This window comes from Hyalella azteca, unplaced genomic scaffold (genome assembly GCF_000764305.2).
Source record: "Hyalella azteca isolate HAZT.00-mixed unplaced genomic scaffold, Hazt_2.0.2 contig4664, whole genome shotgun sequence".
NCBI classification, from domain to species: domain Eukaryota; kingdom Metazoa; phylum Arthropoda; class Malacostraca; order Amphipoda; family Hyalellidae; genus Hyalella; species Hyalella azteca.
In genome coordinates this window covers 45,419-166,258 of record NW_025934876.1, presented here as the reverse complement: position 1 = coordinate 166,258, position 120,840 = coordinate 45,419, and the positions used below count along the sequence as shown (strand labels likewise).

Genomic DNA, 120,840 nt, shown 5'->3' with positions numbered 1-120,840 from the left:
GTGCCTGAGAGTCGAAGCGCAGCGCAGCGACCCTCGAGCGCTGTGGCGTTCGCCGAATAAACTTATGGGAAGAGGTCGTACCGATGCTTCGGGTGACGTAAGCGTGGAGGGATTCCATTAGGTTTTTAAGAACAAATTTCTGCTGTGCGAGCGTCGTCAGCCGATGCTCCGTAGGCAACATTTGTGCCGTGCTCGTTCGACTGCGTGCTCCAAGAATTCACTTGCCTTTCAGCTGACGATGTCATCGTTATAGTGCTCGCGCTGCTGAACAAGCAGTGTGCCAGCGATCCGCTGCCGACATAGCTACTTAAGGGGAATGTTGCAGCCCTAGCACCTCTTCTGGTCGAACTTTTCAACTGCTGCCTCACTGGCAGTGTTGTTTCGGAGAACTTTAAATCAACTTACATTACGCCTCTTTTAAAAAACCAAACCTTGACGCCTGTGATCCAAAATCACATCGACCCATTTCCATCCTGCCGATTATGTCGAAACTAGTGAAACGCGTTTGTTCACGATTGCTGAATAACCATCTTCAGCAGTCCGGTCTCATGACTCGCCTCCAGTCTGCATACCGTCATTTCCACACGATGGAACTGCTGTGCTGACGGTGCACGCTTTCTGATATTCTGTGAAGTGTAAACATATCGGTGAACAGCGGTGACATATCGGCACTGCACGCTTTACTCGACACGGTCGATCACGCCACTTAATAGCGGCGACTTGTAGAGTCGATGTAGTGACTGCAGTACTTGTAGTTGACTGTGATCAATCGATGTAGTGACTGTAGCGGCGACTTGTAGTTGATGTAGTGAGGTACAGCAAGCACCTTGAGGGATTAACGCATAGCAGCGCAAGCAAGAGAGAGTGCGTCTTAGTTTCCACTGCGGGAATCCCCCGGAACGATCTTCCCAATGGTTTACAGACTCGTCTAACAGTCACTTCAGTTGAGCTGCGAGTCAACAATCAACATCGCAACTGTACTATGAGTGTGCCTGACATTCTCAGACGCGTCTAACAGTCATTTCAATTGAGCTGCGAGTCAACATCGCAACTGTACTATGAGCGTACCTGACATTCTCAGACGCAATTAGCAGTCACTTTAATCAAGTTACGAGTCAAGGATACATATGTACTACAAGACGGACAAACATTTCAGACGCGCCTAGCAGTCACTTCAATTAAGTATGGGTTCATACTGCCACTATATTCTATATTCCAGAAGTGCCATCACAATTGTCACACAGAACCTGAACCCGAAGAATATACCTCGAACAAAGGTATATGAACAATAGTATTTTTGTCATGTGACGAAAAAACGGATTTATACGATAATAATTCTTGGAAAATTCAAATATCACGACTTCTTGTAGCCAGTAAAATTTTTTTCAGTATATGGGTAACCATATAACTAATAATTTTTCATTTGTTATTCATATATTTATTCCACTATTCATAATAATTCAACTTTCATAGCTTTTTGTCACGGGAAGTCAAGGATCTGTATGATGAAATAATCGTTTTATTCCTCCAAATTCAGCTTAAATACTACTAAAAAAACAAACATTATCACCACAATGTTCATGGTAGGCGCATGTAAGAATTTTTCATTGGGCAAAGTGCATCTTGCACGTTTCTCCTATAACCACAACTTGCCCGAGATTGTTAAGCAGTTTAGTAAGTTATCATTTCAACTTATCGATTATGTTCTCCTCTATTGTTTATTACTTATATTGCTCTTCAAATTCGTGTTCAATTTTTCATTATTTTTTTCAGAAACCGTTATAAGTATTTGATGAATATTCATTCCGAACAATTATTCAATCTAATAAGAATGTGTACAGAAAAACTTTCAACTTTAAAACAAAGAAATTACTGCATGCGACGGCGATAAATTCTTCAGAGCCGTGCATGCTATCAGTCGTGTATGAAAATTTGAGCCGTAAAATTTGAGCAAAAACGTGAACATAGTACGGCAAACGACAGAAGCTTTAGTTGAAGTAAAATAAATTGTTTGTAATGTTCATGCTATTACATCTTTTTTTTAGAAATACGATTGATTATAAGTGCTATTGCGTCTCTTATCAGACTCAAAATAAAATAAATAGAATAGGAGTTAAACGAGGTCGATAATGATTTTCTGCATGACTGAAGTTTACAATCTCACTTTGATTACCAGGGCAGGCGTGTCCAATCTCCATATAAAACCGCCCTGAAGCCAGAACAAGCTTATCGCTTGCATTTCACTCTCTCAACAGTTGCATTTAAGTTGACTCAACCTTCTCATTCTTAACATCCGCTTGAACCAGATTCGTGCACATGCACTGCACAGTGTACACGTAAGTGGCCTGACTGGTCTGCAATGTAACTTCATAGTTTGGATTGTGTTGATTGTATTGAATCTTAAATAATTACAGATTATACCCCTCGCTGTTGCTGCCAGGTGCATATGCTTGATTAAGTTGGGTGCAATATCATACTGAACCCAACTTAACATCAGCTTCACACTGGCTCCGCCAGTGTGAAGCTGATATCTAATATTTCCGGAATATTTGCAAGCCTTATAGAAAATATTTACCACCATGCGAATTTAATCTGAATCAGAGCTGTTCAGAAAAAAGTAGGCCTATGTATCGTTTAAAATTGCATGGATGTTAGTTTTTTCTGATACTGAAACATTGACGCCTGGAACATGACGGCCAAAAGTGATTTCTCCAAAATCAACCAAAAGATAATTCGTCCATAAACGATTGCCACAATGTCAGCAATTATCACAATATCATTTCTTTAAGTGAGTTTCTATGACTTTTGAATGCTTATTTTAGCATATGAAATCAAGAGGCCGGCCGCAACCACAGCCCATATGTTTCAAATATGGTCTTAAAACAAGCAACATTTTATATTCTGACTCCATTCTAAACATTTTGAACATTCTGTTTTATATGGTTCATGATGGCACTATGTTGTACAATTTTGCATTGATATTTGTCGATGGTCGAATATGTGGACTGATGCTGCAGCCATTGTTCACAAGCCCATTAACCGTATGTCTATCTATATGAGCCCATATAGGAATGTTTTTAATTACAGCTGGTAATGGAATCGATACACATTACTTTCTCCAATTCTTTTGTATATTTACCTGCAGGGTCTCCTATAAACTATGATCCGGCGTTTACGCTATAGCAGCCCAGTGAGCTTATAAGCTCACTGCAGTTAACAATACATACGATTTTTATTCTATTACAATCAGGCTTCATGCAGATGCTATTATTTAATGTGAAAATATAGCACGAAAAATGGCTTACCTATCACCCATGAAAATTCTATAAAATGTTAATTCTTGCCAGAGCAGTCTCAGTGTCACAGGTTAAACGAGAATCAAGCGCATGGAGGCTGTTCATTACGTGTTTAAATTATTCAAAATCGTTAATAAAATTGCAATCTTTATTGAAATTTCAAAATAGTACATATGATATTTTATTCGGCTGAAATCAAACGAACCTAAAACATCAATTGCAATAATTCAAATCAGTGCAGTGGCCCAAACCGTACCGTGGCATGGTCGAGGGCATACTTCGCTACATAATTTCTATAAATCGTGCTTCTCATACGACAAGTTTTTCTGTTAGGCGAATGGGCAGTCACCTTAGTTACCGGCCTTAACTTACATAGATTATCTATCAAGGTTAAAACAACCTTTTTTAAGCTTCTTCACCTCTTTCCTTACAGAAAACCTTCATTACCATGAAACTGTCCGTGAACCCATTTCAACTTGCTAGGGAAATCAAATATAAATTGGGACATATGCCAAACAGGAACAAGTAAGACCCAACAGAAAAGCTGATATGAGAGTCAAGGTGTCACTTGAGCGTTGCACTCAATCAATAATAAATTAATTCCTGCAATAACCCTGCTGTATCACTGACTTGTTGATTCTTTGCCTGCCTCTATCGTACATTTAAGCAAAATTGCCGTACGTCGCCTCTGCACTCACACAGAACGTTCATTCCAAAGCATTCCTTGATACTACAACTCTTCGCCGCTAGCATGTAGTTCGTGCAACAATTATAATCTGCTGTTATAAATTTATAGTTTACGCGTTTAGGGAGATTGTTGAACCCACAGCACTGTCTTCCAACGACAGATTGCTTACAACACTGCTGCGTTGATGTCAACAAGCTTCATTGACCTGAAATCAGTCGTCGTAGACACGTTGTTGGACCAGGATTCTTAATCTCCACCCCCACCCAATATATGTACTATACAAATTACAATGTAGCAATTGTCACTTTCCATTCCACGGAAAACATTATTTATTTATGTAGGTGTTACAATTTAAGCGCATGGCGACAGTAATGAATACCTTGCCGATGTTGCATTACGATTTCCCTGCTGCTAAAAATGAATTTAAAAAATAAATTCTGTTCGTAGTTATAATATGCTTAGTAATTTAGCCTTGTGACTTCAGCTTTTGTGTAATTTATTATTGTGAATTAAAATTTAGCGATAGGAGGTCGCTGTGAAATGCTGACCTGCAGCTTCTGCTTTCGATCGACCTGGAGAGCTCCGGTCACCAGTTCTCCGAAGGGGCCAAGCGGTGGACAAGTTTCTGTTTAGGGTTTGGTTTTTTCCTTGAACCAGAGAAGCTCATTGAAAACTTTCCCTAAGTTATCTCGAGGTACAGGTTATCTCTTTCCCTCGGTTATCTCTTAATAACAATTTATTCATTGAATTAAAAACACACATGCTCGGAGAAGACCCCATGGGAAATGTTTTCACTCGCGATCCTCGAACGGGAGATTGCGATTAATCAGGAGATTTAGGTTTAGCAGTAGCATGTACAAAAATTCGCTATAGTATGTACAGAACTAAACTAAGCAAAACTAAAACAAAACTTTTATAAAAGAAAACAACGAAGTTCCAATTCAATCAATTTTTACTGCCCTGTTATACCTATTATATTATATCTTAACGTTATTTAGATCAAATGGCACTGCACAACAAGCCTTCATTAATGAATTTATATCACTTGTTTGCTTAAATCGCAAATTAACTAAGAATTTAAAAGCAAAGAAAAGTCCACAAAAATTCATATCTTTATAGAAAACATTTCGGAGACCAGCTCCATCGTCAGTTCGTAGAATCTAGAATCACAAATCAGAAGTCACAAATTAATACATTGAAAGAACAGAACAAAATAAAAAACCTAACGCCTTCATTATTTTCATTAAACATAATTAAGCTAATTATTATAATAATAATATTTCAAGTATAATTTTTCCCGCTTTAATATTTCCATTACCCCTAATTTATCCAAATTTTTCATCCAGGAAGTACAATAATTGATCGGAATTGAGGTATAACAACTTCACACAAACTGGCTTACTTATGGCTTATACAAGGTCCCAGACAGTATACTCATAGCTTATACAAGGTCCCAGAAGGATTACTAAAATTTGAAACAAGAACCAACACCAGGGGCTACAGCTATAAACTAAAAAAACTGCGGTGCAACTTATCCACGCGACAACATTTCTTCTCGCTTCGAGTCACCGACATGTGGAACAGCCTCCCTGAAGATATTGTTGACGCTCCGAGTATGAACGCGTTCAAGAACAGACTAGACAAGGCCATGCATGAGCATATGTTTAGTCTTAAAATGCCTCGTACCATACGGAACAACTGAAATCTAGTAGCAATTTTAAACCTACCGTCCGTTGAAAAGATTTGATCAAAAGGCCAGTCTAGTCAAGAAAAGAACAAGAATCGGCGACAGGCCTATCCAGGCCTATTCTTCAATGCCGAAGGTACTATACTACAATATACTTCTGGCTAAGAAAGTTATACTAACAGTGTTGACTCACTCGCGCCCTCTCACATTTCGAACTGTATTCCTAGAATATACTGCCTTATACTGGAGAGCGCCAGCTTTGCAGCAGCTCCATTATCAGGACGCCAGGGCAGCCATTACTACTAATCGTTCCTGTAAAACTGGATGAAACTTCGTGTCAAAGTCCAGCGAGCTATTTCTTAGAGCTGTAATGTGAATAGAAACTTTTTAATAATTGTTTTCTCTATAGTCCGACATGTATAAGAAGTTTTAAGTGAATGGAATTTAAACTGAATTAACCGTTTTGAAAATAATTTAGAAAACTCACAGAAACCAATTCACTGATAATGAGAAAATAAAAATTTCTTCAAATAACTTCAAGGATTCGCCAATTTGTGATTTGCCATAAATTTAAAAAATGTACTTGGAGTCAATGCAATAAATTAAAAAATTTACTCTTAAGTAATACGAGCATCAACAAAAATCAGTGTGATAGCGATTTTATTCTGGTTTTACTTGGTTTCCTTCAATTTAAAAGCTGTTGTTCGTACGAGTCGCTTGGCCCTTGTAACCAAGTCCACTTTTGGTAGCAAGCATAATTATGACGAAACTACCATTCGATTTTTTCGGCGCTTGAAAAGCCAATACACTTTAAGCAGATCATCATGAATTTTAAGACAAAAAAGTGACCATCTTGAATAGACGATCTCTTTCCAGTGATAGATCTGTATAGACGATATGTCTTCAGACGATCTAATATCCAGACGATCTAATATCATCTAATATCCAGACGATCTAATATCATCTAATATCCGAACGATCTAATATCATCTAATATCCGGACGATCTAATACCATCTAATATCCGGACGATCTAATATCATCTAATATCCGGACGATCTAATACCATCTAATATCCGGACGATCTAATACTATCTAACGCTGACGCTCCCTTGAGGCGCTAGCATAGCGCCGTGATCTTGCCAGTCGTGAAGGTCATTAGGACCATCTAGTGAGCGCTTCCTTTATGGCTCCTGCGTCTGAGACCATCCAGCCACAACAGAGATAGCTCGACCTGATCAAGGGCGAATAAATCGTCTATACGAATGAAGTTTATTCCAATTTCTAAATATTGTCTGGTGAATATACAAATGTATATATTTCAGCATAATTTTACGAACGATAGTTAAAGTTACTTGCTATATTTTCGAACTGTCGCAGTTAGATTAACGAAAATACTTCGATTCCGAGCTGCTTTAAGGTTTTTCTCTATATATCATTATCAAGTTAGAATTATATTTTAACTAATCATATAACAAAAAAAATTAATTCCATTATTCATGCAATGATCCGCTCATTGGCGTCTTAATCATGAATTGAAATTAATAAACTCTAGGAGTTAAAATGCTAATATAAGGAAAGAGAAACTAAATTAAAGATCAAAATGAACGTTGGGTCATCGCAGAATTAAATTGTCCAGTGTCCACGACTAGAAGAAAATAACATATTTCTTCTTGATGAACTCACTGGAACGTTTTAATAAATCCACCAAGAACCCAAGATATTAATATAATGGTGTTTTGTTATTAGTTACCATTAATAAACGTCCATCAGTACCAACCATCAGTAAAATTTGTATTACAGGGATCGTTGAACAAATGCTGTGAAATCAGCAGAACGTAACAGATATAAGTTCAAATTTTGCACTGTTTGAAGGCTTCAGTATATATCGGTTAACACAGATGACTTCTAACACAAGTAAAAATAAAACGAATTCCGTAAAAATTGACTGGAACATGCAAAATTGTCTAGGCCGTCTCTACCACGATCGAGATTCTCAAAACAATTCAACTAATTACAGATCCCTGCCTATCAATATCAGAGAGGAATACGAACTGGAACAATTTGAGAAATCTGATAATTTCTAATGGTATATCATTTGTTTCCATGCATGAGCATAGGAAGCGTTGTCGCAATGATGTTTTCGGGCAAGGTCGCACAGCAGAATCATATCCATGGATTCGCCTCAAAGCGACACGGATATACTTTCTTTCCGATCTTTAAAGTTTAGAATGTAGCTTCAAATTATATAGTGCTAGTTGTCGAATTGAGGGTTGAACAAGTCTTGCGCTAGTACTTAGAAGTCTACCTAAAAATTTTAATGCAACCGAAAAAATACTTTTTCTTTTCACAATCAAATCAAATTAGGAACAACGTAGTCCACTGCCTTGTTTCAAATTAAAAATTAAGCTGAGAATTTTACTCTTTCAGGGTTTGTAAGAGCGAAAATATTCTCGATATCAGTTACTGTTTTTTCAGCACTGGTTAAGTGGATGTCAAATGTTTCGCGCCAATCTCTTCAGAAATTCAAGTGAAAGCGTTCCGAACGTTTATTTTCAGTTGACCTTGCATTTTTTAATGGATGAAAGTAATTGCGTTCGTTATATATACAGGGTGTTTCAGAATTAAGTAACCCTTTTAATTTGTTAATAAATAAAAAACTAAGAACGTTATGAAGTTGAAACTTGTTTTATTTAAAAGAAGAACATTTTCATGGTAATATTGTATCATAGTTACGTCATTATCCTGTATAGCTTGCTAAATTTGTGTTTAATTATCATTTCTTTTAAATAAAACAAGTTTCAACTTCATAACGTTCTTAGTTTTTTATTTATTAACAAATTAAAAGGGTTACTTAATTCTGAAACACCCTGTACATACATATATGAGTCGCTCGATTCGGCCAGAAAGCCTCGATATAATCACATGTTTACGAGCTGAACGAAAGGCTTGTCTAACTGAAGTATCACTCGCTCAAAAAATCGCTGGGTAGCCTCGCTTACAGTTTCTAATCTGCGTTCAGCGACACCTCCAGAGCAACCTGACTCAAGAACCCTGATGAAAGAATTAAATTGCGTCCAAGGATTAGACTGCGATAAAGAATATTGGAGCGCTCTCAAAAGGCAAGTTGGTAAACGACATAACATTGTATACGTATTTAACCTTCTGCCAAACCTTCATCTTTCATCGAATATTGCGCTTTTTAATAAAAATACGTGTATGTGCGTAAGTTCAACCTGTTCTCAGAGTTTATATATATGTACGTTTACACCTGTACCAACGCTGTTTGGGAGCTAGTCGAGCATTGCTCTGCAACGCTGGAGTAATCTGCCAGTTCTAATCAATTACCAGGGAGATATCACTAGTCCGGTAAAAGAACAGTTACAGTTGAATGTTTTTTGGCAATGCAGTTGGAAACATTTTCCCCTAATTGCTCATTAGTCTTTACTTTTCGCTAAACCTCGTATAAAATTTTTATAAGCAAGTGTTCAGGAATATGGATTTTACAGCAATTTTCCGAACGCACTGCAGAGAAAAAAAAATAAAATTATTGGGCAACTCATAGCTCTGCTAGATCATTGAAAACAGAAAATTAGCGTTTTTCGATATAAAATTAGATACCTCTTAAGAGGGTTTTTATGGAATGTCAGTTTCTATTTTCCGATAATACCACCAAGTGACAAATGAGACTTCCACGAAAAATTTTTCATTTTTAAACACATTTCGACTAAATTAGTACAAATCATCCACCGTTTCAAAATAAATAATGCATGATGTGAAATAATTAACAGTATTATTAAAAGTCAACGCACCAATTTGAAAGTTATGGTGTGCTCTGACTTTGTAAGTTGTCTAAAAACGCTTCAAGGTTTTGCAAACTAAAAAATTGTAATAAAATGTTAATAAGGGAGTTATATCAGCTTAACTTACATTACTTCAGTGATCACTGGCTCAAAAGTGATTTCGTAATATTCCTTGATTTCTTATGACCTATATTTCTTATTTGTCTTCCGTAAGTTGACCTTCATCGGTCAATTACTAGTTTTAGTTGAATTTGTTTAAATTGTTAAAACCTCATTTGCTTTCGCGAAGACACAAGCTTCTAGAACAATTTCTTTTAAAAGAAGATAATTTCTATCAGATTTTACAACTTTTGGCATTTTATTACAAATTGAACATCCGTATGTCACACATATACTGAATATAGATCTCTTAAATTAGAAAGCACGTTCATGCATGAAAGTACGTTTAACGATAATACAGTAAGCGAGACATCCATGGAAAACTATTGGCTCTTGAACTAGTTGGTCGTGAAGAACCATATTAAAGAAGATTCTTTCTGATCACTAATTTCACTCTGGTGGCCAAGAAGATCCAAAATGAACTAAGCTAAATTTTGTGTCTATGAGTTATAGTTGTGCTGTACAATGTACATATAAGCATTTGACCTATCGACACTCGTCTGACCTACACGGTGCTTCATTTTTGTTTTCTTTCGAGATAAACTTTTTTTGAAAGCCTATCCGTGCTCGTAATTTGAGCTCGTGTCCGTGCTCGTCATCAGCTTCCATTCCAGTATGTACAGTAGTTTGACGTTAGAAGCACACATTACCTATCTGAAATATCCACAGTTTCCGTTGGCCCACGCTAGTGAAAAAATTTATTTAAGCCGAGATGTCTGTATTGTGGCTTATAACTTGCGAAAGTATGGCGTAAAATTCCACATACCGTTCAATTTCTACCTAAAAAACTTCTGTTATTGTTACTTGCGAATAACCTTAGCTAGTAGCACCCTACATATCTCACCAAATCTGAAAGCAGTGCTATATTGTGATCAAACGTTCTTTTAAACGACGACCGACCGCTCAGTTACGCTCTAATGCCAAGGACAGTGCCTTGAGAAGAAACAAAACCTGTCATTCAAGGTTGTGACGGAACTTTCCACCAGTATGACAGGCATAACGTTCAACACTTTCCTTCCAATCAATAGTACTACTGCCATCCAGCAAATTGTATGCACATTCAATTAAAATAGGTTGAATGAAAGAATGCAATTTACGTAAATAATATTATAATGCGGAACGCAAGAACGGAAATAATGTTATAATGCGGTTGTTCATGAAGTCCATGGAATATATTACTTGTTCTATAAAAATTAAATGAAGTTTGTATTCCCCTTCTCAAGTTCTTTCTAGGAGGCTAACAGGCGGCATGAAAAAGAAGTAAATAATATATATCACTAGATAAAATAAAATCGATGTATGCTGGTTATTCCTTCAAGTAATCAAAAAGTTTCATAAGAATAAAATAGAATAGAAGTGTCGGCACTGGAGAAATAGGCCCATGACCTGTTGAGGCAGCATAACTACTGAGGCTGCATAACTACTGAGGCTGCATAACTACTGAGGCTGCATAACTACTGAGGCTGCATAACTACTGAGGCAGCATAACTACTGAGGCAGCATAACTACTGAGGCAGCATAACAACTGAGGCAGCCTATGTGACAAGATCGCCCATCACCAGCAGAGTAGGCCTTCAGTGTAGCAGAGGCCTACTGTAACTAATCTTTTATATCTTAAAGAAGAAGGTATGAGGTTGGTGTGTTTGATTGCTTGAACGCACATAGATTAAACGGTGAACGTGCATGCAACTTGAGAACGTAGTTAGTTGCGAGAAACTTACAAAAGAAGATGTATGTGATTGAAAAGGCATGCCGATGAAAAATACAGTTGAGAGCATAGATAAAACATACTTCCGGTTGCAGTTGGAGATAAGGCAGCCGAAGCAACTAAATCCTATGAAACTTAACATGACAAATTCAGTAATTGTGAGCTACACGAATACGAAATCAATAAACAACAAAAAGATAAGCCTAAAATTCTTGCAATATAATGTCATTCTTAAAAAATACGAGAGGATGATGTCTTAAGATAAACACTTAGAAACTTTCTTTGTGCCCTTCTCATTGTCATCCACCAGTGCGTGACACGCAAAAAAGACGAAAATGTATCATACTCAAACATATCTAGTACAACATATTGAGAATTGATGGAAACAGAGGGCCATATACCGCAAGTCCAGCGTAGACACGGAAGCAGACTAATTTAAAGGCCGTGCGACGTACGCCCATTATTGAGTGTTGAAGAAAATAGTTCAATGTGTCGAAGATCGCTCATTGTTTTTTCCCGATATGCATAGTCATTAGTTGCGGTAGAATGAATTAAAAATTATATTTAAATCAATTATGTATCAATTTTGAAGTTAGAATTATTGGGTTAATTTTCTTGAGTAAATTTACATGGATTCATACAACAAACTTCAGTTCAAATCAGATCGCATGCACAATCAAGACGATTATACTTTGGCTGCTGGGTTTACCTTTCACGTCAAAAAAACACGCTTGAACGCCTGAACGTTGCACTGATATGCATGCATGGTTGCTTCAGTGCATAACCTTTGTCATAAACGTCGCAGGCACATAATATCCCTCGGATGCGAGTCATGTTATTATATGGCGCTAAACAGTACGTTAGGATAACAGTTCAAATCAATAGACGGAAAGCATTCTTTAAAGAATAAGAGTGTCTATTTCTCCTCTCAGATCCAGTATATACTGGAGCTGAAGAAGAGAGAATCAAATGTCTATATTTAATTATTAAAATCAGTGTGCTCATTAAGACCCCTGGAAATTGAACGGTATAATGTCGAAATTTCCTCCGAGAAACAAGCTCATGCGTGTCTTGAATTATTAATAACCATTGAACATTTAAATGTATTGTTGAATATGAAGTTCCTAAATGAACTTTTTTTAATAAATCGTCCGCTTTGTGCGTGTGTGTCATCTGTAACTTAGTTAATTTGTCAATTTAAGCTTTGTCAATTTTAATCGACGTATTTAATTATTTAATAGAACCCCGACGAAGGTTATATTCGGCACGTATTTCAATTAGGAATCATTTTTGGAATATTTACACGTGATATTAGATCTTGTTGGAGGTGCGTATTCGAAATAAAGTATGTTACACAGCTTGTTTACTTCATATGCAACAATATTTTTTACATTGTATATTATTTGTTCCGATACATTCCAACATCAATTCAACGGAACAAAGGCTAATTAACTAACAAGTGTTGTTCGAGGTGTACTGCTATCTAGCGTCTATATATACATGCAATTCACGAAGCTTCAAATTAACTACATTACCTTCTGCCGCGCCAAAGGTGAGATAAGCATGAATAACGTTAACAAAGCGGAGACCTTTCGCTTCCGCTCGAGAATCTCCATTGAACAGTACAAGGAAGTTAGTGAATCCAGCGAGATCTTGCATAGACTTTATTCCGTTACATGAACCCTACTGTTAAGCTGGACAAAAGGTGTCCTCTTCTCTTCCTGGACAAGGAGTGGCTTCCTCTCCGCTGCTACGCAACCCCTGCTTATGTCGACATCGCCGTGTTGTATTACCACACCTTAATTATTGATCGATGGACATCATTATGCAACGTAGTAAATAATGATTGCTTTGAAGCTGTTGCAATCTATTTGTCTCCTCACGTACACCAATATAAGATCAAACCAGGTATGGGGAAGATGAAGAATGATGATTCTTTGCCGATAATACGATAAATTAGAAATATGGCCATCTTGACCTAAACGCAAACTCTTTATTTCGGTGAAAATGAAGAAGGCACGCAAAGTTTGAGTTCCTCATATATTTAAATGGGTAAAAACATTCAAGATACAACGAGAAACGAACTAATTGAATAATTGAATGTATAGATTTAATTTTTCATTTGATAATTATTTATCATGTTCCAACAAGTACATTTTTACGCATTGATAGATTTGTGCCAACACTTTTAGTAGTTTGTGATAACTTAGGTAAAAGAAGTATTGGGAAAATTTCCCAACCTTTCATCTTCAAGCTTTACGATTTAGAAGCAGTGATGGCTCGTCTAATACCGAGCAACAGGTCTCGTTAGCAGCACTTGATTAAACTTCCAACTCTTGTTGCCAGGTTATCTTGAACTTTCATTTACACATACTCACTAGTTCCAATGCTACTCATATTCTAGGTTGCGCCATAGTTTACATAACTCCACACTTCTTCTCATAACATAACTCTTCTTCTTTACATAACTCCACTCTTCTTCCACTCTTCTTCAAACGCTCCCCGCCAAACTTGAATGTTAATTTCCCGTCAAGGATTATTAGTATGGTAATTTTTTGTGAAAAAATATTTCAATAATCGTTACTTAACCTGCCCTGTGAATCACTCTTAGACGTATGAAAACGTCTACTATAATTGGCGGTTCACTCTTTAACTATTTAATTTTACCTCTTTAATTCTAACTTAATTGCCAAAATGTTCAAGCCCATAAATGTAGTGTATCTACAGATCTAGTATATTCTGGATCTATCGTATTTTTTTTACAAATACTTTAAGTGTGGTCTCGTTTAAATACTATGTGATGTACATACTTGCCATCCCGCAGTTAAACCACGTCCTTAAAACACTTTACTCTGTATGTGCTCTTAATATCGATTAAATGAGGTAGGCTTCGTTCACGGGCTTACATTGCAACATTGAGATTACTAAATACTTGAAAAGCGTTCAATAATCAGCGTGATAGTCCATTCTTCACCTAGAATATCTTGAAAAAATCTTCAATCGGCCTCCGTCCTGCTTGCGATTCTAATTTTTGAATTGCAACTTCATATGGAACTCGGGACCCGCTAAAGACTGCATCAACAAAATCTTATTAAACTACCTCAACCAACCTCCTTTGTTTTCAATCGTTACTTTCCGTTCAGTAAATTAGATTTATTACTGAAGTTCTCCTATAGTCTCGGAAAAATTCCAGAATTTTTGTGTTTACTCCCGTAGCATAAAGTATCTGTTGAAGTATATGTTTAGCATTTCAAAAAATTGATAATTGCATTACCCACAGCCTCTAATAAACAGTCTTCCGTTCTGTGACCGTATGACTTCATATAGTAGCTCGTCGCGCAAGACAACAGAGGCTGCAGTGCGGCTTCATATTGATGATATAATAAAAAATACGATTCATCTAGATCACCGCATGCTTCAACCCTTCAACAATTAACAGGTTCTGCTTGAACAATTTGGCACTATTCTTCTATTCTTGTTAATGCTATAGAATTTTTTAGAACAAACCTCCACATATTTGCGACTGAATAAATAATGAAATAATCCGTTATAAATGTTATAAACAATCAAGCAAGCGAGTTTGAAGCCTAATAAGATCATTTACTTTGCCCCACCCCGGCACTTTATGTCTATATAGAGCGTTAATTATCTCCTATTTAGGAATGGCATTCAAAACTTCACAACCCTCATTGATTTCCTCGTTGTCGCCTAACGCGTCTCTCGACATCGTCGGCGTGCCATCGAAGGTCGGCAGCGTACGGCTCGCGCACTTAATTATAGCTACTTCCTTCGATAAATAACTGTCTAAGTTTTTTGCAACTTCTTTGAACAGAAGAAAAAACTCAGTTAAATTTTCGCCATTGAGGACTAACGTTGATGTTTTTCCTAACATTGTCATCGTTATTTAGTATGATAGCTAGGGATGTTAAATAATTTAATGTGTTGCATCAACTCTAGCGCATTAGAAATTTCTCAATGATAGCATATAATTCCTGAATGCTATTCGTAAAAAGAATCAATTATCGACTCATTTTAGGTAGGTAATTGGAATATACAAGGATTAACGATGATAACTTTATTAAAAAAATCGAAATATGTACGACAGCATTGAGAGTAATTGTTGTAAAAATTGTCAACAAAATGCGCGTTCTAATACACAATTTGAACCAAGTGCGGTTTTCCCCTGTAGGCAATTGTTTTACTATAAGTTATTCTCATACATATTCCAAAGATTTTAACAATTCTAACAAATATACATATTCTAACAATACGTATTTAAGAACAGACTTCAAATGATCGGAGGAAAAGGATTTATGAATTTTTGTTGAGGCCCCTGCACGTCTGTTTTCCTGCATGCTGAATGTTGCGAAATGCACGAATTGTTGAGGCTCTTTGTCGTGACGGGGAAATAGCGGACATATCGTCAAGACGGTAACATTTGATGTCCTGCTACAGAGACGCCTGTAATTTCCGATTAATCACGTAGAAGATTAACAGACGTATTTACACATCCGGATTGAGCTAGTCACCCATGATTCTTTTTCGTTAAAAAAAATTTAAAAAGTGGTACATGTTTACTTGTTATTGAGCTCATTCAAATTTTTGGTTAAAGGTCGAAACAATTGCCAGTCTTATGGACTTTCGTAAACTGCGTTTGCTGTGGAATTTAATTACAAAAACTATGTTACCAAATTTGTTTTCAAATCATGCCTTTTGCTAAAACAGAGAATTGATGTTCACGCTCGAACAAATACCATAACAATACGCGGATGGGAATCCCGTCCTAGCTGTAGCGGCTTCCGGTGCCGGTTTGAGGCGGTTCTAATTAGAACGGAAGCACGCACACGTGGAAGAAATAAACCTTGAACTTCTTATTTGAAGACTGCAGTAGGCCGATGTACACCTGCCTACAGGATGCACAACTGCAAGAACGACCTGCATGTACAGCCCGCAGTAATAAGCCAGGGACTGAACCTTCAGCAGCCAGTGTGCGTCGCGCTCTTGACTCCGTCAGTTTACTCAGCCAGCGTCTCGCGCGTTGTCCTGTGGTGTGGTGGTCGACCGCAAGACATAAGTGTTCGAGGATCACTCAAGCTCAGCGGTTGTTGTGTTCATGTTCCCCGGTACAATATCCAACACAACGAACTTTGTAAATTAAACTCAGCTGGAAGAAAAGCGATTGTTATTTTGATAAATTAAAGATTCCATTTAGAGATAAAGTGGATGAAACTATGCATGAACGAAAATAAATAAACTGTGTGAAGTATTGAATCTTAATATCAAGTTAGTTTATTCCGTGTAATTGACAATTTTTCTGAAATATTATCATCTAATATGGACAATCCAGCGTTCATCGGAGATAATGCAGAGCACGGCAAGGACACTCAATTTCCTCTTGGTGAGTTTGGTTTTATTAATAATAATTTGTAATATTCATCCATGAAGTCGCACATTCAGTAGGACATTTGAAACTGGAAGAATTGCAGACATTTTTTACCTTAATTGCTATTTTATTTACAAAACCAAAAATAAAATAATTTGTACATTTTCAGTATAATCTAAATTAAATTATCACAATTTTAACCTAAGCTCACAAGCATTTCCTTCTCTTAACAAAGTAAGTTGTAGAATCTGGATGTCTATCAAACTTATCATCTGAGGATAAACTCCGCTGAACCTCTTTGTACCTTGAGTACGTAAAAATTGAAGGCCAGTAAAATTCGTAGTTATTCGGCGTAACCAGAGGTCTGAAAGACTCGAAATTTCAAAATGATACTCTGACATTGTCAATTCGTGATCCAATCGAGGCCGTTCACCAAACTTTGATATGAATTACACGGGGATCGATCTATAATTATCGAATTATTGACTTGAATGCACATATATTACACTTCTAACGAACGTATACTTTGCTGATTGAGGCCCTTCCTATATCATTCCATGATCCTTAATTTTTACTTGACGTGCGATTTAAATTGACATTCTAAACTGTTGCCTTTATTTCTTCAACTATTGTTTATACTGGTTTCATTCAATGCTCGCAACTGACTCGTTTGAAGGTGTTCGAAAGTGGATGCGGTTAAAATGAGTTAGTTGTCTTAAATTATGAAGTCAAGGTCTAAAATTATCAAACAAGGAACTGCGTAGGAGCAACATCGCCGCCTGTGACATCGGCTGCCTTTACAGCAACGCGACATTAATGCTTCGAGGTCAAGTCTTGTCGACGCTCTTCGTGTCGAATGCTGTGATCGTGACTCGGTTGCCATGTAGACATTTTCATCCTAGGACTTCATGAACTAATGAATTCGTGCACGTAGAATAACACGTACTTACTGCATTATACACATTAAGAGAAATGTTTTTCGTGCATTAATGTAGCGTTACGATGCAGCTCCTTAAAATAGAATAGAAATGTCGGCACTGAAGAAATAGGCCCATATGGCCTGTTGCCGATTCTTGAATTTTTCGTGACTTGATTCACAAGGGATCCGGCCTTTGGAACCCGATCTTTCCATAACTGACGATTGATTGAGATAGCTGCTGGACTTATTGCCTGGTCCGTAATTTGCTAGGCATTTAAGACTGAACATATGCTCCTGCATAGCTTCGTCTAGTCTGTTCTTGAAGGCGTTCATACTCGGAGCGTCAACAATATCTTCAGGGAGGCTGTTCCACATGTCGGTGACTCGAAGCGAGAAGAAATGTTGTCGCATGGATGTGTTACAACGCAGTTTTTTTTAGTTTATAGCTGTGGCCCCTGGTGTTGGTTCTTGTTTCAAATTCTAGTAATCCTTCTGGAACCTTGTATAAGCCATGAGTATACTTGTATGCTTCAATGAGTTCCCAACGCAGACGTCGATAACTGAGGCTTGGAAGCTTCATAATCTTTAATCTTTCCTCATAGGACTTGCTTTTCAAGCCCGGAATTATCCTTGTTGCACGTCTTTGAACACTCTCTATTAAATTTCTGTTTCTTTTTGCTCCTTGCTTCCCAAATTAATTAGGGGCTTGAATGCCTATATAGATGGAGCTGTTTGTGAATAATATTGTTCATCAACCAATAAACTGCCGAGCGAAAGCAAGTAGAAGGTAGAGTTGTATGATTAATAAATGGTCGTATATGAAGCCGATATTATTATTGAAGAGTTACATATATACTCTGATCGGTGAGTGCAACAACTTAATGCAAGTTAGTACCTTGCGACAAGTTCTTGAAACGTGAATCGCATGGCAAATAAATGAAAAGATTCCATGAACATGGCGGGATATATCTTATTGAACTTTGACATCCATTACAATATCTGTTTTGACAGAGATTAAATGGTAACAGATATAATTTACGATTGATTTCCTTATAAGATTGTAACATAAAAACTTGGATCTTTATCCGAAAATCGTTTAGGTCTCCATCCTCAATTAATCCTTTCTGGAATATCAAGATTTCGAAAGTTTGTACTTCACCTGCCATGTGGTTGAAATCAGTTATATTAGAATTGTATTTAATGGCGATCATTAAATAATTTTGCTTAAAGCTGCACTAGTAATTTAGATAAATGTTGAATAACTGAACGGTGACGAAAGTAGAGTAATGAAAACTGCAATCTGCTCTTACATATAGATTATTCTAAACAATAATAAAATCGCCCACATGATTACTAATGTAAATTATATTTTCGGGCAGCAAAGTGATGATGAATCTATTAATTAACGCCGCACGTTTCCGTAGCATTTGAAGGCTCAGAGTTCTGCCTGCCCTGTCAACACTCAATCGACGTAAGATTGCCATAAGAGCCACCCTAAATCATGCAGTTCCCTGAAGTGCCTCGCTTTTCTTACGACTAGTTTCTAATGTCGATAGTATCACTCGCAAAAAAAAAATCGTTTCGCGATTTAAGATTAGACTCGTCAGCCCAGAATTATGCTCCAAGTTGAAGAAGTTCTATCAGAAGTTGAAAAGTAATGTCCCAGACTCTACAATGCTGGAAACGCCTCTTGTTAAAAACATTTGCTACATACCTTACGGGTTGTTTGAATAAACGGTCGGTGATAAAACAATTCCATAGAAAATTGAAAGATTACAGCGCTTTATTATTTAGAAGAGTCTCAATCTTATTCACTCGCACCAACTTTTTCAATTCCGAAAGTCATGCTCGCAGATCAATATAGCTGCAACAACTGCATTGCTGCCATGACTTTCAAATGCGTTCCTTCTAAGCAAAATACGTCTGCGCCAATTGTTCAAAACAGTTTTTAGCTGATTTGTTTTATCGATGGCATGCTAGTAGTTGAATTTTTACCTATAAACCACATAAATGTGACTGTGTTACTCTCTTAATTGTGTTTCCAAGAATTACAACTAAGTTTAGAATATCATTTATTGCTATAAAAATGAATGAAATTCTTTTGTGCAACTCCCAGCATTTCAAGCTGAAATTTCCACCATCCCTGCAGCGCATTTCTGTCGCAGAAAAAAATTCTGGATGAGGTTTTTTTCCCTCCTTGAATGACTCGGGGATTTCCAGAGCTCCCTACAGTCCCACCACACGAAGATATACTCGCGCCAACTCACTGCAACAACAACAGGAATAAACCGCCTCGCCCGTCACCGACTATCAACCCAAGAAAATAGCCGTGTTTATTGTGAAAACTTTCACCAACGATCACCAACTTAAGCGACATGCTACTAAAACATGCGAACTTATTCTTTAGCTTCATGAGAGTGACCAGAAATTTGTTTCAAACATATTTATACAACTTATTTTTGCTGTGTAGGTTGCTTGACGACCATTTGGAATTACACAGATGCATTTGGCGGAAGATTTAGATGACAGGTCAAGAAATTGTATGGTAATTTCGTTTTTTTTTAATGCCAACGATTTTTCAATTCGAATGACAATTACTCATAGTGCACAACTGTTATGGATTATGAAGTGCATTTAGAATTTCTATCCGGTATCTTAACTGACATTCTGTACGTGCCGTTCAATGAAAATCACAGAACATTACGTGTGGGTGCTGTAGTAAGTAGTATTGCAAAAAATCCATTTGTGAAATTTCCAGTCTTTGCTAAGCACGTTCATTTTCAACGCCAGGAGATGTTCGGCATCTACCAAAAATTGTTAATATAAAGCTAAATTTTTGCACTCAATCAAAATAAATGCGGCATTCATATATTTAATGTTGAGTCTTTATGACTAAATAAAAATTTTCACGATTCTGTGATTTGGCAGGAGCTAAAAATAGAAGAGACTGAGACTGCCTAGCTGAGACCTGACTGCAGGGTTAGGTTGAATTAGTTCGAAATTGAAGTCAGTGTTCGATCGTGCAGCCATGTCCTGCAGCTTCATGACGGGGCTGAAAGACACAAAAAATTAACCATTCAATTTCAACGTATAAAATGTGACAATAAATAACACGGAATCATCTCACATAACAAGATTATTTGCAATTTAGGTTAGGGTGCATATTTTTATAGTCGATATGCTTACAAAAAATTATGTTAAAGAACATTCCATTTACACCAACGAGTTCTCGTCGCCGTTGCGCCAGCTGACTTCAATAAGCTTTTCATCATGTGGATAATGCAAAATTTTATGTAACTCGTCTCGTTGCTCCTCAGGCGTGGTTCTCTTGGACGTCGAAGAAACCAACGTCAAGTCCATCGTGAGTCGGGCTGTGGAGTGCATGGTTGCGGTCGACCATGTGCCGTACGACAAGAAGAAATTCGTCATCAACTCCCTGCTGGCGGATTGCGCTCATATAAATGAAAGAGAGATTCAGATTAACAGAAGTGAAAAAGAGACCAAGTGAGTCTGCTGATGTGGAGATAACACTAATTTCAAAATAATTATTCATTCTTGGCAGTGCATTTGATAGTACAAACAAATTAAGTTATTTAACCATGCAAAACGAATTGAAACTAGCATGCACAAAACTTCCAACAATTTTCATATTATAACTGATGAATCCTGAATATCATTTATTGAATAAATAATACGCAATGGCCAATAATTTTATGTTTGATGGCCTTGATTTAATTTTTTCATTCGTTTGTCCACAGTGATGATCACGAGACTGCGGTCCCCGAACACGCAAGAAAGGCCGGCATCAACAAAATATTTTCGGTTGGTTTCTAATTTTCTTCTAAATAACTTTTCATTTAAATGCTATATGCTTAAGCACTCTATTTAGGGAGATGCGCATTACATGAATCATGACATTTATATTTAAAAAATGGCACAATGTATCAATTATTGGTTTGTGTTTATATCTGTCACGAGCTACAGGATTTTATAAACAAATTTATATTAATTAATATTTCACAGGCGCACAACATCAGGAAAGGCAAATCTGAGGACCACGATACATATAACGTAAGTAATTTAGATTTTGTGATTATCAGACTGAAGTAAAACGCGTCAAAACTCGAAGGTAATTTTATATGCACCAGGTAAATTGCTTTGCCAGAGCGTCTCTGTGATCGCCAGACGGGATAAAATCGATAGGAATCGATCTTAGCATTCAACATTCAATGATTTTGACTTCGCTTTGTCTATCGTTTGGCACGTCCAGTATGCGTGAAATCAGACAATTAATTCTGCCAATGAGAAGTGAGCTTAATTGAAGTGAGCAGCAAAATGCTGAATCTAAAATTTTGAGTAGACTGATTCACGAATTTCCACCATGTGGCTAGTCCAAGTTTGCTTTTTCCTTAAATATCGTTCACATTTTTGTCACGTTGAAGACCCGAAATAAACCAAGTAAGAATTTTGAAAAATTGTACCTACTTATTAATGTTGAAAAGTTTTCGTTTCAATAAATATTATAAATATATATTCTTCCTAAGTAAGAAATCTTTAATCCGATGCAGCTAGAAATAGTAAAAAGTCTGCAAACATTTCTAAGAAATTTTCTGAAGCGATCGACCGTTGCAGCAGAGATGGGAAGTTCCCCGTCGCCTTTAACCTATTGAAGTAACCATAAAAAAAGTCCGGGGTGCCAGAGCTGGTCTTTCAAGCTGCCACTAAGCTGGTCCTTGAAGATAAACGAGCAAAACATTTGTCTCGCATTGTGCTCTATGGGAACAGCTTACGCTCTAAAGTTACGTTGGCGATATGAAATTTATTTGCTGCATTCCCCTCTCCATAATTTTATTTCGATGTTTGCCCTAATTTTACTGTGTTATATTATGACGCAGAAAAACTGGGGACATTTTTCAATGAAGACTGAATATTTTTCATATTATCTCAGACCAGCACTTGTAAAGTCAATTTCGCAACAATTCATGGAGAAATATTAATAAATAACTTGTAGCGCGGGACAAAAAAATTAAGTGTACCATGAAAATGAAATAAACACACAACTTAATGCTCATTACAGTCAGACTCGGGTGGTGGCCGGAAGTCATCTGAAGGCTCTGAAGCAACAGCGGTGCTCGTGGGGGCCGTGGACTTCCTCAAGTCCCCCACCATCGCCTTCGTCAGGCTGGCGGAGGGCGTCGTGATGGACAACCTCGTGGATGTAAGATAAACGGGGCACTGAGTTAGCGTCCACAAGTTACATTAAGCGACTCACTCCGAGAAATTGGTAGATTTCTTGATAGCAGAATAATTGGATTTAGTGTTTTTCTTCATTACTTAATCACATTTGCATCTCACTTTTAATAAAAACATTATCCCGGCACTTAGTTGACTGAAAACTGTGCAGGTTTTTTTAATAAAAAACAAATACTGATTTTGCTAACTCAGACTTCATACTCCCAGCTTATTCTATTTGGTCATCAAGTTATCAAGCAAGACACATTTTGAATTGAAAAAAAAATCTGCCTTCGATGGTATTACCTTCCACTTCATAATGGCTCATTTTCCTTGTAGACTTTCCAACATCTGCATCACCCTCTTTGCAGGTTCCTATTCCAGTGAGATTTCTCTTCATCCTCTTGGGGCCTTACCAAGAAGAGAAACAGTTCCAAGGAGTAGGGGAGTCCATCTCGACGTTGATGGCTGACAAAAAATTTCACGAAGTTGCTTACCGCGCACAAAACCGCAAAGATCTTATTTCAGCTGTGAATGCGTGCCTATTTTCCACCAAAACTCACGAGGACAGAAACAACAAAACTGTGGACATGAAGGAACGAGGCATTAATGGTAAGACGATTATGTTGAATTTTAAATTTTAATGCTCTATTATGGATACGGATAAAAACTTATTAATTATTCATAGATCCTTGCACGCCCTTTTCATTTTGTCCTAATTCAAATAATCTTTAAATCGAGGATAATTCAGTTTATCGAACACCAGGGCAGAGGGCAGGGGCATGCAACATCGAGATATTGATAAATGTCGAACAAGTTGGTAACAAAATCAATATAACAAAGTTGTATGCTGCCGGATGTATAACAAAAATTATGGCAAAGTATTTCTTTCGTTCAATTAATTATAAATCAGGAATGTTCGCTGAGTTTGACTATCTAAAATCCTCCAGAAACCATATTACTTTTAACCTTTATTCGGTTAGAATTTATCGGATATAAAAAAGCTTATGAAGCAATCTAGTTTTACAGCAGCCGTTTCGGATACAATCTCTGTGCTGGAGTTTATTTGCGAAAAATTTTTAAGTGAATAATTTAAATTTTTTAAGCATTTTTTCGTAAAAAAAGAGACAGTAAATTTGCGAAGTAAAAGTAACCTAGGGGCTAAAAAAACACTTTCTAATTTGGACTGAAAATAACTTTCCTGTTTTGTCTGCTAGTTACAAAATTGCATCCAGCATAAACTGCTTTAAATATCCAACATTGTAATTAATTATTTAATTATTCAATTATCTATGCTTCACCACCCATCCATCTCGAATCTTCCTGTGACATATGTGATGACATCCACGTCGTAGAGACATGACCTTTTCCCTGTTCTGCATCGCCGTGATGGTCGTTCGCAATCGAGTCTCTGTATTTCAGCCCTATAAATCTACCATACGGGGCACTGTGTTTGAGACTTTAACCGGTTATTCTGGCACGACCCTAAACTGCTTCAGTGCGGCTGTCCCAACTGTGTTCGGAGCTATCCCAGCTCTAATTTCTATCATGCGTTCATGGTATAAGACTGAATATTAAATAGTTTGTAAATCAAAAGGCAGATGTCTCCTCAACTTACGTATTACTTTGCAGGTGCTGTATCGCTTGACATAGAGCCGAATATTTTGGTAAATAGGGCGGGTCTTAAAAAAGAAGTTCGAGATCCGCTCAAGAGGGTGGGCAAGCCATTCCATGGCCTCATCCAGGACCTGAAGATACGTATGCCGCTCTACCTTAGTGACCTTAAAGACGGCATCTCTGCCCAGGTCCTAGCTTCGACCATCTTCATCTTCTTTGCCAGCCTGTCACCCGCCATCACTTTTGGCGGCATGTACGGTGAGTTCTTCTGAAACAGATTCCAACGGATTGCAAAATATAGAACTTAGCCGTTCTGTCTGACAGTCTCGTTCACATCTGTTTTGCCCACCATCATCTCGAATTTCAACTGCATATGCTGCGAGACGCGGATTTTCTGCGCTGTCACTAGCTTTACAGTTAACTTTTCCACATCATTAATAACTAATTGGATCATATTACTGGAGCGCTAATAGAATTCTGGAGTGTACAGTCAATAATATAGTTAACCGTAAATAATATTTAGAATAATTTCGTGCGTCTCGCATCCCGATAGGCAATAAATCATATGCTGACAATCATTATGGCTTCCAATAGATCCCTAAACATGAATCATTTGTACGTGAAATATTATTACAGTAAAATTGACTGTCGAGAATTATATCAATTGACGTATAATTACCATTAAAAATGTTTGTAATTTCTGTTCTTTGGTGTGCAGCCGATAAAACCAACCAACAGATTGGCGTGGGAGAGACGTTGCTCGTTACGTCCATCAACGGCGTGCTGCTGGCGCTGCTGGGGTGCCAGCCTCTCAACATCATCGGTGCTACGGGACCGCTCATGGTCTTTGACCTGGCTCTGTATCAGGTAGAGTTGTTGAGAATATCAATATCTATCATTTTTGTAGGTTCCAGTTTGGGTTAATGTCTGCAATTCTTGTTACGATATCATCGGTGCAACGGGACCTCTCATGGTCTTTGACCTGGCTCTGTATCAGGTAGAGTTGTATAGAACATCAATATTTTTATTGTTGTAGGTTCCAGTTTGAGTTTAATGCCTGCAATTCATGTTACGATATCATCGGTGCTACGGGACCTCTCATGGTCTTTGACCTGGCACTTTATCAGGTAGAGTTATTTGTTGAGAACATCAATGTTTCTTATTTTTACAGATCCAATTGGAGTTGATGCTTAAATTTTGGGTTAATTAAAATCGGCTTAATTAACATTCCCTTTTTGATAGAGAATTTTATAAATATCAAGATCCATTTCTTCCTTAATTATGCTGGTCGACTTTAGATTTGATGAGACATTAAATTCGTGAGGGATCAAATCTAATTCGGTGAATCGAAATCGCAATTTCGGAAAAATAAGATCAAATTTTCAGCTTATTCATAATTTTAAGGAGACCAAGTTCGGCGTTGGGTATTCAAGGCTTCATCTTGATCAGAGCTGCTAAATTTTTTTAGTCCTAAAATCACCTTCTAAGAATGGGACCTAGCGTAATCAGAAGGCCAACAATTGCACTTGAATAGGAAATTCAAACGCCATCAAAATAATAAGTTTTTTTTTCAAAATATTCGTCTCCATATAGAACCGATGAAAGAATTCCCAATGCAAATGGTTATAAACAAAATTAAAGATACTAGAACCACGATAGATCGTATGCAACAAAGACCTACAGTAACCATCCCCGTCGCAAGAAGCAACACAGTTTCAAGATTTTCGCTCTGGTATTTTTGCGCAACAACTTTGCCTTCAAGTTCGTAGATAATTTTCATTTATTTAGTGTTTTAAATTAATTTTCTCTTGCAGTTTGCAGAATCGTTTGAGATGGAGTTCCTGCCACTGAGAGTGTGGATTGGCGTGTGGATGGTGGTGCTTGGAATAATCATCTCGCTGTTTGAGCTGGTCACCGTAGTCAAGCATCTCTCACGCTTCACTGAAGAGATCTTTTCGACGCTCGTGTGTCTCATCTTCATCTACGGCGCCTGCGAGAAGATGGTAGCGATCTTCAAAGCCCATCCTCTGAGGGATGAATATCGATACGAAGATGAAAACCGCACAGAAATGTAAGAGAATATCGTTTTCTATGCGTGAATGTAAAATGATTGCGGAATCCTTAATAAACTTTTAATTAAAATAAACTCTTCCTTATTGTAGATTTGAGATTGTCTTTGCCAACTTCCTATTAAGCGTGAAAGATTACTTACAACTTTTCTAGTATTTTGTACGAGACTCAATTGTTTTTTTTTCATTGGCAGCGTTAGCGGGATTATCGTTAACGGAGTCTTGGTGAACGGAACGAACGCGGACGGAGTGGTCGTCAAGAGTTACGTGCTGCCACAGCCCAACACCGCGCTGCTCTCTCTCATCATGATGTTCGGCACCTTCTTCATCGCCTTCAGACTCAAGTTCTTTAGAAATTCCAAGTATCTTGGACGTACTGTGAGTATTATTTTATTTAACCCATCAGTAATGATAAATAAAAAGGAAAATATATTGATAAATAGCTGAATTTTGATTATTACTGTACAGAAATTTAAATTAATTCATGTGTAAACAGTATTATGCCACTCCAATAGTTAAAGAATAATTTCTTCAGGTTCGTCGAGCATTCGGAGACTTCGGTGTCCCTATTGCTATCGCAAGTATGGTGCTCATGGATTACCTGATAGAGGACACCTACACTGACAAGCTTACGATGCCTTCCGGCCTGCAGCCGAGCAAGCCTGAACTCAGAGGCTGGTTTATCAACCCGTTCGGTCTTCAGGTCGACATACCCGTCTGGGCCATCTTCGCTTGCGCCCCTGCATCTCTGCTATTACTAACCCTCGTCTTTATCGAGACAAATATTTGCCAGTGAGTGAAAATTTTACAGATAAATATAAGAATATCGGGTGAGCAAATAAATTAGGAGATTTATTTTCTATACGAAGGAGTGACGGTCGGTGAATTTGAAAGTCATACACAATGATACAACGCATTCGCATGCAACATTTCATGATGCAACACACGTTGCATCATGAAATTTTTCGCCCCACTTAAGATGTAACCATTTTCTCGTAGATTGGCAGCTGAAATCGCTCAAAACATTATTTTACTGAATTCCATCCAATTTTCGGTAAGAGTGATGTTTCGAAACGATTTCCCTTCCTTATGCTTGACAGTAACGTTGCTACTCATTCTCTTGTCACAGTATTATCATGAGCAAGCCTGAGAGAAACTTGAAGAAAGGCAGCGGCTTCCATTGGGATCTTTTCCTGACATGCATCCTCAACCTCATCTCCGGTGAGTCATATAAATGTTGGGGTGACGTTCTTTGGAGTCATTGATAACATGATAACCATTATACATCAATGTTGGGGTGACGTTCTTTGGAGTCATCGATAACATGATAACCATTATACGTCAATGTTAGAGTGACATGTTGTTTAGCCATCGATGAGGTAGAGATATTCTAACCATTCTTGGATATCTTTCTAACATTCTTATATGGTATATAGAGATACATCAACACCGACATGAACATGAAGTATCCTGAGTCTTCCGAGATGAACACAATACATTTTTTCAAGGCTTTTGCAAGCCAGTGAAATAGTTTTTCATTCATTGCTATTCGAGTATGTAAATTCGAGTATTGCATTAATGATGAAATAAGACCTCGTCTTCACACAGAAACTTTTCCACTATTTTCCACTACTCTAAAACAAGTTCGCAGTCAAATCCACACCTAAATCTTCATTATGACTAGCGAACTTTTTTATTTTATTTTTTTAGTTTAATTAACACGTTGACTCGGATTGCTTCATCTTGTACTATTATATAATTTTTTGTACTATGATGAAACAGGGTTGCCAAATGGTCTTTTTTTTCGGACAAATTCCGCTATGTATTTTTTTTTTCAATTTCGTTGGCCGGCTAAAGTTTATGCTAGGAGTACTTCCTAACTATTTAATAAAACAATAAATGGAATTTTAACACAGGAACCTATAAATATACTAGTATATATTGAGTTATAGGCCTTTCTTGTTAGCGGACTTGGCCGTTTATAGGCCATCTGACAACCCTGAATTATGTACCACTACGTCCTAGAGAAATACATTTCGAGGTACGCACATGTACCACTTTGAAGTCAACTTGTTAATAGTAAATAGTAGTCTGACGTAACCTTGCGTTACTACAGGAGTCATGGGAGCGCCATTCATGACGGCCGCTGTAGTGCGCTGTGTGACTCATGCTGCGTCACTCACCATCGTCGACCCCAACAACCCAGCCAAGGCTATCGGAGCTCACGGTAAGCAGCGATATCGATGTGAAGGTATCGCGAAAACAAACTTATACAACTTGCAATACTCTTATATGTGGAAGTACAGGACAATTCTAATTCACAGGACAAGAGAATTTCACTCATAATCCTTCGCATGTTTTGCAATTCCTGGATATAGTTTTGTAGGAGTAGAATTAACAAAAAATTTCTGATACATCCTTAGGTGTCATTAGACTGAAATAATGCATACCATTTCAGAACAAAGACTAAGTGCATTTGCGGTATCGGTGATGGTTGGTCTTGCGATCTTATTATCGGACGTCCTCAACCTGATCCCAAATGCCGTGCTGTACGGCGTCTTCATGTACATGGGCATATCAGCCATCACCAGCATCCAGTTCTTCCAACGCTGCATCCTATTTTTCGTCCCCGTCAAGCATCATCCCAAAGACATGCCATTCGTTACGGACGTAAGTTGAAATACTGAACGAAAACCAATCTATTCTGATAATCAAAACCATAATTTAATTCAGCCTAATTCTGACGCTGAAATTCAGATGTTTTTAGTAGCTGGTTTTGTTCCGAGTTGTCTCTTCTCTAGCAAGTCTGCATGTCCATGAAATTTTGCATGAAATTGATTCATATACAAAATGATAATAAATGATATATACTATTAAACAAATGAATAATAAATGAAAACATGAAAATTATAATAAAAAAATCTATTTGATTTAGCAATAACGTGGAAATTTTTTAAGTTAAATCATCGCAAACATTGATCCTCCGTGGCGGACGGTTCACGGATCAAAAATTAAATTAAAACCAGAAACTATTAATCTGCAGATAATGTTAAAACTTGATCCTTAACGCATGTATAGTGTTTAGAAAACCTGGATCCGTTATATTGTGGTTGCGATCCTTTATCTTGTGGTTGCGATCCTTTATCTTGTGGTTGCGATCATTTATCTTGTGGTTGCGATCATTTATCTTGTGGTTGCGATCCTTTATCTTGTGGTTGTGAACCTTTATCTTGTGGTTGCGATCCTCTATCTTGTGGTTGCGATCCTTTATCTTGTGGTTGCGATTCTTTATCTTGTGGTTGCGATCATTTATCTTGTGGTTGTGATCCTTTACCTTGTGGTTGTGAACCTTTATCTTCTGGTTGCGATCATTTATCTTATGGTTGCGAACCTTTACCTTGTGGTTGTGAACCTTTATCTTCTGGTTGAGATCATTTATCTTATGGTTGTGAACCTTTATCTTGTGGTTTTGATCCTTTATCTTGTGGTTACAATCCGTTATCTTGTGATGGTAATGAACATTGAACGAACTCGTTCATTGAATAGCACGGCGCACGAATGACACTGATTTTGTTACTTCTTTTAGGTGTCCACAAAGAAGATGCATCTCTTCACGATCGTCCAGCTCTCGATGATCGCGGTGCTGTGGGTGGTTAAACAATCCCCAGCGTCCCTGTGTTTCCCCTTCATCCTCATGATCCTCGTCCCTATTCGCATGTTCCTTCTGCCCTACATCTGGACCGCTAATGAACTCTTCGCTGTGAGTATCCATAAGCAATACTTTCGGTGGTATATGATGGAATATAAAATTCATTTGGAACGATTAATATTTATTTTCAAGGAACGGCGGAAAGTTTTCGACTCGTAATATTATGATTATTTAATAAATGAGATTTTATCAAACTTATTTGCTATTATAACCTGAATTTCGTGCAAAAATGGGAAATACTACTTTCCTTTAACTATTGCGCAGGGAGAGACTATCCTTCATTAAATGTACCTATAGAGATACGGGAAAATAAAGAAAAAACAATGTCTTAAACTGGAAAGCAGGAGTTTGTAGGCGATTAATTAAATACAAACAAGGATGATCTTTTATAAATTTATGGGGTTTTATGTCTTGTGTGTTCAGTAAACATTTGAACGTGCTCACCTTACTATATTTATTCTAGTTTTTAAAATAAACTAGTTTAATTGTATTAAATTTTCTTTCCGTTTATCAAAAAATTTTAATATTGTACACTTCTAAATTTTAAAATAATTCTTGGCAAAATTTTCAAGTCATTTTAATTTTCGTTGAATTTGATTCATTTCCGTACAAATGTATCAGTTCCTTAAACTGAATGAGAAACGGCGAAATCAAACATTTAATTGCAATTCACTTCCATCAAACCAACGTAAGATTAATTAACAACGTTGAATATTTTCAACTCAGCTGGACGGCGGGGCCCCTCCCAAGACCGACGACGAGCCAGATTTCTACGAAGTTTCCCACAACATCGGCAGCTTCCGTGAGCCGCCGGCCGCCTCGGAGATTACGCCGCCTACGACGCAAAATTCTGTGCAGAGAAACTAAGTCATCAAGAGAAAAAACATAGGGCGTTTTCAGTGTTCAAATTAATCTATGTAATTTATCGAATTAGTCGCCATTGCTGCTTATTTCCGGAAATAATGAGGCGCCCATTATCAGTTAATTAATTACCCAACCATTTTCTTTGCGACAGTGATCGGTCTTCTAATCCAGAATATGACTGGAAATCAAATATCAATACCAAGTTACATCATACCTCATACTTGAGGTGCAGACAGATTAAAAATTGCCGTTTCGATGAAGACAATGAATTAGATTCGTGTGCTAAAAAGAGGGGATTAGAAGTATGAAACCTATCGTCATTGCCATGAGTACTCTTAGGGGTAGAATTCAACACAGCCATGTAATTAAGTGTATATGATTAATTGATGTAAATAGCCCTGATTATGTGTAGTTCATAATGTGTATTATTTTATATGTCTAAGCTTGTGATATTCACAACCTTTGTATAATCATTAAAGATTTAATTAGAAAATTTGTCGAATCATTTTAATAACGAATTCTCCGTTAATTGCAAGCATTTTCATCAATGATTATTGCGTTCGAATGCAATACCAACTCGACTGATTTTTATATCCCGTGCTATAAGAGAACCGCATCCAAGAGATTACCTGCTTACCAAGGTATTATCTAAATAGTGACATTGTTATTAATCTTAATCAAATGAAACTCAGAAATTTATACATCGGTTCGGGGGTAAACCATGCGCGGGCAGCTCTGCACGAGGAAATCCAAGAGAGGTTTCGCCCGCCGCTTCTAATTGATACAATTTAAATTATACTTTCCTTTGTTAGGTAAATGGAATTAATGAGGTTATTTATTAAAGAAATTGGTGAATTTAGCCAAAATCTTTGACAATTAATTTTTTAGGCTGACTTTCTGCATTACATACAGGGCCCAGTTACTTGATCCAACTGTAGTTATTTTTATTAACGAATGAGCATAAAATTTCACCAACATCAAGAAGATCAAAAATAATTTATTGTTTGGAAAACTGATGCTCCTAAACAGAAAATAACTTGCATAAATTGTAACTCCACCAGTAAGGAATTCTAAAAAGTAATACATTGCATAGTCTTCCCCAACAACAAGTATATCTATTAGCAATAGTTTCACGATTCATACTGTCTATATGTGTGCTCAAATTGGCTCCAGTTCTATTCCAACACACTTAGCATAAATGTAAAAAGTTTTCTTCTATTTCAACCTCAAATTATAGGAGGCTAGCAACTCTAATTACGAAGACTTCAATTAAATTCCTGCTGATACGTATATGTTATGATCGCAGCATTAAGGTGATATTAGGGTTAAAATACTGAACACGAGAGTAGAGTGTATAAATAATTTAGTTATCTATTGCGGTAAAGATAAGCTTGTAACACAGCTATTTCGTTGAAAATTAAATTACTTGATAATGAATAAAAAATAAAAATAATCTATTTTTCATTACCGTACCCCTTTGGTTTGGGCGGCTATGTACAATTTCCCAATTGCTTCCATGTTACAAAATATTCGAGCTTACGTCAACATCGATTGGTAAAGGTTGAAGTTCACAACTCATAGTGCAACCTAAACTACCACCACGGAATATTCATCTAACACAAACATACCCAGGTTGATAATCAAGGTTAGAACAAATAAAGACGAATCTAATGTTTATATTCGTTCATAAACAATACCGTTTTGAAGTTGTAAGAAGAAATATAAAATAGTATGTCTCAGTAATCGCTTAAGGTACGTAACATTTTCTCACAGGCCATCAACCATTTTGCAGCAAATTCTGTGTTATTTTCTCAAACTAACACACGTTTAATGGATTTTCATCAATTTTTGAATCAAACTCGAATGACACTGCGACACTGAAGTTTACTATGCGACAAAATGAAGTTTACAAGCTCATATTATTTAGTTCAAATTTTATTACTTGGGATTGAAGAGTTAATCTGATTTTGATCATATTGTTGGCAGTTGGTGTTAAATTTCATTCGCCACTCTCCTGTGATCATCCTGAAATTCCAGAGACGGCAAACGGAATTGGAATTAGAAGATTAGTTGTTCTTTAGCTGGAATTTTTTTCGCGATTTCCTTGAATATACCTTAAAAAATATAACTCAGTACTCACTGCAGTGAGTGCAAGAGAGCGCATTTTCTCGCCGACGAAAACATGAAGTCACGGACGGACAGACAGACGGACGGACAGACGGACATGGCGAGTACAATAGTGAATTATTTTCATAAATGAGAAAATGCGCTAAAAGGATCAAATACTATGTTCAAGTCCCGAATGTGCGAGTGATCAACATATTCTGGATACATGAAACGTCTTGGAGTTGTCCATTCGGTGCCATCACGACTGCGTCAAGCATTCAATTTCGTTAAAATTAAAAGAGACCTAGCAAAGTAGCTTACAGATGGAGATGGACCCAAATGAACAGAGCTCCATTACTTGATACTGTTCAACTACTTTGGCTCTAAATTCGATAAAATTTGGAAAATGAGAAAAATAAACAAACATTCGGAATTTTGTATGTCTGGAAAATTTTTAATGAACATTCCAACTAAAGAACTATAAATATATATATGTCTTCAGTTCAATTTTGATGTATTTTTTTCGAAATTGAAAAATTAGTAACAACAAAAGCAGTTACCGCGGATACGTTTACAGCCCATGGAAAAAGTGTGGTTTGGAATTGTGGAAAACCTCTGCACTATTATCAACCTATTTAAAAACAGTCATCAAACCAAAATTATAAATCATATTATAGCTAAATTATACTCGATAACATAATATAACTATTTCTTAACCCTTTCGCCGGTAATCATAGAAATATGCAAAAACTCAAGTTTTCGAAACCAGTAGGCTATCGTAAAACTTTTTTTCTGACACAATACTCCTCACACACTAAGAGACGAATAAAATTCAAATACAAATAAATGCCGTACATCCTGAATGGCGTACTAAAAAATAAATATTTGTTGTGTTAATTGATAATGTGTTAATCTTTTTATTTTTATTCGTCCATCACTGGTCATAAAGTCTTTTTTGGGGTTCTCCGCTGTCACAGACTCCTGCTCTTCTTTAAATATCGTTTTCCACTCTCAATCAAAGCCGAAGTTTCTCTGCCGGACAAACAACTGTACTGCAATTTCTTTACCCATAATGCACTCATCCTTAACTCATTCCTCCCGTACGTACGTCCATACACTCCCTGCGCCCCTTCCCTCACATCAAACAATGCATACCTCGGCAAAATCATCATACATACATTCTTCATTTATTCGTAACCATGAGTACATAGCACAGGCATATTAGAAGGGGTGGAAACAAGAATAAGGAATCATTAATGTAGCGCAATATAATTACCAATTTTTTTAAAGTTGCAAAATGAAAGCTGCAGTTAAAATTCAAATTAATAAAATAATGTTGAATTTAATTCCCATATAAATATTATCAGAATTAGATTATATAAAAATTAGTAAGGTATCCACTTCAATTGTATCTTTATTCAACTATCATAAAAAAATCAACTGGAATTTTGTGCTGGCAATAAAAACAATAAAAACCCTTTAAATAATTATGACACATTAACAACTTTTATTGTGCTTTACTTCCTACAGATCGCATTTTATACCACACTTAAAACCTCCATGGAACACGAAGAGCGATACACTTCCAGGATTAGAAAAAATATAACTCAGTATACTCACAGCAGTGAGTGACAGAGAGCGCATTTTCTCGTCGACGAAAGAGTGGTCACGGACGGACGGACGGACAGATAGACGGACAGACCGACAGACGGACAGACGGACGGACGGACTGATAGACGGACGGACTGACGAGCACAATAGCGCATTTTTTCCATGAATGAGAAAATACGCTAAAAAGTGTCACTGAAATACATCAGGACATGCACAATGTTTTCTATCGCTGTTCAATAAGCAACGTGTTGCTCGCGACTCTTACCTCCACATGAGCGCCCAGCTTGAAGGACTCGACGAAGCTGTGCAGCAGTTCCATCTGCCTCGCCACCGCCGCCATGCCGGTGCCGCCGTCCGAGCTGTACTGCTCCACGCTCGACTCGAAACTCCACACGGACGACACGTCAGCCGTGAATAGTGGACTGCCAAGTCATAAATTATAAGCGAAGAGAAATATCAGAAGCACAGGTGCATAACGCGGGTCATAATCTCCACACAGACGACACGTCAGCAGTAAATAACGAACTTAAGAGTCATTAGTGAATAGCAAAGAGAAATGTCATGACGCAGATTACATATCTTCTACAAATTCTAAATGACTCTTTGGTAAATTTTAAAAGGGACACAATAACTTGGTCTATGTGCCACAAAATACCTGCATCATTTGATAAATATTGCTTAAAAAAATCATCGGTCGAATGTTAACTAGCTAGAAATCACAAAAAGTTTTACTTTTTGCGTGTCAGTTACTTGGTAAAATATCAGATGTCTGATATATCAGATATGAGGACAATTATTTCACGAACAAATTTCTCTTCAATGTAACAATATTTTTTTCTCAAATGAATAAAACAGGAATAGTAAGTTAAACTTTTTAAGAAACATCATTTCTTGCTCACCAATGAAATTTGAACTTCTACAATAAACTGATATTTCTGATGAACTTCTTTCACAATAATTGAATGAGAATGAAATGTATCTAGGCTCAAATTTGTTTAAAAAATATCAATAAAGACAGCTATGAGAGTTATGGAAAACATAAATTCAACACATATGCAGCGACAACATATCCGACATGTCAAACGTTGAGTCAACAAACCTTATACTCCTGAGCTCGTCTAAAGACAAACTCGAGAAAGGCTTCTGCAGCTCTTCGGCGAGCTTGACGACTTCTCCGGCCTTGCCGTGCGCGGTACGAAAAGCCATCTGCCACAGGAAATATTTTACACTCAAATATACTTCCACGAACGCGTGTCCACCCACATTATACAAGAAATATTCTGCACTAAACTCTATTCTGCACGAACCCGTCATCCGAGACCGCGTTTTATGGAGTACTACTTCTTATCGAACAAGTGGTTACATTTAAGTATTTCATGATTTCGTTAGAGCCCCGATTAAGCAATTCAAAGTTATTATAGCAGATTCGCTGTAAGACAAACATTCTTTAACTTACAATTCAGCTAGTATCTAATATCAAAATCTAATTCAGCTAGTATCTAATACCACATGCGCTTAATTGTCCAGCTGTACCTAATAATCAATTATTCTAACATAATTTATTTATAAAACATACAATTTCAATAAAATATATAATATTAAAATTATTGATTACTAATTTTACATCAAATTATTGCATGACAACGTTCACTTTTTGCACCAATTTCACACAAATCATATAGTACCATTTATAGATAAAAAGTTTTCCTTGACGAATATCAAGAAAATATGAAATTTTCCTGTTAGAATTCTGTCAAGTCCTAGTTTTTAGAAATGAGCTGATGATAATAAGTTTATTTGTAAGCTGGTACCCCTTTCCGGACGAGGTAGTAGGCGATGTCCGTAGCCAGCATGCTCTCTGACAGCGCTGCTCGACAAGCCTCTGTGTTCACCTGCGACACGAGATAAGATCTTAATAATAATAATAGCGGTTTCAGCGTTTATTAGGCCGTAGGCCTGTCGCCGATTCTTAACAGCGTAGAACATTCACAGCATTTTGAGGTCTCGAACTCGCAACACACTGCTACAATTCTGCTGTGCTTAACCGCCCGGCCTCCTCGCCGATTCTGACCAGAAACTGGCGCACAGAGCTGGTATCGAACCCGCACCTCTCTGCGCCAATCCTGGTACTCTAAACTTTAACCACTGGGCCACAAGATCTTGACCATAGGGAACATTTCGGCGTACGTCCACAGCAGATTCAAGTTTATTTTCAATAAAAAAACCTAGTTAATTTTCATATAGATCATTTCAATGATCGTTGCTATTAGTGCTATGCAAGCCTTCAAAATCAGGCAACGATTGTCAACGTTCAGCATGAGTAACAGCAGGGAAGATTATATCTTCCTGTAAAACAAAAATTATGTACTAAATCTCTTCCAAATAAATCATTTGCATCTGATTCCGCATGCTGAATTGCAAATGATAATTTATTAATTGAAAATAATAATTACAATAATCTTGAGGCATATGCTGTTGTAATATTTTAACCATCAATTAATATAAATTGTACATTCTTTTGATGCGGATTTAAAATAGCTTCCATGAATAGCAACAATATGACTACAATCAGAAGTAAAATTTTCGATCGGAATACAATGTTTGTATTTTATATAATCTAACTTCCATGCACCGTTAGAAATATGTTATTTAATCTCATATCTCACTCGAAAACTTCGTTGCGTTGTTCTTCACCTTTAGAATGACAAAAACATTTTTTAGCAGAAGAAAAAGGAAACAGTAACCAAGGAAAGTTCTATAAGTGTAATTCTAAATTGGGTCAGAAAAAATTTAAGTAAGCTGGTAAGGTAATAAACACAATAATAATTCAATATACAAATCAGTATCATCAGTTAATTTAAGAGAGAGATATTAGTATATAGAACGGTGCCTGACGCGCATAGTGGTGACGACGCCCGTGAGGACACCAAGCAAGTCGGTGAGGGTGAAGGCCACGTCAAAGAGTGCCTCCTTGTCCTCCTGCAGGTCTTTGTTGTAGGTCGACGGCAGGCCCTTCAGCACGCATAGGAATCCCGTCAGCTGAACGAGGGAAGAGGAAGGACTAATTTCAAATAAATATTTTATATCATATAAATTAGGAGCTTGCTCATCATTTTCCTCTTCAGTGGATGATTGCGTCTTCTTCATTTTTGGTTTGCAAATGATGAGATATTATAGATAATTAAATTAAAAATTGAGCGACAACTTTCTTTGTGCCGCTATATATATTATAGATAATTTTATTTCAATATAGATATTATAGATAATTAAATAAAAATTTAAGTGATAACCTTCATGGTTCTGCTATAAATATAATTGTGGTATTTATGGAGAATCGCTCTCAACTTGTCCCCCACCCGTCCTATGAAAGTCGCCGCTTTGCCACGGACGAGCTCGACGCTGTCAGGGTTCTTCTTCTGCGGCATGAGGGAGCTGCCCGTGGAGTAGGCGTCCGCAAGCTGCTCGTAGCCGAACTCGGCACTGCTGTACAGGCTGAGGTCTTCAGAGAGCCGACTTAGGTGACTGCACAGCATCGTGGCGAAGTACAGGTAGTCCGCTGACAGAGGGGAAACTCTCTTAGATGTGAAAGTTGGGTCTTTCGACACGAAAAAATAATTAGAAGAATCTCTGATAGAAAAAAAACACTGTATCAAACGAAGAAATACTTGTAGAACTTTCTGCCATATCCAAGCCCGACAGTAAAGTGAAATAAATGCAATTTTTTTTATGGTAAAATGAGTGAATATATATTGTGGAGAAATAAATATCCTGAAATCCAGAGTCCAAAAACTGTATAAAACCAGTTTCATCACCACCTATCGTAATATGCAAATGAACAAAGTCATGCACCGTAAGTTACAAATCAACAAGTTGTGTGCAACAGGAATAGAGAAGTCTAACCGACGAAGTCTCGATCTGCCACCGCCATCATGGAGTTGTGCATGACTGAGGAGAAGCCAAGGTCAGCTGCCAGAGCCTTCCTGTCGATGTTGAAGGGGTTACCCGCCAACGCCCCACAACCCAAGGGGCATTGGTCGGTGCTGGTGTAGCACTGTTCTAGGCGACGCAGGTCACCACGCAGCCACCAGGCAAAACTAGAGTACCAATATCAAGCCTAGGTTATTGCTAAATTATACTGAAAATCAACTTGTATGTGTCAGATAAATTTTAAAATCTAAAGCATCAGATAGGTAATGGAATAAATTAATATTCTTTAATACAAGTTACAAGACCTGACAGCAGTTAAAAACGGTTGGGGCAGTTGATAGACTAAATTTCATAGAAATACAAATAATTTCGAGCAATTAAAACCAAATCGTCTGAGTCACCCATGTAGTAAAAAATTTAACTAATCGTAATCACTTGAGTAGTCCCCTAAACAAGGACTAAGGTGTCACTCAGGTAAATTTTTTAATTGCACGAGACTGTCAGGACAAAAAATAATTTGGTAGAGAATTATGTGTTCGTAAAAAATTAATCGGACTTAATATGATGGACATGCATGCATCTATCTCTTGCATAATTTATTTGATTGTTAAGCCGAAAATTGATCAGAAGAAAGCAAGTAGAGAAAAGTTAACGTGAATAAAACGGCCGCATTTTCATTGAAAAAGATTCGGGGATCAATCATCACGATCATGTTTCTTATGGATGGCAGTTTTTGAGCTGATAATCTCCAAACGTTTGCTATGGAATTGAGATTTCTTTTTAACGCATTTTCTCATTTATGGAAAAAATGCACTATTGTTCTCGCCATGTCCGTCTGTCCGTCCGTGACTTCACGTTTTCGTCGACGAGAAAATGCGCTCTCTGTCACTCACTGCAGTGAGTACTGAGTTATATTTTTTGGCGTATTATTTGCTAGCAAATTTTAGGATAATCTAAAACGGATGCAATAGCGATTTATTCTGTAGAAAATATCACCTGAGCAGCCAATGAGCAAAGCGCACAGGCTGTGCACGCTGGAGGTGCGTGTAGCCCGCACACAACACATGCTTGGTGTCCTCAGCTCTGGCCAGCAGCGCCTGCACAAACAACACATCCCTTAAGGTCCCGATTGAAAGCCGAGAGGCTTCGAACATGCTCGGCTCTTCCCTAAGCGTTTCTTCACTAATTAGGATAGACTTTACTCCACTCGCAAATGAGATGGCGATATGGATTTTTCCATACTTACCCATCTATTTATTTATAAGCGTCGACCAGTAATAGAAAATATGTAGACTTTGTATTAAAAGAGTTTTAATGAGAGGAAATTTCAAGAAACTTTGAATATTATTGTTCATCATGTCTGCGATTTTTACACTTTTTTCGAGATATAAACGGGTTGTAATTTTTATTGTCAATTGAATGGTATATTCGGCATTCCTTTCAGATGCAACCTTAATCACCACCCTGTTGTTTTATTACCTGGGATTTTATCACATCATCGCCCATAGGTACATTTATCATGCTGATTGCATGTTAAACGCAACGTTCTAAAAACACATAACTTTCCCCTATCCTGCTGCTGAGCATTGCGTTTCAGCAGGAAAAAATCACATCACGAGCACTCGTTAAACAAAGCCTTCTAAGGCCACCTTGATGTACTCCTCTTACAGTGCCTTCTTCATTTCCAGCCTATGCCAGAATTTGTCACGAGTTTTATTTTCTACCCAGTCGTACATGTGTTAGGGAAATTTCCGATCCGGACTTCTGGAAAGACTACGGCGAAGAAGCAGAACGGGCTCAGTCCATATAAGGCTGAGTCGCTGCTCTCGTATAAGCTTAATTCTGTAAACTCTAACTGCGCGGTCGTGTTCTGTTCCACTACGTGCTTAATGTTACCTTAGTTTCCTAAATTCTGTAAATGAATGGTGTTAATTTGTTGTGCACAACCTTTGATTTGTTTAAATTTCAGTTTTGGGGTGCATGCGTTTTTTCACTTCTTTTGACACTTTGGCCAGCTCGTCAAATTGCCTATTTGACTTGAAACCTTAAAACTTTAAACTTTAACTATTAACCTCTAAACTTTAAACCTTGAAATTAATACCTTGACTGGCCAAGGTGGTCTTTCTCTATACTAAGGTGACCTATATTTATGCTCGGAACTGCCGCGCGTTAAATTAAATTGAATTATTAATTACTACAAATGATTTCTACGTCTGTAAGCACTACGCAGTATGTGCACTTAATCTTAATTGATTAAGGTGAGCCATAAGCTTTTATTATTAGCGTAAACTTAACTGCTTCTGATTAACTTCTGAAATATCTGAATTATTGCCATTTATTAGCTTATTGACTCTATTGTAATGATGCATTTGTTTTACCAGTATCTCGAGTAATCGTCAACATCTGCTGCCTTTCTGCCAAATTAAATTAAACCTGGACGCAGCTTTCTATAAATGGATTGAAACTACTTTGAATATGAAGAAACTGCCCCGAATAAGAAGCTTTGAATAAATTCTTATTAAAATGCCTTAATTGAAGATCACTTATTTCTATCCTGCTTAGCGCTTAACTTTTGAAATCATTTCTAGAAGAGGATTACCTCCAGCGTAGGGAAAAAACCCTACACATGTGTCTATCATTGTTGACATTATTAATCAGCTGCTGAACAAAGATATTAGATTTAAGAAGCTTTCGAATCTTGTCTTGCTTGCCTAGCACAATTATATAATGAAGTTATATATTTATAATTATAACATTCGTGTCCGCTCATTAATTGTTAAATTATAATATGAATGACTGAAATTTCTGAGGCTGCCACGGTTCAATCCTTGTCACCACCTGCCGTTGTTGGTAACGGAAGAAAAAACGGGATATAGGTCGAAAATGATTCCATTGAGGGCTGGATTATTTTTTTAACATAACAGTATTTCTTTAATGACAATTAAAATGAAATAATTCGCTTAGTGTGTTCAGATGAAGGAGCACCATCAGCAAGCGAAAACAAAAAAAGTACAAATTCCGCAGAAGCCAAAGATAACGCATGTTGTAACCGTGTAATAAATTTGTAGATTATATCTCCATGTTACTTTTTTAAGCGTGCAGTTCAATTTTGGAACCGCTGCGATGACGATTTAAAGAGCTATGGGCACAAGTTCGCTGTATGGCCGTGGGTGTTCATGATACTAGAGGCGCGGTACCATATAACCGTACTACCACTGTAAGAAATTGCCCAGCGGAGCTAGAGTATAGGAAAGAAATTGACTGTGCGTAGAGATATTTTGTCATGAAGAAGAAAAAAATCTCTATTAGAGGCATCTACATAATGGAGGTATATTAAAGGCTTCTGCTTATTAGAGGCTAATCCGTAGAAGGGAAAGTAAACTGTGCTCGAAGACACTTCGCAATGATGGAGAAAAAGTTCACTATTACAGGCAAATGAGCAGAATTAAAAGTAGACTACACTTGTAGATATTTTGCTGTGAAGGAAATGTATTACGCGGTTTGAGAAAAATGGGCAGTATGAAACGTTGACTGTGCTTAGAGATATTTCGTTGTGAAGGAGTTAGATTTCACTTATATAGGCAAATACTAAGAATCAAGGTAAAGTGAGCAGTATCGGACTCGAACTAATTTGCATACGTCTATGACTTATGTAACGGTATTTGCTTCAGGTTAGAATGTGTACCTGTTCGCAAGCAAACTTTTTAATATAAGCAATATTACATTATCCGGGAAATATTTTTGGGAAAAAGCAATCCTTAGAAAATTTTTCACGTCTAAAACTTGAAGCAATATTACGAGCGTTATCATTAAATTTAAACTGAATAACCAGACTTATTTTATGTGTATCAAAAGATTTTTCAATAAAAATGTCTCCTAAAAGCTTGCCTCAGTGTCTGCAATTAAACATTGGTACTGCCAATTATTTTAATTACTCGAGTATCGTCAACAACAGTGGAGTAGGTTGCTTTGAGGCATTACTTTGAGCCCTAGGGTAATTTACACGTTCGCTAGCCTTGTTCACTGTACAGGGTCATCATTATTTAGCGTTAAATTTTTTTTCAAAATCAATACACTCGCAAAACAGTCAAATGTGTCGTATGGAACCATGTCGACTGTTCTCCGGAAGGACCTAAAGTTGTCCCCATTCAAGCATGTCAAAAAACACCAACTGTCTGCTCTCAAGTTGTTGACAAACGCCTCCAAAGATCCAAGATTCTAATTTCCTGCATTCATGATGGCACGCTGCCAAACCTCATTTTCAGTGATGAGAAGATATTCAATGTTGAACACCACTTCAACTCCCAAAATGATCAAATTTGGTCGAAGAATGGGACGAAGGATCCTGTGTGGTGACTAGGAAGCAATGCCCGACCTCAGTGTTGGTCTGGGCAGCCGTAACAGTGTCCTCAAGGAGTCCCCTCTTTTTTGTTGACAAAGGGGTGAAATTGAATCAGAAGAACTATCGAGATGCCATCCTTATTAAGTTGTTAGTGCATTGTTGCCCTCGGCACGAAAGCACTTCTAAAAACGCCCCTGGTCGTTCCAGCAGGACTCTGCACCATCCCATGGGGCCAAATCGATTCAGGAGTGGCTGTCCGAGAATGTTCCCCACTTCATTACCAAAGATGAATGGCCCCAATCGTCAGCCGATCTGTATCCTCTGGATTTTGGGATCTGGTCATACCTTGAGGGCAAGGTATCGACCGTTCACCATAGCAGTTTGGACGCCCTAGAGGTCAAGCTGCTGAAGGAGTGGGCCATGACTTACACGTGACTCGTGTAAGGCTTTCTCTAAGCGTCTACAACTCGTTATTGATGCAGATGGTGGACATATTGAATGAAATTGTGAGAATTGTATCTCTGAACCTCTCCTTACGTAAATACATTTTCAAACATTCACAATTGTGTTTCATTTCATAGTTCTAACCACTCAAAGTTGTAACGCTAAATACTGATGACCCTCTATAATCGTCAAATAAGTCTTATAGCTCTGTCAATTGAACCCTTGACCTACGAAGTTCTTGTGGTAACCTGGCCTGTAGACTGCAATAGCATTGACTAATCATTCCATAAATTGGTTGTGTAACTTAAATATAAATTTGGCACCTCTTTGGTTGTGTATTTTTTATAAGGCAATAGTTAAAATAACATTACATTCGTGTGGAAAATTCTCTAATCCAAAATATCGTAATAAATAATCATAACTTATGCGTCCGTAGAAAAATCGATATAATTTCATAACTAGAGGCAGCTGACGTATTAGCTAAATTATTTGGAAAGTATTAATTGGAAGTAAGAGTATAATTGGAAAGTATTAATTGGAAGTAAAGAGCATAAATCTGTGGCGGGACTGGAGCTTCACTCACCTTGATGAGGTCAAGCAGCCATGTGGCCGTAGCACCGAGATGTGACCTCAGCCAGAGACGCGTGTCCGTGGCCACCTGATCGTTGCGGCTGCGCCCAGTGTGTAGCTTACCACCAACCTCGCCGATCAACTCCTGCTTAATGTAGCACATTGGTTAGTTATTCATGAATTAAGTTTGAAAACATGAATTAGATTTGTTTATGAATCTTGCTTAATGTAGGACATTGGTTAGAAAAATTATTCATGAATTAGGTTTGAGCGTAACGTTATTTATGAAAAAACAACGCATCAAAACAAAAACATCATCTAAATTGGAAGTGAAATTGATAGAATACGAGCTTTTCCGGACTAGAGTGCAGCGCACTAGAATAAACTCATTGAAAACATTGGTTTCGAACCATGAAATATTCAAAGTAGTAAATGTTAAGTAATTCTTGAACAATCAACATTATAAATATAGTGAGAATTCAGCGGGAGGTGCATCATGACATAACTTTGGTCGAGGAAAGTTTGCTTATGGTGAACAATCAGCAATAAGTTTGTAGCAGCTATTGATCTAACACGGCAACATTTCTTATGTATTCTTGCCTTGAGTCGTCTTTCGTTTGCAGTGTGTATGTCTTCATCGCTAGGGTGAACCACAAACGAGCCTGACGTCCATTCCTGAAGTACGGATTCCAATCCAACACGGATTTTAGTTGCTTCCTCCGCCGTGAGAAGTCCAGCGCGCTCAATTGCTCGACTATACGCAATGCTACCCTGCCCACGCAAAATCTCGGTAGATAATTTGTATTTTAAATTCAACATTAGGGAATCACGAGTTGAAATAAAACTGTCAGATCCGTGAACTATTATATGGTTTTACTTGTATATCTTCCTTGAACATAATCTTGTCACGCTGCAAAGAGGAATTGAAGCGTTCCATTATAGGGTCGGTAGCTCCCGTGAAGCGACCACCCCAGAGCTTCCCTTCATCGCTCTGATTTCCTCCTGAAGTGAGTAAACAATGAATGATCAGTGTTGGTGCATCATACATAAATATGAGTAAGTTTGTGAGAATTTTCGAACTTGGTTACAATTAAGAACATCGCACTCATAAAAAGCCACCTTTAGAACAAGTTGTGAGCAAACTTGTTCCAATAAAAAGATCACTCCCACAACAGGTCGCCTTCAGAAAGAGTTGTGAGCTCAATTACAATAAAAAACATCACACTCATCAATGCAGTTCCCAGAGCGAGTTATATGCAGGCCTACTTTCAAAAAAAAAATCGCACTCATGACAAGCTGTTTCCCGAGTAAGTTGCTGGCGAATCTGTTCAAGAGAAAAATTTCGAAATTAGTGCATGCTGATAGGAAGAAAAAAAGAAAATGACAAGTGCTTATCACACTCGAAACCCAAAATCAGCAAACGTTCACATATTTACTGACAATAATTGGTGGAATTTCAGTGGTTTCATTGGTTTATACGAAGTTGATTGTGCCTGACAGCTTTCCCAAAACGACATATATATATATATCTGTCTCTTATACACATCTAGATGTGTATAAGAGACAGAATATAAACAATATTAATGTTTCTCAAAGGAAATTTGTCCTCAACCNTATATAGTGTTACAATGGTAGAACTTTTTTCTTCCAAAAATTATATGTCGTGAAACTGCGGTGAATTCTTGAGTAAGTGAATAATTCATGGAACACAATTTCAAGCAATTAAAATAAAACAAATTTTAACTACGTTTGCAACTACATTGAAACATAGGCAAAGAAATTCCTTCCATCTAAAAAAATTAAAGAAATAAAAATGTATGACAAAAAATAAAAATTTCTTTCTACACACCTACAAAATCTTGTCCAAATTTCACATTGTGGAATGAATATTCATTCTGAATTCTCAAATACAAACATCGAACATTTAATGACTGGGTAGAGCCTAAACATTGGTTTACCACAGGCAGTTGAAATTGATGTTTGTTCACCTGTGCTGTTAGTAGTCATCTCGACTCTTCCGTGGTCGAAAATGATCTGGAAAACACACCATCGAGTGATTAATATAATGCTCTAAGGAAATTATCGAAACATACTATAAGAAATATAATGAAAGAAATATTATGACTACTTCAGAAAATGCGAAGCAAATTCGTTTTCCACTGTAATGTACATATAACAGCTCACAATCGTAAGATGAATATAACACAATTCACACTGCATTAAATTAATACTGGTAGAAGAATTTGTTCGAAAATATCATATTCAGCAATACAAATTTAATATTTCTGCGCACTTACCAAGGAACTTTGGTATTAGCGGAAATACGTTCAAAGATCCAGTTCTCAACCACCACCACCATGTGCACCACCAGCTGCCGCGCGCGCCTGTTGCAGCACTCGCGGACCCAGCCGCCTGGAGTCCAGGCACAGCCGCCGCCACGCGTGGCCTTCAGACTTTTTACCAGCAGCTCACTTGACGACACTGGCTGGCCGATGGCTTGCACTGCATACCAATATTTTAGCTCTGTAATCATGTTGCTGACTTTCCAATTAAATATGTAATGTTGCACTAGGTGAGGTAATACCCTCTTAAACAAAAAAAATCCTAGTGTTAATAAATTGATGTCTAAGAAACGCAATCTGGTGTATTTTGTTCAATTTAAATCGGTTCTTCATATAAACATATTTCTATTTTACAAACTTATCATTTTATATAAGATTGCGTAGATAATGACGCCGAGTATTTTATTATGATGCCATAATGATGCGTATTACTTAATGTAACATCTTTCTATTTCAACAAACAATAGCAACATAGAACAACACAATATGTCGCTGCAAGGTGAAACATCCGTTGACTATGTCTTTGATACGTTTAGCTTCATAGCATTTGTTTTAATGCAGAACAGAAACAGTCGAAATGTTCAGTAATTTTACTGTCAAAATGTGTTTGAAGTAGCTACACTACATATAGCTGCATGTTACAATGGATTTCACCCCGCCCCATACAAATATTTTTAAGCCATTTGGTCATGATGGCTTTTAACACAAAAGGAGCGAAATAAAACAAATTGAAGCTATCACAGTTTATTTTGAATGCGCTTGTTGGGATTCGGCTTGTCAAAGTCAACAGTAACATGCTAAGCTCGTGCTGCTGAGTAGCCAGCAAGTCTAATACATGTAGAGAAAAATTGAATTATGAACAGAATATCCGTCTCCTCATTTGACTTTGCTGCTACCATTCGTTTCCTGAGTTAAAAAACGTTACTAAAACCAACAATCTTACTAGAAGTAAAGTTGATTCTCTGATCAAGCTGTCTTCCCGATTATTCAGCGGGTATTAAGCGTAAACTGTACATACTAAATGGCACTTGAGAAGAATAAATATGATAAGGTTCCAACAAGCGATCACTTGTCACAGGCAAGAGTTTAACGTAAGGGAAATTAAGTCGAAAATTTTGTCTTCTAGTTAGCTTTGTAATGCTAATCAAATGTAAACTCATTTCGTGAACCTAAAGTTATAACACGAGACTGGAAACAGCGAAATTCCTGATAACTCTGGAAAAATAAAATTACTCATCAATAATTTTGACAAGGTCACGGTGTCAACAAGTCAGTAGCAGGCAGGAGCGACAGAGGCTCAGAGCCAATATATAGGAGGCAGGTTATGACATCAGCGAGATGACCGTGCACGGGACAGAGCTTCTTCGTGAAAATAAAAGCTGCTTGCTGATCGAATGTCATACAAAACACATTACCGAAATACATTCATGCTGAAGGTAGGACATGATTATGTAGTTAAGACAGTCATTTAAGAATTGGAACCTAGAGTGCAGCGAAGCATAGACTCGAAGACTATCACTCACCAACACTCGTATTTTGAATCATAAAACACTGATAGCTATAATGCTTCCGATTGTGAAATTTAATATAGGCGGAACTTACTTGGCAGGCTGAAGAGAGACAGCTGAAACGTCGTTGTTAAGCTCACTAACGATAAATGTTAGCGACTAAAAAAATACAAGCATCGACCTATGAGATTTTAAGCAGCGATATAACTTACAAAATATCAGACATTTGAGGCACAAAGGTGGAAAATAATCAAAATTGAACATCAAACAATGCAGCGAAGCTACATTTGAACTGAGCAACTCATTGTTAAATTTGAGCACCCAGGAGCCCACATGAAGCCAAGCAGGCATATAACAACTATACATATTTAGCACCGCCTGTGAAAAATCGCTACTGCATTGTGAATGCGAAGGTAAAGCAGCAAATGACGATTACGAAGCATGTCTGAGGAAAAAAATACAGAAAAAGCTTCGATTAAGCTGGCCTTTTGAATGCAAAAAAAAGAAATATGTGCGATGGAAAACATCCTGATTTGGGTAAAGTTAGTTAGTTAGTTTAGTGGCCCTATGATTACTAGCGCTTCAGCTGCTAAGCTATCTCGCGCCGAATGTCACGTTGGGCATTATGGGCTAAGAACATATTGCATCACATGTATTCAGCGTTGATCCAGAGGCAATTACTGCACAACCCAGTTGGTAATTATTGCATAACCCAGAGGCAATTACTGCACAACCAGGTTGGTAATTATTGCATAATCCAGAGGCAATTACTGCACAACCCAGTTGGTAATTATTGCATAACCCAGAGGCAATTACTGCACAACCAGGTTGGTAATTATTGCATAACCCAGGGGCGATTACTGCACAACCCAGTTGTAATTATTGCATAACCCAGCGGGGACTCAAAGAAAAAAGCGCTGCATCATTTATTGCATTGAGCATTGGGCTTCCAGTGTGTTTCTCCACTCGGGAATTTTCCCTTATTTCTTTATACGGCACGCACATTCATCTGATTATAATTCATCTACATAACGGGACCCTAATTCATCTAAATAACGCGCATTCATCTGATGAGAGTTCGATCGACCTGACTTCTCGAACCAGGAACTGAGTACCTGAATAATTACTTAATAATCCAACTGACCAACTGTAAAGTTGTTAACCCTTAGTTTAGAACTGTGGTTCCCAAACTATGAGACGTGTCCTACTATTGGCACGCAATTAAGATGAAAAAAAAATTCAGTTTCATTCTATGGAATTTTTCGTCCATGGCAGTAGAGATTTATGCGACAACCAGGGATTAACGGCAATAAGATGTCAGACGAACAGCTGAACACAACTGAGGTAAGAGTTTAATTAAGCGGTCAGGGTCGTCAGAAGGGCTTCTCTCGGCCAAAATTTAGGCTGCAAGCACTTTTGATATTGGTAAGGTGAACTTTAAATTAAAGTTAAGTTAGCCGAGACAAATCTTCCCATATTTAGTTTGGAGAAAGCTTCATCGTTCATGTGATTTATCATATTATGTTATATGCATGCATGTGTCACATTTGAGTCTTTTCGTTCAAGCCTTTCTTCAATCGAGTTTGTGGATGAAAATATTTATTGCAAGTGAACTAAGTTTAGCAGTGATTGCTGTAATATAGCTTTTGTTACTGCACTCAAGTTTTAATACAATACCCACTGACATGGTTATTAAATTCACTTCTCATGTTGTCCATGAGCTGATTCTTATGAGTATCCGCAGGCATTAAAATATCAGCAAAATATCAGCTTTTCGAAGTCGCAAGCTTTGCAGTCGGCGAATTAAATACTTTATACCTGTTAATCTCATTGATTAAATCTTATTTCAAACATAATGCACTTTTAATAATGCTAAAATATCATACAAAATGAATCGTTCACAGAAATTATATATAAATTGATTAATTAAATATGGGGTTGTCCTGGCCCTTTCTGAATCGAATTGGCAGTTTTGGCTTGTCGTTATCTCACGATCCAGTTTCCGAGTAGAGTCTAGTCTCAGTTTAGTGAAGACGAGGTTCTGGTCGATGTTAGGCTCTAAGATGTACTGCGCCTTCATCGTCTGTTTGAGCACAATCTTATACTGACAGGTACCCTATGTGCATAGTAGGATTAGGACTAAAGTTATTGTTTAATAAATTGTTTACAATTCGTAACATTTTTCATTGAATGCCTTATCCACGTTTGGAAAACCCAAAAATGGAAAAAAAAAACATACACCAATTATTGAACATTTTTCATAGAGGAGAACCCATTTCTTGTAGTACAGAAAATAAGTCTTGTAACCTTATATTTGCTATCTTAACCTCTAGAAACTACGAAGAAAAATATATAGGCGGAAAAAATGAAGGCATCGATTTACCGAGAAAAAGTCGAGAAAATTTTGACTGAAATTAAGAGTCGAAGCTCAGTTTTAAAACTGCAAATCAATTGAACAACAACCTGGAGCATTTGCCTATAGTCTGACAGTACAAACATCAACTACGACGAAGTAAGAATATCGAATTATTGGCGCCCACACAGCATTATAAGCAGCCCCCCGCCTGCCCAGGAGTCCCGCAGCTAACCCTTGCCACGCATGACTATTAAAGCTGGCGGGTCGGGTCTAGGTCCCCGCCAGGGTTCGTCAATCCAGCGAAAGGTCTTTGCGTATCCGTAAGAGAGCCAGGTCGTTACCAGAAGGGCGTTTTGCCATCTCTGTTAGTCTGGACTCTCCACCCGAGCCACTCGGCCATGATTGCATCTGAGACCGCACAGCCTCGGGTCTCATTGAGACACGCAAGCCCCCCCCCCACGACAAGGGCGAGATGGCACGGGGGGGGATTTGGGTAAAGCCAAAATACAATTTAATTTCTTAAGCGAACATATTCGTTGAGAAACTCTCTATGGCCCTAAGCTAGAATCAATGAGGGAAACATATGATGATTTCCCTCATTGAGGGAAACATTCCCTCGTTCCCATCGTAGAACATATGATGAATACCTGACAACACGTAGCTCATGTTTTGAATGTTTTTTAGTTACAGAAATACGTGACAAACCATGAAAGGTAGAAAGGGAGATGATTTTACAGAAGCTTTAACTCTACTAGCAATGGTAGTAGACTTGTGACATTTAGGCGTTTCCCACCCTCTCACCAATACACTCTCAAAAAATATCATGATACAAATTCTACATAAATAAAAAAATATTAAATGAAATCCGACGCACTGTCCAAGGTGCATCACACAAAAGGTTCGTAACACAATCACGCAGTGAGCAACACTACAGGGACATGAACAAAATTGAATTCCAAAGTTGGCAGAATTGAATTTTACGCAGAGCTGGGAGCTGATGTGAGGGAGATGTGTTGTGGGGAACAACCTGTCGAGATGACACGTCCACATACCACCTATGTCAGTTATCGAGGCATCGAGGCGGTGGAAGGTAGGGTGCAAGCGAGGCTTAGTACGAGCTAGTAGTTCATTTGATAAAGCATATAAAAACTAATATTAGGTCTCTTATCCACTAAGCCTTAACAATATGATCTATGTATTTATAACTTAGATCAACGGGTATATTTATCTGAGTACATATCGATGGAAAGGCGGTTTGCCCCGCGGAAATGAGCATAACGCTTATGTGGTGAACCGCATTGCTTCCACGTTTCTAACATCAGGCATTATTACTTACTTCTCACATGAAGTTTTTAGCTCGTCCTCTATCTACGCAATCGACCATCAACTATCTTAAATATTATTCAACATACCCCTAATTGCACTCAATATACCCCCATGCAGACCGCTGACGATTCCATAAATGAATAAGTGTAACAAGAACTATAACAATTGTAATAACTATGATAACAATAATACTTGAAGGCAAAAATCTCAGATATTAGTCCAATTATTTTTCAGTGAAGTCCATACTGGAGAAGAAACTTTAGCATGCATATTTTATGAAATACTGCAATCGGTCTATTAAATCCCTACTTGAATATAATACCGAACCCAAAATTGTGAAAAAATCCTTTGCGGCAAACATATCAATTGATGTTTCGAAACAATGTTATTTCATTGGTTTCGTAATTTTTACCTGGAAATGTAATTTATAATTCTAATGTTAATATTTGAAATTAACCTTAAATAAGTTTGACGAGGGGTTTTTTGCCAAAGGTGACCCTAATCATATACTATATATCAAATTCCATTTTGCAATTGAATAAGCCTATTGGACTAATAAAAGATCATCACTATAACATTTTAAGGATATTTACTGGTATGCAACTCTTACGAAAAGAAGTATTACGTACTTCGGCTCCAAGCTACTACAAAACATTCGAATTTTGAAGTAAACTATGTCGGAGACTACAGTATCTATGACACGCTGATCAATTGTAAATTCGAGCATTCAAGTAAGCACGTCAATGAGATGTGGAGACTAATAGTCATTCAGCAAATGATTATTAGTCTCCACATATCATTACATCTCAGATTATACGATTATATTTTCATATGAAACCCTATAAAATTAGCAAGAATATTGAAGGTGAAATTTTCAACATGAAGCTATGAAAAATATTGAACCAAGTGGAACGCAAAGGTTGGATCCTTTAATCAGAAAAACTGACATGAAAAGAAAAATTTCTTTCATCAAAACATTAGCAATTGTACCAGATGGAAAACTTAAATATTCATACATTATGCTGCAAAATGGGTTTAATTTTTGGTTTAGGTTTCATTTGAAAGTACCCTCACACAATTTTGAAACCAATAAGTGAATCATAAAACAATCAACAAAGGATTATACTAATAGATCCTTTAATCATGTAGGAGATAGAATTGGTTTGCAATTAAAGTTCTGTATCAATATGAATGGGTAACATGTATTGTTCCAGTATACCATTATCACTTCAATGACAACACTTCAATGACAAAAATGTTCTCAGAATTCCCCCGCAGTTGAACCACTAAACCAATCATGCTTAGTTAACTTGACTTTTTTCACAAATCCAGAACCGACACAAGCGACATGAGAAGCTCTCTCAAGAAGATGACACAAGATAAGGTATTTATTATAATATATTTACTAACAAGTTCGTGTGGATACGTGATCCAGAGTATTGAGAATACTACAAGATAAGGATGCATAACGTGCAAGAGTGATAGAATTCTGGACGTACGTACTTAATATGAGGAAAAAGTGAACTCTTATCTAGAGGCACTCCTTAGATAGGCAAGCGAGAAGCTTAAACGAAGAATGCTATCGCATCGAACGACTCATAATGGAATCAATTTCAACTTCTACAAAACCCATACATGCTACAGCATTTGGATCCGCTATTTGTACATAATGAAGCAGCAGTGTTCAAATCCACCTCAAGCCCGATGCCGAGTAGCAGACAGCAGCATATAGCGCCCTCGATCAGCGTTTGAAGTAGTAGCGTATCTAGGTCTTGTAAGAAATGATGGCCTTAATAAAATACACGAAGTCTAAAAGCTAAGAAGGAAGAAGCCTTAAATGATTGTCAAAGAAAAAGGCAGAAACCTAGCTAAAGGACACACTAATGGACACCGACGAAATTTTATTGTACTTTTCTTAATGACATGCACACAGGTCTTGGAATAGCACCTGACGCTAAATTTACACAAGCAACAAAAAGGCTTCTTTAACAAAAATTAATACTTCATCGTTCACAAGAATAGGGTTCCTCCGAAGACATCAAAGATTTCCAGTTCATTTTATGCAAAAAATTTGCTGTGAAATAAACATTATCTTACATACAAAGTGGTGCTGTTCAAACGACTAAGACAGTTGCTTTGGCATCAGTATTAAAATTTCTCCTGATTGAAATCCGCCTTCAGACAAAACCAACCAAATGTTCCTCTAATCTCATCGCAATATAATCACTGATTGGCCTACAATACTGATAATCTAACCTCGAGAGCAAGTTTCTCTAGCGTTGGTGAACAAGCGTATGTGCCACAGGGTTGTGGTCTTGGAGCTGATACGTAAATGTAACAACAAAATATCGAGCACCAAGTTAATGCGCGATAAATAATGAGTGACATGAAATTTAAGCAGACTTCTAATAAAAAAAGCGTAGGTTATAATCAGTTCCATTTATATAGACGCTTCGTTTCTGTCAGTAGCGACTAGTAGGAAATTACGTGAAAATTCGAGTTTGTGACGTGAAACAAATCAAATCTAGTCTTGAAAAATCAGATCGACTATCACATCGGGATCTAAACTTACGTTATTCAAGGTAATACAGAAATAATGGATACAGGGAATGAGTCCCGGCATAATGAAAAATGTATGCTATCAACAACAACAAAAAAAACTTTAGCACCATCTTTACCTTTTGCATTTTTGAGCATTTTTGAAAATGAAGTCGTAAACAAACTAGATTTCTAATCAGTTGAATGGACGAAATTCCGGAATCACACACAAGAGAAATGGACTTCAGAATATTTGTACTCGCTAATCCTAAGGCAATAAAATTAAGAGGCATTTTGAAGCTATATCGGTACCTTCCTTAACGAGGATGGCTGAGTTCCAGACTCTCATGAGCGTAGAAACGGAGAATAACATGACGCCAACTTGCATGCACTTGGTCATGATGAGGCCCATCTCTTTTGTGTTCAAACCACCAAAGAATCACAAAATTGATTCCAAAGTTATCTTACGCGTTTGCTCGTTAGATGAAGCATTTCAGTTTTTATCACGAACACAAAGAATTTAATGTAAAATTCCTTCACTATAGGTTAGGGTTCTGACACGTTGCAAATATATTTCTCTTCTAGTATCAGATTGTAAGTTAACTGCGGGCAAAAATATTGAATAGATATAACCATTAAAAGTTTTATTATTCCTTGTGAAGGCTGTAGAATGTAGACGATGGTGGAACTGTCTTCTGGAGCTTCCGTGTTACATTGTACCTACAGGAAATTATGAATGGTTATGGAGATAATATATGATATTGATCAATGTGGATCGTTATGCCAACAGCGAGAGGGGTACAAGGTATGCCGACCTGAAATTCATTTTTTTTTTCATTCCACAATTGTCACAACAAGAAGAAGATAGAAATTTTTCAAATATTGTTAATTTCCATCGCCAAATATATAAAAAAAAACATTTGCTCCAAAGCGCCGTCTCAGGAGGGGCAAGATGTATGAAAAGTTAACCTCGTCGAGTAATACCGGAGCTGAAGCTCTTCAGGGGCGTCATTCATACGATCAAACTGAGGAAAGAGAGTGCAAGATAAAACATAATAAGATTGAAGAAATAAATAATATATGAATTCGATGTTTGTCATTTTACAGCCAATGATTTTGAGATCCATCAATAATGTTGTTGCCGGCAGACATTAATTTTACCTCTATGTAATTATTCAGTCATTTTTTTATTCCAATTTGCAATCTCAAATCTAAAACCGCCTTAGTGTTTCAAGTCTTTAATCGTTTGATACATTACGTTTCAAACCAAAAATGGCCCACAACTATTCAAATAATCTAGCATATAAATAACAGATCGAAGGATTTTGAAAGCATTTAATTTATTTCTCATAACTCGAATAACATGTACGTAAACGAAGAGAATACTTAGCAATGAAAAATTCAGTCCAATTTTTAATCTCACAACCATACAAGCTCGGTGAGAACGTAAATTTTAATTCACGAGCCAATTTAAACATGGCGGTACTGGAGGTACAAGCACACAGTTCACCATGGACCAGGGCTCGAATTGATGATAGGAACATGCGGTTTTCAAGCAAATTTTGTTAGGACATTAACACAAATACCGCTGATTGTGCAACAAACTGCACAGTAGATATGAACACCACTGATCGTAATGATAGTCGATACAAAATCAAAAGCATATCATTGAATTTTTTTTCAAATAATACCGATCAGTGTTTTTTCAATAACTACACAGGGTTAATTCACTAAAAATAACACACCCACTAACAATAACGCTCATGGTTAGAAAACAAACAATAACGCGCACTGTGAGGCCAAAAAGAACAACGCACATAATTAGACATCAGCAGAAACGTACAAATTTTTACGCAATAAAGTATTAGACGATTAGAGTAAAGAACGCACATGATAAGCGTACAAACGGTAACACTACGCCACACATCTGAAGGTCACGTAACAAGCTTGGCGAGGTGCGGGCGGGCAGAGAGCGGCTGGTGCTTGTTAGGCTCAGCGTCCAGGGGCTGGTGGGCACTCGTCGATCTCGGGCGGAGTTGGTAAGCGTTAGTAGACTTGTGAGGAAACACACTCGAGGATCGTGAGTTAAATTTAGACTGAATGGTAGGAGACGAACACAGACTACGGACAGAAGGAAGAACATATCTACTTGGTCTTGTTGCATGAAGAGGAGCGGTGTCAGAGTCACCAAAGTTCATATCAATCGTACAGTTACGGTCAACTTGGTTTGCGACCGGGTCAGGATGTACACTCGCCGACCCGACGGCCACCCTATAGCTGCCGTAACTGTTGCCGTTGGCAGTGAAGTGGCGTGCTGGGCGAGGAGTGCCTGGCGTATCCGCTGATCGTCTACGGCCAACCGTGACACCACAGCAAACGGGTAGGACCATCCGGCCACCTCTGTTGCGGCGCCGCTCGTCTGGAGAAGTTACAACGAGGGAGGGTTGATCTGCGGCCACTGTTGCTGCGGCATGAAGCCCTACGCCATTTTGACTAAACTTTCGAATGTGTGACTTTTGTACATGACCTTTAGAGGAAGAGGATTTGGGACTCGGTGGTAACAAGGCCGTCTGCACTGACATGTTTGCTTCTTCTCGAGTCCGTGATATTTGGCCGCCTTGAGGAAGGCCGCGTATGGGCGGATGGACATTGTCCTGGAAGAGGCCAGGTTGGTTGCCAGGAGGAGAGTAGCGCGCAACCACCACAACCCTGCTTCCCTCGCCACGTGCCACGCCAACACCCAAGTCTCGAGAGGACGACCATAGCAGTTGAGAGAACTCACCTGCAAGAGAAGTGGCATAAATTTTTCTTATCAGAGAGGCCAAATGTTACTATACGAATATTCTCGGGCCTAAATTGCGCCCACATGAAAAATACAAAAGAACCATGCCAATCAGCGTTTCTGGATAGTCTTTTTTTTTTTAAATCCACTATAGAGGTTTTTTTGGCGTTGGCCGGTTCAAAGTTATAATGATGGTACTTTCTTAGTTAATTTTAAAAAGTGCGAAAAAAATTTGAGGAAATTTTTCAGCCATTTAGTAACATCTTTCTTAATTAACTACTTTACATAAGTGAGAGCGCAATATGCACTTTCAGACGAAAGTTTAGGCTTTTATGCCTTCTTAGAATGAACACTAGAAGCTTGGAATGAACGCTAGTGGAACGATTGTTGTTCCTCAGTAGGTTCTGAAGCAAATAATTCTACAGCCTTACTTTGATTGAAAGTTGCTTTTTTTTAAATTCCCAACGATTGGATGCTAAAAAATTCTCTATCACCTATCCCTGAGGGGCTTCAATATTTTAGAGGATTTTTTTTTAGCATTGGTGGCTTTAACGATTTCATGATGTCTTTACCCGTTCAAATATGGTGAGTCCCTGTATACCAGTATGTACCTTTTCAAAGACCGTTATAGGTGGCTTACTCAGATACTTATAACTCATATAATATATAACTGACTGAGATACTAACTCAGTCAGTATATAACTGACTCAGAATACTTATAATTCCAGAATAGCTTCACTTAATCTAAAAAAACGTTCCTCTATGATGACATACCTGTTTTGTGGCAGCCTGAAGCTACTCATAATGGCATCACCCATTTATATATAGCGGTCTTACCTTCTTCATGATGGCATTACCTATTCTAAGGTTGCCTTGCCTACTTAACAATGACATTACACATTTCCGATTTTAGGGCGGCCTTATCTTCTCCATGATGGCACTACCTATTTTGTAGTGGCCCTTCCTACCTCATGATGGCATTACCCATTTTTTGGTTGCGTTACCTATTTCATGTCAGAATTACTGAAGTACAATAGATGGCTGTAAATACGTCATGATTGCATTTCCTAATCCGCAACAATAGTATGAACGCTACGATAGTTTAATCAACTCGCGATAATATTACCTACGCTGCGATGGCGTTACCTAGTTTGTGATATAACATTAACTTCTCCACCATGGCATTACCAAATCTAAGATGGCCATACTACACCACAATGGCACTACCAACTCCAATATGGCCATACGTCGCCATGGTTCCACCTTGTCGAAGACAGATTTGATTCGCTTATCTATGGTTCATCAATATGGCGAAGATATTGACGTCTGATCCCTCCCTTGTCCACGAGACCCTTGATCCATTTGTTGATGATTGTAGAATATTTTCAAAGTAGCGCTACCATCATGCAAGGGTCCTGCTTACCGTTAGACTATCAACTTATTTCCAGAAACTTTACTCGTACCGGCATGCGCGAGGTCAGCTGAGCTGGGACATTTGTAGTTGTATGTGCGGCCAGTCTCGTACCACGCCCGCACCGCGCCTCCTCCTGATCACCAAATTGCCAAAAATATTATAAGTGTTGCGGAAAGAATTATAATTAATAAAATAAATAGTCAAAATATAAGAAATTGTACACGCCAAGGAATACTGATTGTTTAGATTAACAGACTTGTCATCAAAACATTTCAATTGACCGCCTTTTCATGCATCAAAAACGTCAAAATATCAACACAATCGCCGGACCATCGTTGAGTTGCTCATAATTAGGAAAGTAATGTAAAATAATTATTGAAACGTGACACGTCAAATAGATTGATTGATTGAAAAACTCTTCCACATTAATGCAGATATTTAATATTCCGTTTACTAAGAAACTCAGAAGATCAGGCTACAATCGATGGATTAAGAGAAGCTCGATGAGCAAAAAACGACACTCCAATGATTAGACACGAGAAAATGTTTCATAAGGTAACAGTATGCATATTAATTGACATTAAAACACGAATTTGCTTAAAATATATTAGCTGATTTCATGAGTAGGAGAGTAGGGCACCGACCGCTGATGCCCTCGGTGGTGGTGCAGGTCAGGATACACTCGCCCCTGCCGTTCTTGCAGCTGTACTCGAGCACCTGCTTATGCGCCAGGCGATTGGCCCACTGCTGAGCCTCCTCACACAACTGCAACAGCATTCACTTTAGCACGTCTCTTACGGTAAGCTGGCAGAACTGCAATAACCCTTAACACTAGCACCTCTCCTACGATAAACTGGCACAACTGCAACAACTCTAACATTAGCTCGTCTCTTACGGCAAACTGGCACAACTGCAACAACACTAACATTAACACGTCTCTTACGGCAAACTGGCACAACTGCAACAACACTAACATTAGCACGTCTCTTACGGCTGTCTCTTATACACATCTAGATGTGTATAAGAGACAGCTTTAGCACGTCTCTTACGGCAAACTGGCACAACTGCAACAACCCTAACATTAGCACGTCTCTTACGACAAACATCTTTTTTACTTCTGAAAAAAAAATTAGAAGAGATTAATGTTGGGAATGCAATACAAAATTTATGTATTAGGAAAACATTTGTTAAACTCCTAATAACCAGTGATGAATAAATCACTTCGACTCTAATAAACAAGAAATGTCCCGCAAATAGTGAACATTTTCGCAGGATGTAAACATAAACGGATTTAGCTGCGAGTTCAATGAACTTCATGAATTGTCGAAAAAACGTCGAAATGAACGACACTCTGAATGACATTTTATAAGAATTTTTCTATCTTTTTATTTGTTTAGCAGTAATGTTTAGAAAGTTTAGTTTCTAGTCATTAAAAATTGTTTGAAGTCATTCTTTCAAAGCCATTTAAATAAACTTGCTGCCTCTTAATTAATTTTCTGCAGTCATTAATTTAAATTTCTTTAAAAGAAAGCAAACGAACTAGACAATTGATACGCAATTGTTCTAGTAAAAGTTTTGATATTTTTTTAAAACGAAACAAACATTGAACATTGGTTCATTACTTTGGTAGAAATTTTGCATAACTGCAGTTATTCCACCTTTATGAGCTTTAGAACCAACCAGTTTTCAATTTACCGCAAATGTTAATCAAACTAAACGTATTTCAACTCGAATCTATTTCAGTAACGCACGAAAATGGAGGAACGACGCTGGCTGGGCAAGCCCAGGCAGGGGACTTCAGAATGGAAAAATTGATAATTTATCGGTATCGTATTCTTACGAGCAGGCAAAGGAACAGATTTTATAATCCATATGTGCACGTAAATCAGAAAAATTACGAAACACTTGCGACATCTTTTTTATGGGAACTCTGTTCCAGTCCACAGGCAAATAAAATACGGCTCTAAAATTTGCTTAAAAGAATATTCGCTGCCCCAGTGAGAATTCCTATTTAACCAACGATCAAGAACAAAAGAAAAAATGAAGGAAAACTCGTCAGTCATGCAAATCTTTTGCCGGGTCGTGCCCCATGGAACCCTGTAAAAATTGGAGCAGGTAAAGAAATATCGCGATAAATCAGAGGACTTTTGCTGCAACTTCTGGGGGAAAAACGCGACATTCGAGACGGTGATTACAGGACGTAAGAACAGACAACGAATAACGAACGCATTAGTACAATTTTTAAGTAAAAGTTTCATTAACAAATAGTATTCCGCGCCTTTTTCTTTGAACAAAGCAAATGATAAAAAACTAGAAATGGAAGACATAAAATTCATACTCCAACTTGGATAACAAATAAAATACCCGTGGAAAAAACTGTTTAAAATCATTAGGTCTAGGACTAAAGGCCTATTCAATAAAATAAGGTCTTACAACTTACAGTTAAATAAGGCATCCTTGTAGGGATTTAGCTATGGACATTTAGTAAGTTAGGCTTGAAGAAGAATAATCTCATATGTTTCTGTTGGTAATTGTAATTTCAATATTCGTCCTCATTATAATCTATGCCCTAATATTGAAGTGCTTCATTGCAACATGTTTATGATTTCCATATATATATATAGAAACCTGTCATTTACATTCAGTAATTGGAGTACACAAAGTCAATGTTAACAGCCAAATTTTCTCGTTTCAGCAGATCTACAGTATTTCATAATTTTTACGAAATGAAATGAAATTCATGTATCATCGAAGTTCAGCACTAAATTTAAACAACAATGATGGAAGCTTTTATAAAATATGGGTGGACTATTTAAAATATACTCAAGATCAGCATGAGCTCGATCTAAAAAATGGAATTCACGAAACAGGGAAATTAGACAACGTTTCAAAAAAGTGCTGGTTTCTTTCAGAATTCACAGTTTTTTCTTTCAATAATGATCATATTCTTTGTCCTCATGCGCCTTAGGAAAACAAATGTAGCGTGCAATGTCCCTGGGCCGACGACATTAAAATGTTATTCGCCGTTGTAAATTTTCTTCCGCAATATCTTAGAGAAAAAATTTCAAGATATTCACGTTGCTAAACGTAATCTGTCGCTTTACATGTAAAAAAAGTCTCCAATATAGCAGCAAATTTATTCATGTGTTGGCAGCGATGCTGAACTAGCTTAGGTATTGGGTGCTTCAGGGGTTAGAGAAAAATTATAAATCCTAATTCTGGGCAAAGTTCTACGAGTTATTCGGAAATATGCATTTCTTAAAGAATAAACATCGTCAAAGAAATTTGTGACCTAGACTCCACTAGTCTTTGACAGTCTTCACAATGTCGTCTTTTGACGCAGTCTCCTCATGTTGTCTTTTGACGCAGTCTCCCCTTATCGTATTTTGACGCAATAACCCAGTTGGTAATTATTGCATAACCCATGGGCAATTACTGCACAACCCAGTTGGTAATTATTGCATAACCCAGGGGGGCAATTACTGCACAACCAGTTGGTAATTATTGCATAACCCAGGGGGGCAATTACTGCACAACCCCTGTCTCTTATACACATCTAGATGTGTATAAGAGACAGTTATAATGTTGCGGGACCAGACCTGCGGGACACGTTACGATCAGCAGGTGGTGTGTTGCTAACGCAGGAACATTATAATGTTGCGGGACCAGACCTGCGGGACACGCTACGATCAGCAAGCGGTGTGTTGCTAACGCAGGAACGCAGGAAGTATTTCTTCAATAAATGAACAACGTCCATTCATTTCACGAAAAATAGAGCAAAAATTAGTCGCATAATATAAGAAATATTAAAGGTATCGGACTGAATCAATTTATCAATAAAATAAGCACTATAGAAGAGGCAGCTCCCAAATAGTCACAAGTAAAAAAGCTGGTAGATTAAGCAAGAAAAATGAGAGACTTTGCATTTAATTTTAATAACTTCATCAATTAATCTGAACTTTGTCAGTCAATCTCAATTTCGACCTAATCTCAAAAAATTCATTAGTAAAATAAAAAAAGCATCGTTTAAAGAATTCTTTGAATATTTTCTAAATTTCAATAATTCTTCTACAATCGGAACACCAATATGGTAGATTGGAGTACCTTTGATCCAAGAAAACAGAACTATCTAAGAAAATACAAATGAGTCTGATCGAGACGACGTAAACACCAGAAAACTGCCTGTCCCCAGCCTCGACCATAAAGCCATTCAGGAGAACTGATGAAAAAGACATCGGCTTGGGCAGCCTGCAGGAGTTCGGGAACTGCTTCTCCAAACTCGCCGCTAGAGAGAAATAGGCTTAAAAATAGATCAACTTTCAAATGTCGCCGTCAACTAAACAGTAGGAGCATTTTCAAGACTATCGATTTACTTTTCTTCTCCGAGTGAATATCTTGCACTCGTCAAAATAAGTTTCTCATGTTTTTTTTCCAAATTGCTTTTTGTGGAAACCAAAAAAGGTACTGCGATTCAATCTGAATCTTCAAATCGTCGGTATCACTGACATCAAAGTCAATTTTTCCCTAAAAATGTTTACCTTCCGAGAATGTACCTCATATACAACGGCAAAAACAAATAAAAATGCCCCCGAAAATCTGGCGGATAATATATTTCTATCTTTGTGCATAAAAATAAAAAATAAATCTGAATTTTATTATTATCATTATAATGATTATTATTATTAGGCAATATTATAGCCAAAAGCATTAATGAAGACGGTGAGCATCATTATTCTTCGAACTAGATCGAACCTATTTCGAGCGAAAAGAATGCACTGAAACCGGGTACCTTTCATAACGATTTGTGAATTCCGAACACAAAAACCGTGTTTTGCAGTTTTCCTAAACGTTTGCTGTTGTTGCCGAAGCCCTACGATCTTACCTGCAGTGAATATAAAACCTTTTGGAAATAATTATGTTTGAAATTTTTATAGTGTTTATCTCACTTTATATACCACGTTTCCGTTCCTCGTCACCAGTAGGGGCGAACCACACATACTTGTATATCTAATTAATTGTGTCTAACTCAAAAATTTTTATTTATTCATCGAAACCGGGAATAGATCCCAAATCCGAAATATTCGATAAATGTCGGTGAGTTGAAGTCGATAAATGTCAATGAAAGTCATTTAAAGAGAACGACATTTTAATTTTCCATGTCCGAACTTTTTGGGATTCGCAGCTTGATTTTAATCCGCGCATGCAGTATCATCAATTTTTCATTCAATCAAGTTTTGAGACATTTTTGCACGCAGAATTTGCAGTCTTCTATAGTGTAGGAGTTCACAATTTATTTTATAGACAACCCAATTCGCATTTACGGCAGCGCGTCGATGCAAAATTTAAAGCTATGAAAAGTATCTCATACAAAAAATTTGGGGACGAGTCAATTCTCTGTTTCTTGTACATCCATAATTCTTACATCAGATATAAAAGAAGATTTGATCATTTAACATTTCCAATAGGAGAGAAAAGCTTTGTTTCTTGTGAAAAATTGCCTGTCTCTCACAGAGTCGAGTTATTATAAGATGCACAATTAGCTGCAAATTGTGTTTTTTCTTTACTTATCGTAAAAGCAACTGCAAGACTGCAACATGATTATGTCGTAAAAAACATAGGCTTGATTCCCGAATTTCTGCAAAAGATAAAAAATAATATGAAGGACTCTCCTATTAGACAAAATAGAGTAACTGCATTTTTATGATTTTAACTGATTCGATCCAATGAAAATTCGATAGTATTCCCACTAGTAGCTCATATATAACACGCTGCATCTTATATTCGGGATGGAAATGAAAATACCATGAAGAAATCAGGCAAGATGCGGCTATTAATCTGGAATGTTCACTTGCCAATCCTAAACTTTCGAGGAAAAAGGCTGTCCCGTTGAATCCTTTCTCGTCATTTTAGTCAACTAAGTGCAAAAGAGTTACCAAAAATTAATTCTTCAGACGCCAGCAACTATTCTCAAGTCCGCTTGAATAATGGAGGAAAAAGCAGCACATCCCACAAAACTTGGTTACAAAATAAAAATAATAATTATTAGGTATATAATTGTTTTTCTTTGCAGAGCCTACATCTGCAACGCCATTAGGCAATCAAATTTCCAAAGTAAAATTTGTAAAGTTTAACACAGTGAAATATAGGTGAATAAGATTTTAAACTTGCAGCACGAAAATGCATGAAATATCCCTCCATTTCAAGTAGAAAGCATTTCTATTGCAAAGAATCAATTAGTTATGAATGAAACATTTCGGTTTAGGTTAATCAATTAACCAATTCGAACGAATTTTTGAAAATAAATTACCGGCTTTCAACAAAAAAAAAACAATGTCAGAACTGAAATAAGAACTCAGTACTTTGGTTGTTTGGGAGACTCGAGCGCTGGAAATCGTCGTAGAGGCATGTCGGCGTCTCTTTACACTGCGAGCAATGTTTGTCGAAAAGAGTCAGCTTCAAAACTATCATTTCGTGATGGAAACTAGGGCAGAATTTTTAGCCTAGAAAACTAAAAATAAATTTAAAGCGGGAATTGAGGTTTTCACCGAGAAAATTCATCAAATATACAATTCCCAAAGCATTGCCAGTAAATGAAGAGTTACATCTTTTAAAACAAGATAACGCCAATAAACGGTCTTGCCATATTCGATAAGAAGTAACAAATATACTGGTCAATTTAAGACCATTGAAGATAGAAACTGGTTCCGAAAATCCATGTGTCCAAACTGGTTCCGATTTGAAAGATTTAAACACGCATAAGAGGAAAATTACCATGTGTACTAGATTTTTCAGAAAATTTCAATTAATTAAAACTTGAAAGGTAGAATCAACGCTGATTTATGACCACCAGATCAACTGACGAATCAATATCGTTCGTCTGGCTGTGCCGATTTAATCTACTAATTTATAAAAAATAAATTACAACGTCAGCGTTCGCAAATTTCTTACGAAGAAAAATTATTGTGAGAACATTTTTTGCTAAATCATCTAATAAAAATAAAAATTTCAAATGGGTTCATATGAAAATCGAGGCCAAGACATGGATCACATTACTTACAAGTTGAAGAAATATATACAAGACAGGGATGGAAATCGACTTAATAAATTCGATAAAAAGCAACACAATTATTGCAATAATTAACCAAGAACGGCACAGTAACTTTTCATATACTTCGATAAGTAGTGAGAATATAGATAAACGTCAACTTCGAATGACAATATTTCTGAATAGTTTAATTACCATAAATTCAAGATTCGTGGAGCAACCAGCGCTGATTGCCTTTTCTTGAGTACGCTACAGAGGGAATAAGAAAAACAAAGCAGTGAGATGAGAAATAATGCAATGGAACAAATTATCTGTACGTACATCCTTATTCAGAACTTCATTTCAATTTGCAAACTATAATATCAATGGAAGAACAGTACTACGGAACAACTAAAATATCTACGGAACCACTGAAATCTAGAAACGATTTTAAACCTACCGTTCGTTGAAAAAATTTGATCAAAAGGTCAGTCTTTTTGATCTGCGAACTAGTCAAGAAAAGTACAAGAATCGGCGACATGCCTATCCAGGCCTATAATCTTCAATGCCGAAGATATATACTATACTATAGTATACTATTTTTGTCTTATTAATAAAACCCGTATATATTTAATGGTATTGCTTGAAATCACACTTTCCCCCTTTCGAACTTTTCTTTGAATGAAGCCATTTTCAGGCCGCATGACCTGAATCACCGATTTTTTTTAGCGCAGTTGATAAAGTTAATGCTTTGGAACGTAGCAGCTGGTGCTACCTTCAAAAATCGCGTACAAGCTAAATCAGGCAGGAACATTAGGAATTATTCATATTCACAGGCTTGCCAACGAACACCCCAGCAGTAGAAAATACTTACTAAAATATTTTTATTAGAGTAATTAAACATCGAACAAACAATAATTCATGCACAAAACAGTATTTAAACTCGGGGAAAAAATTAATTTACCACATAATTCCTAGGAATGCCTGTCATTAAATTATAAATGAAGCCATCATCATTTCTTATGGATCACTTTACACGCATTTTCTTCGTCTGATGCAAGACCATGCACTCGTCAGCAGGAGCATTCCAGAAGTAAACCGCGTAAAGTTATGGATACGGCAAGCAAGGCATGGCAAGTCAGGTCTCTTCCAAGTCCATGATAAACCAAGTCCGCCAGTTAGGTCAGCGATCCCAAGTACACGACAAGCATAAACGTCACATAGCGGCCATCGGACTCCCAATGTCCTTATAGAAAAGACAAGCTGGGCCCCGGAGCCAGAGACTGCAGACGTAATTCCCTAATGCACAGGCCACAACTTGAGAGCAGAAGTTAAGCAAGCTCGGGACCCTGCGGTGCGTTGCTCCAAGCTCTTCAGAGCGTGCCGAATAAATGATGTAGCGTGATGTACAAGATGTATGGCTGCGAATGGCTAAATCAGTCCTGCGAATGGCTAAATAGCGCATGTGTATATAAATGCGGATGGGACAAGAGGCAATGCAGGCTGTATGTTAATTTCTCTCCCCTTGAGAATGAAAACGTTTTAGCTCGACCACTTATCTGCGATAATCGTCTAACTGCTTGTCACCAGGTGAAATGTGTAAACTACTTGATCAACTTTTACAGATATAAGCATGAATTTTCTTTTCGTCGAATTATAAAATTTCGAGTTGCAATAACCGAGCTATTTTCTTCAAGTCCTTGGTGTGCGCAACGCTTCGGTGGTAATACTCGTAGAGATAGCAGAGCTATGCTGGAGGGTTTTGCATCCGTATTCCTCGTTTGCCACTACCATCTTGAACCAAACTGGGCAACGTATTGTACCTGATTGGATATGTTTGCGACCTAATATCTACATTTATTTTTCCATTCCCCCGTGAGATGAAATATTCTATTGCGGTGAGATATCACATTAGAAAGATTGATTCAGAGTAGCCTCGAGTTGTGTAGTGTGATTAGTGCATGCCGGACTTTTTCTCAATTGTGTGTAGAAAAGTTTGATTCCCGATATCGTTGCGAATTCGTGTAAGGAATTTACACAATCAAAGAATTTGAATATTTTATTTTAAATGAAGTAATTTAACAAGAAACTCCAACGAGAACGGAGATGATCAATCCGCAAAGATATGATCACTCAAGGTTAAGCTTCAGCATTCAAGTTTTATTAATTTTCAATCTAGATTAAAATCAGAGCATCTCCCACTCATCTGGTCGTTTCAATTTCTTTGGCGTATAAAATAATGGCAGTTTGAGCAACAAGTAGAAAGTCCACTGCGTTACAGCTGCAGGCAGGCAGGTATAGGTAGGATTCAGGATTCCTTATGATTCAGGATTGGTCGAGAAGCAGTATAATGACGTTGGCATGGCGTAACGACGGGAGCGCAGCCGTGCGCCACCAATTTTGTGCACCAATAAGCCCTGAATCGAACGCCTTGGATCTCTCCGGACATCCACCAATCTGCCGTGAACCACTCGGCTTTGTCTTCCTTCGGCCTCGCATAGAACCTGCCGTGCACCACCAGGCCGCGGATCGAATCTGACTTCCGGGCATCGTTAAATTACGTAATTTTACGTTCACCGCACCTGAGGTTAGGTTTCAGATAGCATAGTTCTGTTCCAAAATTTATCGTCCTTCGACAAGTGGTCGTTCGACCGAGGGCTGGTTCGACCCACGGCCTAGATACGGACGGCTTGAAGTGTTGAAGGCTACGTTCCGGAAGGCAGGAATCATGATGGTCCATTACATCCAGGGCAGTGGGGGTCTTCGGCAGGCGACCCATAAAGACGAAAGATACCAAAAATGAAGTCCCGCTATGGCGCCCGAAAGTCGATACTGCAGAAAGAAATAAAAACCTAGTCAAAACCATATCGCAAGGCAATAAAGTCTCTCAGCACAAATGTATAGTCACAATTTAGATTCACTTTCATGCAGCAACTGACCTGAGGTTTTTAATGTCCAGTGTTTGTACTTTTGGTAGAAGAAACAAATTTAGGAAATTTAGAGGAAATCAGTAGAAGGGGTAGGAAGTTGGACCGAGAAATGCAGAAAGAATAGTACGAAGTTCAACTGCGTTTGAAATTAGATCAAAGACTTAAACTAGCATAGCACAATCCTCAGCAGTAAAATCTTAACAGCCTAATCGGATTGCACTACCCAGCTATCTGAATATATCTTTGAATGGAACTTTGAATATAATTTTGATATAAATTTGAATAAAAGTAATTATAAATTTGCGTAGAGCTTTGAGATAATTAACGAGTTTAAATATACTTTATTAATCTAATTCTAATCGGACCAGCCGAGCCTTGATTTGCAATATTAAACAAACTTGATTGTGCTATTGACTTAAAGACGTAGCCTTAATCTAACGTCCAACTTCCCACAGAAGCAAATTTGGCATATAGTTGATGCAACAAAAAAAATGAAAATTGACACGACATTCACGCAAAGCAAGGGATAGAGAATCAGATTTGTAGGAAGGATTTTAGAGATACTTAATAACAGGTGAGCATGTCGCTGTTGCAGGTACTGGTTCGTAGGAAACACTGGTCAACACTGGAACAACACGGAAAAAAGTATACGGATTGGAAGCTCATTACGTAGGACTGATGGAATCTATCACAGCTCTGCACTGCATAAAATATGTGAATCTCTTGAGATTGTTCTCTCAGTGCCCGACATTGACTAGTCCGCACAGTCGGACAAAGGACGACCGCACTGCAAGTCAAACAAATTACTTTATATTTATATACCCTGTATTATCATTGATTGATTAACCGAAATTTCAATAATTTTCGGTGAGAAATTCAGAATTTCTCACATTCGCGAGGTTAGTCGGAAAACCTGTTACTGCCTAATATTTACAGTATAATGGCACTTATCCCTTCTTTCATGCATAACATTTATTTGTTTCGTTTAAGTTGCAAATTTTCTTCCACAGATGGATGGAACCTGTATATTTTGGACCTAATTTTAGCATCTGCCCAGTTTTCATAATGATCCTCAATGTGATGAATGCTCGAATCTTGATATCATTTGTCATCTGCCCTGTACCTTCATTAGTCAATGACTTCAGTTTTGGTGCGAGACCCAGTCAGAAATTTGCATACGCCACAGCCTGCTCGTTTGTCCCAACAACTTCTACCCTGAAAATACTTTTTTTCAGAAGAATAGAACAAACAAGCTGATTAAGTATTGAACAAGAGTAACCGTTTTCCTATTTTTGTTTGTTTTTCCTTAAAGGGTGCTGCCCATTATTTTAACTGGTCAAGTCTTTTTGCCGTTGATAGAACATGGATCCACATTGCATACAAATGCATCAAAAGGCCAAAATCAACCATAGATGATTGGAAATACATGAAATGTGCTAATGTATGTACTCATCCATTCTTATCGTTCATTCTACATAAATGTAATACTTCCACAAAATTGTATTTCCTTATATTGTTTCCACAAAATTATAAAGTAGTCATAGTAGCTTTCATTTTAGCCGCTATCGAAGAACACATTTTTTGTTCAAGCTAATCCCATAAAATATCAGTGGAATGAAAAACCTATAATGTGCCAGTTGGCTCCAATCTAACAGAACTTTTTATTCCCGTGAAAATTTTTCAGTAGTGTTCTGCTGAAATATCCAATTATATATCCAGCACCGAAAAAATTAAAATAAGTTACATTGCAAACGTGATGATCAAAAGCTTATCGAAAATATTTTTTATCCCGGAAATTGGCAGATAGTTCTAAAGTCATGCAAACATGGGCAGGCCCAAACCATTATGCTGCCTCAAGCAGGTAATGATCGAGGACGATGTTTTGGGTGGTTTTCCGAAGAAGAAACCATTTTCAAGGACTGTTTTCCAGAACAATGAGCCATTGCTCCGTACGATTTTATAGAAAACGAATTTGGTGCTCCATGTGTTTCTAAATTAGGATCCATTGCTTCGGATGGTTCTCTAGAATGATCCATTTCCTGAGACGATTAACTATAAAAATTATATACCCGTATAACTCCGAGCTGTTCTTAACAAGAATTTATTGCTTCAACGGTTCTCTAGAAAAAAGGTGCATTACGTCGCGCGGTTCCTCCTGCGAAGAATTCATTGCCTCAGACGGTGTTCTAGGGGGTAAAAATACAATACTCCGGACGTTTCTTTTAAATGATGGATTCAGTGTTCCGGCAGTTCTCCAGAAAATAATCCATTGCCCAGAACGAAATAATCTAATGCTCAGGGTGGTTTTCGTAGTGAAAGATCTATTGCTCCGCATGATTCTCATGATACATAGTCCATTAATTGCTGTGCGTGGATCTTCTAAAAAGGAGTCAATGCTCCAGCTTTAGCAATTCAATGCTCCGTTGAGTCGATCATTCTAACCGCTGTAGAGGAAGATGTGTTGTACAAAACTCCTGCTGGTTAGCAGTCGGCTGCCGCAACAAGATAGCTAATAGAACATGCAAAAACCAACGGAAGTTTTGTGTCGTTATGAGGCCTTGAACCGGCGGACGTACTTGATCGCGAATCAAGTTTCATTCTTCTGAGCAGCGATCAACACTCCTAACGCAACAAGATACTTTTGACTGTCCTTTGGGCGTGGCTGGCCCTACAAGGCGCGAGCGTCTTCCAAGTTCCAAGTGCAGTTGGTGCCGCGATGTGCGGTCACTCACTACGGCTCAAGAACAGTGGTTTGCGCCACTATTTGAAAAAGTAGTGGTGGCACCGAGACGACAGGAGCTAACCGTGATCTGAGCCTTTTGAAGCTAAGTTCGTTTAGCAGTGTCGCTGGTGGGCATCTCGCCGAAGTTGGTGCTTGACGCATGGCCTTGGACTGGTTTCTCTAAACGAAATCTAATCACGTGTTACCTGGGCGGATCTTAAGGCTGGTAGTCAGAGCGCGGTTCAGTCCAAGAGTGATGTATTCGCGACCACGTTGCGAAATCTTTGTTCTGTCCTTAGCTCGGTCAGTTGCTACTCTAGATCTTGTAGTTTTTGTAATGATATTTCTGTCAGCACCCATTTTGGCGCTAGAGGAGGCTTTCAGGTGGCCGAGGAATGGCCTGCGGTCGGCTAGAACCCATTGGGCTCGGCCGACCATAGGCCATGTATAATATTGCTAACCCCTCATTTAGTTCCTCTCCACCGTACAACCCGTCATCGACCGATAGGCAAGTAATTTACGAAGTCTCTTTCCCCTCATACCTACCACACCACCTTCATCACAACAGTTACTATACGAGATTTTTACGCCACTTATGAACAGGCTCATTCATAACTAGCCCTTTACGCCCTGGCGTGACGAATTCGTGACGAATTCGTCACACCAGGGACTAGCTACCTTTTCCAACAATTTCACGTTTCCTGTCATTTTTTCGAAAAATTCACATGAATAAAAAAGTCTTAGATTTATTTTTTACATATGTGTACCAAGTTTCAAAGTTTTCTGTCAGTAAATAACCGAAATATAATTTCCAATTTCCAATGGCAATGTCCAATTTCTTATGGAAATTCTATTTCGGTTATTTACTGACAGATAACTTTGAAACTTGGTACATACAGTATGTATAAAAGATAAATCTAAGACTTTTTGTTCGTAGGAATTTTTCGAAAAAAGTGAAAGAAAACGTGAAATTCTTAGAAAACCGCCAAAAAGGGGGTACTGTAGAAATCTATCTCCTCCTATGATTTTCAAGCTACAACATCGATCATAAATCAACGTACAGAGATGATTTTGGTACCATTGGATAGGTCAGAATGTCAGCTTCGAAGTGAGACTTAAAACCGAAAAAGTGAATTTTACGATTTTTGTCCCAGAAATTCAGGGCTTAAAGGGCTAGTCTTTGGTGGGTGATATTTACAAAGAGGCTGATCAAAAAATGTCGAGCACACCATTCAGTGGAGAAAAAAAGTATAACCCGTAGGCATCTCGCAAAAAGTGTAGAAGTGAAGAAAATTAATATTAAAAGTTTCTTGAAATTTTCTTTTTCACACTTTTAGTACAAACTTTACATATTTTTTGTTACTATCCACAGTTTGTAAATAAATAGCTGGATAAGCATGGAAAAATACATTTTGTCATATCATTTTTGAGAGGAGTAAAGGTTAGGCTAATTTGTGAAGAAACTTAGAGAAGAGGTCTCACAGCTCCCGGCTTTGAGAAGGAGCCTTAGGGTGCATCCAGGGCCGTTTTATCAAAACTTCGTAGGTACGCAAAATTGACTTACGAGTGGCGTAATTGCTAATATGATGACGTAACTCTAGCGGTGGTATTATCAAATCATTTGCGCGGTAAGCTACGTAACGTAACTATACGCCTGCTCGGAGATGTCGTAAGTGGAGTTTTGCACAAGTTTAGAGTGTCTGCTGTAGCAATAGGAAACTATTGATTTACAAGCATGTAGCAACACGGTGAATTGATATAGAATTTGGTCAATAATCAGACATATAATATGTGATCGTGCTAAACGGTGCTTTGAGGATAAAAATGTCAATTGCCTTTTGTGCTATAATTTACAAGCAAATGTTGATATTCATATCTTGGAGTTTTATGATCATTCACTTGAACAATATCTTAATGCCTTTTTGATTCACAATTATATTGAGGTTGAAAAGCCAACCATTTTTCTAGTACTCTGTAAACAAATTTATTTCTTTTTATGACAGTCGCAACTCCAACTCACGAAATTTTCTAAATTACTTGTAACCTTCTACAAAATTCTTTTAATTTTGAATGGGAATAATGCATTTATTTGCGCTTGTTGTAAGAAATTTCGGTTAATGATCACCACAAGTGCATTGCTAGTTGGATAACGTCTCACTCATTTATCCAAATACGCCCTAGGTAAGCACCGCAAATGCCGCTGACACCACACATCTTGCTTTCCTCCAAGCGCACCGCGCACTGGTCGAGAGGAGCAGACGGAGCTTACTGGAGCTATACAGGAAGAGCAAATCCAAAGCCTCTGATTGGTCAGTTAGCCAGATGGTTTTGATAATACGCTTTTAGCTAAGTCTTGCGTACGAAAGTTTTGATAATGCCAAAATTAGGGTGTACTTACGTAACACGTAACTTTTTGTCGTAAGTACAAAAAGTTACGAAGTTTTGATAATCCGGCCCTTGGGGCCGGATTATCAAAGTGTGGTTGGTGTCCCGATGTGTGGTTGGTGCCCATACGTGTAGCTCAACCAAAGTCACGCACGCGTTACTCCTCAAGTTGGCGTTTGTCCGGTGTTGGATGGAAGAAAATTTGGACTAGCAAAGTGCAGCGATTTTTTACAATATTCTGAACACATTCTAACCCGTGGGACTCAATTATTAATTCCTCTACTGTCAAGGAAATACATGGACCAGTTTCAAATGCTCCGATAAATTAAAATAAAAAAATCTAATACACCGAGTTGTTCTCATACTAAAGGATCCATTGCTCCGATAGGTTCTCTCTAAAAAGGATCAATTACTCTGAACTATTACTGGAAGAAGGTTTATTGTCGTTACTCTACAGGACACCTATCACTCAAGAAAAGGCGGAACCTCTATTCTTTATACCTTATGCTGCTATTCCAGTCTTGGGCAGTCCAGTTTCAAAGTTTTCTTACAATATACAGATGCTCATTAGATTCTTTGCAGACACCAATGACTACTTAGTTAAGTTGAAACTGTGTACATAATTTTTAGCTCACAACGCACATAACTGGTGGTAATTTATTTGAATCTTAATGATACTCCTTATTATTTTTCGAGTTTATGACCAGCTTTTCATGAGCAACTTTTCTAAAGAACGCCTATCCCTGTAATCGAGATTGTGCTCCAATCTTCTTTTGGGTATGACTAAGCATTTTTCTACTCTGATTTGCGTTCAGATTTACAATTTAAAAGAACTAAGTGGATGAGAATCAAAACAATAGTTTTTATTCATGCCGTCGAATCATACTTAACGAAACTAAATCTCGAGAATACCAAGCGCAAGCTTGAAAATCTAAAAAAAGGTATCGCCATGGAAAAACTTCTGAAAACAATCTGCAGTATCAATTATTGCTATCGAGCATTTTCCAATATGACTACTTACCAACACGAATTATAGCTTGTATTAATAAGTTATTCGCGAACAAAAGAGTGAGTCACCCATTGATCGATACTGCGCCATTATCCATTGAACAAGACCAGCTGTTATTTTGGCCAGAAGATTTAAGATCCACCCTGAGAGCGAAGAAGATATAATAAATGGTCTCTCTTCTGTAGTACATAAGCTAGAAACTATGGATCCGGTCGACAGGCTCACTTAATCAGCTATTGTAAGTGATGAGACCACGGCAAAGCTTGGTAAACACGTCTTACTCAGGGCGCTGTCGTAAATCAGTTCTACAGTTTATTGAGACTATATCGCGAGTCTCGAACAGGTAAAAGGAGATCTCAAGGCTCTTGAGACCCTAACAGGATGACGTAGGTTAGACGTAGCATGGTTTATTGTAATTTATATGTTTGGCCCCGTGCTTCGGTTTAGTCTATTTCCCCTCAAGAAGTTCTATACATTAGCTGCAAAAAATGTGTTTTATGCTTGCCACTTCGAATATTTCATATGCAATAATTTTATTATTCTTTATTAATTTTTTCTACGGATTTGAGCACGGATATGGTTTGCTGCAGTTAGTTTAAAAGTAATTTTGTATCTTTTATATCTCTGTGTCCACAATATATAATGAACCAATTTTGGGAAAACCCCGACATTCATAGGACTACGTCCTACGGAGTCGGAACTTTTTGACCACATTGAGTTTCAAGGCATTGAGTTAACTTTTAATTAAATTTCCTCAATAACCATGGAAGTCTTTCGAGAATTGGAGCTGAAGAAACTCTGATGTGCAAACATCCCAAATTCAGTTTATTGATCGATGTTCTGTTCACATTTACCGTTCCTCATAGCAGATATTTAGGTGGTAAAGAAATAGTCAACAATTAAACTTTTCGCTGGTAAGAACTTTTCATAGTTTTCGCATTAGTAATCGAATAAAATTAAAAAGTAAATCACATAAATTATTTTTTCAGCTTGCACAATGTATAAAAACCGAATCTAATCAACAAAAAATGGCCTATAATATAGTTCAGGCTTGGAAAGTTTCATTTATTAGAAATTATATATTAGAAATTAGGGTCTAATAGAGACTGTTAAAAAAGACTTGATTGAGATGCCGCAACCGATTTAAACATGAACGATATATCTCATTATCATTAGATGAATAGTAACGGAAAAGTCATGCCCTGAAGGTTATAATAGTGGAAATGATGCATGCAGATAGAGCCCACAATGTTGATGTAAGTCTCTACCAGTTAAAACAAAGACATCGCAGAGAATTACATGGCTGCATTTCTACAACAGCAGCAACACAGGTCATTGCAATGGAAGATGCGTTCTATATAATGCAAGCCCTCAGCGTCGATATATTCTTTCTTGCATATGGACATCATATCTTTGAGTTGGCGGTCTACAATGTGGCCTCTGAATTTAAAGAATCGTTGTTTTCCTTGATTCGTGACCATTTCCTTGATTTGACATAACATAGACGTCTTTAAAGTATGATTGTTAATATTCGAATTGCTCAAGCCTCGTGCCTAACACCTTCGCAAATAGCTGCTCCCGCAAATTATAATCGTTTTTTATGTTTGACCAGTTGCAATCCAGTAGTTCTTAATGTCGTTTCGGATATCTATGGCTGCGATTTATTGCACCTAAATGAAGTCATTATGGCACTAGCCTTTTTCGGCAGTATAGTTATGGTTAAAGCGCTTCTGCGCTAAACGAAGAATTTATCTAGTCCGTTGAGCTAGGAGCAAATAGTGCATGTCAGGTGCCGAATTAATTTCTTTCAAAATAGAGCTCATGGACTCGGGATAAAATCTTAAAATTTAAAGGAAAAGTAATCCTCATTTCTGTGATCTTGATCTTATAGCTTCGGGGTGTGGTGACGGTAACGCACGTCATAAACCAACGTTTCCTCGAATTGCGTGGATCTTACCGCTCCAGTCCATGTGTGAGCAGAAGAAACATAAAATAAAAAATGTAATAAATGAGATGAGGTGTACATCACCATTGCAGGAGTGTTTCCGTCGAGTTCAGGAGTAGCACTACATTCTAAGGGGAGATGGAGGCTGGCTATTTGTTCCTATCTCAGTGGATTAGATGAATTCCTTGTTTAGCGCAGAAGCGCTTCATCTATTTCGAGTACCGAGCGTCGGAGCGAATGGTGCATATTCAAATGCCAAGTAGCACAGGTAGCACGCAGAGTTGGGCAGTAGCGCGCTACATGTAGCGGCCGCTACATTTTCAGTAGCGGTAGCGGTAGCGGCGCTACATTTAAGCAATTGTAGCGGTAGCGGTAGCGTCCGCTACATATTTAAGTAGCGATACGAGGTTTTGCCGCAACAGCGCTACCGCTACATTTAAAGATAAAGCCTTTAGATTTAACTTAATAGTAATAAATATTATTTAAAAACCAGCATGATACGTACATAATATAAATTACAGAATAAAACTGTATGAAAGATTTCGGTGTAATGTTGTCAACCTCAGCCTGTTACTAGTGTCAACATGTTAGTTGTTACTTGTTAAGTTGTTACTGAAGTTACCACTTACAGGTATTTTTTCATGTTTCAGTTTGCTTACAGTTATTTTTACACAGTTATTTTTATATTTCACCTTCCCTACATGGATGCCTACTTTAATCTACCAATCTCAAAAATAATCCTCATGTATACGAATAAAAGACTGATTTTTATGTATATGTGAATAATTTTTGAGATTGGTAGATTTAAGTAGACATCCATGTAGGAAAGGTAAAACATAATAATAACTAACTTTTATTTACTGTATCTAACCCGTACTAGTTCGGTTAGGTTATTTGCAATTAAGTTGCATTGATATGTTTTGAAAATGTTTTATTATCATTAAATGTTTACGAGTAAATCCCAATAGCATAACAATAAATATTTAGAGATTTCCAATAATTTTAGCCATTGTAGCGGCTAATGTAGCGGCGCTACATTTTACTGTAGCGGTAGCGAGCTACAATCTAGTGGGTGTAGCGGTAGCGGTAGCGCGCCCTACCTTTAGAGCATGTAGCGGTAGCGGCCGCTACATTTAAAAGTAGCGCTGCCCAGCTCTGGTAGCACGACAAGAGTAGCACGACACGAGTAGCACCGTCGTAAAAACCGTCTTCTCGCCATACCTAACCTCTTCATGCGACAACCCTTTTTGGGGTTGTCGCATGACAAAAAACCCTTTTTTTGGGGTTGAATTGTATGCTTGTTTGAAATTTTAAATTGTTTGCTGATGTGTTTTTTCTCCGTCTTCAGTACTAAGACAACTTCAGGAGTTTTCAGGTCATAAATGAAGACAATTGAGTGGCTGGCAGTGGCGATTAAATAATTTAGTTCTTCATTGTTCTGTTAATGAAGTTATTCGATAATCGAGGAACTTTAATTTCACACGAGACGTTATGTTCCCGTTGCCATAAATATTGCAGGCGAACATGAGTGATGATCCCGTTTGTGAGATCTTGGAAAATTGGAAAAAAAAATTTGGGGATGGGAACTTATAGAGATAAAAACCACCGTTTTGTAACAAAACGGAAGTAATTCGACTACAACTGGTTTTTGTATAGATGCGAGATTTTTGGTTAAATTCAATTATTCTATGCGAAATCTAAAACAAATTAAGGGAATTGTTTGAAATCCAACGCCAGACGGTTACACTTATACATGGGCTTTAGGTTTGATTCACTTTTTGATGTTCTGTCGAAATATTGCAAGCGACACTTCCGACCATTAATTAAAATATATGAAATTCAGTATTACTTGAAGGTATTTTTACGACTTGATAAAATCTTATACTAGATTTTGAATTGAAGTCCTACATGTACGTATATATTCATAAATATCTAATCAGTATTATATGAATTTTTAATTGGAATTGCTCAATCGACTTCGTTCCTACACTGTTCGAAAAAAAACGATAAAAAACCGTCTCACCGGTGTTCTAGTGGACGGCCGCCACGTGAAAATAAACCGTTTATCAGTTATCTTGAGATGTTGTACGGGTTTCTCGAGTTAAATTTTAATAAAAACGACCATACGGTGTTTCTTTCACGTGTCTGCCGGCCACTAGAACACCGGTGAGACCGTTTAAAGGTTATTTTTCTTACACAGTACACGTGAAAAATATTCACATTCGATGTTATGATTAAAACCGCCAGATTTGGTTGCCCGAGCATCGCTATCAGGACCGCTGACACTGCGATACTGTATTGGATCCGCGTGGCATCCAAGGGTGGACAGACACGCAGCGGCAGGGAATGGACCAAAGCGATAGCCAGTCTACGAGCTCAACCGAAATTGTTATTGAAAAATCTAGCAGTTGCATCAGCCGCATGCAGCAGTTGCAGCAGCAGCAGCATGCAGCGGTTGCAGCAGCAAAATGCAGCAGCAGCGCGCCTCACTAAAGAGGATAGAGCACCGGTAGCGGAAAATACAGAAACCGGGCTCACACTCGTTTCTCACAGACTAAGACCTCAATGTCGAATTCATTTTAGATTCAATGACAGCAGTGCACATTAAAAATCGGAGCCGAGATCCATATCAATACATCCACAAAGTTTGTTTTCTTCCGCCCCAAATTAATCATTGCACACGTCGAGGTCTCCAAGAGCCTGTTGCCGCCAAACTTTCACAGGTTGCTCAACAGTTCATCACACAGCTCGCTCAAATGGCTCACTGATATATTCCTAGTGCATTGGATAAAAAATCTATCTATTTGAATTGATCATTAATCTATTCTAATCAATAGAACATTGCTTTGTATGGGTAAACAGAAAAAATTCAAATCTGAACTAAAGGTTTACCCAATGAAATGCGAAACTCTTCAGACGAACTTTGACTAGAATTTCAGGAATAATAATTGTTTATATCAAAATATTCATCGAGAGGAACTAAAGTATTCACTAAAGCCGATAGAACTGTAGTAAAAGTGCTCAATGATTAATAAAAAAAAGTATTTTACTGAACACTGGTATCCGTCACAAAGAAAAATTCCTTCAAGTAGAATAATAATAATAATAAACGAGCACAAAGCAGCTCGCAACTTCCTGCAATATACGATCATCGTACAATATACGATCATCGTACAATATACGATCATCGTACAATATACGATCATCGTACAATATACGATCATCGTACAATATGCGATCATACAACATACGATCATCATAAGGTCACTTGGCAACTCACGAGATCCGTATCCTCAGTACGTTGCTGCTGTTCGTTTTTTACTCCTAGATTTAATGTTCAATTTACCATGCAGGCAGTCCGGTGAACGTCAGCCTGCACTGAAGGCTTGCGTACATTTACAGAGTAAATTATCAACTAGTTTATCATATAACATGTGTCAAGCAGTGCTCTGCTCTCTGTCGGCAAATTAATAATTAGAAATAAAGTAGACGTCATACATTGCATCTGTCTTCCCTAATTAAAGATTATAGAATAAATCTTATAGACTGAGATTAAGTAATTTATATGAACAGACGGATATTACAAAAACCATCTAATGTGAGTAATCTGAAAAGTAGATAAGAATATATAATGATCAATCATAGATATTATTTTAAAAATATAAATTCGGTATACATATACCGCAACCATAAAAGGAAATATCCTTGCTGCTGCTACACAAAATAATCCTGTTCTCAGCCGAGTTGTGCAGAAATAAAGCGCACTTATATTGTTGTTTGAAAAGAGCATCCAACGCCCAACACCAGCCAGACTCGGCAGCACAAATGTTCTGCTGTAGGAGGAATGGTAATTCTGAGGGCGGCGTAAGTGATAAGGCGGGGAAGCTCCCGTTAAGTTGTCGCCGCCAGCGTGAAATACGGCGGCCAGACCAGCCAGAACTGCAGGGCTTTGGTCTGAGGGCCGAGTATAGCGACCGATCGTTCGTGGCACTCGCAAGCAACTTCTTGCGTGGTCAGGGCGTAGCTATTGCCTCCAATATGTAGCGAGGCCATTGGGAGAATAGAGAAAATCGCAATAAACTTCTTGCGTGGTCAAGACATAGCTATTGCCTCCAATATGTAACGAGGCCATTAGGAGAATAGAAAAAATCGCAAGTAATTTCCTGCGTGGTCAAGGCATAGCTATTAACTCCAATATGTAGCGAGGCCATTGGGAGAATAGAGAAAATCGCAATAAACTTCTTGCGTGGTCAAGACATAGCTATTGCCTCCAATATGAAGCGAGGCCATTGGGAGAATATAGAAAAGCACAAGTAATTTCTTGCGTGATCGTCTTCAATATTATACAAGACCATTAAGGCAATACAGACCAATTACAAGAAACTTTAAAGAAAATACGGCCAATCATTGACAAGGTAATATATTTGCAGAAGAAAGAATCGCGTCCCATATATTGCAAGTTGAAGTAGATATGCACCGGTGGCGCAGGTTGCGTTATTCAACTATCGTGTTGGAGATATTTTGGGTAACTAATAGATTTCCCAATGAGTTCACATTTCATTGCCTTGAATATGATTAGAATTTTATTAGTCATATTTCGATATTCTCTACGGCTTCGAATACGGCAAACGATGAGCCTAAAAAATCAAATTCCTTCAATTAACTACATGTGTGGGGACTTCACTATACAGTTGAGCAGCGTGGAACCTCTGTTAGCCTCCTTATATAGTCAAATACTTCCAACATATTGACTTGACCGTAAAATTAGTAAAAACTTGACCGTAAAACTAGTCGTCAGGTCAAGTTTAAACTCGTCGTATGTGTTTTAAACTTTACTCATTTTGGACTGCTGCTTTCAACTTCGCAGTCGCGATGGTTCGAAGAGGGCCACGCAGCTACGTATATAATTGTTATTGTTGTCTGACTGCTTCAGATAACTGATTTTGATACATTTTTTAAGGAGAAAGATTAAATATCCTAACTACAAATCAGCTTTTAGGTCCGTTCCCCTTTCAAGTCCATGGTTTCCATGCAATATCGCAGACACCTATGTACAGTTGACTTGCGTTGCAGTTGCCATGCACGCACCGAACATATAATAATTTAAGAAAAATATTATACGAAGATAATATTTAGAAATTTTCTGGCATTTTACTAAGCTGCGAAATAGAGGTTTCTCTATTTTCAATAATTCTGCAAAAAAATTATCTCCATCTCAAGCTTTTTGAAATAAAAGAGTGAAATATATACATAAAATTAAAGAAAAAGTTGGTTAACCTAGTTACGTACTATTCATTCACGGAAAAAATAACGGTGAATTGAGAAAACCAATTTATTAATCCGAATTCATAAAAAAAGAAAAAAATCACCGAAAAATCACCATTCTTAACTCAAACCAAAGTTGCATTCATTTTAAACGGCGTCATTAACCTTTACCACCGTTGCGTAATTTATATTTTGGACATTTTCCTTTTTTTAAATTTAAATATAATAGATACTGTAAAGATCCTTGTTTTAGGTCTTTAAGGAACTAGAGGATAGTAAATGAACACACGGGTTCATTGATTCTTATTTACCGGTTTCTGGAAGTCAATACAGAAAAACTGGCATAAGAAATAAATAAAAAATCTATATATAATGACAATATTCATATTCTTAGCAAATCAGTAAAACAAGCAAGAAAATCTTGCCAAATTACTGGGGGTTCGGCACGTGCTTATAGCTCAGCTGACAGACTACTAATAATTGAGTAGGCTGATACAAGAAAACTTCTACTCTATAGAAGTCGGCTAAAAGAAATGAGGATGCTTTAATGCTCCTAAGAGATACAATAGACGTACACATACCATGCAGTTTTGACAATTCAATACAGTTTGTCGGCATGTGAGACGAAGTCTTGAAGAAAAACCTGAACCTGATGAAATAGTATGGAATTGTCGCGGTCTTAATAGATTCCAAATAGGAAATACGAAAGTAATATCAATGGAAGTAACGCTACTGATTACGGCTTCAAATAAAAATTCTACCAATAGAATCGGTAAGAACGCTTCACATGATGATGACGACGGTAACAAAATCAGATCAGAAACTCTATCACTTTAGCTGCTGCCTCGATCGAATAGCGGACTGCCTCCTCCGCATGTTTTCGCTCTTAATTGAGCCTAACCTCCTGGCCGATGCAGTCTTTTGTTCAAAACACATGCAGTAACGAGTCGGGCTGTAAAACAAGTCTTGCCTCGTCGCGAATAGCAAGGTTTTTTTTTCAAATCTCTAGTCGCCCCGTAGCCATTTTTGAAATAAGGTTTAACTGCAGATTTTCTGTCACTGTTTTTTGAAGTACGAAAATTTAATTCATCTTTAAACTTGATTCAAAACCAGCGGATTTGTAAAATAAATAATAGTCAGCCTGAGAGATCAGAAAAAATTTAGCTTGTTTTAAAAATTCATTAAATTTCAATATTAAGGCTCATTCGTCAGCATTAAGGCTCAAGAATTATTTCGATCAATGTGTGTCTCGTCTTCAAACTCTTCATATTCGTGTTCACAAAGTTTGATGGCGTAGCACTGCTGTTGATTTTATTAGAAAACATATAGAAAGGAAATTAAATATGGCAAATTAAGCGTAAAAACCAATGCAACAATTTTACGTAAAAAATCCTGCTCGCATGAACTCCTTACATAAAACCTCGTTCAACTGCAATAAATCAGTGCAATAATTAAGCTCCAAGCAGAACACATGACAATAAATGCAAGCACCGCGATCTATCCTCATCGATGTCCTTATTAAGCACCGCGAGCTATATCCTTATCGATGTCCTTATCAAGCACCGATAGTTATCCTTATCAATGATACACAAAGGCAAAGCTCCACGAAACTATGATGAAAGTGTGCGATAGTAAAGGAATTTCCCTGTCGAAGGCTGCGAAGTGCTTATCTAAATCACCTCAGACAATGCGACGAATTTAAACTGAAATTGTCTCGAAAAGATAAAAAAAATATACTAGTCTAAATCCTACGCTTAGTTTTCAATTCTCTTCAACGTGAACGTGATGTTGTTAATTATATCAGTAAGGCAAGAAACGCACATTTTAAATTACTGCCAGTAGCTCCGCAATTGTTTTTATCTTTCAGACACATTCCTTTGTGCTAAAAAAATTGGTGCTACCAAAATGACTCTGAAATACTTATGAACTTGTACATTCGACTCGAAAGAAGCAGCTTTCACGGTAAGATAGAGGCTGAGCTCAGGGACTACTGCAGCGTGCAGGCTAATATTAATATGCAATACACCAGCAAGGCCCTCGCCAGCTCCCTAGCCAAGCTGCACCACATAAAATTATGCATGTCATGCCAGGAACTGCGATAACATTTTCAATTTTAACTTTCCGGCCGGATGCTGCGATAATATCGGTTAAGGCAGCCTGCCTCACAGAGGCAGCGACGAGGATGGTTTATCGGCGGACGATAGGGCGATGCCGTACATTAGCAACTGATTTGCACCGAGAGTGGCGTTTTGGCAACCTTGATCAGGAGGTCAGAAAAAAATTATGAGCGAAATATTACCAAGCTCAAAAGTCCTCGCCGAGACCATCTTGCTCTCCCTTAAACAGAGATGTGATAGAGCAATAATAATATTGAGAAAAACAACAGCCTGGCAGGGTCAGAATGCGACGTTGTTATTTGGCGCTGCCACGTGGGTTGTGCGGCAGAGAGCACAGCCTAACAGAAATGCAGGTCTTACATTTCTTAGAGGGTTTTGAGATAGAAAGATGGGTACAAGTTGGGAGCGGAGGAGGGATCCTTTATCTAGTTCATGTGATATAATTTCTTTGGGCCAGTTTCTGGTGCCAGTTACGATTTTTACACCACGTCATTATTATTTTAATTCCTTGATAAAAATAGAATCGGAAGAATAGAATTTTTTCCTCGTTTCAACAATTCTATGAACAGACGTTTACGCTGAACTTCGCTTATATTTGCAGAATGAATCAATAAGTTTTGAATGTAAAAATGTTTAATCTGATTGTGCAGAAAACCTATTCCAAGGTTTCTAGGTGGCTATATATAATCTGGTTCAGAAGTGGACTTCTGTGCATTTCTACATAAAAAAGGACGCTTTCGTTTGAAGCTGCAGTGATAATGAACCACACAAAATAAGATTTTATGAAATGAGAACAGGGATTGTGTTCTGAAACGAGAAAGGTAAAAGAACGTATAAGATGAAATGTCACGAAGTATATGCACAATTGATGCAATAAATAAGTATCATTTATGTGAGTATTAAAATCGTTGTGGCTTTACGGGTGTTCGAGCGTTTTGGCCGGACTCTGTAAATACATAATCAAATAATGGATGTTTATAGAAGTTGTGATACCAAAATAGTGAGCAGTGATTCTCGGCCGACTTCGAGAGAATATTGCGGTTATAAGTTAGGCGTAGGAGCTGCGGGAGCTATGATAATCTCAACATACACAATGAAGAAGGATAGTTGCCCCCAGTATTGATATACTGTGTACTTACTGTACTAGATGAACAAGGCGACAGCGGATTCTCCACATTGCTGTGCAGAGCTATCCAGCTCTATTGGTAAATAACCACAATATACTAGTCGCATATCAATGTAGCCTGGATCTGGAATTGTGTTCTTTGTAGTGGAATCATGTAGTAATTCAATACAAGAGTTGGATAAAGCATAAAAATCAATTTGACTTTTAGATTAATTAATTTTAATTTCATTCGTAAATACAAAATTCAGTTTATTCAAACTTCTAAACAAGAATTAAATGGAGGTTCCTGGTTAAATGCGGGTCTAAACTGGTCTCTCAGTGAACAATATTACTCGATCGAAAATAATAGTCGGGTTTCAGCGTATCTGGTCATCTCGTGGAATTGCAATAAATCCGAAACAAAGTATAGTTAGGGTGCCAGCGGTAAATAAAAACAACACTGGTAAAATAAACAAAGAACTATTGATAGATATCGTACAGACAAGCTAGTGTGCAAGAGTAATCAATTTTCAGGTGAGTTTCAATCGTCAAGTGAGTTTCAATTGCAGCAGAAAATAATAAATGTATATATATGTAAACCTAACTGAATCATCGGCAAATATGGCAATCAGTGCTCAGAAGGAACAATGAGTACTGGCAAATTCTAGCTCGTATCTGGTTAATTAATGTAAACAATTCTCCTCTTAGATCAACCATGCAAAAATTAAAATCACCGAAACACAACCGATGCAAAAATCCATGCAGTAATGGCACTTAAGTTATAACTAAAGCGATAGTAACGCACTATAATACAGAAGTTTCAATAAGTCATGTCTCCATCCCAAAAATGTTGCAAACTACAATCGTGACGTTACCGGCAATAAGTTTCCCAATCGAGAACGTCGATTGGGCTCCATGGAGTGCGAAAGTAAAGACCGTCCAAGGTAAGTAGACAGGGCCTGGCCCAGGAGTTATGTGATGATCACAGTAACTGAGTTAGACAGCAGGCTGTGATAAATCGGCCAACTGCAACACGCGAACGCTCCTGGATATTTATAGGGCCATAAAAATTGGAATTGACGCCTAACGACCCTAGGATAGGGGTGATTACAGCCTGATCTTAGGAGCCGTTGTACAGAAACGTCTATCAATTTACCGGTCGTAGCAGTTTATAAGAGGATAAAAGCCTTATTGGTACTTGACGATCGAGGTCAACGGAGTTTGTGCGGGATCGAGAATGGATTAAATACGGTGTTGTCTGAATAGTTCATGTACTCTGTTGTCTGAACGCATCATATACGCTATTTTCCGAATCGTGTTGCCTTAATGGTTCAACACGGTATTGTCTGAATTAATCATATACTCTTTTGTCTGATTGGATCAGGTACTGTGTTGTGTGAATGGATCATATAAGCTGTTGTCTGAATGGATCGCATACGGTGTCGTTTCAATGGATCAAATTCAGGGTTGTCAGCATGGATCAGGTACTATATATAATAGTTGTCTGAATGTATCAAACACGGTGTTGTCTGCATGGATCGAAAACGGAGCTATCTGAATAGATAATATCCTGGGTTTTCTGATCGAGTCAAATTCGGTGTTGTCTGAATAGATCAAATTCGGTGTTGTCTGAATCGTAGCTAAACCTGCAAACTAACTCATCGTTGTCGTCAGGCAAGGACTTAATTACCTCACACAGAAACAATATGAGGCAATTTGAAGGCAAAAACTCGTGCATCAGAATCTCATTCCTGAATAGTAAATACAATCCACTTCTATTCATAAATGGACATCCTTGTACAAGTTTTGTTGGGAATAGATAAACGCATCTCTCGTCAAGTCGAGCGCCCCCTAAGTTATTGCTCCAGAGAGCAGTAATGTTGAATATTGAGGAAGTTTGATCGTAACTTGGAAACTTGATGAGGTCGGAGCCATCATGAAGTGCGCTACAGCGTGAACATGGCCGGTATCGAGTGCCTGTCAGTCGCGTGTTATAAAATATTTGGCTGATCACTTGCCCTCTAGAATGTTTCGGTGGGACAAACACATACTTGATCAAACACACGCAGAAAGACACATCCTTAATCTTGCAAAATGTCTTCAAAAACCAAATGAGTGAGCTGAGGGCTGTGAACTTAACAGAAAAACTAGAACTATAATAAGCATGGAGAAGGCCGTAACTAAATTTACACGCAACATAACGATTGATCATAAACGACTACAACCCGATTTAACCCGCACATATTAGTACCGCGATGGACAAGTTATCCATCACCCCAGCCCATCTGTGTAATGAGCGAGATAAGAAGTGATGACAAGCATGAAGCAGAATAATGTAGTTGTAATGAGGCTGGGAAGAAGGGCGCCGAGTTCTATCCTCTTTAAGGCGGAAACGTCGCGGCAACTGTGCCGGCCGGAACAGCTGGCATGCTGCGTGTCTGACCTTCACGACCCAACAATCAAATTAAAATTTAATTAATAACATTGCTAGGTTGTGAAGACTGCACAGGTTGTCTTCAGATACATGTGCAATGAGGTAAAGGAACACACTTGATGTCTAAAATAACGGTGAAGGCCGAGGGAAGAACTCTGAACGCTGGTCAAGTAATTAAGAGTGACACATATGAGCCTTATTAGCGTCAGTAGCCCGCATGGGAAGAAGTGAGTAATGCAAAACCTGACAATCCATAAGGTAGAGCAAATGCTAAACTTCATACGGAAAGCAGCAACAACGGTTAACTCTCTGCTCTCAAATCTCGCAATTTTGAAGAGGGAGTAAAAATTAAGAGAACCAATAACTTTCCGTAGTTATGCATTGGTTATTAGGTTTTTGAATCATTAGCTTGGTTTTTGCCACGACCTTGGCTAGACCATTTTAGCACAAATATTTTGCAATAAAACGAGCTCATAATTTAATTTGTTTGCCACTTTTGTTTAACCGGAAAACTGCAAGTTTCACTTCATGGCAGAAAAAAATGTTAATACAAATGCACAAATTTTAATACAGAAGTTATTAGAAACTAAATAATGAAGATAAATTGTCGTACTCACTCTGGTGATGAGGGCGAGGGTGTGTGCGGTGCGCATGGGGTCCTCGGGCTGGACGGGGGGCTCTCGTTTAGGGAGGGGGACGGTGAGGGGTAAGGGAGTACCAGCAACTTCTTGCATGCGCAGCAGAAGGGCGATCTTCTCCCTCCTCTTGATGTTCTCCATGATCTGGGCGTGAAGCACCTCTTTAGGCACATGATCGCGTACGTGGTAACCTCTGCTTCTGATGATAGACGCGAGTTGCTCGTATCCCCCGAGGATGGTCGTCTCCCCTTCCTCATCCTCCGGCACAACAGCGAGCTGTTTGCGGACAGTGTCGCCGGTGGCGTCGTCTTTCTTGGTGCTTGAAACTTTGCTTTTGAGTCGGGGATCGTTGCTGGACTTGGTTCGGTCGTTGTTGAAATCCTGTTGGCTTTCGTCCTCCACTTGGCCCCGACGCTTACGAGCAAAAATTCGTCGCATTTCGCAAGGCCGGCAGACGGAAGAGTGAAGGCTGCACTTGCCCTCTCAGCCCGCAGGCAGAAGCAACATCGTGCCAAGGGCGGTCGCTGCTCTATGTTTCCAAACTTTGATGTTCACTGCCAGTATAGAACGCATCTAACGAGATTCCCTCAGGCCACCTCAACAATTTCGCTAAAACAGAGGTCGGGTTTACTAAATTTAAAGAGTTTTCTTCTGAGGCGGGGCACAGTAAGCACTCATAAGATGTAGGAGCAATGTTTCGAATGAAGACGAGCGCGTAATTCAACAGCCTGATACAAGTTGGTAAAGAAATCTTATATACGTTTGATTGCAGCTTAATTGGTCGTTGCATTGCGATTGTTTTCATATATCAAATAAGTACCACTTTAAAACTCATAATTTCGCCAAAAATTCTTTCGACATTTTTTACCTAAAATTTTATATTATTAAAGTTAACTTATACTAGCTTCGTTCGTGAACATTCCACATTATTATAATAGAAAGTTATTATTCCCTAGGTCAGAAGTTATTGGAATAACATTTTCTGTGGATTTGAATTAATAACTGTCGTACGTACTGATCTATACGATGCACTATAGAGTTCACAAAATGTGTATAATAAAGTTTTTTATATTAATGCTTCAAGAAAATAATATTTACCAGCTTTAATATCAGAATCCTATAAATAATCATCGATTTTGAATACATCTGAAAACTGAGGACATCAAAACGACGAGCTGGCAATGACAAGGCATACTTTGCATTAGTGATACCTGCTATAAGACGCTGAAGTGCGAGACCGCACCGTACAATACAGACACGTTGAGCAAGTTTCAAGCAGGCCACTTCCTTCCAACAATAACAACACTAAACACAGTTAAGGCTTCTCTTACTATATGCAGGCTTCTCTTCTTATTTCCATCAACATAGAAGACGATCCAAGAAGATATATGAGAAGTAATATCGGTTTGAGAGAGGCCACCTGACCAATACATCACACTTGGCCTCCACTGACGTCACGTGCTGACGTGAAGGCAACTCTGCCGCGTGTGGTCTCGTGTACACGACCAAGTTCAAACTTCCACGGGACCTGAAACAGGAAGAAAACTTAATAAATTGCGGGCTAAATTAAGAGAACAATCAGCAGCATATCAAAGGCTCTTACGCTATGAATAAATTAAGATGGAAGAATATCATTCACACTCAATTTTACTCGGGATGTTTCACGACGTTAAAATTCTCAAGAATAAGAAATACGAATATCTTATTTATAAAATAAGAATTTTAACAATAAGTTTTGAAGACATTGCTAGTCCAAAGCGGTACTGTTCGAGTAAAATGTTGAAATATTTATACCGAACTTCTACCGTTTAATACAATTAATTAATTCTACCGTTGTGATGAGAAGTTTGCGACAGCCGCGCTACCGTTGAAAATATTCGAAGCTGCGCGAGTGAGAAAGGCAGGCCCCCAGTGTTTTGGCCATAAAAATACAGCTTCCCAAAACTTGTTTCATTACGAAACAGAACAGTATATAACGTATTCAAATGTAAATTTCTTAGCTTCAACATGCAGCTGCGGTTAAAACCGCTGAAACTCGTCGATGCAAAATAATTTTATTTGCCAATATTTTCGTCAAGTAATGAAACGATAAAACGCTTTATTTTGTTGAAACGAAAGAATTTCTGCATTAAATAGTTTATTCAATTACATTTATGAATTTTTCACGTCACTTTTTCTTGCACCGTTAATATTTTATCTGCAACTAAACAAAGCTGCTAATGCCGTGTAATAACTGATTTACCTATAAACATTTTCCCCGTGTTCATGTAAACATCGAATATATCCATCACGTGTAATCCTTCAGTTGAGCATCGCGCGAGACGAGGTTGAACCCTAAATTTCTCACCTACAAGATCACAAGATATCCACGCAGAAAATTATCGGGACGATAGTTTTTTACGTTTCAGTCGCAATATGTTGGTATAAATAGGCTCCCCATTGAAACATTTGAGCATCATAGCCTGGCTTAGCGGTTGGCAGATTGCGCTGAAGTTCTGCCGAAGCCAAAAGTAATATCGGAGCGGCCAAGATGCGTGTGATGCGAGCATGTGAGACGCGCCCTATAAATACCTCGTCGTAAGTCACGGCAACGCAAGCCCGAGTCTGAGTCTGCCAACGCCGACGCGAGGGCCGGAGACTGGCAGCGACCACGGCAGCGGTAAGCTCGTGGTAGACGTAACTTCGGGGTAGATGAGTAGACGTAACGTCGGGGTAGATGAGTAGACGTAACGTCGGGGTAGATGGAGTAGACGTAACGTCGGGTAGATGGAGTAGACGTAACCTCGAGGTAGATGGAGTAGACGTAACCTCGGGGTAGATGGAGTAGACGTAACCTCGGGGTAGATGGAGTAGACGTAACTTCGAGGTAGATGGAGTAGACGTAACGTCGGGGTAGATGGAGTAGACGTGACCTCGGGGTAGATGGAGTAGACGTAACCTCGGGGTGGATGGAGTAGACGTGACCTCGAGGTAGCCTCATCTGAGTCAAGTGGAGGCCGCTAGTGTGCACTACTTTACAGCCATGAGCGGGAGCTATGGTTGGTTGTCGGAATGAGGGTTGAGTTTATATATGTTCCGAAATTCTTATTCCTAACAATGAAAGTCGAATGTAGAAATATTTTTTCTATAAGGCTAAATTTTTAACGCAGCGCTCATAAAACGAATAATCATGAATTCCCAAATTTTCAAAAGTGAGAAAAATTTAGCAATAGAGTAAACATTGCAGTTAATTTTAAGGCACAATGCACTGGATCAAGACTTGTCTAAACATGAAAGTGTCCGCGACAAAAACGCGGGCCGGCCGCAAGATGAGCACGCTATGAGGGAGACGCTGATGTGACAGTTTTAGGTGTCCTGAGAGCTGAACACCTCTGCTTGTTTGCACAATAACTTTGTGTTCATGTATTGAAGGACGGAGAGCTTCGAAGGGAGTTTCAATTAGTCGTGGTATAATGTACGTCATAATGAAGATTATCTCAGCCTAGCGGAATATGATAAATCAATTGCACAAACTTGACCTTGGACACTGTCCCTGACAACTGTGTAAACCGTACGCTAGCCTGACAATACAACTAGCCAGCCTACATAATGGTTCTCGAAGCCTGTTTTAAAGTGCATTACTTATCGAGGTATGAACAACAAGTATTGTAATCAGTGTGACTAAATTAATTCAATAATATTATTGTGGAAATAGCTCTGCAATTGCACAAATGGACATGCGAGCAGCGAATAAAGCATGAATCTCGGCCGAAATCCAAGCAAAAATCTTGCACCGCGGCGCTCGCACTATTTTATTTAATTCAAGCAGAAAGCTATTACGGTCAGCGATGCAAGCTTCCTAAGAGGGCAGATTCACTTTAAAATGAGCTTACAAATGCAATGAGATCCTCGCCATCCTCACACTGGTCGGCCCAACGTTTCTGTAAAGGCGGAATAAAGCGCGGCATATGGAGGCTTACAGCAGCGTAATACGGGGCAAAGCGTCGCTCCATAGCGCAGTTCAGCGCAGAGCACAGCGCCATAGCGTAATCTGGAAGATCACGTCGCACCATAGCGCACAACACTGCGCCATAGTGTGATCCGGAAGTTCACGTCGCACCATGGCGCAGTTCAGCGCAGAGCACTGCGCCATAGCGTAATCTGGAAGATCACGCCGCGCCATAGCGCAGTCAAACGCAGGGCTTTGCGAATGGTGGACAACTCGCATGTCCGACGCCTGCAAGGCGCAGCATATAACGCAAGCATCGCCCTCATCATCCTCAATATATAGTGATGCTGGTAAACAAGCTGTCCGTTGGTCCCCCAAAACTAATTGTAATAATTAATGTTACGGTGCCATCATTCTATAAAATAAGAAACGCTGAGGCCGTCTAAAGGATTATTTTGTGCTTAGACAATTCGATGCCATGCGTTTAGTTCAGAATGTATTTACTCACAGCTAAACATGTGAACGAATAAAATAATTTGCCTAAGAATATCTACATTGCGACCTAAATTACACAACAGATGGTTTTATGATAGAAAAAATTGAATTTCATTACATAAAATGATTGCATTCATTTTTAACGCCTGCCTTGTCAAAATAAATCGGGTATTTGTTGACGTCAGCATTCGACTGCATGTCTATGTGCAAGCGGTTCATCAACTGAAATTTTTAATTCAGACAGTATCACATAAACAATTATTGTGTCGAAATTAGTTTTAATAGCATTCTAGGTAAATATCTCCAAAGTTAACCAGGATGGTCATAATGCTTAACATTTTAATGAAGCCGAAGAAAAGATAAGTACAGTATATGGCGTCAAGAGCCTCCGAATTTGCAAATGTCTTTTCCGAAAGCCCATATCCATAGAATTTATCGAGACGATGATCTCGCGTGTGGAGCTCTGGGAAAAGTTTAATTGCTTTCCAGAGAACTACTTCACTAGGAAACTTTGGTGCATAATACCTTATTGTCAGAGGAGGTATTTAGGATGCGATCGCTACACAGTATTTCGAAAAAGTTTTAATTAAATGAAAACTAATCAACCTACACTATACGCTTAAGTATTATTTAAATTATATATAAGACGATCTATGGCAGGTCATTATTCTGTATAAAAGCTATATTTATTACAACACTTCTCTTTAACTTCACTTCTTGTTTGTCTGTTTGTCTGTCTGCTACAAATCTTGTAATCGAAATTTAACACACTTCTACTTATCCTATCGATCTGAAATTTTGCATACATGTTTAAATTTGGAGACAATGTATGAATCAAATGTCAGAATAAAAGATTTTAAAAAGTAAAATTTTTTTTTCAATATTAAAAAAATTGAAAAAATAATTTTGTCAGCTACGAATCTTATAACTGATATTTGACACACTTTTACGTGTCTAATTGATCTGAAATTTTGCACACTTGTGTGAAATCAGAGCCAATGCATGAATCAATTAACAGAATAAATAATTTTGAAAAAAATTTATATATTGAAAAAAATTATATATATTAAAAAAATTGAGAAGTAAATTTTTTTAATTTTCGAAAATTAGACGAGAAATTCATTGTACATCTATAAGATTGGAGATACTGGATTCTTTGGAAGTGTTGTCTTTAAAAAGTAATTTTTAAACGTATATTATTTTTAATAGAAGTGCTGAGTCTTAAACGACGTTTGGTAATTGTCTTTTAAGATAGTGTAAATGCTTTTAATGAAATTTAAGGCTGTCTGATGCTGTCTATAAACAGACCATCGAGGCACCAACGATGCCGGTTCAAAACACGGACCTAAAATAATTTTTCCTAACGATAATGCTTGCGGTTGCCCGTGTTTGAAATTCATCCATTGCTCTGGTCATTTCTGAACAATGAACAGAATGTTAAAATAGCTATCTCGTCTGCCTGAGAGCAACCTTTATGAGGGGCTTTAAACCAGTTTCTATGATGCCAGCTACCAGCTTTAGAAGAGAAAATCTTGAAGATTTCTACTGTTTTGTTAGTCTTTAATGCTCCTTTGTGTTACCGACGGTTCAACACTTTGTTTGTATGACATCAGACCAGCATAATTTGTAGTTGAATGCGCGACAATATTTGATTTGCGAAGAATCCTCCGATTTACCCTCAAGTGCCCCAACCGGTAAAACATTAGGCCCAGCAAATTTAATTATTAGTATTTAATTATTTATAATGCAATAATATTACACCACGGTTTGATCACAAAAGTCAAATCCAGAATGATACATATTATTCAGATCGGGACTAATAATTTCTGACAGGAAAACTTGGAGTCACCAACTTTTAGAAATTCAATGAAAAATACTAATTCACTAAACACGATAAAAACATTCAAAATTACCTTCCTACAACAATAAATAAATTAATGACTGAATATAATAACAAGTGATCCTCATAAGTTTTCGAACAAGAACAATATCACAAAGATCCCTACATGAGAGCGCCGATCTTTTCATAAGAAAACGGAATAAAAAGTTTTCTGTTCGCCCACCTAACGAACAATCATTCGAGAATACCAAAAATATTTAGTCACCAACTGTAGGCAGCAGATCTTTTCCACGCGCACTAAATTTCAGGTCTGCCGATTTTATGAGACTTCCGAAATGATTTCCATCAAATACAAAGAACTGTAGCGGGCTTTTATCCGGTTACACACAAGCGCCAACTCTAAAAGTTGTAGACTTGACCAAGAATTACGATGTAGAAGACCTCTTAATCCAGGTTTTACAATGTTTGGAATGCTTCTTGCATCCATGCGTACAAACTCCTTTACGACTAAAAAGTAAAAAAGAAAACGCTTCTAAACTTTGCTTCGACCAAATTTCCATTCTGGCCACTACTTAAAAAGACCCTGGCAGGCCCACAGAGCCCGCAATCCAAATGATAGCGTGATAATAATTTTTAAAAATAAGTTCTCAGTTCCAGCTCACTTCCGACATTTTCAAAAGTGTCTTCCCGTTATAAAAATAACGGCACAAATCCAGTAACAAGTTCCTGAGACACGATGGTGCTTACACAACGCCGTCCGTGTTGCACCTCACACGCGCAACACTTTATCAAGTGCCTAACTTCTGCAAAGATGTGGATGAATTCGTCATCGTTAACTCCTTATAGCCAATCGAGTTTCGACATTTTTTAATTTCCAAGATGACGAAGAAGATCATTTTGCTTGACTGGCTGTTGAACGACAATGCCTTAAATCGAGATAAAAACGACTAAAAAATTACTTTAAACTGAATGAATAGATCTTCTTCTCAAACAGAGCCGTAAAATATTTGACTGAGCCTCGTTGGGATTTGGCGTCGTAAAGATTTACGCATATACGTACATCAAAACATCGATGATGAGGTAATGATTGTGAGGTAGAAATTAATGACCTTAAAATCTATACGAATGATAAAACAAGTGCTACATTACATGCATCGAACTGCCTGATATAACTCAATTAACACTCGCATTTGAAAGTATTTGAAGAAATCGTAATTTTATTGCTCGTACGTAAATTAATCTATATTCTTTTAGGCTTCAACAATTGTCGTGCCTGATTGTATTTTGTAAGCTCACATCAGAGGTGTCGTGTGATGTGAAATTTGCTATTATCCAGCAGCAGCTCTACGAATGCTTCACCAAACAATCGAAATAGAATAAAATTTACAATTTTTACTTAATAATTAATTGCATCACGAGTACAACCGTGTTAAAATCTATTTTACAAGAATTATTTTCTATTTTACAAAGAAGTTATTCCTGCAAATATAAAGTCCATGTACTGCAATAGCAGTGAATCAATAGAAACCTTAAGACAAACCTCTTGCTGGCAACATTGCTACGAAATACAAAACTACACTGGTGATGAATATCACAAAAAATATGACTCAGTACTCACTGCAGTGAGTGACAGAGAGCGCATTTTCTCGTCGACGAAAACTTGAGGTCACGGACAGACGGACGGACGGACAGACGGACATGGCGAACACAATAGTGCATTTTTTCATAAATGAGAAAATGCGCTAAAAAGAGTCTTGCAGTTTGACGAAAACATCAAGAGTTAATGGTCCGCAGTGCGGAGACTGCAGCGCGGTTCACAGAGGCGATGGACATCGCGGCCTCAGCAGGCATGCGGCGCGGCATCAATGCCCAGAAGCGGCTAAACAGCGGCTAAAGTCCAGCGGCTAAAGTCCTGTTAGTAGTACTGTTACAGCTCGAGTGCGAGTAGTACTGTTGCAGCTCGAGTGCAAGTAGTACTGTTACAGCACGAGTGCAAGTATTACTGTCACAGCTCGAGTACAAGTAGTACTGTTACAACTTGGGTGCAATTGGTAGTACTGTACAAGTAGAACTGTTACAAAAAGAGAGTAGAACGCAATGATTTGTATAAAAGCCGGTCCAAAATGAACTGAGGTTGGAAATCGACTGAAGGATGTTTTCCAAAATACGTGATTAACGGCAAGCCACCAAAATAATACCTGTCTAAAGCAATATAACTTCGGTTGCTAAAGAGAACTGACCTTGGCACTGCACCTTACCTCCACAGGATTTTTCATTCTAAGACGTTTTAAAAATGACGCTCTTATTATATCACTTCGCCTGATGTTATGTCAATTATTGAGAGGCAACTCAGCTATTAGGAAAGCATGATCATTCTTTACTCTACCACAGAGTCACGGTTAAACTGTTGAAAATTAGGTGCATTATGCTATACAAATATGTGTATGATATCTTCATCTCGAATATTCATTCTTGTTTTTTGAATCTCACACGGAATACAATAAATTAGACAAGGTTAATAAACATTTGCAATGGAATTTTTCTGCTCAAATACACGTTCATGCCAGCCTCGTTATTAAAACAACGACCTCGACCCCCGCTACAGCAGTGGGAAAAACAATAACTTTAGTCTTAACAAAACGCTAAGATCAATTCTAAACAAACTTAGCTTATTCCAGTAATTTGAGACAACTTAGCAGAACTTCGAAATTCTGATGGACGTGTCTGATGGACGTGTCTGGACGTGTCTGATGGACGTGTCTGGTGGACGTGTCTGATGGACGTGTCTGATGGACGTGTCTGATGGACGTGTCTGATGGACGTGTCTGGTGGACGTGTCTGGTGGACGTGTCTGGTGGACGTGTCTGATGGACGTGTCTGGTGGACGTGTCTGGTGGACGTGTCTGGTGGACGTGTCTGATGGACGTGTCTGATGGACGTGTCTGATGGACGTGTCTGATGGACGTGTCTGTGGACGAGTCTGATGGACGTGTCTGATGGACGTGTCTGTGGACGTGTCAATTTCTACGACCATGAGTTATCAGAGGAGATAACAGTTGGTGTTGCTACGTCAATTTTAACTCTAAACAGACTCTATATATGAGACCGGATATATTAAGCTATAAAGCTGCTAAACCAATAGCCAGCACGACTAGCGCACGATGTATAATGCTGCGCATGCGACGTGTGATAACATTCTGTGAGGCAGCAGGCGAATGTTTCCAAATTGGTCTTCGCATGAACAAAAAAATCTGATTATGAGTGATTAACGAGGTTTTTCAAACTTGTCTTCGCTTGAACATATAAATGTAGATTTTCGTTGATCAACAAAGTTTTGCCTTCTTCTTTTTGGGGCTAAATAGAACTGCCTCTATTTAGCCCCAAATCCACATCACTGCACGTGAAGAGGCAAAGGAGCACAACTCGCTCCCGCGTATGTCTGACCTGCAAATTCTGAAGTATTAAAAAATGGTGGTTATGAATGGCACAAAAATACTGTAAGTTAAAGGAAAATTAATCGATGCGTTATAAGATCATCAGAGACGAAAAATTCGCGAATCGCAAACGACACCAAAACGCTAACGTGTCCACGCTACGTCCAAAGGTCCCGGCCGTACTCAGACTATAAGCTTCTGTACGAGGCTTTACCCCATCATTATTCCAAAGCTAAACTGCATAGGCCGAAGAATCTTCAAAAGTTTATCTGTACAATCTAAGTAGAATAGTCGAGGATTGCGATGAAACAGGATCTTGCACGAAACCTCTTCAGCATCCTTGGAGTTGCTGCTGTCGTGGAGTCATACAGCGAACTGACGAAAATTCTTGAAAAAAATGGGTGAAGCGAAGCAGCAGGAACGACATTAGTTTCACATCAAGTGTACCGGTACACGTTAAAACTGCCTCAGGCGTCAACCAAAATGAGGCATGTTGCAAGCATTAATGAAGCTACGATCCGAAAGACTTGAAAAACCACAAAATTACCGAAACTTGATGTTATTTATTTAGGAAATTCGAAATGACAGTAGCAGCGCAGTGAAACACGTGGTGGTGGCAGCGCAGGGAAACACGTGGCAGTGGCAGCGCAGGGAAGCACGTGGCAGTGGCAGCGTAGGGAAGCACGTGGCAGTGGCAGCGCTTAGAAACGCGGGACAGTGCTCTGCAGTGGTGGAGGCTCACGGAAGTGCTCGGCAGCGGTGGCAGCACACGGAAGTGCTCGGCAGCGGTGGCAGCACACGGAAGTGCTCGGCAGCGGTGGCAGCACACGGAAGTGCTCGGCAGCGGTGGCAGCACACCCCTGGGTAGGCCAGAGTTGCACAGGGACAGGGAACTTTGCCTGCCACGACATCAACAAGCTCGCGCAAAGTTCCCGCACAACGTATCTAGAGAATCAATCTCTTAATCAAACATCGCTTAATGACATGGAGATCATACAATGATTTAACGATTTTCAGAGTACTCTGTCGTAATATTTTTTGGCAAGAGCCCGAACCTGTACAATGTGCGTGCAACCATTTTCGATGTAAAAATCAACTGTAACTTTAAATTCTGACTCGTTTACGGTAGATGAAATAGGTAAATGTTTGCTTTCTTGAATGGAGTGCTTCCGCAAGGGCCGTGTCGTATTAACATAGTGATCTCGGCGCTGAAGTGTAGGCCTGATGTGGCCTGTCGATCCATCCAAGATCCACGTGGTTGAGTGAATATATGAGGTTTAACTTTGGATCTAGTCGCTGATAGATAAAATCAATGTTAGATCGGGTAGATTTTCTACGTCATCAATCAACCGTGACATCAGAAAATAATGCTCACTACGTTGAAAGAACAGAAAATGGTAATCAGAGGAAATGTGCAGCGTGCTGGAGAACTGAAAGAAAAGAATGTACTACATGCAATGTTGGTTTGCACATGGAACTTTTCCAAGAATGGCATCTTAAGTAGATGATATGTGCCATTATCCCCCATTTGGAGACCACCACTAAATTTCGAACTTAAGAAAATGTATGGATGACCAGCCAAAAATTTATTTCTCTTTCTCCAGTTATTTTGTTGGGTGGAAATATAGTGCAAACTGCAAAAGAAAAAATAGTCAGTTAATAGTTTGTCGAGGTCGGTGCCACGGGCCACGCCAACGGGCAATGAACCATCGTCGCTTCAGAACGTCCGAGGCGCTAATGATACATTCACGACTACCGTCAAAAATTGAAACGACCGAGAAAAATAAACTGAATAGGCAATCATAAAAAAAGCTAAGCTATTTTTACCTGGTAACCAATACCCATGAAATAAATGATTACCACCACTACAAATTGTTACTAGGCAGATTTCAGAAGCCACATTTTCTTTCAAAAGAGAATTGACTGACATTCTGAATTTTCAATGTTGAATTAAGAATACTGCATGAAGTGTGATTAGTTACGTATATTATGGGCATAAAAGCACGATTCTCCAGCCTAAAGCGAAATCTCTCAATGCACCACGGCCGGCAAATCGCATCCCATCTTTCAATCCGGAGAGCTAACTTTTCGAAAGGAATTATCTTTCCTCTTTCCCTAAGAAGATAAAATCTAATTTCCCTTGAACTTATCAAACATTGAGCTGCTTAAATTCACACGTGATGGTAGATCAAATTGAACACGATAAAAAAACCGTAGGATAGTGAATCTGGATACTCACATTGAGCAATGAGAAGAAAGCTAACGATCAAGCAACATCGCGCCGCGTTGCCTACGCCACACCCACTCAGCACCAAGTCTAGCAGCACACTAACGACAATAGGAATATAGGATTTAAATTGAGTTGTTTCTTCGGTACCGTATATGAAATATGAATCATTATGCAGACAGAAGAATTAGCTTATGTGATCATCAATGTTAGGATTATAGCAAAATTAATTATACGCGATGATCAATTAAAGTATATTTGCTCATTTACAGCTTTCATTTGCTGGTTCCACATTACAAAAATCGCAAAGTGAGATCCTCTGTTTTGCCCCTTTTCGGTTTAGTCTACAAATTGTCAATGACATTTTTATTTTCTCTACAACCTTGATTTGTAATAAGTATCGCATGTTTTTCCGCAATTTTTCCACAGCAATGAAAAAATATAACTTATTCTTAGTAGGTAAAATCACTTTTGTATCGTAAATTTTTTCTTTACAATTTGATAAAACAAACAATATTAAAGTTTCGCAGGGGTTCGCGATGCCAATTCCGTCCGGAGTCTTCAAACACAAAATGTCTCATCAAAAATTCAGTCATAAAAATATCATATAAATCAAATAATATTTGGCAAATTTTTGATTCACTAGTGGCTCAATAGACCTCGGAGACCCATGTATAACTTTTCCATATGATGATATATTTTCTTATGAGCACAATCGTTTCTTTCTGGAATTATTTAAGAGTGAGAAATAAGTCAGGAATCAATCACAAATTATTTTCTGTTTCGGAGAATAAGAAACGAAATGAACAGGATTCCGGTGCAGCTCGTGTAGCCCGCCCACGGTGTAGGCAAGGCTCGCCGCAAGCCTTGATAATGATTCGAAATCTCATGCAGATAGTTTATCGGAGCCTTAGTATCCCGGGCCTATACTTTCAAAAAAGTTAAGAGATCATAAGTCCTTCAGCAAATCATTGACGACCTTTCGCGCAAAATCCACCAATCATGGACAAAAATAGAGCGTAAGTACTTACGTTCACTTAGCGAGATTTGAAAGTATGGCCCCCGGACTCAACGCTCTCCATATTCTACATATATGCTACTCCGGGTGGCGGGTACAAGATCGCTTGTACGCTTGCATTGGAACAATCCTTACATTTTTCATGCATTTCACGTTCATGCTTTGTACTTCCGCCAGAGATTTTCCAAAGAATCTAAAACTTCTTCATTCATCCATCATTGTTTCACTTCTTCTCATGTAGCTTTTTTATAAATTCAAGCCGATATGAGAAATTACATAAATAAATCAAATAAGTGATAGCTCTGTACATTAGATAATTTTACACGCATTTATATTAATTGTATTGCCAAAAAAAGATTTTTTTTCGAGTGTGGGGTTTAACGAGTATATGTTTTTTAGTAAATAACACAATTCATATGAAAGCAGGTAACGCAATTCGTAAGATAGAAGAGAACGCAATTCGTAAGATAGCAGGTAACATGATTTAAGGCAGCAGTTAATACAGCTTGAGATAGCAGTTTAGAAAACTTGACATAGCAGTTAAGACAACTTAAGATAGCAGTTGAGACAACTTACGATATAACAGATAAGACTGCTAAAGATATAGCAGTTAAGACAAATCAAGATAGCAGTTAAAACAACTGAAGATAGCAGTTAAATCAACTTAAGATATAGCAGATAGGACAACTTTAGATATAGCAGTTAAGATAACTTAAATTAGCAGTTAGGACAACTTGAGATGTAGCAGTTAAGACAACTTAAGATATAGCAGTTAAGAAAACGTAAGATAGCAGTTAGGACAACATAAGATATAGCAGCTAAGAAAACTTGAGATAGCAGTTAGAACAACTTAAGATATAGCAGTTAAGACAACTTAAGTTACAGTAGTTAAGACAACTTAAGATATAGCCTTTAACACAACTTAAGATTGCAGTTAAGGCAACTTTAAATATAGCAGTTACCACAACTTCTGATAACGGTCAAGACAACTTATGATATAGCAGTTAAGACAACTTAAAATAGCAGTTAAGTCAACTTAAGATATAGCAGTTAAGACAACTTAAGATATAGCACTAAAGACAACTTAAGATAGCATTTAAGACGACTTAAGATATTTTAGTTAATTAACACAACTTAAGATAGCAGTTAAGTCAACCTAAGAGATAGCAGTTAAGACAACTCAAGATATAGCAGTTAAGACAACTTAAGATATCAGTTAAGACAACTTAAGATATTGCAGTTAAAACGACTTAAGATAACAGTTAAGACAACTCAAGATAGCAGTTGTCTGGCCACTTTATTTTCTCGTCTGTTTACTGATGGATCACTTAGAAACTTGGTACACCATTGTAAAACCGAAAAATGGACAGCTTTTATTCATGTCCATTTTTCGACAAAATTGAAAGAAAACATGAAATTCTTAGAAAACGATCATAAAAGGGGGTACTGTAGAAATCTATCTCCTACTAGGATTTTCAAGCTACAACATTGAGACACATACCTATCATTCGATGCATAAAGACCATATTTATCGATTTATCTTGGCGTTTTTCGTAATTCGAATTTTGGTGGATGGGGGGAGCATTTTTCGCAAAATTTTCGAAATTTTTTCGATTTTCCCCTATTTCCCCCCATTTTTTTCAAAATATTTTCAAACTATAACGAAATTGAAAAAATGCCAAGATAAATCGATAGATATTTTAATTGCAAATCGAATGGTATATGTCTGATCGCTGTAGCTTCAAAACTGTAGGAGAAAATAGGTTTGCCGTGACAATAAGTGTGAATGTTTAGTACAGCCCGACAAAGTCCCGCGCGCATTGCAATAGGCACTCGATGCAGCAAGGATACGAAACTGAACGTTACTGGAGCTCGATTCCACTCAAGGATGGTGGGAGCGACTGCATGCACACCTCCTCGTGCGAAGCCAGGCGGATTACTGAGCTGTTCCTCAAGTCAAGCAGGCACTGTATTTGAAATGCTATGAACCGAATTAACTCCTATCTAATTTGTTAAAGAACTCCACCACACTCCCCCCTTTCATGATCTGTCCTGAACGCATAATTCAATGTAAAGAGATGATTTTGGTACCGTTGTATAGAGCAGAATGGCAGCTTTAAGATGAGACTAAAACCAGAAACGCCCATATTACAAAAATTTTGGCTAGATGCTCCCCTTAACCCAATCCTTATTATGACAGTTAACAGAACTTAAGATAGCAGGACACGTAGTTATTAGTGCAGCAGGGAACACAGCAGTTGCTCGTAGCCAGGAGCTTATAAAGTTCTCCGTAGGCTCGATTAAGCAGTAACATGCATCATTGGGCAACATCTTGTACTAGGTAGTAAGCATTTTTATTATGTCAAAAATAGCAACCTGAAAATCGTTTTATGGAATCAAAAGTGTTAGCCTACCACACGAAAGCATCTTGCGTACCACGATCGATATTTTTAAGTTGTAGTGTCACTGTAGCGCCGGCGTTTTAGTGTCACTGTAGCGCAGGCGTTTTAGTGTCACTGTAGCGCAGGCGTTTTAGTGTCACTGTAGCGCAGGAGTTTTAGTGTTACTGAGACGCAAGCGTTTTAGTGTCACTGTAGCGCTTGTAGCGCAGGAGTTTTAGTGTCACTGTAACGCAGGCGTTTTAGTGTCACTGTAGCGCAGGAGGTTTAGTGTCACGGTAGCGCAGGAGGTTTAGTGTCATTGTAGCGCTGGAGTTTTAGTGTCACTGTAGCGCAGGAGTTTTAGTGTCACTGTAGCGCAGCGGGCATTTTAGTGTCACTGTAGCGCAAGAGTTTTGGTGTCACTGTAGCGCAAGAGTTTTAGTGTCTCTGTAGCGCAGGCGTTTTAGTGTCACTGAAGCGCAGGAGTTAAAAAAATTTTGCTCGTAAAAATTTTGTAGATTTTGCCTTCGTTTGCGATTTTTTTCATATCACCCTCGTTCGTGATTTAAACAGCATTACGTGCTCAAATTCGCAGAGAATAAGTAATTTCTTCTAAATTACTGCACAGATTTGAATTAAACTAGGCATATAAATACCTAACTTCCCAAGGGTGATATTTAGCTCGTGACAATTTTTTTTCGATTCTGCCTTTGTTCGCGAGTTATACGAATATACGGAGAAGCGACCGGCATTCTTCAGGCTGATTATTAAATTTGCATTGACCAAGACTCGTTTAGGTTAAGCCGTATAACTCGTAATTTGCCAATTTATTTCGAATGCACAGATATGCGTAGTTTCAGCGCTTAATTTTTCAGCATAGGATTTTTCATGGTATTCAAAACCGTTAAACTTTACTCCATGCGTAATTTGCGGAATTCGTTCAGCCGCGGCTTTTAGTTGATCATTCGTTCGCCACCTTGGCGACTTCAGCTTTTAAGTTCTTATCTCTGTCTTTTTGCCCACTGTTGCGCTGACTTGCGCAAATCCTAAGCACTATTCTGTCGGTGACTCGGTGGGCTACCTTGGACGAGTCTTCTGAGCTCCCTCAGCTCTAAAAGTAGAAGCTTTTAAGTTTTACTCGTGAGCAGAGAAAGAGATTATGCTGCGGTCGACATTGGACTTCGGGTAATTTGCTCTGCGAATTTTTCTTCTATTTTTACTTAACTGCGATAGTTAAATAATTTTATCCCATTTATCTGCTCTATAAATTAGCTTACGAGCGAGTGATAAAGTTATAATTTATAATAATGCACTTCACTCAGAAGTCAACAGCTACAGGCAGACGCCCGGTCCCGCCCGGCCCGGCGCCGGCAGTGTCGACTAGAGTGTCGACTAGACTCCCGCATTTGGTATTTTTTGTTAATCCAAGACAACAGGCTCTGTCCCAGATTCCCGGTTTGCAATAAAAACCGGTAAAATTTTCAGCCCTCCTTAGGAATTCTGGGACGATACCAAGAGTCCGACTGTCCGAGACGAGATGAGACATCCCGATTCCCGGTTAAAAAAATAGGTTGCATAAAATTTCCCGGAATTTATAGCCATTATAACGAGACATAACAAGACAAATCAATTATTGATGTGGTGAAAACTTTGGCTTAGGCTTACCATCATACATTTGTATAATTTGAGATGTGGATGTATTCTTTTAGGTAGGCCTACCTTAGGCTACCTATTATATCTGATTGAGACAGTGATTCATGATTGGAGGCTTATTTGGAGCTTGCCGCTTGGCAATTGAAATGATTTTTNATCTGGCTAGGTATTGAACCTATCTAGACATTGTTTCCTCAAAAATAAATGCTACATTACTATCATGATACTTCATGCACAAAATTCTTCTTGATCTTTCTTGCATTTAACTTATATTAAATTAAAATTTCTTGTGTATATGTTTACTTCACAACTTTTTCATGCTGTAGAAAATGTATAAATGCAACAAATGCACAAAAATATCATGTTGAATACGTACCATGATTGATTTTACGTGGCAATTCCAACAGATGGCGAGATATCAGAGCAGCTCAAGAGCTCGGCTGTACCTTCATTATTTTGGTGGCGAGACAACAAATCTCCTAGCGATGAAAAAATGGTGGGTGATTGCTTTGGGTATTCAGAAATTTTCTAGCAGGTTTGGTGTAAAGGTTCAAGTTATGGTAAGCATCACTTTATTGTAGCAAGCAAAACAAGTTAGTGATGTTGAAGTAGTTTAATAAGTACAAAATGTAAAGAATGAATGAAGGTCCCTTAAAAGATACGGCTACAAACATGTGTATTTAGCTACCTGAATCTTCTGTCTTGTCCCAAGTTTCCTATTCAACTTCACTCTTGAGTTCATATCAGAGTAGACTTATGTTAATGTGATTGCTTTCACACAATATTGAATAATGATTTGAAGCTTGGTTGATTCTGTTTTAATGATTTGCTTGTTTAATATCCATATGCATTTCATGTGGAATTTTTTAAATGAGCAGCCAACTGGTTTATTTCACTACTTGCAGGTATTACTCACCTAAGCACTACCAGTAATCTGTAATGTCATACAAACATTAGCAAATTATCCAGTTTGGGCTTTGTTATGAGGCTATACATAATTTATGATAGATGATTGTTTTTCTGTGGGCAGGCGGGATCAGCTGCTCAGAAGAAGGCAGGCAACAAGAACACTGCAAACTCTGCTGCTGCTGCTGCCAAGACTAAGAAATATGGTTAGGGTCCTTGCTCCATGTGCTCCATGCTGCCTGATGTGCTGTGGTGTCGTGTTGCTGCTGTCTCTTATACACATCTAGATGTGTATAAGAGACAGGTATAGACCTGTATTTTGCATGTTTCAATTCAAGTTTAATTTAGTTAGTAAAAAAAATGGCATCATTTATAAAAAAAAAGTGGTCTAAGTTACCCCATTTTACGGCATGTTGTGGTTTAATAGGTACCTATGGTACTTAATCTTGACAGGTAAATAGAAATGGGAAAGCATGTTATCTATTTTCAAAAATTGTGTTCTATGATTGGTATGATGGTCTGGAGTCTGGACTCTGGAGGAGGCCATACACTGCACATACTAGCTGTAGCTGAAGGCTGAAGCTGGTGACATTGGCTGACTCACTGGTCCACTTCCACTGGACAGTGGACAGACTTTGATTTGTTTCCAGCTCAATCACAGAATCAGCTTCATTGATCTTGCCTTGATCAAGCTCCTTCAACAAAAAGGCTGGAAAGATGTATAAAAAAATTATAGAATACAAAAAAATTTAAGTTTGAAGAAATATAATAGTTTGATCTTCAAAAAAGAACTCTAAATATCAATGTTTATCCTTTCTAAATAATGTTGAACAAGTGTTTGATTATTGATAACAATTCAGGACTGCGCAATTGTGAAGATTTCCTGAAGACATAGCACAAAATTTTACTAAAGGCAGAGATAGTCTAAAACTAGCTTTAGTATTATTAGGAATATTGGACCACTACCAGGATCTTTGTCATCAGCTAATTTCAGTTTCCAGAACTTGATTTGGACAGTCATAGTTCTGTTGGAACAGTTGGATGAAGAGAAGCTTTTCAACATTTTCTGGCTGAAGCCAACCAATTTAGACACTGCAGACTGCATCCCTATGCGCTCCATGGTGCCTGAACTTGTTCCGAACGTGAATAAACTCGACTCATACTCATATGGTTCCCATAAGTGCCATCAAAGCCTTAGTTAAGAGTAACATTTTTTACTCAATACACAGCCATAAATTGACAGGTTTGCGGTGTTTGTCGGATCACTAATTAACTGCCATTTCAGTTAGTCAGACAAATTTTGCTAAATCTGCAATTAACTCAATTTAACTGGTAAGTGGTAACTGCGGTAAACTGCCTATGGCCCTATTAGCAATAAAGCCATGGTCTGGAAGATGTGCCAGGTACACGGGAATTTATATTGTCATTTTAATGACCTGCGCGGTGCGCCGTACTAACGGTACTATGCCGGTAAACAAATGCGCCGTGCGCTGTACTTTTAGAAAGCTAAAATAGTTTAAATATGGACGTGCGGCAACGCAAATTACGTAATCACAATGACCGTACACACAAACGTGTATCTGCATTGTGTCGTGGTTGGATATGAGTTAACTAGATTGCTAATGCGTCAACTCAGGACTCAGGTTCTAAGAGTCAGCACAGTAATGAATATTCATTCATAGATCACAATTCAATCAGACATGAATTACAGAACTAAAGAAGGCAACATGGCTTTAGATGTGCCATCGGTGCATTCTAATGAATGACTGGACTGGTTGCGGCAAGTAGGGTAAGAACCTGTATGTCAACAGTACGATCCTGCATGCCAATGTTGGCACTACATTCTTGACATCCTCCCGGCCGGTGAAATCGACACGATCAATACCTAATAACAATGCGCGTAAATGGACTACCGTAAAATGGGGTAACTTTGACCACTTTTTTCCTTCAAAATGATGTCATTTTTTACTAGATAAGTTAAACTTAAATTGAAACATGCAAAATACAGGTCTATACTCTAGCTTTACTCACCATAAATTGCTGGCTCCTGCCTCTCATAGTTTTGATGTAATTTAAAAAAAAGTGATGGTCTTTGTTACCCCAGCTCTTGGGGTTTCTTTGACCAGGTGGTAAAATCAATTTTATTTTTTAGTGAAATAACTCCAAATAACTCCAGGGGCAGGTTGTGGTGCATTGTAGTAGAACTCTTCTAGTTACATATACAAAAGACAGATTTTAGGAAAGTGTCATAGTTTGCAAATGGGGGGCACTGCCCCCAAATGGGGTAACTTTGACCACCTAATGGCAGCCATGACGGGGTAACATAGACCGGTTTGGAAATTAAGTTAAAATTACCATGTATAAGACTCTGTAGAGTCTAAAACATAAAGAAAAAAACATTAATAGGTACCGGTATATCAAACATAAAATATGTTATATAGGTACCTATGGTAATTTTAACTTAATTTCCAAGCCGGTAAATGTTACCCCGTCACTGCTGCCATTGGGTGGTCAAAGTTACCCCATTGGGGGGCGGCGCCCCCCATTTGCAAACTATGACACTTTTCTAAAGTTTGTCTTTTGCATATGTAACTAGAAGAGTTCTACTACAGTGCACCAAAACCTGGAGTTATTTTACCAAAAAAATGAAAAAATTAGAGGGGGTACTCCGATAGGCTTTAAATAGTTGCTCTTTTTTTGTGGGTCACATTATTAATTTTATACCCTATTAGATATGCAAACTTTTTAAATCTTTCTATTGTGTTACATAGCCTCAGTATTAGGCCTTTGAGGGCCATTGACAAAATTTTTCTATGACAAATAGTTTTTGAGTTTTGGGGGTTTTTGTTAAAAAAACCAAAAGTGGTCAAAGTTACCCCGCTGGTCTAAGTAACCCTATTTTACGGGACCATCAAACAAGTAATAAAGGACGGGTGGGGTAATGAGATCCAGTCCAGCAACATTTTGTAGAAATGTTGTAGCAGCTAAAGTAATTGAAATGTTGCAAAACAAAAAATAGTGGCATAAAGGTCAATATTTTTCCTCTCTACGTAATCTATGTATCCATCCTGTAAGCTTTCCTCTGGAGGAAAGCTACATGGCTGCAGATATTTAGCTTGCAGTGGACAAGCTTATTGTCAATGCTCAATGGCATGCCCATGGATTAGTAGGTATTATTGCATCAAGAATACAGTAATGTATGGATAAGGTAATACCTATATCAATAATGGAAAACCTAGGTAGTAAAAATCACAAAAAATGCCATTTATTACACATCTACAAACTACGTTATTTACAGAGGAAGAGAAAGATTTCAGAGTACTGTTAGTAATAGATGAGCACACTCTGCATGCTTCAAACATTTAAAAATTGAGTTTTATTGCAAGCGTCCCTTATTACCTCGTTCCCAGGGTTAGTTCAGGAGGCTTTTATTTTGTGTCTGGCATCTAACAAGCAGCGTATGGAATTTTTACAGAGATGCCATACAATAGCCTTCGCAAATACCTTTAAAATGAGCCCAAACTCATTTATGAAATGTTTAATGGTAGGAAGTCATTAATGAAAATCACTCAAAATTGTCCCTTATTACTCCATTTGATGGTTTCTGAGCTGTAAAGTCATTTGATAAACATCAATTGGTGCACAGCTCCAACAAGGTGAAACTGCTACCATCAAACAGGGTAATAAGGGACAGTTTTGAGCATTTTTTGTTGATAACTTCTTAACATGAAACATATCATGAACAAATTTAGGCTCATTTTATAGCTCATTGTGAGGGCAATCAAATGGCACCTTAAAAAAATTTCATATGCTATTCGCAAGGTGCCAGACACAAAATGAAACTGTCTCGAATTACCCCTGGGAACAAGGTAATCCGGGACACTTGAAGTAAAACTTAATTTTTAAAAGTTTGAAGCATGCAGGGTGTACTCATCCATTACCAACAGTACATACTCTGAAGTCCTCCTCTTTCATTGTAGCTGATGTAGATGTAGAATAAATGACATTTTCTGTGTTTTTTACTTGTTTATCCTTTATTGATATGATATCACCATATTCATTTATTATCATATTATTGATGTGATATTACCGTATCCATAAACATGCCATTTAGCATTTACAATGACCTTGGCCACTGCAAGCTTAATATCAGCAGCCAAATTGCATTTCTTCTGTATCTGTAAGCTTACTGGATGGCTTGTAATTTCACACCATTTAAATTGAGTTGAGTGAACTCACCATAAAAAAATCATAAAAAACATACTACCTGAAACAGAAAGGAATGTTTTATAAACAATCATTATGTTTTGTAGAAATAAATCATAGTTTAGGTTAATTACTTTTCATTCTATGATGCCCGGTGCACAATTCTATATATGACATTCTGTGCACAATTTTGTGATGACTGATGATACATTACTTTTTTAATCAGTGAAATTTTTTTCGCTGAGCGAGGTAAATGTAATAAAAATTCTTTGTTGTTAATCAATATTTTTTGTTAACTGGGGCCTTTGCTAACTGAGGTTAAACTATAAATGCATTTTTAGAAGTGTCCTTTATTACCCCGGGGGGTGTCCCTAATTACCCCGTCGCATGGAAATGGCTGTCATTTTTTCTGGAATGAGGTAGACAAATTTTGTCAATCGCGTTTTCAAGCCAACACCTGTGTGCAACTTTTATGTAAGTGAAATTTTTTAATACGGTGAATATTTTGCTCCAGACCTAAGAGGTACATACTTTTCTCCCAAATTGCTCTTTTCACATTTTTTTCAGCAATTTCTTAGAGATATGGTAGTAAATGTATGATTTCTTAACTTGCTTTATACATAATAGCTAGTAAAAATGATTGAAGTTTATGCCACTATTTTTAGTTTTGCAATATTTTGATCAATTTAGCTGCTACAACATTTCTACGAAATATGGGATGCGCATCCCGATTTACCTCGCCCGTTCCTTATTACCCCGTTTGACAGTATTAAATTTCATTTCAGAAAAAGTTGGATTGCTAGTCTTCTGATTCAAAAGTTAACCATGACTTATTATATTTATTACAATTCACAATTTTTGTATTCTTATTTGCACCTTCCTTTGACAACAACTTTTAATCATTTTATTGTGTAATTTAACTCTCATCAAAATTACAGTAAATTGAAACTAATTATGCACCTTATATTGTTAACAGTAATGACCCATGTAATGATGTTTTCATTCACAGACAACTTAGCACACCCTCCTTCATTGCTATGCCTAGAACAACATGTTGTGTGCCTGGTTGTTGCAATAGAGGCACTTACCCATTTCCTTCTGACTCGGAGTTAGGGAAGGAATGGCTTGCTGCTATCCAACGTGTAAACTGGACCCCCAAGGAAACCAGCTCTATTTGTAAAGAACATTTCACTTCAGATGACTTCCTGGAAGAAGGTGAATTTGCTGCAAATAGTATAATTATTTTGTTGCAGTTCTAGGATATGGTGCATGTTGTGCTTTGAAATATAATAGTATAAGCTGTGTTATACTATCTAAATAAAAGGAGGGATACCGGTATCTAAATACCTGACAGTTACCTATGTATAAAAATTAAGTAGTATGGTATATCCATCAAGGCCAGCAGGTCTATCCAGATGTGATGGCAATGGTATCTGGCTAGGTATTGAACCTATCTAGACATTGTTTCCTCAAAAATAAATGCTACATTACTATCATGATACTTCATGCACAAAATTCTTCTTGATCTTTCTTGCATTTAACTTATATTAAATTAAAATTTCTTGTGTATATGTTTACTTCACAACTTTTTCATGCTGTAGAAAATGTATAAATGCAACAAATGCACAAAAATATCATGTTGAATACGTACCATGATTGATTTTACGTGGCAATTCCAACAGATGGCGAGATATCAGAGCAGCTCAAGAGCTCGGCTGTACCTTCATTATTTTGGTGGCGAGACAACAAATCTCCTAGCGATGAAAAAATGGTGGGTGATTGCTTTGGGTATTCAGAAATTTTCTAGCAGGTTTGGTGTAAAGGTTCAAGTTATGGTAAGCATCACTTTATTGTAGCAAGCAAAACAAGTTAGTGATGTTGAAGTAGTTTAATAAGTACAAAATGTAAAGAATGAATGAAGGTCCCTTAAAAGATACGGCTACAAACATGTGTATTTAGCTACCTGAATCTTCTGTCTTGTCCCAAGTTTCCTATTCAACTTCACTCTTGAGTTCATATCAGAGTAGACTTATGTTAATGTGATTGCTTTCACACAATATTGAATAATGATTTGAAGCTTGGTTGATTCTGTTTTAATGATTTGCTTGTTTAATATCCATATGCATTTCATGTGGAATTTTTTAAATGAGCAGCCAACTGGTTTATTTCACTACTTGCAGGTATTACTCACCTAAGCACTACCAGTAATCTGTAATGTCATACAAACATTAGCAAATTATCCAGTTTGGGCTTTGTTATGAGGCTATACATAATTTATGATAGATGATTGTTTTTCTGTGGGCAGGCGGGATCAGCTGCTCAGAAGAAGGCAGGCAACAAGAACACTGCAAACTCTGCTGCTGCTGCTGCCAAGACTAAGAAATATGGTTAGGGTCCTTGCTCCATGTGCTCCATGCTGCCTGATGTGCTGTGGTGTCGTGTTGCTGTTGTGACGTGTTGCTGTTGTGGTGTCGTGTTGCTGTTGTGGTGTCGTGTTGCTGTTGTGGTGTTGTGTTGCTGTTGTGGTGATGTGTTGCTGTTGTGGTGTCGTGTTGCTGTTGTGGTGTCGTGTTGCTGTTGTGGTGTCATGGAGACGCTTCATTTGCACGTGTTCCAGAGGTCCCTGACGATGCTGATTTCGACGAGGACGAGTTTCAAGACGCTGGTGCTATAGAGGACAGTGACGAGGAGTACAGAGGAGAAGAGGACGAGGAGGACGAAGAAGATGAAGGGATGGCAGACGACCTGGATCCTGACTACGACATCGTACCCAGCAAGCCAACGCGGGGCGCCAAGAGGCGGTCGGCCGGCAGACCTCGTGGTGCGACCCTAGCGAGCGATGCGTCAGAGGCTGTGTCATGTCACTGGGGGTCCCGGGCCAATAATTTAATGATTCATATTGATTAATATTAATCAGCAATGATTAATATTAATCATTGCTATTAATAAATTAATAGCAATATTAATAATGATTAATAATCAGCAGCATTCTTCATGTTAAGAGTATTTCCTGTTGGTCTAATGGCCATCTTACCGCAGTTTGAAGTACCAATGGAAAAAAATGACTGGCAAGGCTCAGTCTACTGAGTTTACGAGGCTAGATCTTTTTCTCTAGTATCTATTTTGCTGCGGTGGAAAATATGTACCCAGTATCCCTGAATACTTCTTACTTCTATCATGTCAAGATGTTTAGTGGCTTATTCTTTCGTCGCGCACCTCTCTAATGATGCTTGAATTGATCAAACTTCAGTTTGAAATGGGTTGTAAGCATATTACAAAATCTACATTCGATTCATAACGATCTCACCTAAATACCTCAATGGCGTGCCATCCTCTTGTCTCACCTATCGCAATGCTTTAATTTGTTTTCATGCATTTCTCGTCTTACTCTCCATGTCACTCAGTCGTGCAAATTATACAAGGCACAATGTATTAAATTACAGCGTCCGTCTGTGCAGGAGCTCTGACTGCGACCAGCAAGCGCAAGCTGCAGGACAGCGCCGACGACGCGCTGCTGCAGGACAGCAAAAGTGAGTCTTGGGACTTAGAGGTGTGGACATGAGGGACTTAAGGCGGAAATAAAGGACCTCTGTCATTTAAGATTTCATGGATCAATCAGAACTAAGCAACAATTTAAAATATCTGATGGTCAGTTACGCATAAGCTCGAGTGGTGAAGACTAAGGAACCTAAAGAAAAGTCATTCTTAAGTTGTGCACAGTTAGGCGTGGCCTTCAAAAAAGCGTCTGGGAAGAGGAGAAAAAATTGTGGATTGAGTTATACGATTTTATTAATATTCTGCAAGTCTTTACCTTCGAGTTGAGGAATTCATTCAATCTCCATACTAATAGGTAGTGACTTTGCCGTCTATGATGGTGGTATCACTTTCAACTTGATTACCTTCTAAATATTTAGGTTATCTTTAGCACTGTTTAGCTCGAGAAATGATCCAGCCTCTGAGACCTGAGGTAAGAGTTAACAGTTTCCTGGCTTGGTAACAGTTAATATGTGGCAGGGTCTCGCCGTGACGTGCCGCCCGAGTATCCACGGCAGCTGAACAAGGCATACAAGGAAATCTCGCGTCTGGCTACGCGCTGCCAACTGCTCGACGCCGCCCTCAAGAACAAGTCCTACGTCACCCACCGCTCACGCACCCTCTACCAGGTGACCTAACCACGCCCATCACACCCATTAGTGACGCAACTATATGTTCAACCCAGCACACAACATTTTCTGCCTGACATGACTCCTTGCACTTCACCTCACATGAATTCTTGCTCTCTCTACCTGCTAAAGTTGCGCAAATAGTTGCTCAGTGCGTACATACTGCGCAGGATCTTGTATCCGAGTTTCATTTATCGCCTCCTAGCAGGTTAGCTCAGCGCTGCCTGGGCCTGATAATTCCTGTAATGTTGGAATAATTCCCGTAATCTCGATAATAACTGCCAGTCTTATGTATTTTAATCAAGTGGAGACTATTAAAACTCACATTTTACATAGAAGATACACTCCCAATTCACACCTGTTTCAAAGCACCGAAAACATTTTTTGCGTCTTTTCAGTTAACTTCATATATACCAATTATAGAATTGAATTCCAATTTTGATCCAATCATTTCACCACTTTCCGCCAATCTTTTCCTATTCTCTCACTAAGAATGAATGTTCAGGTCCAGGTAACATCCCGACGAGATATGTATCTTGGATACACTCCTGAATGGCCCCTACATCTACATATTTTATCACACAATATTTTATGTAAGGTGGCATTGAAGAAGGCCCGAAAGATTTTTAAAATGCATTATTTCTGATGTAGGACGATGGTGCCTTTATTAATATTGAATGTAAGGAATGACTCGTTCTTTAGATCGGGAAGTACGTTCTACCGCACCAGCTGAGCTTCATTGAGGCGCAGGCGGTGAACTCGTCGCTGTCTCCAGGCCTGCGGCGTTGGTCGCGTCGCATGCGCAACATAAGCCTGGGACTGCACCGCCACAGCCGACACGCCTACAACTTCATGGCCAAGATATTTGCCTTACCCACCGAGGCTGAGCTGCAGAAGTGGGGCGCTCAGAGCGAGACGACGTCAACTGAGGGCGACGTCGCGTGCAACAACGTCACTCTCACCGAGGCCGAGGCGCTCGTCGATGAGGCCACCTTCGATAATCTCATGTCCGTTATACTATAACCTTATGGTTTCTATCTCATTCTACATCTGCTAGACGCTCATAAAGCTTCAGGGTTGGACAGTGACCGTTTTGTCGTCTTGATGAATCTTACTTCCATAGACTGCTGCCAGATTTGAGTTTTAATTTTGATACAACTAGTGAATGCTTGCTAATTAATTGCATTTACTTATTCCAGTAATTTTGATGATTCATCCTTTGACTATTATTCGGAAAATCGAAATGAGTTGAGTAAAATTTTAGGAGTTACAAGGTAATTTATTTGCTTTCAGAAGCAATTTATTCATGGGAAGTATTTACAGCTGTTCAACTACCCTCACGTATATTTTTATGACCACTAATATTTTTGGTTGATCTCTGATAACCGTCCGAGGTCGAAGTCACTTGGATACTTGGTATTGTGCAGCGTTGAAATAATTTTTGGCACTTTAACTTTAAAGAACAAAATTATAATTTCCGATCTTTTAGTGATACCTTCGATGCAGTCAGTTATGAAAAGTGTTTTAATGCATATTGACTCGTCAATCTCGAAACTATCAAGTGTCATTGAATTTTTTATTATGGTCATTTTGATGGCTGGAGATTTGAACAATTTCAACGATTGATTGCACAAATATGGTGGAGTAAATTGGAATTATTATAATTTAATTTATAATATTATGAATTATTTTTCTTTGGTCCAACAACCTTATTGATCTTGGGAGCCAAGAAAGTTGAAGTAACAAAAACTATGTAAACGCTACAGTAAATGACGCCCTCCTTACTCCTATGTGTTGGAGTAAGTTTCTTGTACCTGATAAACCTTTAGTTTCCGCCAAGGTAAATTCTGTTTGGTTGAAAGAATTGACGTTTTTCAAAGCTGTACGGAAATAGGTATTCATTAACTATTTGTAACCACTTATTCTTAGAGGTGCTCGTGTTCATGCAATAAAATATTCTATAATATTATTGTGGTGTGAATTTGTCAACTTGGTTAGCGTCTGGAAACGTGACAAGACTCCTCTTAATTGTAAGCGTGATAAGAAGCTTACTTATAATTCCTTTTGAGCAGGTTTCCCAAAATGCTTCTAGATGCATGACAATCTGTGCTAAGTACTAAATGGAACGACGTACTTTCAACCATTCCTGTTGTTTTATCTCCCCTTTCTCTCTGTTAGGATCAATGCTTTGTTTAGGAAGCTCGAGTGTGTTGCGTTAACGGCAGCTGCTCAGAGCGCCAGGGCAAAGCACTGAACGCTTTCTTTAACAGAACTTGTCTGCTAAACAATGCGAACATGCCTGTAATATCGCGCTCAGTTGTGAGAAGCACTTACTACGGAACATCTGAGATTGGGCTGCAGTGACTAGAAAACTAACATTTACTTTTTTCAGAAATTTAAACTTGGACAAGAAAAATATGCGGAAGCACCCATAAATAGTAAATTTGTTGCACTGTTTACGTCAAATCACAAGAAAAAGAACGTGAAAAATATATTTGAAATGTAAGTCTTAATACAATAGAGAAAAAGAAATCACTTGGCGTCAATGCCACCACAAGAACAAGTCTAAATCACACATTCGTCTGACAAGGAATCGTTAGCGTATCTTTGAGCACAATCCCTGACGTCCGTCTCTGTCCCACTATTGTCACCAAAATAATCTCGCATCAGCTCCCCCAACTGAGGACAGATGAGCGTTAGTTCTATTGCTCCTGGGCCTCAGTAGCAAAGACGTGCCTCAGGCACGTCCTGGGCCTCAGTAGCAAAGACGTGCCTCAGGCAGTTGACGACGTAGTCGCACCAGCGTAGTCCTGGACGTAGCCCTACAAAACATATTCCGAAGTTTTGATGAAAAATTGTGTCATTGAAGTAAATAGAAAGGAAAAATTCCCCTCTAAGGATACCAAACAAAATACTGTTGTGATATGGGAATGTTATTTTTATTGTCTCTTTGGTTCAATATGTTCATTTATGAGTTAAAATAAACATTTTCATACGTTTAGTGATAACTTTTGGGTTCAACACTCCATCAGTGAATCATTATCACTTGAAATGCACCGTATCAACGGTCCCAGGCAGGACGAGTCACCGTATCAACGGTCCCAGGCAAGACGAGTCACCGTATCAACGGTCCCAGGCAAGGCGAGTCACCGTATCAACGGTCCCAGGCAAGGCGAGTCACCGTATCAACGGTCCCAGGCAAGACGAGTCACCGCATCAACGGTCCCAGGTAAGGCGAGTCACCGTATCAACGGTCCCAGGCAAGGCGAGTCACAGTATCAACGGTCCCAGGCAAAACGAGTCACGATACGAAGTACTCATCTTCCTCGGAAAGTTGAGGAATACTCGGGAAGATGAGGAAGTCGTGGCGGAAGTAAAGGTATTCTCTAAGAGGAGCTGGCAACACGTCTCGCAAGCCTTCCGTCTTCTCTTCAATCCTGCAGTGGCCGAGGGAGGCGCGGATGGAGAGGCGACACAGCTCCTGCAGCGACCGCAGCGGCGCTATACACCAACAAAAATTCTATGTTCATTAATGCTAAGCTAATGGACCTTTATTAAATAATTATAATATCGAGCGTCTACGATTAGAACGTTTGTATTTGCTGCATTCAGCCTCCTAAATTGGGCAACTCCGATTAAGGTACAAATTGGGTACGCCGAAGGGCAATTAACCGTAAGTACTGCTTCAATCTTTGATTTGAACGTACCCGTTTGATTTAAACGAGCCATTACGTTCTCTGGACGACAGCAATTTTCCAGCGACCTCATTTCGTCGTCGCAACTAGACCCAGAAGGCGTAGGAGTCCGAAGCTTCCACCTCGGAGCATAACGGTGAACAATGGAGTACACGAGCCGCCTACTGTCAGCACGCGCCCATGTAATATCTGTCTCGCTATTCCAGAAGACAGAAGAATTAACTTTTAACATCATAGAAATTTATAACTCATTGGACTATATTAATATTAATCCAACAAGCTCCATAATTGTACGTCAGTAATTGACGAAGACACTTACTACGGGTACAGAAATAATTCGTGCACGCCGAGATGGAGCAGCATAAGCACAAGGAAATGATGTCCTGCTGCAATGCCACGCCTAAACAAATCCGTCATCCTGGGCGACCTGAGGCACACAAATGAAAATAATGTGATGACGCTCGGAGCAAGAAGGTCAAAACTCGAATGTGAAGAGTAAAATATGTAGTGGTAATGTAGAGTTTATATATGCATCAGCTGTGAAGCTACCTCGCATCGAATGATTTATTGCAATGCAGACACTTTCATCTAAACGAACTCACCTGAACCAGCACTGCCCCTCTTCACAGCAGTTCCTGGTCACCTCTGATAACAGAACTCGATACGGTGACTCCGGCGAGTGCACAATAGCTTGGATATCAACGTCAGTTTTTTTAAGGCTTTGCTCACGTATGCATTGACTAGATAAGAATGCTGCCGCAGATGACATGGTTAGCCGGAAGCCTGGAAAGTGTTAATACGCACGTGTCTCGAGAGTTCTTAAGAGCATAAAAGTATTCATATTATCAGTCACCTAAAATAGTAAGTTAACCTAGAATAATAGCCAAGTAAATTCACCAAATATTAATGAAAACATTCCAGAGACCAGTTTCATGAGCAGTTCAAAAAATAAAACATAAGAGAATATAAGTAAAATTATCAGCAGAAATTCAAATATCCACAAAATAATTCTACGTGACGAGAAAACGACAAAAAAACTCATCGAGTTACATTTCAAGAGAATAAGAACTATACACGTTATTAAGACAAGGTTTCCGTTTACTAATATGCAGTGATTGTAAAATCCTTGGATCGGCCACCACAAGTGGCATCGAGGATAATGAAATCGCTCTCAGACACAGTCACGTCGCACTGTTCAGCATAAAAGCGCACAGCCAAGTGAGAAGTATTGGAAAATGTTCGAACGAAAGCTGCTACCGCGATGCTCAGAAACACGTGTGTAGACGACGTCATTTCGACGTATGCTGATGCGCAGAGCACACAACTTTATTAATATACCAGGTTAGACGTCATCTAGGCAGGAACAATGTCCTGCTACCTGAAGACGGAACCAATCTTGAAATCATTCACCAGCAAAACATGCAAATTAACATTCACAAAATCTGAATGTTAATTTTTTTGCAGCAGAAGCACCTTGACTCAACAACACGTGCAGTTCCTATCCCCCTGGAAAACGTAAATCGTTAGGTTTTTATGTTGCTTTGTCGATGTCTCGTCACTAAATTTTTCATCTTTTTCGTGTATTACGTACTTGGATTTTCACTGTTAATTCAACAAGTATTATCTAAGTTCTTTTAACTTCTGATGCTGTCTAAAACGATGCAACCCATGAGCATGTGACGTGACCATATGCAGCGGCGTAGCCGACTTCTACCGGTCGCGCCTTAGTCTTCACTTATGTTGTTTAAGTTGGCCCAACCGGTCACGGTTCAGGTCGCTTCCTTAGATTCAGAGGCCTTAGTTCAAGTGAATATATTTGAAATTTAGTGTGGAATTTAATGTGAAATTTAAGTGGAATATTTTTAAAATATAAATTTGTGTTAAATTGCATATAAATGGTTCTTTGATGGGAGCAGCGCGATACGATTTGATCATGGGTCTGGTAGTGACAGTTCACTTGGTCTCCTTCGATTTACAGCCAAACAGATAGCAACCTGTTCACGTATGTTAGATAATTCATGAATATCCCTGTTGAAGTTTAACCATATGCCTTCGAGCATTGGACTTGGCAGCACTTTGTCCGACCTCTGTCATCCGACGTCTTGTCCTCCGACGTGTGCCGTTTAGTCATCCGACGTGTGCCGTCCTGCCATCCGAAGTGTGCCGTCCTGCCATCCGACGTGTGCCGTCCTGCCATCCGACGTGTGCCGTCCTGCCATCCGTCGTGTGCCGTCCTGCCATCCGACGTGTGCCGTCCAGCCATCCGACGTGTGCCGTACGACCTCTGGAGTCTTCTAGTAGCGTGAGACCTGCCCTGGGACTGGCGTGCGCCCTTAATTGATAGTGAAGGTGAGCCATGTGAGTTGTCGCAGTTCTTGGCTCATGATCGGGGCGTACGTGCTGCTGTCCTGAGTAATCCTAAAAAGAACCTTACATCCGCTAAAACTTCTATAACTGATAACTTATAACGTATAACTGATAACTTATAACGTATAACTGATAACTTATAACGTATAACTGATAACTTATAACTATTACTTATAACTAAAATTGCATTCCTGTTGTGCACCCACAGCTCCACAATCATCAGTGGCTAGAGCGGGCGCCGTGGTGTTCAACCTACGTTTGTGCCAGCTTATTTCAATAAATATATTGAACTTGTGATACAGTCACTATTTTTTCCACCCTTCGTTTTTATTAGACGCTGGTCTCTCAAACGTTTTCATGAACATATGGTGAATTTACTAGAAGCTTCATTTGCTTTTAAATTCTTCTCGAGAATAATGTTGACATCATACATTACAAGTAGTCTTGCTTTTTATCAGCTGATGACATTCATTATTTATTCCCTGCCAAAAGACCGAATATGCCAGAAAATAGAAGCAGTAAAAATCAAGCCCATGCTCCCTACAAAATACAAC

The 120,840-nt window shown here is 38.3% G+C and overlaps 5 protein-coding genes and 1 long non-coding RNA gene across 8 annotated transcripts in view; 3 read left to right on the top strand and 3 right to left on the bottom strand.

Moving 5' to 3' along the window:
* The first annotated feature begins 16,306 nt into the window (after window positions 1-16,306).
* On the top strand, window positions 16,307-32,583 carry LOC108664928 (anion exchange protein 2). The gene is made up of 16 exons (XM_018151624.2): window positions 16,307-16,738; window positions 20,960-21,146; window positions 21,401-21,464; window positions 21,666-21,713; window positions 22,720-22,860; window positions 23,246-23,486; window positions 24,507-24,749; window positions 25,210-25,358; window positions 26,306-26,562; window positions 26,755-26,938; window positions 27,096-27,352; window positions 27,690-27,781; window positions 28,677-28,787; window positions 29,019-29,230; window positions 30,147-30,320; window positions 30,996-32,583. The coding sequence occupies exons 1-16, from the start codon at window positions 16,675-16,677 to the stop codon at window positions 31,134-31,136; spliced, it is 2,565 nt and encodes an 854-aa protein (XP_018007113.1). The 5' UTR covers window positions 16,307-16,674; the 3' UTR covers window positions 31,137-32,583.
* Window positions 30,823-46,528, bottom strand: LOC108664929 (argininosuccinate lyase). Of its 2 annotated transcripts, none has more exons than XM_018151625.2 (13): window positions 46,431-46,528; window positions 46,092-46,167; window positions 45,011-45,135; window positions 44,734-44,904; window positions 44,147-44,278; window positions 39,774-39,874; window positions 38,751-38,944; window positions 38,207-38,406; window positions 37,746-37,889; window positions 36,662-36,742; window positions 35,950-36,056; window positions 35,116-35,272; window positions 30,823-31,119 (listed from the first exon to the last, which is right to left on the bottom strand). In XM_018151625.2, the coding sequence occupies exons 2-13, from the start codon at window positions 46,138-46,140 to the stop codon at window positions 31,105-31,107; spliced, it is 1,476 nt and encodes a 491-aa protein (XP_018007114.1). In that variant the 5' UTR covers window positions 46,141-46,167; window positions 46,431-46,528; the 3' UTR covers window positions 30,823-31,104. The 2 variants fall into 2 exon arrangements, with proteins under 2 accessions (XP_018007114.1, XP_018007115.1); XM_018151626.2 differs by having other exon boundaries at window positions 46,122-46,167.
* LOC125177760 lies at window positions 40,980-41,313 on the top strand. Its single transcript, XR_007156652.1, has 2 exons — window positions 40,980-41,035; window positions 41,159-41,313. It is a non-coding gene; the product is annotated as an uncharacterized LOC125177760 (long non-coding RNA).
* Window positions 46,529-50,831: 4,303 nt separating the features above from the next.
* Window positions 50,832-99,985, bottom strand: LOC108664920 (cell wall protein PRY3). Its single transcript, XM_047880113.1, has 5 exons — window positions 99,910-99,985; window positions 87,953-89,501; window positions 59,044-59,164; window positions 58,449-58,532; window positions 50,832-56,985 (listed from the first exon to the last, which is right to left on the bottom strand). The coding sequence occupies exons 2-5, from the start codon at window positions 88,409-88,411 to the stop codon at window positions 56,138-56,140; spliced, it is 1,512 nt and encodes a 503-aa protein (XP_047736069.1). The 5' UTR covers window positions 88,412-89,501; window positions 99,910-99,985; the 3' UTR covers window positions 50,832-56,137.
* Window positions 99,986-111,044: 11,059 nt separating this feature from the next.
* LOC108664934 lies at window positions 111,045-116,369 on the top strand. Its single transcript, XM_018151634.2, has 7 exons — window positions 111,045-111,276; window positions 111,744-111,832; window positions 112,367-112,448; window positions 112,679-112,882; window positions 113,520-113,591; window positions 114,076-114,224; window positions 114,927-116,369. Exons 1-7 carry the CDS (start codon window positions 111,099-111,101, stop codon window positions 115,245-115,247), a joined length of 1,095 nt encoding a protein of 364 aa, XP_018007123.1. The 5' UTR covers window positions 111,045-111,098; the 3' UTR covers window positions 115,248-116,369.
* Window positions 116,370-117,375: 1,006 nt separating this feature from the next.
* Window positions 117,376-120,840, bottom strand: part of LOC108664933 — a 20,903-nt gene continuing 17,438 nt past the window's right edge. For both annotated transcript variants that reach the window (XM_018151632.2, XM_047880117.1), the window contains exons 11-14: window positions 118,522-118,702; window positions 118,239-118,346; window positions 117,932-118,116; window positions 117,376-117,725 (exon numbers count right to left, since the gene is read on the bottom strand). In XM_018151632.2, the coding sequence (XP_018007121.1) occupies window positions 117,526-117,725; window positions 117,932-118,116; window positions 118,239-118,346; window positions 118,522-118,702 (674 nt within the window). In that variant the 3' untranslated portion in view covers window positions 117,376-117,525. The remainder of the gene's footprint in view (window positions 117,726-117,931; window positions 118,117-118,238; window positions 118,347-118,521; window positions 118,703-120,840) is intronic.

Coding starts and splice junctions, on each gene's coding strand:
- LOC108664928 (XM_018151624.2), top strand. CDS start 16,675: ATGGACAATCCAGCGTTCATCGGAGATAATGCAGAGCACGGCAAGGAC. Junction 22,861..23,245: donor TGATGGACAACCTCGTGGAT/GTAAGATAAACG, acceptor CCCTCTTTGCAG/GTTCCTATTCCAGTGAGATT. Junction 30,321..30,995: donor CCGCTAATGAACTCTTCGCT/GTGAGTATCCAT, acceptor TTTTCAACTCAG/CTGGACGGCGGGGCCCCTCC.
- LOC108664929 (XM_018151625.2), bottom strand. CDS start 46,140: ATGACTACTAACAGCACAGGTGAACAAACATCAATTTCAACTGCCTGT. Junction 45,136..46,091: donor ATCAATTTCAACTGCCTGTG/GTAAACCAATGT, acceptor TACTCACTTCAG/GAGGAAATCAGAGCGATGAA. Junction 39,875..44,146: donor GGCTGCTTGACCTCATCAAG/GTGAGTGAAGCT, acceptor TTGTTTGTGCAG/GCGCTGCTGGCCAGAGCTGA.
- LOC108664920 (XM_047880113.1), bottom strand. CDS start 88,411: ATGCGACGAATTTTTGCTCGTAAGCGTCGGGGCCAAGTGGAGGACGAA. Junction 58,533..59,043: donor CACCACCGAGGGCATCAGCG/GTCGGTGCCCTA, acceptor TTTGGTGATCAG/GAGGAGGCGCGGTGCGGGCG. Junction 56,986..58,448: donor AGCTGACCTCGCGCATGCCG/GTACGAGTAAAG, acceptor CTTCTCTTGCAG/GTGAGTTCTCTCAACTGCTA.
- LOC108664934 (XM_018151634.2), top strand. CDS start 111,099: ATGCCTAGAACAACATGTTGTGTGCCTGGTTGTTGCAATAGAGGCACT. Junction 111,277..111,743: donor AGATGACTTCCTGGAAGAAG/GTGAATTTGCTG, acceptor CAATTCCAACAG/ATGGCGAGATATCAGAGCAG. Junction 112,449..112,678: donor TGCCAAGACTAAGAAATATG/GTTAGGGTCCTT, acceptor CACGTGTTCCAG/AGGTCCCTGACGATGCTGAT.